Genomic DNA, 144,179 nt, shown 5'->3' with positions numbered 1-144,179 from the left:
TATGTGTTATGGTAAATTTGACCACACATTTTAAAGACTTGAGGACCTTTATTTTGTAGAGAAGCATATGTTGCACAAAGGTTGCGAACGCTATTGTATTGTTGTAGCTTCTTATACATTTTTTATAATGATTACTAATTGCAGTTTGACCACAAACTATTTCCTTTAATTCTACCGGGGGTAATGGATATTCAGTTAACAAAACTTTGCCTTTATGACAACATGTACTAAACTTTTTATCCTCTGGCATTTCTGAAAGAAAATGCTTAGCTGGACAAAATTAACAAATAACATCCAAATTACTATATTATTTGCTAACTTCAAACATTTTAAATTAATATTATTATTGGCTTCTAATTTTCTTTTTCTACAATTTTCTCGATATTCTTTACATTTTTCAATATTTTGTAATTTTATTTCTTCATTCTTAATTTTTTTTTCATTTTTCGATATCTTTTACATTTCTCCTTATTTTTTAATTGAATTTTTTAAATAACTTTTTCCTATATAAACATTTTAATTGATTTTTGTCAGAATATAATTGCTGGCATTATTTTTCACAAAAAATGAAAATTTTTAATTTTTTAAAACTAATAGTATAAGTTCTGTTAATCAAGATGAAGAAGCTAAATATTTTCATTAAATGAACCACTTTATTAATGTGTTGAAATCATGGAATTGTGTTATAAATTGTTATTTAAATAATCAGGAAGATTAAAAAAAATTTAATTTAATATAACCGTGGAATATTTCATCCATATCACTGGAATATTCCCTCAATATTGCTTGGATATATATTTTTTTTTTGGTTTTCTTAGAAAATCATTGGAATATTCCACGGTGATATTCAAGGGATGTTGAGGGGATACACCGTGCTGCTTGGGTTCCTTTATTATATAATATTAAAAAATGGAAATGGAAAATGAAAAAATGTTAATAATTTCATGCATGACTGTAATTATGGCGTCGCAAATGACTTTGACACAAATAAGACTTCTTATGATTTAAGAATTTAATTATTATTTAACAATAATAATTTAAAATTTGATATATGTTTATTTTTTTCGATATAATGAATCAATAAATCTTGTTTTTTGAATTGATGTTTCATGTTTATATTCATTACATTGTATTATAATTTTTCATTAACAGCAACACCATAAAATTTTTTTAAAAATATTTATAAAATTTGAATTTTAAATTATAAATTCTTGACAATTTTTCTAAAAGACAAAGAATAAAGCATCTCATGTCACTCCCAATTTTACACAAATGCACTCAATCAATGCACACTTCCGAAGATATAACCCTTTTAGATTTTTAAATCATTGATTACGGAGATAGCTAAAACGATTTAACATGCGTTTTGGCTTTGATAAATACGAAGATCAGTTCGATTATATATTTAATAAAATAATCAATTAATAGTACTAATTAATTATATTGAATTAAAAACATATTTTTAGATTTACAAATTTGAATACTATATAATATTAAAAAGTAGGGTATTCGTTAGGAAAAGTGGTAAGGCCCTTACCAGTTTTCCTTACATAGCATTTAGTAGCAATTGAAAAAAAGAGAAACAATTTACAATTAATATTGTAGAATAAAATCAGAATTTAAGTCAACAGACATATAAAATTTGTTTTATTACATTAAATTAAATTTTTTTTAAAAAGTAATTTGAAAATTAAAAAAATTGAATTATTATAATTTATAATGAAATAATAATTTAAAACAAAAAATAAATATACATATGAATAAACTACAATACGTAAAGAAAAAAAAGTAAAACTTCAACCGAGCGAGCGTTAGCGAGCGAGGAATATATCGCTAGTTTAATATTATATTTCAAATTTTTTTTTAAATTTCGTATACTTTTTCGAAAAGTACGTGAAAAATGCATTAAAATTCATTATAGATAAATTTAAATCCATTAACTTTTGTCATAGTTATACGGATTTGAAAATGACAATCTTACCCTTTTAACGTCAAAACGTCATCCCCCTCTACTTTCTACAAATATTTTTTTAATGAGTTTATATTTTAGGGATTTATTACTATCATATAGGACAACAATTTACCAAAGTATGAAACCAATCTCAGAACATTGACTTTTTGGGCTGGGGCGATTGAAAAAGAATCTTTCATATTTATGAGCAATTCCACGTGAGATTGAGGGGTTTATCCTCCGATTCCTTCTATACTACGTTTTTGGGTAGAGGTTATAGGTCTCATTGAGTAAAAAAATTTTTGAAAAAAAATATTTATTATTATTCGAGATATTTTTATTAAAAAATTAGTGCAACTTTTTATCAATTATTCATAATTTTTTCACTTTTAGTCCTAGCAAAAAGTTTCTTATACGTTTTTTGCTCAGAAAATATTAAAGTTTAAGAAAAAAAATTAATTTTAAAAAATTAAATTTGTTTTTAATTTTTAAACGTGTTTTCAGGCTCCATTTAAGCTGAAAAAATTCATGAACATTCCTTAATATGAGCCAAAGACATGTGCCAAATTTGGCGAATACCCTATTTTTTGTTTTTGATATAATAATTAATTAATTAATTAATAAAAATTAATAAAAAATGAAATATTTTACGAACAAATAAAATTAGAATACAGTCAACCATCCCAGTAAACCCTGTCAGCGCGGAAAGGGGCAATGTTTTTTCAAGAACTGGGATTCCCCCACTTTCGACTCTCTGGTATGTACATATTACACAGGCACTACTGAGATCAAAGTATATAAAATTCGAGAGACAATAGTAGTGAGAACAAGCTCGCTCGACAAACTGGGGAAGCGGCTTTACTGAGAGAGGGTTTACTGGGATGGTTGACTGTAATTTTAAAAACGCCATTTTAATGCTTATCAAAATCCGCATCCAACGAGCCCTTTGTGAACTACTTCGGATGAACGGATTTTAAAATAATAATTAATAATAATTATTATGTAAATAATTAATAACATTTGAAAGAGTGACGATAAACAGTTAATTTTTTTTTTGTTATGAAGATCATCTAATTCTGTGTCAAGAAAAGAATATTAAGTATTATTAAGAATCAAAAATTAATTCTAAAATGTTCTTTAGAGAAAAACCGAAAAATACCTTGCCGAGATGGTAGGAAACCTACGGTCTTATTTGACACAGAATTAGATGATCTTCAAAACAAAAAAAATTAACTGTTTATCGTCACTCTTTTAAATGTTATTAATTATTTAAATAATTATTATTATTAATTATTAATTTAAAATCCGTTCATCCGAAATAGTTCATATAGGACTCGGATGCGGATTTTGATAAGCATTAAAATGGCGTTTTTAAATTTATTCTAATTTTATTTGTTCGTAAAATATTTAATTTTCTTTAATTTTTATTAATTAATTAATTAAAATCTCGAAAACAAAAAATAGGGTATTCGCCAAATTTGGCACATGTCTTTGGCTCATATTAAGGAATGTGCATGAATTTTTTTAGCTAAAAAGGTGCCCAATAACAAGTTTAAAAATTAAAAACAAATTTAATTTTTTAAATAAATAAATTTAAAAAATTTAGATTTTTTAAATGAATTTTTTTTCTTAAACTTTCATATTTTCTGAGCAAAAAACGAATAAGAAACTTTTTGCTAGGACTAAAAGTGAAAACGTTATGCATAATTGAAAAAAAGTTGCACTAATTTTTTAATGCAAATATCTCAAAAAATAATAAATGTTTTTTTCAAAATTTTTTTTACTCAATGAGACCCATAACCTCTCCCCAAAAATGTAGTATAGAAGGAATTGGAGGATAGACTCCTCAATCTCACGTGGAATTGCTCATATATATGATCAATTCCATGTGCACAAGGCACTGGGAATTGAAGCAAATCTTTACTGACGACAAGTATGAAGTTGCAGAGTCCACGACTAACTGATTTCCACTTTTAATACAAAAAACATTCCATCACAAAACATTATAGGATTTGCAAGTAACGGTTGCAACGTTATGATGGGATGCAGTAATTTAATTTCAACAAGAATGCAGTCGCTATGTCCTGGCATAAGAATACTTAAGTGCATTTGTCATTCTCTCCACTTATATGTTATTTTAGTGCATGCAAAGTACAACCTCGCATTTGTGAAGATTTTTGCCGGCTGATTTTTAATTACTTTGGCTGTAGCAGTAAACGTCAAGCCCAACTCAGGCATTTCCAAGCTTTTTTTGATTTAGATATCACCAAAATGCTGCATCTAAGTCAAACACGTTGGTTATCGTTGAGCGCAGTGGTGAAACGAATTATACAACATTAGGTACCTTTGAAATTGTACTTTGCTGATCAAGCGCTGAACATGAGACTTTAAACTGCGGAAATGAATTATAACAGTTTGTGTAATTTTTTTGTTAAAGCCTACTAATACTTCATAAAGTGGGCACTACCAAAGATTTCAAGATTGAATGAGTATTTTCAATTCGAAAAAACTGTGTTGACTGTTGTGCATGAGAGAATGGTGACAGCGTATGCAGAATTTCTTGTTACATGTATGGTTTGCAACTACATTTTGAGTACTTCACTTGATCGAATTCGTCCAGATCATGATTCGAAATACATAGAGATTCAAAATGTTTATTTTGGCATTGATGTAATGTCTCAGCTCTCTAAACGAGAATGTCAAGAGAAACCAGCTTTAATCTACTATTTTTGAAATAGATGTCGACTTTTTCTTGTCACGTTTTGTAAGGATCTCAAAGAGAAGTGTATATAATTTTATTAATTGTAAACTGTACTGCAAAAATATTGTCTCTAATTTGATAATTGTAGATATGACTTCAGCGATCTTGTTCTATTTTAGATGCATCTATTGAGCCTTAAAGTTGCTCTTTCCCACAGAGAGAGAGAACAGACTCCTCGTATTTTCACTTTGGCGTTTCTTCTGCCACGGTGTATTGATAAAAATAAATTATACGATGCTGACGAGGAGTGGAGACGATTGACACCAGAAGCCGAGAGTTTACTGCAGGAAATCTGCAAGACAACTGAACCAGACGTATTTTGTCACAAGGTAATATTTTCTTAAAACTCATATTTAACTTTTATATTGTATTATCTGACTTAGATTAAAAATAGAGTGAAATTATGTTTTACATTTATAAAAAAGCAGTTTCAAACTCTCTTTACTCAACTCGAAAATCTGAAATACTTCTAAGATTCGAAAAAACGCCACTTTCTAATATACGAGAAAAAATTCTTTTTTTATTAGAAATTGTATTGCAAAAAGAAAATTAAAAATCCATGGTGTCTCTTTTTGAGAAAAATCAATATTTTTTTTTAATTTTGACTTTTTGGGCATTTCCACTAAAAATATATTATTTTTTATTGCATATATAAAAAATTTGAAAAATTTTTAACAAATTTCATATGGCACATTTTTTTCCATCTTTTCGTTTTAATGAAGAAAAACGCGTTTGAAATGTACCTTCTTCATGTAAACTTTAATTTTTAAAAATTCATAACTCCCGTAACTTTCATCAAATCAAAAAAGGAATAAAACGCATTCTCTTATTTTTCATAAAGATTCCGAAAAAAATGTTCCAGGCAAAAAAAAATTTTGAATAAAAATTTTTCGTAGAATTCCCCATATAGATGATATAATTATGCCATTTTCATCTGAAATGAAGATATCAACAATTAATGATTTAAATAAACTTTTGAAAACTATTGATAAATTAAAATTATAGGACTCTATACAATATTAACTTATTACAATTATGTAATTGCAGTTTAATTGTAATCAAAAAATTGATAATCAATATATTTCAATATATAATATATCAATTGTAATCAATATATTTTTTGATTAAATAAATCAAGTGCAAAAGTTATAATGTTTATTATTTATCCTTCTTTTATTTTAAAAGTTTCAATATTTTAAAAATTTAATGTTTATTTTTTTCCAGTTTTTTTCTCTTTGCAGACGGTTCTGTCCTAACATCCTCAGCAGTAATTTTAGATAGTTTCCTTTTGTCTTTTGTTTTTTAACGCCGATTATTATTTTTATTACACTGTTTGGAAATAAAAAACATTCGTGTCGTGAGATAAAATGTCAGTTGCCTAAAATATTTTTCTCAGCTAACAAATGGTATATATACTTCTTCTAACAGGTTTACAATTTTAAAGAGTATATTAGCTTCAACGTTTCCATCTTGAACAATTTTCATCACAGAGTGCTCTAGGCAATCAATTAAACCACAAAGTTGAATTGAAGGATGCTGTAGAAAACCTCTCGAGCGAATATCGATAAGTTTATGCCTTTCTGGAATAATATCATCTTCTGATAATATTAAAGCAGACTTACACTCACTGCAAATAAAGGATTTTTTATTTTCAATAAATTTGGCTGTTTGATGCTTATCGAGCCACATATTCGGCTATATAAGCATTTTGCATATTTAGATGCCTTAGATTCAACATAATTGTTCTCTGCAAAGAAAGCTGTAGCTTCCAACAAAGCATCAGATTTGCAACCAGCATCCAGAATGGTATCCACTTGAGATTCCCACTGCTCTTTTCTAACTTCTGCATCTTGAATATCTTTGATTTTTAACAATAAGTCAAGGATTTCGTGGCTATTGATGCTAGATCCTTTGGGCGGCTGAACTAACGAGTATGTTGAAATTAATTTATACATCTGTATAAATAACTGTGAATCCGGATGGTCATTGGAACCACAGGCCTCTCGCATCATGCCGAAAAATCTCTGAAACGTTAATAATATTTAGGACAAATAATTATAATAAAAAATTATAGAAATATAATTATTATATGTAATAATAGTATTATATTATAATATATATTATTATATATTTATATAATATAATATAAATTATAAATTATAAAATGCATCAGTGAATATACAGTAATTTTAAAACTTATATAAATTTGCATACCTCTAAAGCATCTTGATTTAAACGAGATGGCATTAAATAAGAAAATCCACATTCACGAGTAAGATACTCGCAAATTCCTAAAGTCGCTTTCAGCAACACACTCAGACCCACGAAGGAATTTTCACAAATAGAATCATAATTCTCTTTTCTTGAATTACGTTGCCATTCTTTCAAATATTTTAGAAAATTTTGAACACTCTGTTAAAAGTGTAAATTTATTACAATTTTTGTACAGGAAAGTAAACATTAAAATAATAAATAAATTTTACCTCATAAGAATCATTTCCAGGAGACATTGAATTGACAGATGTTCTGCAATTCATTGCAGTGATTAATTCTTTCCACCTTTTACAAAATTTTTATCGCTGGTTCACAATTTTCTAATTCTGGATGTCTGTTTCTAAAGATTTCGAAAACATCAGCTACACTAAAAAACTAAATTACAAAATTATAATTAGTAAATTTCCTTCGTCAACATAAAATTTACTTTAATATTAAAGCCTTCAGGATCTTCAGGATATTTTCTTCTAAAATGGAATACCAAAATTTCATTGCAATTACTCCATCGGGTGTCTAAAAAGTTTAAAAAAATTTTAGAGTGAAATAAATCATCCTTAAAATTAAAATTCTATAATTGAAATTGATACAATCGCTTTACTCAAATTCCTTCTTTTAGACCATGATTTAAAAAAAAATTTCTTATACATTTGATAAGATGTTGAAAATCAGAGATGTACCAAAGCCTGCGATTTGGATTACAGATATGTTGCACACTGATATTTTCTTCTGAAATTCAAAATTTATTGTTTCTACATGTTTCGGTTCCAAGATGCGCCATCTGTTGAAACCGCATCTACCAAAAGTCCAACTTCTCTTCATCAGAGGATTTAATTGTTCCTTTTTGTTGCGATAATCTCACTTATTTCAATTTATATATCTTAAAAACTTAAAATAATTTAATTTGTAAAATTTTTTCGAGAATGCAAAATTCTATTATTTGTTAAAATTTTTAAAATTCTGTACAATAATAGTATATATTGCTTAACATGGGGAAGACAGACCCATTTACGGAGAGGGCGAATGTTTTTAGCACGAGTCGAGCACTGAGATGAACGAAGCCGTAGCGCAAGCGCCGAAGGCGCGAGGTTGAAGGCTGAGTGATTCGCAGTGCTCGTCAAGTTGATACAAGGTGTAGTTTTAACGTTTATTTTTTTACTTTAACTCCCGAGAGTCATCATTTGTTTTTTCGGGTGTTCAACCTAATAAAAGAATAAATAGATTTTTTTTCGATTCAATATATAAATAATTAAGTTTACGGGTATATTATATTATACTCTTTACTCTACTTGAGCTATAATTAAGTCCAAATTAGATAACTTGTAACAGAGCATAGTACACGTCATCACCCTACGTTTGGTTCTCATCTGACATGGCTGATCTGACCTGTCAAGTTACATCAGCCAACCAAGGTCCGCATCCCGTCAACTCTACCGCTCGACTGACACTCGCTCACGCCGTCTCCACTGCGCCGCGTGGGCGGGGCCCTGAGAGAGACGCGCCACAACCTGATTGGGGGGCGCTCTCGCAACTCCCCCACCGCCAGTCCCAAGACACTGCGTGGGGGAGTTCGACTTGCGTCGGTCTGGCAACGGTGCATAAATACCACGTTCTGACTGGTCTCGGCCTCACTCTTCCCCTGTCTACTGAGGGAAACACCACGTTCATCCTGCTGCTTACAACCACGCCACTGTTCGGGATCAATTCGAGTTCATCCAGGGATTCAACGCCAACCAAACGTAGTCGGTGACGTGGACGAGCCTCCATAGGGCCTTTCTATTGCCCAGAAACCAGGAGAACCTGTCAACTCGTCCTTCCAGGACACGTTTATCTAATCCGCCCTTCTCAGGACGACAAAAGGAATTTAGTTCAAAAACATAAAAATAGACGGAACATTCAGTCCTTTTCAGGACTAATTTTCGACTGTAGAATAATTTGTTCTCAGAAATAAACTATCTTTTACTTCGACGAAAGGCTTTTCTCTAGGGGGAAGAACCAGAACCTTTGTCAGGTTCGGTCCTAACACCGGGGGGAAAAACTCGAGGCTTCGTTGCGTGAACCCTGCACGGGTTCCGCTCGATTTCCTCGGACCTGCTGTTCCGTCACGGAAGTATCTCTCTGGTCGCTACATGTCCACATCGACCATTGACGGCAAGCATCGCCGCCCTGGACGGGCTAACCGTCAACGAGCCCAGCGACGTCGAGCCCGGGAAGACGACAACTTACCGGCCACGCAGGTCCCGCCAACTGGACACCACGCTCCCCTACCCTTCGGCACAGTATCTCCGAGACGCCTGATCCCCGTACATCGAAGGATCCGAGCCAAATTTGGTGCCGCCCGGCGCACTCTCTTCACGGTAGTCGCTGCTCAGGACCGAGCGACAGTCTTGACTCTGGACCCCGCGCTTGTAATAGTCAGAGCGAATCCGATAACCGATGACTCTAACGTCACCACACGGAAACCAATTCGTGAGCTGAAAATTCATCACGTCCAGCCCGCCGTCTTGCAACATCAATCCTGGATTCAGAGCTGTAGGGAATTGGTGACTAAAGCTCTGAAGGCCAGCGCCAATTCTCTCTCGATCCCTAGCAAAGATCATTGCCCTAATATCCATTTTTATGCTTGCGTGTGACGAACGCAACGGAAGGTGGATCGAGTAGTCTGAAGTTGCGTTTTTCATACTCTGGCTTCCACCGCTTAATTCACTTTTCAAACCCGGCCCTTTTCAGGGCCACCAAAATCTTTTAATGTTGAAACTACTTCGCACTTTTTCTGCCCTGCTTTCCAGTATTTTGTGTTTCCCAAAATTCCGGTCCCACAAACCGGTTTACCCTGCTGTCCCAGTTATGATCCAAAACATGAACACAAATGACATTATAAGTAGAGAAACTTCTGTTTTTTCAACACCCGTGACTATCATATCGAGCGAGGATATGCATCGTTTCGTCATTCGACCCTCTCGGGGCCAATGAATAAAACGTCGAGAAACTCATTCGACAGTCCCTATTTCTACTCCTTGAACCTATCGTCTCTTATTTATTCTTAATCGGTATCAAAGTGCTAAAAATTCAGTCCTCTCCGTAAATCGGTCCTTCCCCATGTCATGCAACATATTTTTTATCACGAATGCACGATTTCGACAGTTTTGTGCCCCGTCCAGTGAGTTTAAACTTCAGGTTTTTGAGTCGGTGCTCAAAAAGTGTTTCATGTGTATGACGTCACGTTTTTACTCCCTAGAGTGTAAATTTTTAATTTAAACGCACCCGCGCACGCCTCTCGAAAAGCTGGAGTTTAAGCTCGCTCGGTGGGGCGTAAAACTGACTAAATCGTGCATGTGTGATAAAATTTTTTTTTTAATATAAATGATTTGTTTATAATTTATGCCTAACTCTATTACTATGTAATTATATTATAGGAATTTTTATAGGATCCCATATAAATTTGTATAGGAAAATGAAACAGGTTTTAATGCAGGAAATTACATATGAGTTATCATATGTTAATTCCCCATATCAATATACTATGTCAATTCCTTATAAACTTCCTATGATATTTCCTGTATAAAAAATACAAAAATTTATAATAATAACTTTAATTAAAATATTCTTATGTCAAATCCCGTATTGTATCCTAGGTGAAATTTTATTTTGCTTATTTAGATAAAAATTTTTTTGGAAAAATCCCAGGTCGAATCTCATGAAAACAATTCATCTGAAAAGAAAAAAATTTGTAATTTGCAATACACCTTCTGAGTTAGAGTCTCAGCTTTTATAGTATTCAGGACTAATCTCAACAGTGAGAGACAAAATATTATCACCATCTGGCGGCGTAAGTGTAGAACTATAATGATCTACTTCTATATTGAAATTACTTATATAATTTCCTATATATTTGTAGAAAATTATGTAAGAAATTATATGGGTAATTTCAATATAGATGTAGATCATTATAGTTCCACACTTACGCCACCAGGTGGAAATAATATTTTGTCTCCCACAGTTGATATCAGTCCTGAATACTATAAAAGCTAAGACTCTAAATCAGAAGGTGTATTGCAAATGACAAATTTTTTTCTTTTCAGATGAATTGCAGTAATATTATTTGATTTTCAATTAAATAATTTTTAATTTTTGAAAACTGCCGTCTGCATAAAGTATTCAACTAAAAATTCCCATATGAATTTTCCCAAAACTTATACACGTGTTTTCATATGAGATTCGACCTGGGATTTTTCAAAAAAAAATTTTATCTAAATAAGCGAAATAAGATTTCACCTAAGATACAATATGGGATTTGATTTGACATAAGAATATTTTAATAATTAAGGTTATTATTATGAATTTTTGTCTTTTTATACGAATTTATATCGGATCCTATAAAAATTCCTATAAAATTCAAAGATTTTATATAGTTTTTTTCTGGGAAATTTAAGCGGATCCTATTTAGGATCCTATACGAGGTTTTTTAATAGAGAAATCTACATAGTATACTAGTATATTTTTGATTCTATAAAAAACTAAAAACGCTACCTTCTTCCTGATAAAAAACGAAAAAATTAACATTTCATAATGTTATTTTGCGTCAAACATTTAATATATTTGCTACAAAACAGTTTTGGGGTTGTTTTTTACCCCATTTGTACTTCTGCCTATGAGCGAGCTATGTTGTAGACAGTCTAGGGTTAAATATAAATAAAGATTTGGAGTGTTTGTTGCAATTCTTGTAACTTTATATATATATGACAGATTCTTTTTCAATCGCCCCAGCCCAAAAAGTCAATGTTCTGGGATTGGCTTCATACTTTGGTAAATTGTTGTCCTATATGATAGTAATAAATCCCTAAAATATAAACTCATTAAAAAAATATTTGTAGAAAGTAGAGGGGGTTGAAGTTTTGACGTTAAGGGTATCATTGTCATTTTCAAATGTGTATAACTATGACAAAAGTTAATTGATTTTAATTTATCTATAAAGACTTTTAATGCATTTTTCACGTACTTTTCAAAAATGTATACGAAATTAAAAAAAAAATTTTGACCCCTTTTTTCAAAATCAAACCTTATTTTTCCATTTTCACCCCTTCGGGAATTTTTTGTTTAATTTCATTGGAATGCTGAGGTTTTTTTCCATGAGCTACGTAAATAAAAAAGTGGGATATCAATAATTTTGTGAAAAACATAATATTAAAGTAGGCGGTGCTACAAATTTTGGCCTAAATTTTGAGGTATGTTTGTTTCTTGGTCGTTTCCCGACAAAATAACTTAACCTTTAAATTTAGTTCAATTTCGGCGGAAAATCCACCTCCCCTTCAACGTAAGGAAGGAGGGGGGGCTTGCGACTATATTCACAGTCTTGAAACGAATATAGCCTCAAAATTTAGGTCACTTTTGGCGGAAAATACGGAAAGAGGGGAGGAGGGAGGACTTTCGGCCCTATTCAGTTTTGAAACGAACATAACCTCAAAATTAATGTCATTTTTGGCGGAGAGGGAGGAAGTGCGGCTATATTTAGAGGCTTGAAACGAACATAACTTCAAAATTTAGGTGATTTTTGGTGGGAAATACGGAGGTTTTTGGGGTCGCTGATTGCGAATTTAAAGTCAGTTTTTCAAAATTCAAAATGTCGGATTCAATATGGCGGATAGGAAAATTAAAAATCAATACAATTTACAAATATCAGATTGGTAAACAGTGACCCTGAAAACCCCTGACTAACGAGTTTCAAGCATAACCGTCAAATTTAAAAAAATATATCCGCCATATTGGTTCCGCCATTTTGAATTTTGAAAAAGTATCATCAGATTTGTAATCAGCGACTCCAAAAACCCCCGAGTAATGATTTTTAAGCACTACCGAAGGATTTTTTTAAATTCTTTTGCCATGATTGGATCGGTCATTTTGAATTTTGATAAACGAAAACCGGATTTGTAAATATTAAATATATATTATTAGCTTCATTTTCCTCCCCTAGTGTCCGTAGGACCTTGTTGTTGGTGGGGAGGCGTACGAATTTATTTGAGCACCTTCTCCGGACCCCATTCTTTTCCTCGCTATTCTGCGGGGGCCTGCTCTCGTGAGGGAGGGACCGTCCGGAAGTTAGGGGAAATTGAATGGTGAGGATGCGACTCTTGACGGGCAGAAATGATCACCACCAGAAGTGGAGGATTTAGGTGCTCGGGTAGATTCAACCGAGAAAAGGCCCCTCCATTTTCTTGAGGGGCGAGGAATCTGGAGTAAGAAGGCGCGAGTCTTCTAGCCCCCCAATCCAAGATATTTTCGCCATGTCGATGGATGAATGGTACCAGTGTTACCAAATTCATCTCGCTCTTGCGGAGGGTTGGCGCGAGCGTGGGTTGGCTTTCAGTCTCGCACATGTTTAGCACTCGTAAAGTTCGGGTGGCGACGGTGCCGGGCTGGGTCGATCTGTAGTCGCTCTGGCGTTCTGCGGGGTCTTGCTGAAGGTATCGCAAACGGAGACTGAAAGACACCAGACGAAATCTCAGTAGTATTTAATCTTATCCTTGCATAAGGAGATCTGTGAGGATGGACCTTCTGTTCCCCTGTACTCGTGGGATCTATATGAATACTACAGACAATGACAATATAAGTGTTTCGCCCGAGAATACCGAACACTCTTCAGAGAATCAGGTGTCAGGGACGGAGATTTTGCGCAGGAAGAAAGGGCACCCTTAACGGTACATTTAACCTCGTCAATTTCGCCTCACAACGAAATGGAACCTGAAAGGGAACCATTAAGTTCTCAGGCTCTGACGCAGAGCAGTTAAGGACCGTCCCATGCTTCCACTGTTCCTGTGGTTGAAGACCTAATGGCGAGAATATCCGTTAAAGGTAAAAAGCTCAGTGGCAGCGCACAAAGAAGGCTGAAAAGGCTTAGGGAGCAGAACCGGCAAGGGTCTCAACCTGCTTCATCCTCGACTTCTATGCCTGATAAAAGCAAAGCCGGATCTGTCGGTCAGGACACGAAAAAGCGTCCGCGCCAACAAGACTCAGACGCTTCTCCACAACAGGAGAAGAGAAGGAGGCAGGGACCCTTGGTAGGAACCGCCTCTTTCTCGTAAGTGGCAAGATCGTCTCTTTCGGGAGCGATTATTGCGGAGGGGTACCCGGAGGTTGGGCTGACTCTTGATCAGCTAGGTCTATTTAGGGTATCCATCTTTAATGAAATCACGCGGTCCACGGCTGAGACTGCACCTCGTTTTGGTGAAGTTCGCCTCGTAGAAGGGGCGATATTAATCAAGTACCTGGACTCTGACTCTAGGGAGTGGTTAGATGCCTACGTACCGGAAATCAGTCAGCCAATAGAGGGTGTGTCACTTAAAGTGACAGATCCTTCCAACCTCATTAAGAGGGTCAGGGCGACAGCTTGGGTACCAGGTCGAAAAGAGGACCAGGCTGCAGTCCTGACTAACCTCAGGAGACAGAATCCTGGGCTGGATACAACTAATTGGAGGTTGTATCCGGGTGGCGAGAAAACAGACTCAGGCGTAGTCTCTACGGCTGCAGGCTGGATTCTCGCGGTGGGTGTGCCAGAGACTCAGCTGAGTGTGCTCCAGTCTCTTCACTACAAACTGTGTCTCGGTCTTGGGCAGATCACTCTTAGGGTGAGTAAGCACAGAACGGACACGGTGAGTGGTGGACAAGGCACGAGTAGGAAAGCAACGGAGGTTTCCGAGGGTCAGTCCTAAACTTGACGGGCCACGGAATCCAATGTTCGCAGATTAACTTGCATCACTGTAAAAGCGCAACGGCAATTCTAGCCAAGAGCTTGACAGCGATGCATACAGCTATTGCCTTTATTCAAGAACCTTGGGTTTACAAGGGTAAGATTAAAGGTTTGAGTAACTGTGGGGAGGCAGTGAGTTCACCACAGGAATTGGCACCCAGGGAGTGTATCGCCTATAAGGGAGTAAATGCGTTTCCTCTTTTAGAGTTAACTAGTCGAGATCTGACAGTTATAAAAGTCATGTATAGAGATAAAAATGGAAGTAACAAAGAGGTGATTGTTGCCTTTGGTTACTTTCCGGGATCATAAAATGAACCTTCACCACCGGAAGAGGTGTTAAGACTGGTGGAGTACTGTCATCAGGAGGGACTTTTTCTGATTCTGGGTTGTGATGCCAACGCACACCATGTTATTTGGGGAAGTACAGACATCAATGATAGGGGTGTGAAACTTCTAGACTTTCTAGTTGATTCAGACCTAGATTTCCTTAATCAGGGAAACAGCAAAAAAAAATTTTCTGCAGGATTCAATAACACTGGAACTCCCGAAGGTGAGTTCTTTGAAGGTGAGAACGCGACGGGGGGTTAAGTGGATAGGCGGGACGGACAGCAGCACTCTTAAAACAGGAGCGTTCGATTTTAGTGTTCCATAAGCCCCCGTAGTCGCAATTTAATAACTAAATGAAGAATGTTACAATCAAAATTTTTGAGTATGTACTCATTATAATTGAAAATAAATATTAATTATAATCAGAACACAAAATTTATCAATTTTTGTGTACATAAGTACCACAAATTCCAATGACACATTATATTCCTCTATACTATACTACGTACGGCCCTGAGTGTTTACAATATTTGACCGCCAAACGGCTTGAAGGTTGAATTCTGAAGGTGAGAACCAAGTCTTTTCCATTCTTACCTTCGGGAGTTCCAGTGTATTTCCGCTTTTGAGAGAAACTGTAACCCAAAAAGACTTGAAACTAGCGGGAAAACTACTTGGTGGAATGCTGAGTTGGAAAGTCTTAGAGGTAAGGTGAAAAAGTTGCTGCATAGAGCAAAGGAGAGTAGGAATTAACAGGCATGGGCTTTGTACCATAACGCTCGTAATTCCTATAAGAAAGGGATAGACAAGGCTAGAGCATCCGGCTGGAGGAGCTTTTGCGAAGGTATTGAGATGATACCAGAAGCATCTAGACTTCATAAAATTCTAGCCAGAGATGCCACAGCTAAGCTATCTTCAATTAAGCTACCTAACGGACGATTCGCCCGTGACAGAGCTGAGTACCTGAAGCATCTTGTAGGAATTAATTTCCCAGACTTCAGAGAATCAGAGCAGAGCAATGGGGATCGGAATCCACGTAAATCTCGTCCTGGACGAGAACACTGGAAGCTTGCATCCGACATTGTGACTCTGGAAAAGATTGATTGGGCTTTAGGCCGGTTTAAGCCATTTAAGGCACCAGGGGGAGACGGCATATATCCGGTTCTCTTACAAAAAGGACTGTGGTATGTTCGTTTACCTTTGGTTAAAATCATGAGAGCAAGTATAGCTCTAGGTTACACTCCTGAGGCATGGAAAATGACCAGAGTAGTGTTTATTCCGAAGGCTGGGCGTTCTGGTTATACAGCAGCCAAAGACTTCAGGTTGATCAGTTTAACCTCCTTTATCCTTAAGGCGTTGGAAAAACTGATAGATACTACTGATTCTACTGATAGATACTACTGATTCTACTGATAGAATAACTGATGGAAGTACCATTACATCCGGGACAGCACGCGTATAGAGCAGGCTGTTCTGTAGAAACAGCCCTTTATTCAGTGATTAGCAGAATTGAGGAAGAGTTAGACTCCGGGGGTTATGCGGTGGGCACTTTTCTAGATATAGAGGGTGCTTTCCCTAACACTTGTAGTCAAGCAATATGCAATGCGGCTAAAAGATGTGGCATACCAGATCCACTGATTAGGTGGATTAAAGGTATGCTCCATAATAGAGCCCTGGAAGCAGAGTATGGAGAGGCCAAAATAAATGGCCTAATTTCCTACGGTTGCCCACAAGGCGGAGTTTTATCTCCTCTATTGTGGAGCTTGGTGGCAGACAAGTTACTAGTAGAACTCAACGGTCAAGGATTTTATACGCAAAGCTATGCGGATGATTACCTGATAATTGTAAGAGGTCTCTCGTTGGATACACTCTTGGAATTGACAGAGAGGGCATTAGGCATCGTCAAGAGATGGTGTGAACGAACTGGCCTCTCTGTTAATCCAGAAAAGACGGATATGGTTATCTTTACTAGGAAATACAAGATTCCTATTGTGAGAAAACCTGTATTTTATGGAAAAGACGTGTCTTTTTCCGATTTGGTTAAATATCTAGGAGTGGTTCTGGATAAGAAGCTGATCTGGAGAAAGCACTTAAGTATCAATATAGTAGGTTTTGCACTACTTTTTGGGTTTGCAGAAGAGCTATTGGATCAGCTTGTGGTCTAAAACCGGATATGGTTCAGTGGCTCTATTGTATGATCCTGTTGCCAAGGTTTCTGCATGCATCAGTTGTTTGGTGGATTAGAAGCCAGTTGAAAACGGTGAAATTGAAACTTGGACAACTGCAAGCAATGGTGTTTAGAGGGGTTACTGGAGGTATGAGAACCATGCCATCTTCTGCGTTAGGTTTCTTTTTGGCGGAGAAACCCCTACACATTTTAACGGTTAACAAGGCTGCTCTCACAATGATCAGACTTCAAGCACAGGGGAAATGGAAAGCTAGGGAAAAACATACAAAATTCCCGGCCTCTATACTAAATATCCCAGAAATCAATATGGGACAGGATAGAATGGTCAAAAGAGTGAAATTCAAACCTCGCTTTAAGACCATTATTCCTTCGAGAAAAGATTGGGAAAAGGGCTGTCCACTTGGATGTGAACTTTGGTTTACGGATGGATCCAAGATGGAAAGAGGCACTGATTTGGGTGTATACTGTAAGTCTAATGCAACTAAAGTGACATTATCTTTAGGCCATTACACCACGGTTTGGCAGGCAGAAGTCTGTGCTGTAATGACTTGCGCAATGATTTGCCTTGAAAAAGGAAAGTCTAGTAAGAGAATTAATATCTGTGTCGATAGTCAGGCGGCTTTAAACGCCTTGAGAAATCCGACTATAGAGTCAAAACTAGTTTTGGAATGTCGGAAGGTATTGGACGAGATAGGTTTGAAAAATAAGCTCTCATTAATCTGGGTACCAGGACACTCGGGAATCAGAGGAAATGAAGAAGCAGATACCTTAGCCCGTAGAGGGTCTGAGATGACTATGATAGGCCCGGAGCCGGCGGTAGTCATTATGCCAAGTGCGGTGAAAGGGGCCATTGAAAGATGGTCTAGAAGATGTCACGAGAGAGTGGGCGGAGACTACTGTAGGTAGACAGGCCAAGGCTCTGTTGGGATTAAAACTCAACAGGGGCTTTGCCGAGTCTCTTCTAAAACTCAACAAGATCAGAGTTAGAGCAGTGGTCAGGCTACTCACGGGACATGGCCTCCTGAACTACCATCAGCACAAAATAGGTAGAAACGTTTCACCTAGATGCAGATTGTGTGACGCGGAAGAGGAATCTTCTACTCATATATTATGTCACTGTCCAGCTTACGCTGCAATGAGACATCAATGCTGGGACCATGCCTTGTAAACCCAGATAGGATTTGCGACCTCTCGGTAGAAGAGTTACTGGACTTTTGAAATAAGACAGGACTCTAAAGAGGGAGACTAGGTTCAAGCTTACCGGGATTAAGTGCAATGGATCTTGCGACTTAAGTACCAACACTCGTACTAGGGGACTTCGGTATAAGCTTATTTTAGATTAGATTAGATAAGCTTCATTTTCTTTAGATTCCTTAAAGCCTTAGTGCAGCGTAGATTATGGCAACCCTGCTCACAGTGACATGACGCAGTGGTTTGCGCGCGTCACAATAAAAAATTCGTTTAATACACTTCTAGTGGAAAATACAAATTTTTTCTTTTTGGAACTTAAAGAGGAGACTGCCATGTACACTTCATTTAAGTTTCATCACAATCAGAGGGATAGAACACATAAATAATGTAAATTGTTTATAAAATTGTTATTAAAAATATCGAATTTTTAAGTTTACAATTGTGCAATTATGTTGGTTGAAAAGAGGAAAATTTTTATATAATCAGTATAAGTTTCATTAATTTATTGCAAACAGTTGTTGAGTTATTAATTTTTCTTTAAAATGTTGTTAAATTTTTTTTATGCAAAAAAAACTAACAAAAATTTAAAATTTCAAAAAACGGTTAAAAGTGTTTTTTTGTTTTATTATAAACTACAGATTTTCATAAAAGTTTTAACATTTTAGAAAATCAATGAAAATTTGTTGCCACGGTTGTCCTCGAGTATATACCCAGATAACAAACGTGTCTGGAACGTTACAGGCACAACGAGCGGCAAACCGTGTCCCTGCTGTAAAGCCGGTTCTCAAATGGGCACGTTTGTAAGCGAACGTGAACGTGTACGTGCTGACGTCACAATGTTGTGCAAGTGGGTAACGTCAGCACGGTACGTACACGTTCACGTACAAACGTGTCCATTGTAGAACCGACTTAACGCACCTTTTGTGCCACCTACTTTTTGACAAGACCGACTGTGCCAGCATCGTGCTCGCAATATTCCTAACATATTATCCGGATCTTTTGTCCAGGATATATCTGCCAATAGGCTTGTTTAAATTTCTGTTTTTGAATCTTCATTATAAATAAGAGAAAATAACAATATTTATTAAAAAATAATTCACAAATTTTTAAAAATGTAGAATACTTTTTAAAATACCTAAAAAATCATGAATAAAAAATTTAAAAAGTAAAGTAAATTATTAAAAAGATGAGAAAAATATAAGCCAACAAATTTTTAATAAATTAAGCAGTTTAATAAGTATAAAAATCCTAGTAACTTAAGTTTTGTAAAACACACTATAGAAATGTTAAGAAAAGAAAATTCTTAAAATATCAGAAAGTTATGGAGATTATTCATAAAATGAAGAAGTTTAAAAAATGTAAGAACAAAGCTTTAAAGAACGAAAAAAGCTTAAAATATTTAAAAATGCCCAAAACAAAAACTAAACAGCTTTAAATTTTAAAAAAAATTATGAAATGTTAAAAATTGTATAAAATAAAATGTTGTAAGAAAATAGAAAATTTATAAACGAATATAAAAAGAATCTGAAAATTAAAAAAAATTGAAATGATTTACAGAAATATTTTTAAAAAATTAAAGAAAATGTTATAACAGAACGAAAAACTATTGAAATATAGGAACGATTGGGAAATTTGTAAAAATACAGGAAAAAATGCAAAAAAAAACTGACTAGAATCTATTAAAAAAGAATAATATAAGGAAAAAGTTATTCAGTTTAGAGAAGGGACAACATTTCTAAGAAATGAAAAAATTATGAAAAACTATAAAATTTATTAAATGAGCAAAGAATGATAAAAAATTATAAAGGAACTTAACAACAAAATGAGAAAATAACGTAAAAACACACACTGCACATGATATTTTCTAAATATTTCTGAAATATTTCATTGAAATTTTGAAATATTCCAATGTAAAGTCCTTGAAATATTGATGAAATTAGGGAAATGTCCGCCTATAAGTAATATTGCCGTGTAATTTTGCTTAAATATTTCATTAAAATATTATAGAAAAATTCCAACTTAAATGATGCTAAGGATCCTAAGGTGTTGAACATGTTAGAAAATAACGATTGATTTCATATTTTAAAAAAGTTTCTAACTTTCTTTGAAATATTTTCTGAATATTGCAGAGTCTTCATTTGTAATATTGCAGGAGTCTTAATGTGTAATATTTCAGCAAAATTTCACGGCAATATTTCTTATAGGCGGACATTTTCCTGCTTTCATCAACATTTCATGAACCTTGCATTGAAATATTTCAAATCTTTCAATTAAATATTCATGAAATGTTTATGAAATATAATGTGATGTGTGGGAAAAAAAGAAAATCCTTAAAAAAATTAAACGATTAACAGAAAAGTTTTTTAAAAATTGTACTAAATATTAAACAAATAAAAATTCATGAAACGAATTGAATTAATTGAATAATAAATTGAAAATTGGATGGAATAAATTTTAAAAAAACTATGAAAACTTTTAATAAAGCTAATAAGTTTGACTTCGAAATATTTATTTTGTCTTACTTTAACAAAAAAATAAATTAATGAATTAATAAAATAAAGATAGATTTAATTATTAATGTTACATTGAGAATTTATATCGATGGCTCCTAAATGAAAACACGTTATTCGCGAGAGCAAACAAAAAACACCCTTATTTACGAAAAAAAATAGAAAACTCATCTGAAAATTTTGTAACCTAATTTTCTTAACTTTTGCTATGTTTTTATTTTAAGCCAATATCAAATGTCTAAATAAAGTAATTTAAGGATACAACGTTAGTTTGACACAATATAAACGTTTAAATTAATTTAAATTTTAATGTATCATTCATACTTTAAAAATAACCATTAATTAAAATTGTAACATAGCCTTCAAACAACTGTCATTTTGAATAAGATGTTTTCTATTTGTTTTTCTTAATAAAGTATTTTCTATCTGCACTCGCGAAAAATGTTATTTCATTTAGGGGCCATCGATATAATTTACAAGAATAATTTTAGAATTTCTTTTGTAACTTGTTTGCTACTTAAGTTTGATGAATTCGTAAATATAATTAATTATTAGTGAAAAATTTATTATTTTAATGAATATAATATATATTGCATTTAACAATCATGCGATTATACGAATATTCTTAATAACACAAAAAATAATCATATAATATCTTGAAAATTATTACAATCTATATAATAATATTCAAAATGTTTGATCTATTTATAATAAAAATAATAATTAATTCTAAAAAAAATATTTGAATAAATGAAATTTTGAAAAACAATAATTTTAAATAAAAGTATTTTATAGTTCATTTTTAGGACAGAATTCTTGTAAATAAAAGCAAGTGCGTTGATAGATCAGTTGGTTAGGCATTTGGTTTAGTTTGCGTTAGGTCGCGGTTTCGATTCCCCTTGGGTGCGTGAGATAATTTAACTTTAAGATAAGTATTGTAAATAATCATACTGAATTAAATATATGCATTTTCGTGATTAAATTCCGAAAACAGCTCATTTTTTACTAATGAAATATTTTTGAACACTATTTTTTTAGCTATTTAATCAATGAGATGGTTGATTATCTGATAAAAAAAAGTTACCAGAGCACATTTTAATGGATCGGACAGCGGGCGGGCGATATCGCCAGCAATGACGCGTACATTGCGCTGCTTATGTGCCGGCACGTTGGTCCGATCAATCGGACTGAGGTCCGGCACACGGCCTGCTATTATGCAGGCATTTTGTTATCTGGGTATATATATAGAAAGAAGGGGGGGGGTGACAAACAGTGGGACAGTTTAAACATTCATTATTTACAAAGAAAATTGAAAAAAACTGTTTTTGACGTACCAGAGTAAATTTTTTCTTGAAATACAATGCTGATTTTTATATAGATAGGACAGTTTTAAAAAAAAGTGTAATTGTTACTTCGTTTACTTATGTTTTTAAGTATCATATCCAATAATTTAAAATATTTTAAAATTTAAAAAACAATTTTTATTTAAATAATTTTTTGCGATTGCTTAATTTAAACAGTGAGACATTCAACACTGGGACAGGCAAAAATTTAAGTTTATGAAACGTGGATTTTGGCAACACTGATTATAAGTTGTGTCAGCTATATGCATGCGCATTAATTCTTACACGTATGATCAGCAGCACTGTAAACGTTAAAAAAAATAATAGCAATTTTTTATATGAAACTTGACATCGTATTATAAAAATGTAAAATATTATTAAATTATAAGTGTTTTGCAACATTTGTTAACGTTATTTAATGCAAAAAATATATATTTACAAAGTATGAAGCAGAATATTATTATTGAAATAATTATTCGGTTCTTAATAATAGGTGTCCCACTGTTAAACACAAACCTTCAAAAAAAGAAAAATGTATCAAGTTTCTAAAACTTCAAATTTTTTATTTAATCACAATATAATCTTAATAGAATGTGTGCATTGTGTAGAAAAGAGTTCAAACTTTATAGTAATACCAAAAAGTGTTCAAAAATATATAAAATTGGCATATTAATATGTCTTTGAAAAAAAGTGTCCCACTGTTTGTCACTCTCCCCTATATATATATATATATATATATATATATATGTTTTTGTTTCCTTTTAGTTGTAAATGTACATTTTTAGTTTTTCTTTTCTAATAAGAAGATCAATAGAATTATAGTTATAGGAAGTGTAAAATTTTCCATTTTAAATATTCTTCCAAATATTTATTCTTAGAAAGTCGAATAAACTATGTTTAAAAGACTAATAATACATGTCTGTCAAAAAGCAAAACATACAATCGAGAGTGCAAGGAAGGGGTTTAAAAAAGTTGTCCCGTCATCATTCGACGGTCCTTCATCTTTCAGCAGTTTTATCGAAGGTATCAAAATTTGATTACCTACAGCGTCAAAGTCGAAGGATCCGATGACCTGTCTCCCTGACAATCATCGCGTTTCGTATCTTATCGAAATTGACAATCAATTCTCAATCTGATCAGAATTTCGTACATAGTTATACCATAAGAGAAGAAAGTTGATTCAAAATTATATTTCACAGGTATATTCTAGGGGAGTTTAGTCATGAGTGCACCACGTTTTATTTTTCGTGTCTAACTTTTTTTGAGGTAATAATTAGCAAACTTTGATACGCCGCTGAATAGGTAACACCGTCCGACACGATATTTGACCCATAAAAAAATTCAACATTTTCGGAAACTAGGACCCAAAAAAATACCCGTGTCTGGCCGTTTTGCTAGATCCAGTCGTTTGTGGTTTTTAGGGGCGAAAACAACCCCTAAATGAAAAGTGACAAGATATCTTTTAAAAATTATTAATATTTTATAAAACTTGGTATCTGGGGGTTTTCGGAGTCGCTGATTATTAATCTGTTGACAGATTTTCAAAATTCAAAATGGCGGATATAAAATAAAAAATTAATAACTTCTTTAAATTTTCACCGCCATATTGGATCCGACATTTTGAATTTTGAAAATCTGACATCAGATTAATACTAATACTAATTTTAAAAGAGTGTTAAGTTGTAGTTTATGAGCGTTTGCGGATATAGATTTTTAACATCAATAACTTTGTTATATTTTATAATAAAAGATTCAATAATAGATCAATTGATTCGTTTTTAAATATTCTTCAAGTTGTACATAATAATTTTAAAGTTACATAAAGATTTTTTAATAAATAATGCAAAAAAGCAGGTTTTTCAAAATTTTCAATTTCAAAATGTCAATAACTTTGGATAGAATAACAATAGAATGTTCGATAATAGCTCAAAAGATGCGTCTTAAAAAACTCCACAAAATTAAAGAAAAATATTCCGAAGTGTCGTAACATTCTTTTAAAGTTATAGGCATAAGACGATTTTTCAAAAATTTTAAATGCAAAAAAAATAATAGTTAATCTTTATTAATATGGCTCAAAGTATTCTCATTATTTGTCCATCAGTGAGGCCTACAATTTAAAAAAAAATGTATCCCTTTAGCTTTTATAGTATTAGAGATACAGCGGAAACTCTCTATAACAAAACTCTTTATAAAATAAAATTCTATATGACGTAGATATCTGAAGTGAGATTACGAATAGCAACAGCGCTACGAAGATTTCACTATGTAGCAATTTGAAGTTATATTCACTTAAAAAAATTTTTTAGTTACTGGGTGACTCAAAAAAAATGTATCAGTCTCAGAGATTTAGGTTAGCACAATTGTTTCGCTGGTAAAATTCAAAGATAGAAATTATATTATGAGTACTTTTTGAAGCGGAAATTATGAAGTTAAAGATTATGGATTCAAGTTAAATTTACTCGAATAATTAAAATTTTTAATTAAATAATTTTTAGGGTTTCGTGGCCCTGGGCCAAAAGTCTTATAGTTTCGCTTTGGCGTTCGTCCGTCCGTCCATCCGTCGTATACTCATACACTGAGAGAACAAAGTAGTTGAGGCAACTAATAAAATGGTTACCAATACCATTTTGATTAGTAAACTATACTGCTGCTAATTTGATAGTCAAGGATACCTTTTATATTAGTAAAAAGTTGAATAGTTGCCGTTGCCTTTTTATTAGTAAGGGGAACTTACTTTAGTTACTACCAACAAATAATAAATATTGTAACAGATAACATTTATTTAGTTAACCGTACTAATAAAATATAGGTAATTCAATATAAATAAAATACAACCGCAATTATTTATTTAATATTATTCACATACAAAAAATATGTTTATTATAAGGTTGCTATAACTTTTTTTCTTTACTAAGTAAGATATAAATCTTATATTAAACATATTTTTTGTATCTTGCGAATAATAATAAATAAATTTTATAGGTTAGATTTATTGGTTAAATTGTCACTTATATTCAAAACATAATCTTCAAACCCCCCTGAGATTAATAACTCCCGCAAATCCACGCACTTTTTTAACACTCAATAAAAAAATTTATATAGAAATAATATAATTATAAAAAATATATAAAAACATAAATACAAATGACCACGTTTTCTCACGATATTGCTTCACAAAATTGAGCGTGCTTCACAGTGTTCCCAACCGAATTGTTAACAATTGCCAACCGCGTTTACTAAAAAAATTGTAAACCCAACTACTCTGTTAGTTCAACTTTTGCATTATTTGTGGTAACTGGAACTATTTTTGTAGGAGTGATTATTATTTCCTGTTTACCAATTCTAAATAGTTGCACTTGACATCAAAAATATTAAAATTCACTAAAAACATGATTGAATTTTACTAACTATATAGGCAGGAGAATAAATACCTCCTTTACTAATAAAAAAGTAGTAACCATTCCCATAGCAACCATTACCATAGCAACCGTTTTCATTACAACTGTTACCATGGCAACAATTTCCATAGCAACCATTACCATAGCAACCGCTTCCTTAGCAATCATAGCAATTCACAAATAGTGTAATTATAAATTATTAGTTATTTACAAATAACTTTTGTTTAAAAAGCCAGGAGACCCTAGATGTAGGCGCTTTGCGCCTGCTTCTTTTCTTGATTTTTGTAAATTATTTTATATTTGAAAGTAACAGTTATCAAACATGAAGTGAGAGAATTATTTCCACTTTCATGTCGTATTGGGTTGGGATAAAATCATTTAAGAAATTGACATGAATTCTATGTCAAAGGTCTTATCTAGTGGGGTTATGCTTACATTCTCTTTGGAATTACGATCTTGCAGTTTAAGTTTTGAAGAAACTGTTAACGCTATTTTATTTTGGACATCATTTAGAACAAATTTCACTAAAAATATAAATATAAAAATAAATTTATATAAAATATAAATATTCCACTGCTGCGGTCGAAAAACATAAAGAAACATCAAAAAATTGAGTTCGAAAAATTTCGGTATTACAATGATATCCTCCACGTAGATAAGCAATATTTTATGAGAAAGCAATAATAAAACAAAATCATTTATTACCCCAGTAAAAAAAAAGAACTGAAGCTGAATTCGGTTTGGCGAAAAAACCGAATTGGAACGTTACGGTGAATTATTTTTTTCTAACTGGTGAATTCTTTTCTCTTGAACATTTGAATTGACGTTTGTTTATTCGAGTTTGCATTATAAATGAATAGAATAAATGTTTAGAAGTCTAAAAAGCCGATTTGGAATAAGAAATATATAATTTTTTAAAAAGAAATAAAAGCGAAGTGTGACAGATTCACCGACAATTTTATCATGTGAATAGTGTTCATATGATAAATTTACCGTATGAATACTACTCACATGGTAAAATTGTCGGTAAATCTGTCACATTTGACTTTTATTTCTTTTTAAAAAATTATATATTTCTTATTACAAATCGGCCTTTTTAGACTTCGAAACATTTATTCTATTAATTTATAATGTAAACTCGAATAAACAAACGTCAATTCAAATGTTCAAAAATAAAGAATTCATGGTAAGAAAAAAGTAATTCATCGTAACATTCCAATTCGGTTTTTTCACCAAACCGAATTCAGCTTAAGTTACCACCAATTCTTTTCGCTAAGTCCCAATTCTTTTTTTTACTAGGACTATAACTTGTAAGCGGTTTCTTAAATTTTGTCAAACATAAATTCTTATCATCATCATTACACATAATTTTCAATGCGTGCTGGTAACGCTTCATCCCTGTATCTCGCATTTGTTTCTCAATACCAGAACAGAATTTCAATTTTATATACAGAACATTTCTCTCGTTCTTGCACGTAGACCTCCGACAATATAGTATACGGTACCACGAGAAGGAGATGTGTACAAACGTTATTTTTTCTCTCGGCGACAGGGTTGGATGCGTTTTATAAGACCCAATCCTGATCCAGAGGATGGTTTATGCTTCGACCTCGAGTGGACGGACAACCTCGGCATTGCTGCGACGCATAGCAATGCATGTTCTTTACACCGGGAAAGGATTTAACTTGTGACAAAAGAGATGAGGGCATAAAAAGTAAAGAGTGAAAAGAGGAAAAAGAGGTATATAAAATGATACCGAGTTAGAATAGTGGTGTGATACGAACGAGTGAGCTTGGCTGTCCGAAATATTTATCTCTGGACTCTTGAGTTAGGGCCCTAGACGGGCCCTTCAAGATTAGCATATCAAGTTGAATGACTACATGCGAAGACAAGCAGTCTGACTCATTCGTTTTGAGATCCTGTCGTGCGTTGACCCATTTGTCTTAATGGGCCCTCCAGGCGAGATTTGGCTTGTCATTTTCATTCACAATCGAATCCATCGATTCTCAGAGCGATTGATGTATTTTGGACCCATTCTTGATGTTTGAGAAACAGGAATTGTCGTGCTAGGTATTCTTGTTTATGGTTTCGGTCTTCGTTAAAATATTCTCCGACTTATTTTGAACACAATCTCGATATGCAACCTGGACATTGTTACAAATGTTATACAAAAGAAATCTTACATATAGCCAAATAGTACAACATGTTGCCACAATATTGCATTAATATTACATGACAATATTACACGGCAATATTGAGTTAATATTGCTCTGCAATTTGAGTAAAAACTAGGTGTTCATTTCATGACCTTTTAGCTTCCTCATCATGATACACTCATACATATTCAAGATTAAAAGAAGGATTACAACTAAAATAGCGATCAATTTTATAATTATTGGTAAAATGTAAACTTTATATACGGCTCACTTCATTTAAATTGTCATATTCAGCTTCCAGAAAAGTTGAGTTGGAAAATTTTGATTTTAAGGTTGAAACTAATTTTTTTATACAGTTTAACATGTTAAATTAAAAAAATAAATAGTGGTCACAAAATTAAAGTCATATATTTCTTATGGCAGACGGTTTTTTTGGCAGAAATCGTCATATCTTATAAAAAAAATTTTCTGTCAATTTTTGATAAAATAATAATACTAAATATAATTCGATTTGACTGGTGATAAATATACTGAAGTTTTTGGGGTCGCTGAATCTGAAATTAAAGTCAGATTTAAAATATTCAAAATGGCCGATCCAAAATAGCAACCATGAAAATTTAGAAGTTGATTCGATTCGCTTGAAACTCGTTACTTAGGGGCTTTTTGGGTTACTAATTACAAATATGACGTCAGATTTTCAAAATTTAAAATGGTGGATCCAATATGGCGACCCAATATGGCGGATAATTTTAAGACTGATGCGATTCGGTCGAAATTTGTTTCTCGGGGGTTTTCGGGGTCGCTGAATTCGAATTTGATGACAGATGAACCCAAAAATCTTAAATACGATGAAATCATATTTTTTTGAAAGCTCTGTTTGGAACCTTATTAGGCCTATAAGTGATTTTTAACTGGACTGCGAAGGGGTTAAAAATTATATAGGCAAAATGCAAAATTTATGTCCTTATACATTATGAATATAAAACAAATAAACATCTATTCATTTCGCCGAAGGAATTAAAATAAAAAATTTTTGAGGGTGGGTTATAACTCCATTTTATGGAAAAAATTAGGGAAGAGGGTTGCGTGTACGGGTCATGTAGTACACGAATTATGCTATAATCTAAAAACTTTTTTGAAGTTTTTACCACGTCAGGTTAATGAGAAAAATCATATTAAACACCCATAACAACATGTTTCTTGGGGGTTTTTACCCCCACTTTTTTCAAAATCCTGACATGCTAGGCAATTTTAAGATCCGGGATCGTGTTCAGCACCCAAAAATACATTAGAAACCATTCTGATATCAAGATAAAAGAAAAAAGTTTTATTTTGTAGGCCTCTGTGATTTATTACGTTTACTGAAGCCATATATACAAATTTGCATTACACTTATGACCATTACACTGTTGACATTTTGCTCGTTTTTCGTTTATAAAATGAAAACGGTTATACTTATATCGACGGGGTTGGTCTCATTCGAAAGAGAATCCAAAAATACATTAAATTCCATACCGATATAAAATTCAAAATATTTTCTAACCATTTTCAAGGCGTTACACTGTTGACAGAAATTCAATTACGAAAGTGTTTCGGCTTTTTCTGCCACCATGACAAACGAGCAGATTTATACTTATATCGTTTTCGTTTTTTTCACACACTTCGTTGTTGTGTTCTGCTGCTTATGCGATGGTAAAGAAATTTTTTTGCTCATAAGGTAATTTAAATAGCAGGTAAAAGTTGAAAATTCTGCCGGCAAAACGTAAAAATACAAAAGTGAGGGAGACGTCATTTTCATTTTCTGTAAATTGTATAAAATAAAGTTTAATTACCAACACTTGATTTTCCTTAAATATAGAACTAATACTTCACGAAACATTTTTTTAATCTGGTTTAAACACTATATTTTCGACATTTCATTCATTTGAACATTGAAAATGTCTCCGGGGACGCATTACACTTATGACATTTGCCTGCTTTTTGTTCTACCAATATTATGAAAATCACTTTCATGTCCTTGTAAGTAGAAAATTTATTGAAAATCATTGCTTTTTACTATATAAACAAATTAATTTCAACTAAGGTTATATCAAATAATTTTTTTTGGCAAGGGACACGAATATGACAATTTAAATGAAATGAGCCATACATCAATCGATTCGTTTTCATGCCAGGAATACAATTTTGACAAGAATTAATTAAAATTTCTATATATAGGAAAAAGTAATTTCAAAAAATGCAAAAAACAATTTTTTCCAAAAATTCAAAAAATTATTTAATCTATAGATTTCAGTAAAATATAAACTTTATATAGGTTAATCGATTCGTTTTAATGCAAGAAATAAGTTTCTTTTACCAAACAAAATTAAATTTACACAGAAAAAAATATTTTGAAAAAAAAATTTTTCAAATTTTGAAAAAATTTAAAAAAAAGAAATGTTGTGAATATATTTGTAAATCCTTGTTTCAGTTGTGAGGTATTAATTATTATACAATAAGCATACAAAATTTCAATCCGTTAAAACGTTTGTGAGATAATTTGTGCACAATATTTTGTGACATACACACACTCATACACACACATACATCTGGACATTTGCTCAGAACTTCATTTATATTAGTTCTAGATAAAAATAAATCTATATAACACAATTTTAAAACATCGAAAATCGTCACGATTGCAAAGCTTCCTCATGAGGAAGCAATAACTATGTTTCATCTAAAACATTTACATTAAATACATGTGACCCTTAAATTACTTGTTTGCACATGTACATATTCACTGCAGATTTTCTTGCAAAATACTCGATGGATTGAGCTAAAATTTATTTACCTCTAATGTGCAGAAATTTTAATATTTTGTCAAAAAATGTATCCTTTAAAAAATTCCATATTTGACAAAATATTGAGGGTAAATTAAAAGTATATTAATAGATTATACCAATCCCTGGCGGAATGGATGACCGCGGATCGGACGCCGTTGCGTCCAATTCGCGTCTCATCGCGGACGCTCTTTTTTTTGTTATTTTTAACCTTTAAATAATGAAAAAAGGGTAAAAAAATTATTAGAAACTTTAGAAAAAGTATTAAAGAATCGAATAATACCATATTTATGCATGATTAATGGAAAATAAGTTAAAAATTAATACTTAAAAAAAAGGTAAATATGTGAAAGTTTATCATGGAATTTGTGTGCAATTTAACTAAATGTGTTGTTTACAGGAAATAATATTAAAAAAGAACATTAAAAAAGTAAATTTCTACAAATTAGAATTATTATTTTTGACAGAAATTAATTAAAATAAAAGTAATAAAAATAAATGTTCCAACAATAAGAATTTACCGACAACAAGGCGTAAGTTCATGTGGTGAAATGCTTGATGGCAGCACATAAACTAATCAAATCTTTTTAAATGGAACATGTAGAAAGAGAATCTCAAAACTTATAATCGAATGCAAAACTCGTTTGTCACATTTCACTAAAAATTCATCACGCTTAGGTTATAGAGGGCTCTGATGTCAAATTTAATAATAATAATTTTTAAAAATTAATAATAATAACCAATAAATTATTTTTTTAGATTTATCTCAAATTTAAGAATCGGGGATTTTAGAGGGCACTAATATCGAAGTTAATAATAATAATAATTTTGAAAAATTCAAAATGTCTAAAAATTGTTTATTTAAATTTCTTTATAATTCACCACTCGGCGATTATAGATGGCGCTGATGTCAAATTTAATAATAAAATTTGATTAAAATTAAAAATGGTGGGAGAAAGAAAGTATTTTAAAATTATTCTAAAAACCATCTAATATTTTTCAAAAATTCGAGATAGCTACCCTTAAATTGTTTGTTTAATTTCTTTAAAATTTACCGCTCAGGGGTTTTAAAGAGCATTGCTGTCGAATTTAATAATAGTAATAATTTTCGGAAATTCAAAATGGTATCTAAGAAAAAAATTGTAGCTTATGTTTGTGATTTTTAAAGTAAAAATACACAAAGGGAATCAACTGTCAATATAAATTATTGGTGTTTAAATCTTCATAACATTGAAAATATTTAATTAAAACTGATTTCACTTTACATAATAAAAAATAAACTTTTAATTAAGATAACATTACGACAAACATAACCTTAAAATGATTTGCATCTTAGGTTTTAAAAAAAACTGAAAAAACATTTTTTGCTGCCATTTTGCACTTTTTAAATTATGAAACTCTACCTCAGCGCTTTCTATATCACTAAACGACTACATTTAGAAAAATCTATTTTTTGATCGCTATTTTGAATTTTTGAAAATTATAAAATTCTACCTCAGCGCCCTCTATAAACCTTAAAATAATTATTTTTAGAATAATCTGAAAAACTTTCTTTTTACACTATATTTAATTTTAAACAAATTTTATTATTAAATTTGACATCAGAGCCATCTATAATCGCCGAGTGGTGAATTATAAAGAAATTTAAATAAACAATTTTTAGACATTTTGAATTTTTCAAAATTATTATTATTATTAACTTCGATATTAGTGCCCTCTAAAATCCCCGATTCTTAAATTTGAGATAAATCTAAAAAAATAATTTATTGGTTATTATTATTAATTTTTAAAAATTATTATTATTAAATTTGATATCAGAGCCCTCTATAACCTAAGCGTGATGAATTTTTAGTGAAATGTGACAAACGAGTTTTGCATTCGATTATAAGTTTTGAGATTCTCTTTCTACATGTTCCATTTAAAAAGATTTGATTAGTTTATGTGCTGCCGTCAAGCATTTCACCACATGAACTTACGCCTAGTTGTCGGTAAATTCTTATTGTTGGAACATTTATTTTTATTATTTTTATTTTAATTAATTTCTGTCAAAAATAGTAATTCTAATTTGTAGAAATTTACTTTTTTAATGTTCTTTTTTAATATTATTTCCTGTAAACAACACATTTAGTTAAATTGCACACAAATTTCATGATAAACTTTCACATATTTACCTTTTTTGTAAGTATTAATTTTTAACTTATTTTCCATTAATCATGCATAAATATGGTATTATTCGATTCTTTAATACTTTTTTTAAAGTTTCTAATAATTTTTTACCCATTTTTCATTATTTAAAGGTTAAAAATAACAAACATACAAAAGCGTCCGCGATCAGACGCGAATTGGACGCAACGGCGTCCGATCCGCGTTCAACTATTCCGCCAGGGAATATTTCACTGACTTCAGATAACTTGATTTTACTCAATGAAACAGCAAATATATTTTATTAACTGTTGGTGTAGTAGATATTACTGATTTTTAGTAAAATTTTACTGACAATCAGTGAAATACATTATAATTGTCATTAAAAAACTTCACTGCTTTTTTCAGGGTTTCTTGGCCCAGGGCCGAAAGCCTTATAGTTTCGCTTTGGCAACCATTTCCATAGCAACCATTACCATAGCAACCATTTCCATAGCAACCATTACCATAGCAACCATTACCATAGCAACCATTACCATAGCAACCGTTTCCATAGCAACCATTACCATGGCAACCGTTTCCATAGCAATTATAGCCATTTACGAATAATGTAATTATAAAAATTATTTATTATATACAAATAACTTTTGATCTGAGTTTTTTAATCTATACTTTTTCTTCCGCTTCTTCTACTTTACTTCCAAGTTGAATGTCTTAAATAGAGCACAAGAATGGCCCATAAAAATCATTTTAAAGAATTTTATTAGATATCATTATTTTTGTGCAACACTTTACATTACTTAATATGTCTATAAAGTAGAATCAAAACATTACTTTGCAGCACATGTGCAGCAAAGTACTAAGAAGAATGCTTAATAGTATACACGCTTGTTTCATCTAGCGTTAGCAGACTAAAAGGTTTTAGAACTTTAAATTTTACTCGCTATTGACAGTTGAATTTGTGTACAAAATTAATTATACATATAGACATTATTACATAATCGACCATCTGATCAAACTTCATAAAGTCCGTCATGTTTCAAACTTCATTTTGAATTTTTTAAACTTCATTTTAAATTAATAATCAAAGACCCTCAAAAGCTCGAATATGGTGAATCAAAATAATTTAACTAAATAAGGAATAGTAAAATATATATATATATATATATATATATATATATATAATTGTTTTTTATAAATGTTATTTTCTTTAATGTTTATTACAATATTTAAGACTAATGCAACCTTTTATTACGTGCAATACTATTTCAGTTATTAAATTAAATTCTATATTTTTTCAAAAAAAGATTTTTATAAAACATATTACAATTAAATTGTAATATAACTTTAGTTTTTAAGAAAAATTATTAATTTGTATAGATAAATAAAGCACTGCGGAAGGTCCACATTAGGACAGAAACGTTTGCTATAATTTAGCATTAATTATTTAGATCATAAAGCCCATTCGACAAAACAATATTATTTCTTCTCTAAGGATCAATATAAACTATGAATTCTAATTTATATATAATTTATATATATGTATATATATATATTATTAATCCTAATATATAAAAATTACCTAAACCCTAAAAAGAGTTAGATGTAGGAATAAAAATAAAACATTCCAAAACAAACTGAATTCATGAAACATTTCACGGAACATCAAAGAATTAAAGTAATTTTCTGTTTCCAGAAAAGGGAAAAGATGATGTCTTCTTTTGAAAATGTCAACGTGTTAGTAACATATATCTGAGTCATGCCTGTTTTTAGAGATTCTTGTGGTAATTCATGTGGACGATCTGCGGATTTTCAGAACGCGAAAACAGACTATACAGAACAATGCTGCATGTTAGATGGAGAGCGTTAAGTGTGCACCACGTGTGCATATACACTTGAAATGCAAGGAGTCACGCATGTTCTTATCGTTGCGTTCACATCCGCGATGAGGCGAAGAAACGGATAGAGAGAAAGCAGCCAACAGAAGAAAAAATTAAATGTTCCCAGGATGCCAGTCGACTTTTTCAACCAGCATTCACCACGTAGTAACGCGGAAGAGATTTTGTTTCCAGTTACAAGAGGCATATCAGCAACTACCTTCTCATAATACATTCTTTACATTTTCGCCGAAGACTTTATGTCCACGCAACGCCCTCAAGATCAAGTTCTCTTTACTTTTCTGCCATCGCCCAATGGCTCTCGTTCATAAATTGCATTCGATATTTGCTATAGTTTATGATGATCAATATTTTTAAAAAATTTACAAAATACCCAAAAAAGTTTTACAATCCTAAATCCAAGCGAGTTTTTAATGAGATTTAATTTCAGTAAAATTGGTAATAAATAAATAAATTGATCCGTCTGGAGGGTCTCTCACATCGTCAGTAAACAGCTAATTAAATAATCCTTTGGGACATCCTTGCGATGCGGACGGGAACAGGTCGATACATCTCATTGTAACAGAATAAACAGGAGTTGGGACAAGAAGGACAACACGGGATAAGTAAAGGATAAAGCGCCGAAAGTCGAGAAATGAGAAAGAAAAGCAAGAAGGAGCGTGAGAGTGATACTTTTTAGGAAAAAGAGGAGAGAGTGTGTAAGGACGATGGTGCGGAACCAAGGAAGATTTGAGTGGGCCCTCGGCCCACCGGCCGCTGGAATCCGAGATCGCGTCTGATCGCAATTAAGGCCCTGCAAGGGCCTTTGGCTGTGAATATTTTATTCCTCCTTCCTGCCTCTGATGCAAAAGTACCATTGCTCCCAAAGCAGTGTTACCACGCACACCAAAAGCTGCACTCTCGCTCTATATCTTTCGTACCCTGCTCTTGACAACCCCCTTGTGACCACAATTTGAAACGAGGCGAATTTGAATACAGGGCCTTATTTTCCCCACCCTTCGTTTTTTGGTAATTTTTTTCTTTTCTTTTAATTTGTTTTGCCATTCGCTTGTTTTTTTGTGTATTTCGTTTATTTTTTTTTGTCTTTAACCTTTTTATCTTACGTTATTCTTTCTCTCTTCTTTGCTCTCATTCGATTTGTCTGTTTTTTCTCAACTTTTTCTTCATTTGCTATGCTCCGTTTCTTTCGCAGGTCGAGAAACAATGGGACATCGATGGACCACACGGAATGCGAGCAAATGGTCGAACAACCGCAGGACATGCGTTCCGGCGCAAGCCTCCCTCTACTGCCTTGAAGTCGTATTCACCGCACTTTAGTCTCGATCCCACCATTTATCGACGTGGGTTCTTGGACCCCTTGAATTATTCTCGACCCTTATTATCTACGAGGGCCACCCTTCGCGCATACCAAGTGCGTTAAGGGATCAATCAATTCTATATCAACTGATTTGATCAAATGGAAATGTATTTTGAGTCCTTAGTAAACTATCATCTCTTTGATAAATAAGGAATTATCAAACGAAATAAGAAAGGATAAGTCAAACCAGAAAAAGAAGAATTTAGTGTCTGTCAGATTGATATTGATCGATAGAACATACTTAGAAGGAGAGAGAGGGAGAGAGAGGGGAGAGAGAGAGAGAGAGAGAGAGAGAGAGAGAGAGAGAGAGAGAGAGCGCGCGAGCGCGAGGGGGGTAGTGTTTAGAAGTATACGAGGCACAGAAATTGCATATCATGCCGCCTGTGTCGTTTCACTCATGACACTGAAGATGGAATTGCGCAAAAGTATCCTTTAACGTTAGCGGCATTAAAGATCAGAGAACTTCTCCGTTTCTTTGCGGACTGAGGTACAGTCGGAAAGATTGCTTTTAAAAGAAGAACGTATAAGTTACCAAGCGTCGGAACAACGATCGTTGTGCACCAGTAACAGTGGTTATCGATGGAATGTAGCAATCAGAGCAATCAATCGATGTTGGTAGCGATGGCGGATGCTGTGCTCACCCACTAGAACACCCCTACCGGCTACTGACTTCTTCGAGCAAAAGATACGCCATCTTCTCTCTCCGGGGTCTTTCGTCTCCCGTCGAACAGCCTGAGCTCGACTTTGATCTGATATCACCAACTGCCTCCATTTACTATCACTCTCCACTCTCTGAAGACTCCTTCTAAGTTATTCCGGGGTCAATTCAGTACGAAGACTCCAACAGATCATCTAAACAGTTCAAGAAACCATCTTGAATCCTTCTGACCGATGACCCGTGAACGACTCAGTCAATACACTTTACGTATTTTATGAATTAATAAAAAGTTACATAGAAATATGTTTTAAAAAAATAAAGTCCAAAAAGTCAGATTTTTTATTTCATTGTCGACAAGTATAGTAATTAATAACACAATTTTGGCAAATTGTTTCTCATATGAGAATGTACTTTTGTACAATTCGTTTGGTCTAAAATTATCTAGTTTATTAAAATAATATAAAATACTGATTTAATCTATATAGAATATTCCATACATTAATACTTTAAATTTTGACCAACTTTTTGTCATACTTGAAACTTTACGCAAACAATAGTTTTCTATATGTAAGCACAATTTTAATAAAGTAAAGTTTCTAGAAAAAGAAGTTTTGAAAAAGATTTATAATCTTCATGGTGGGCAAATGATGTTTCGGAAGGTACGCAAAAATATTTGAGAAAAGAGAAAGAAAAGAAAGAGAAAAAATTTATCAATCTTTTACACGCAAATAAGAAGAAAAAAGAATGTTTTACGAGACGTGGGAAAATGATTGAGAAACTAAACTCTTTTTTCTTCTTGACACAAGTTTTTTTCTCTTTTTCAATTCTTCGATTGATTTTTATAAACACAAGATGGTTCTTAAAATAAATTTTCGAACATTAATTCTGTTTTTTCTCTTTATAACTTATTTTCTATATGTATAACAAAAAAATAAACTTTCATTTTTGCTTGTTTTTAACATAAAAAAAGTCTTTAGATGGCATTAAAAAATATCGAATCTTTACAATTTTTCAATAATTGGAGCCAACCAATTACTTTGAAGTAATTTCACTCACGACTTGTTTAATGCTAATAAATATACATCTTTTTTTTACGGGGAACGAACAAACTTGGCGATTCGCTGAAGGTTCATTAATTCGAAATACACGCGTCGTGCAAAACGATCGAAAGGTGGAATGCGTTTGACCACAAAAAGAACTAAGCTCAAGGGGAGATTCGTTATCAATCGAGAAGTCGGTAATTCGGTAGTTGGCTGTCGAGAAGGGTGGGACATTGCGGGAGCGTCTCGACGCCGGAGAAAGGGAATCTTTTGTGAAATCGATACCAAGAAGATTGTATCTCCCGAATCCAACACGTGTAACGTACTACTGCGTTGGGAGGAAATCAAATTTATTTTGCTGTTATTTTTACCAGTGACCAACTTCTAATCGATGCTAGATTACTGATCAACAGTTATCCATAATAAAAAAAGTTTATAAAATTAAATATCTTTCAAGTGTGAGTTACATTTGCACTGAATCCTAAGGTTCTGTAAACTAAAGGAACTTAGTTGTTATATAAAAACAATAGACGCGTATAAAAATATCAGTATTTTATGTCAAATAGTGTAAACAATAAAGGGAGGAACAATTTATTTATTGAAATTTTTAGAAAATTGTTTTTCCATATTTGACTCCACGGTTGAAGGGAACTTAGCTTAAACAAATTTTAGGCTATGTTTAGTGATCAATATCAATTTGTAAAAAATATTCCCAGATAGCACGTAAGCTTACAGCAATCTTGCGGAAAGCTTGCCGCGCAGTATTGCCAACCTTGCATGGCAAACTTGCCGCAAGCTTTAAATGTCCCACCAGACCCAAGCTTGCATGGTAAGCTTACCGAAAGATTGCAGTGTAAGGTTACTGCAAGATTGCACAGTAAGATTATTGCAAGATTGCATAATAAGATTATCGCAAGATTGGTTAATAAGCTTGCATGGTAAGTTTGTAGCAAGGTTGGTGCAAGGTTATTACAGATAATGTGATTGTAGTATCATGACGGGAAAATTAAAGACAGATTCTGTTATATATTGATTAAAAGTTTTTCGACTTAATTAATCGAATTACTATTATTGACCAAAGTCAGAAAACATCTATTCAATTATAAATAAATGATTTCATTTTTTTACATTTTGTACTCTCTATTACACCGTCCGACAAAATTCAACTTTTTTTTTGACCCACAAAAAAATCCAACATTTTTGGAAACTAGGTACAAAATAAAATTACTCGTATCTGGCTGTTTTGCTATATCAAGTCGTTTGTGGTTTTTAGGGGTGAAAACAACTCTTAAATGAAAAGTGACAATATATCTTTTAAAAATTATTAATTTTTTATAAAATTTGGCATTTGGAGGTTTTTGGGGTCGCTGATGTTGAATCTGATATTAAATTTTCAAAATTCAAAATGGCAGATATAGAATAAAAAATTAATAACTTTTTAAAAATTTGATCGCCATATTGGATCCGATATTTTAAGTTTTGAAAATCTGACAGCAGATTAATAATCAGCGACCCCGAAAACTCCCAGATATCAAGTTTTATAAAATATTAATAAGTTTTAAAAGATATCTTGTCACTTTTCATTTAGGGGTTGTTTTCACCCCTAAAAACCACAAACTACTTGATCTAGCAAAAATATTCCGAAAATATTGGATTTTTTTGTGGGTCAAAAATCGTGTCGGACGGTGTTATAAGAAATTACAGTTTTCCTAACTAAAGTGACATATTACGAAAAAATGAAAAGTCAGATATTACTACATATTTTTATAATTAAAGTTCAATAACTAATCGTTCTAAAAAACTGATCAATGAGCCTCAAAATTAATTGTTTTGTAAGAAACACGGTTTTTATCAATCAGAAATTACTATTTAGGTCTTAAATGAGACCTTAAATTGTTCTTTTAATTAACTATGCAGGGAGGGTTCTTCCTTAATTTCCACCTGTTTTTTAAACAGCTATATGCACAAAAATATGCACAAAAATGTCTCGTTCTCAAATTTCTTTAACCTGACCCTCAGTCAACTTTCTTGTATCATATTTTCCTCACAATCGTATAAAAATAAAACTACTCATAACTCAGAGATGTTTTTCAATATTAGTTAAAGCATGCAAGTGTTATACAAAATTAATTTTCGAGACACGCCTGGGTGTTTACGTAATATCTTGATGCTACGGAGATTTGATTCTTGACATGAATATATGTTACTAAGGGGAGACAAGCGTGTCGTCAGCAACTTTTTCTTCAACTGACCTGAGTGGATGCGATATGAACAACGTTAGCAACAGTAGCTAAAGTAGCACATATAGTTTCTAACCAACAAATTCCGTGTTGTCCCTGACACAAACAACACGGATGGATCACCCTTACACTTCATCTTTATCAGATCATTATTTGACAAATTATTTTTTTTATAACGTCCCATATTCAATTACATTTATAGATTTCACCTGAAGCACAACTAAAGTTATCAAGAATTGATTAATAGTACTGTTATATTTATGTAATATTACGTCCTTCTTGGGACAATTGATAATAAGAAACTGTAGTGATAAAGCATGAGTAAAAATAGGTAAAAATATACTTTGTATTACAACGCGTGAACGACTTGGGTTAGACATTGATTTGACAACAATCCTACCCAAGGATGGTGCGAAAAAACTAACGACACGTGTGCGAGCATGCATTATGCATACATACGTAGTACAGTACAATTATGCATTGTTCTTCCAGAGGCCCCATCCGAAGCACCTTCCGAGGTTAAGTCTTTTCATACGATCTACTCTAACGAATGGGAATTGGTTGCTGTCAGAAGTCGAAAAGGAAATTATTTCATAAGTAAAAAATAAATAAGTAACACGAATAATAAAGTTTAATACTAAATGCACATCTATACTATATACACATTATTCTTAATTTTTCATTTTATATCTTGAAAACTCCATTCCAAGAAAATCACAGCGTTATAGAGCATTTGTTACAAGATAGTTATAGATTACAAGGGGAACCCCAGTTGTTAATTTAAAAAAGGATATTTTTAAATTGATAAAGAAAACACTTGAAGCTTATTGTAAAATCATGATATTCATTTTGAAGAACATATGTTTAGTCCGATTGAGGGCATTGAAAGTAATATTAGAAATAAGGCAGAATTCTGCGGTTGTTTTACAATTCTGAAATTCCGTTGGATAGTAAGATTTTGCTTGTATGTACTAGACCTTTATCCATCGCCCTACTTAAAATATGGACATTACCAAATTTTTTAATGAATAATAAATCAATTATTTAGATTAAATAATTTTTTCTCTGCTATTGTTGGATGAGGAAAGCAACTTTTTAAATTGTTCATTTTTCTTGATTCACCTACTTTTTTCAAAAATTTTTGTTTTATGGAAGCTCCCCACACAGCACATTATATTTCCTAAACATTTCATGAATATTTCATTGAAAGATTTGAAATATTTCAATGCAAGGTTCATTAAATATTTATGAAAACATGAAAATTTCCGCCTATAAGAAATATTGCCGTACAATTTTGCTGAAATATTACACTTTAAGACTCCTGCAATATTACACATGAAGACTCTGCAATATTCAGGAAACATTTCAAAGAAAGTTAGAAACTTTTTTAAAATATGATATCAATCGTTATTTTCTAACATGTTCAACACCTTCGTATCCTAGAAAATTAAAAACTACTGCGCAGCTGTACAGGCCATAGAAACTGAGATCGACCAGTGCGCATCATTTCAGAAATATTTAGGAAATATCATGTGCTGTGTGGGTCGTGATGCTCTTTTTCAACAAAAATATAATTAAATAAAGCTTGATCTTCTTGTTCGTTTCGGCTTTGGTTCTGTTCATCTTCTGAAATTTGACTTTATTCATATTCTGAAATTTCACTTTGTATATTTTTTAATTAGATTTCCTCGTGTATAACTTTGCATCAAGGCTTTTACGCATTCTATCCCCTACTTCTAACAAAATGAAATTTTATATGATATTTAACTATACTAATATTATATTATGAATAGAATATGAATAGTATTTATTTAGAGTAATAAACAATATTTATTTTAACTATTATAAAAAATATTTAATTTCCTTAAAAAAATGAAAATAATAATATGCCTATTTTAGATTAAACATATATTTGAACTTGTTAAACGTTATAAGTAATCCATATGAAATAGATTTCCTTATTTTATGTATATTGTACTTTTGTTATGTCACTGTCCATAAAGCTTTTAGCGTGTATGGCTCATTTCATTTAAATTGTCATATTCCTATCCCTTGCCAAAAAAAAAAAAAATTATTTGATATAACCTTAATTGAAATTAATTTTTTTATATGGTAAAATGCAATATTTTTTAATAATTGTTCAACCTACAAGGACATAACCCTATTGAAAATCCCCAAATGGGATCCTATATATGATTCCATACAGGTTCCTTTATAAAAACCGATATGAAATCCTAGGTCGACATAGGAATCCACACATAGAATTCCATGTAAAATCATATATGAAATTCGGACACGATTTGGTGTATTATTTCATGTAGGAATTTATGATGTTGTTTCTACATTGAAATCTATGTGAATTCCTACATTATTTCCTATAATTTTTCTGGCATATTATTTTTGTCAATTTCCTTCATAATCAACTCACATCAAATCTTATAAAAAATATCATATAAAATTCTAAAGATTTCCTTATATGAAATCTTACATACAAGTTTTAATATAGGAAACCATATGGGATTTCATGTGCATTCTTACATATGATTTCACATGGATTTGAACATAGGAAATCACATGGGATTTCATGTTGGCTGCTTTATGCAGAAGGCAGTTAACAAAAATTAAAAATTACTTAATTAAAAATTAAATAATATTATTGCAAATTATCTGAAAAGAAAAAAATTTGTGCTTTGCAATACACCTTCTGAGTTAAAGGCTGAATCCATCTCAGATCAGGCAAGCCGACTAGCTTGAAATCATGGATTTATCTGCCGATGAAATATGTTATTCTGTACAGAAAATAAAGAAACACGTATTTTTTTATTTTCCATGAAAATTATTTTCAACGAAGTTATTCACTTTTGAACTTTGAACGGTAAAACTCGAAAAGTACAGTGAAAAAAAATTGTTTTACTCGTAACTTTTTTTCTAATTAGTGTAATCAATTTTTCTTTCTTGGATCTTTTTAATGGTATTTGTCTCTTCAAAATCCCATTTAAAATTTGTAAAAATCTTTAAAATTAACGAAATGGCGAATGATTTTCTGAAAATAAATAAGGTTAATTTTCTCAAAAACCCCACTTTTTTTTTCTTTCAAATTTTTACCATAAATTCTTACAAATACGAGGAACAATTCCTAAGAGTTTCAAGCATGCTAAACCATTCTGTCATTCAGGGGAATTTTTTTTCGAAATTTTATTTTCTTCGAATTTTGAGATAATTGGTGCGGACTTTCAAGAACAAAACAATGTTGTGAAGCTCACTGAAGTAAGTCCTTTTATAACCAATAATAACTGTTGGATTAAATCTCAATAAATAAATAAATAAATAATGTTTGCATACATAATCACTGTAAAATAACTTGTGTTGAAGGTTCTATAAATCAAAAATGTGAAATTTAGTATTTTAAATTTCTTTAGAACCAAATTAAATATATTGTTAAGTTTGAAAAGAAAAATGTTTTTATAAATATTGTAATTCTTGCAGAAGTGCTTATTTTATCAAAGTTTTATTTAAATTCAAATTATCTTTGAAAATTTTTTTGCAAGTTACTTTAACTTTTCAATTTTTCCAATTGAACATATATTTAGAAATTAGTATTTATGGATTTATTATTTGTCTAAATTCTATAATTTAAAATTGAAGACAGTTAATATTATGTAAAGTAATTGCGTTCACTTAAGACAATAATAATTGTTGGTTATAAAAGGACTTACTTTAGTGAGCTTCACAACATTGTTTTGTTCTTGAAAGTCCGCACCAATTATCTCAAAATTCGAAGAAAATAAAATTTCGAAAAAAAATTCCCCTGAATGACAGAATGGTTTAGCATGCTTGAAACTCCTAGGAATTGTTCCTCGTATTTGTAAGAATTTATGGTAAAAATTTGAAAGAAAAAAAAAGTGGGGTTTTTGAGAAAATTAACCTTATTTATTTTCAGAAAATCATTCGCCATTTCGTTAATTTTAAAGATTTTTACAAATTTTAAATGGGATTTTGAAGAGACAAATACCATTAAAAAGATCCAAGAAAGAAAAATTGATTACACTAATTAGAAAAAAAGTTACGAGTAAAACAATTTTTTTTCACTGTACTTTTCGAGTTTTACCGTTCAAAGTTCAAAAGTGAATAACTTCGTTGAAAATAATTTTCATGGAAAATAAAAAAATACGTGTTTCTTTATTTTCTGTACAGAATAACATATTTCATCGGCAGATAAATCCATGATTTCAAGCTAGTCGGCTTGCCTGATCTGAGATGGATTCAGCCTTTATATGATATTTTTTATAAGATTTGATGTGAGTTGATTATGAAGGAAATTGACAAAAATAATATGCCAGAAAAATTATAGGAAATAATGTAGGAATTCACATAGATTTCAATGTAGAAACAACATCATAAATTCCTACATGAAATAATACACCAAATCGTGTCCGAATTTCATATATGATTTTACATGGAATTCTATGTGTGGATTCCTATGTCGACCTAGGATTTCATAACGGCTTTTATAAAGGAACCTATATGGAATTATATATAGGATTCCATGTGAGGATTTTCAATAGGGAAAAGTGATTTTCATAATATTGGCAGAACAAAAAGCAGGCAAAATGTCATAAGTGTAATGCGTCCCCGGAGACATTTTCAATGTTCAAATGAATAGAAAGTCGAAACTTTAGTAAGATTAAAAAAATGTTTCGTGAAGGATTAGTTCTATATTTACAGAAAATCAAATGTTGGTATTTAAACTTTATTTTATACAACTTCCAGAAAATAAAAATGACGTCCCAGCAAACACTGTTACAGGTCAGTTATAGAACTGTTACAAATTTTTTGAGAATATGTTCTGTAACTGGTTATGAACCTGTGAGTCACTGGTTACGCAAAATGTCGTACTCAGCGGATATGTAAGATTCTGTAACAGATCTAGAATATGGTTACAAATCTATTTGTAACAGTACTAGAACTGTTTTGTAACAACTATAAAATGGTACATAACTATTATCTCACGATTATAACCTAAAAATACATGCAAAATATTTTTATTCTTAATAAAAATATTAAAACTTGATGTAATAGAAAAAGGAAACTCTAAAATAAACATAGTTAGAACAATGTCAAATTTCAACTGTTCTATAGCAATATCGCTCCACAGGCTAATACGCTAACCATTACGCTACAAGGGAATACAAATACAAAATTGATTTGATAACTTGCGACTGAGGAGGATTTAAAAACTGTATTGCTTATATAAAAAAAACAATAAGACTATGTGATATATAAAAATTTTAGAGTTTTTTAAATTTAACTACATACTTAAGTAAAATGAACTATTTATTTATTAATTCCATAGAAAATAGTTAAGGTACTTATGAACACTTAAAAATTCTTAATCTCAGGTACAAATATATTCCAGAACTGAACTTCATCAAAATTTTAGAACAGTTACATATCATTGTTCCGATATAGTTCTAGATATGCGAAGGAACATTAGTTATAAAAAATTTGTGGCTGTAGTGTTATAGAAATGTTATGTAACACTGTTGCAGAATTGTTCCCATTTTTAGGTACAAATGTCATCCAGAACTAATCTGTAACAAAATTTTAGAACAGCTACATAACATTTTTCAGACACAGTTCTAGAACTACGTTGGAACGTCAGTTACAGATCATTTGTGATGATTGTGTAACAGAAATGTTACATTAAATTGTTACAGAACTGTGAAGTTAGCATAATATAGAATAAATCGGTAACTCCCTAGTAACAATGTTCTAGAATTCTGTTACAATGAGGTTATATAACAGATTCATAACCAGCTTGTAACAAGTGTTCTATATAAAACTGTGTCTTCACTGTTATTTAACATTTATAGAACGTGTTTGCTGGGGTGTCCCTCCCTTTGGTTTTTTTAGTTTTGTCGTCGACTTATAGAGTAGAGTGGGGCATGATGATAAGTTTGACATTTGGAAGTTTGTAGCTTGATTCTTCAGCTTGATCTTTGCTTTTTGGAAAAAGTGTCAAAATTGCGATTTTCAAAAAGTGTTGGACGATGTATTGAGTTTATGTTTTTCAGTAATAAAACTAAAAACATCCATAAAATGTTTAGTTTATTTATTGAAAAAGCTTAAATTATTAATAATTAGATTATATAAATAGTTACACTTAAAATTAAATAAAAATGAAGCTTATTTTATTTTTCTCGCGTGAACAGCGAGATAATAAATTTGATAGAAAATTAGCAAATTATCATAGAACTTTGGAAAAATATTCTTGACATGTTATACTATCCAATGAAAAAAGAAAAGTAATCGGTTTTATTTCTTTTGTTTGACTCATGTAATAGAGTTCAAAAAAATAACACCATCAACGCAAAATCTCCCAGGATAATCTATCTATAATTTCTCTTTATCTCTTATTCTTTTTTTTTCTTTATATTATAAATCAAAGAAAAAAAAATTAATGAAAATGTTAAAAAATATTTAAAATACTTAAGTAATAGAAAAACCTAAGTAATATAGAAGTAGTAGCCATCAATTTTTTATAAATAAGTATTTGTTATTCAACATTATTTTGTTTTAATTCAAGAACATTAGCCCTTTAACGTCCAAATGTGTTACTTTTCGACTTGTATTTCAACCTCGTACAATTAGCAGAAAAAAGTTAAACAAATATCAAATAAACAATTGCCAAGTATTTTTCGTGTTGCCCTTGCGAATGACGTTGTCAAAATTTTCAAGAAATGATGTTTAACACTTGTTTTTCTCAAAAACACATAAAAAAGCAAGTTTGTGGCGTGTGATATGTTTTTATTGCAATTCTCTATTGTACAAGGTTTCTATAATATCGTCTAAGGTATGAAAAACGGGTATTAAATCACTTTATTATTTCACTCACATTAATATTTCACAAATCTCATTTAACATAAAATCGTTTCACATGAAAATCATTTATCATAAAATTCGCATTATCTATCCTCTTCTTACACACAGAAGCTTGTGAGAGATAAACTAAAGAAACAAAAAAAAATGATACAAATACAAAGCAGAATTTCAAATATAAAAAATAAAAAACAATTTTAAAAAGTATGACTCTTTCAGTATTGTTTAAATCGTTCTTCATCTTTTAAAATATTTACATTTATTTTGAAATAAATAAAATTTGTGTGCTTCAAATTAGAAATAAGACAAACAGGTACATGCTTTCAAGTACGTTTATAAAAGAATTAAGGCGAAGAGGGGAGGAGGTGCCTCTGTAACAAGGAACCCCCTGTGGCCGAACTAATTTTGCCCGATGACTCGCGAGCCATATCACTGCAGGGGTCTGAAACAATGTGTAGGAAACAGGCACTCGACTCATCGATATTGTTTTCAGTCCTGGACTTTTTTTGTTGAATCATTCTCAAGGGCCATACTGTGAGATCATATGTAATGTCATGCAACCAGTGATGTACAATATAAACGATCTACGAAATCGATTCCTTGATCCAATTAAAAAATAAAATTTATTTTGAGTACTTATATAAGTCAATTAGTATTTATTAATTTCTGACTCCAGATAATTTTTTTTCTTCCTACCTTAGTCGAAAGTACGTACATCCCACATTGATATTGTAGCAGAAAGTCTAAGATTTGTGCTCTGGTGGATAAAAAATATACACGGAGAGAAGTATTTAAAAGATTTCATCAGCAAATATTTTTATTTATAATAAATTTTTAATGAAGTAAGTAATCCGTTATATTTATATATTACAAGTCAACCTATTCCCTATTATATATGAAGCTCTCTAATATTGGAAAATCCTGTACATAGCGATGAATAAAATAAGTATAATTTTTGAACCCTTATATTAGATCCGTCATTATGAATTTCAAAAACTGACTTAAGATTCGTAATCAGCGATCCCAATTAAATAATCCCCGAATAACCATAGTTTCGAGTGAATTCTAACAATTTTTACAAATCCGTCTGCCACATTGGATCCGCCATTTTAAATATTTAAAAACTGACTTAAGATTTGTAATCAACAACCCCAAAATTTCGAGTAACCAGATTCAAATAAATCCAAGAAATTTTTACAAATTCGCCTACAGAAACGAAATGCGTTTGAAAAAGGAATGAGGTATTTTTGTAACTTTTAAGAATATTTGTAACTTTCTTATTTAAATTTAATTTAGAATAATATTTTGTAATATTTTTAATAAATATTGCAAAGAAAATGAATTACTATTGTAATTAAATTTTTTTAAATATAATCATTTCAAAAAGAATTGCTAATTGTTTCCAAATGGATTTTACTTCTTTTTAGTCCGTACTCGGAAGCTAAAGAAGATTTTGACGATAAGGGTGGATTCTCGTGTTTGCCCCATCAGCATTCCATAAATCTAACAATTTGTCCAGTCCGTCCGCAGCGTTTTGATCTCGGCCGATTTAAATCTTCGTTTTCGCAGGCCTCCCGAAAGACCTTCGCTTTTTGCATATCATTATGCCGGATACGGATGTCGATATCGCATCGCAGCACGTGCTAAGACTTAACGCGGATTTGGCCGGAGATCGAAATCGATTCTGAACAATCTCGATAAAGGCAAATACCAAAATCATGTTTTCTCTCTCAACTGAAAAAAATTTTGACCATGTCCCTAAAAATGCATAATACAATAGTGGCAACTTTAAATACTTTCTAAAAAGGTTTTCAGTTATTGTAGAATCGACGTAATCGGAAATTTTATAAACAAAACAGAGGCGATTTTAGACAAAATGATACCTAAGTGAATTTTAACAATTATTATTATATTAATATTTTAAAGTTTTATTTTACATAATATTCTTTTCTTTCTGTAAATTACTCTCTTTCATTCTCACTTTCATTCTCACTTTCACTTTCATTTTAACATTAATTTTCACATTTATTTTCCCTTTAATTTTCATTACAAAAATATTAAATATTTACGTTGCTTTTGTTACATTTTTTCATTTCCTGTCATTATCTATATTTACACAGGTTTACAAATTAAAAATTTTTTATTGCCTATCGCACGAAACCTTTATTTTGATTAGTAGTTGTTTTTTCAGTAAGAAAAGCATACTTTGGATTTTTTCCTTCGTGCAATTTTGCTGAATCTAAAAAAACACATTTTCGGAGTGTGACGTCACTTAAATTCACCTTTAGGAAAGTCAACTAGTCCAAATATAATAAATAATATACCGTTGATTAGGTTATTAAATTACTTTTTAAAAAATCAATTTCTTTGATAAAATTTTAATATTTTTGATTATTATGTGACAACGGTCCACAAATGTAAGTGATAATTTTAAGAACTGTCGGCTCCGTTGATTCTGTTACATTTTTTAACTTCCTGTCATTATATACATATATTTACACAGATTTACGAATTAAAAACTTTTTTTTGTCAATTGAACAAAACATTTATTTTGATTAGAAAGTGTTTTTTGAGTAAGAAAAACATACTTTGGATTTTTTTCATTCGTGCTCCATCTTTTGTATTAAAAAATCCATTTCTTTGATAAAAATTTAAATATTTTTGATTATCATGTGACAACGGTCCACAAATTTATTCTACTTTGTAAAAAATGTTTTATGCAATAAACCAATACCAATTTCGCAATTATAGAAATCAAAAACAAAAAACGTTTTCCGTGAGATTTGCCTCAAAAATGCAATCTCTAATTTAGGGTTTTTGAAGTGGCTGATTATGCATCCGGGTGTCTGAAAGTTTTTGAAAGTTAAAAATGGCAAATCCAATATGTCGAACAAAATTTAATAAAAAAAATTTACCTTAGATTTATAAAATTTTGTCAGTCATCATTTTTGTTAATTTATCTCAGATTTATAAAATGTTGTCCGTCATATTGGATTCGCCATTTTATAAATGAATCTTGTTTAATTTTCAAAAAAATAAGAAAAGCCATATCGAGGTAATGAAACTCTGCTAGCTGGCACAATTTTCCCATTACCCCAGGTGCGAGTTGGCGGTCGGCCCACCTTGGGCAGCCAGAGGACGGGACAACTAGCGAATTGATAACGTCAACCGACCTATGGTCGACTCAGTTGGCCCAACTATGGCTGCCAAAGGTTGGCCGACCTTGGCATTAAAATTTTTGCCGACCAATAAAAAATAAAATATAAAAATTTGTTATATGAATAACATATATTAGTAATTATTCTAAATTCATCATACAATTATTTTAAGTATTTAAACACTAAACGCAATCTTATACATACGTACATTTTAAAAATATTTATCGCTCGCAAGGATCGAACCCGCAACCTAACGCACTGAAATCTAAAACCCTATCCATTACCCTACGCTTACATGAGAGTCTAAAGAAAAATTATTCTCATAAGTTGCATCTTCAAATAAATTTAGCCGACCGTCGGTCCGACTTGAGCCGACCATTAAGAAGTGGGTTTCTTAATATTATGGCTGCCACAGTTTTATTAATCACCATTTTGTTTAAAGTATATCCCAACTGTGATTGCTAAATCACAAGTCATGTCAACCGACGATCCCATAGTCGGCCCAACTATGGCAGCCAAGGTTGGCCCAACTGTGGCTGCCCAAGTCATGCCGACCATTATCCCTCATAGTTGGCCCAACTATGGCAGCCAAAGTTGGCCTGACTATGGGGGACTATGCCGACTGTATTTTTATAAATTTTAAATAAGTATTAAAATTTTAATTATCATAAATTAATATAATAATAATTAATATTATAGTATTAACAAAATAATTCTTAAAAAAAATTATCTATTTCAAATTATTTAATAAATATTCTATTTTATAATAAAATAATAATGAACAATTTATTTCATATCGAATCACTTTGGAGTTGGAAAAAAATTATTATAAAAATAAAACTTATTTAGATAAGAAAATTAGTCAATTTGAAATAAATTTTGCGTTTAAATTATCATGTATTTATATTTTAATTATTTAAACGACCATTATATCACACAGTCGGCCCAACTGTGGCTGCCGTCCGTCGTCTTCAACGGTTGGCCCAACTGTGGCTGCCGACCGTCGTCTCCAACGGTTGGCCCAACTATGGCTGGCAAGGTCATGCCGACCATAGTTCCCCATAGTCGACCCAACTGTGGGTGCCCTAGTCATGCCGGCCATTGTTCTCCATAGTCGGCCCAACTAGGGCGGCCAAGGTTGGTCCAATTGTGGCTGCTGACCGTCGTTGCAGATGGTCGGCCCAACTGTGGCTGCCCAAATCAACTATGGGAACCATGGTTGGCCCAACTAGGGCTCCCGACTTTAGCAGCCATAGTCAGGCCACCTTTGGGTGACAATATTTACCATGGTCGGCCAAACTAGGGCGGCTGACTCTCGTGCAGCCCTAGTTGGGCCGACCATGAGCCAACCAACCATCTCTGGCGGCCGACCGAAATTCGCACCTGGAACCCCAAAGAATTTTCACAGGCCACAATTTGAAAAAAAGAAGAATAACATAAACAAATTTAATTATTACCTCTATTTTTATTCGTGTATCTAAGTCTACACATATTTATCTCTAATAAAATCACAAACATCATTAAATAATAAATTTTTAACTATTTACTTTGATCTCTGAAAATATTTTCCATTTAAGAATAAAAACTCGAAAACTTAATTTTTCCTTATAGTTTCTACAAATCTGTCAGAAATGTGACCGTATGTCTTCGTATGACATACAGGAAGATTGTTCAAGTTTTCCGAGTTATTTCCACGAAATTCAAAGTCTCTGTGTACTTGAAATTTAAAAGAGCTCCCATTACCCACGCGCTCCCATTATCCCACCTTCCCCTACAATCTTTTGTATATGTATAACTTTTGTATATCTTTTGTATATATCCGTCATGAAGTTTCATATGAAAATAATAATAATAATATTGAAATAATAATAGTATTAAAACAATAGTATAATTATTTAATAAATCAGGCGCATTTATGTAATCCCCGTGCTCTCTAAATTTGAATTAGCTAAAATCCGCTGATTGGCAGCGAATAGTCGCTGATTGAAAAAGCTATAAGTATGCAGCTGCGAATCAGCGACTAACAACTATTTCAATCAGCGGAATACTCCATTTTAAAAATAAATTTATCTCCCGATGAAAATTACCGACGTTCGCCGATTCGTGTTTCGCTATTTTATTAGCCTTATCCGCTGATTTGCAGTGAAAACTTTATTCACTGACTCAAACAGTGAAATTTTAGCTAATTTAAATTTAGAGAGTAGAGGTCAATAACAGTGAAGGGGTTAATAAAAAATAAATCATCAAGTTTATGACATCTCAATGGGTCCATCTATTTCTTCTTTATTTGCGGACATTGTAATGGATAATTTGGAAATTAATTGTCAAGATGTACTAGATACTTTATATATACTAATCGATTCATCTTGACGTAAGGAATAACATTTTATTATATATCACCTTAAATTTTGCTAATAAAAATTTTTTTAAATTAAAAAACAAATTTTTGAAAAAAGAACGACAAAATTTTTTTGTGGTTTTTTTTAAAATCCTTGTGTTCATTTTGACATATTAATGTGATAAATAAGTCTACCAAATTTTACCCAAATCCATTAATACTTATTAAAGTTCAAGTGTTCACAAAAAATGGATCCACACATACATACATCTAGACAATTGATATCCTGATCAATTGTCATATAACATATTTCTATATAAAGGAAAATTTATTTCGACTATTTTTAAAAATTTTGTAAATGAAAAAACTACAAAGCTGCCTCTTCGAGGAAGCAAAAGAGTGAAATATTTGCACTCTATTTAAGTATTGTTGCAAAAAATTTTTTGAAATAAGATTCAAATTTCCGTCATCATATGAGAATTTTTTATTTGCAAAATTGTAAAATACATATATTTACTTCGGGAACAATGTAATTGAAAAACAATGTTCGTAACACAGAATCGAACGGTCCTGTTAGTACAGGACCTTTAGACCTCGCACGAAAGACCTAAGTCACAAGCCGCGAGACATAATTTACGCGCGGACATCGTAAGAGCGATAAACCTTAGCCACCTTCGCCTTCGTGATTTCGTATGCAATCCGCAGGCACCCCTCAAAACATGCCGACTATGTCTAATAAAATATTAACAAAATCCAAGAAAAAATTTCAACAAAAGAAATAAATATTTCTTTTTTATCATAGTTAATTCAAAAAAAATAAATTCAAATAAAGTTTGTTAACAGTTATTTTAATGAAAAATGGTAAATTAAAAAATATAATAATTAAATTACTTTCAGGATGTAACGAATATAATGTATTATAAAAATTACCACATAAGTATCTATTAAAGTGTTATTAATAATTAATCATTATTTAAAATATCTATATTATCATAATAAGGTGAAAAATTAATTGACAACCTAGAATCATGTATAGCAATGGAGACAAAAATTTTTTTTCAAGTATATTCTGAATTCAAGAGAGGGACTGGGATTTTTTTGTGTATTACCTTGGGTCTGATAAATATGTAAATAGTGTGCAACGGTGAATATGTTTCATTGGGCCCGGCTGCCGGTGGCACCTAACTTATGGTCGTCCGAGACGAGAGCGGCTTTAGTATCGTTGTTCATGTTGGTATTCCACGCGGTGGAACTATCGTCGGCAGGTAGCTTAACGTGGTGACCATAATTCTAGTCCGAAATTTATTATTATCATTTCGAAAAAGGTCCGAAAATAAAAATTAACTCGAGAAATCCCTCTAAACATAAGAAAAATTTCATTTATATAACGTAAAGATGTTCTGTAAAAAAAGACTCTGTGCTTCAGAATAATAATTATAGTTGATAAAAGTTAAAAAAACACATTAAAAAATATTTGTTTCTTGCATATAATATAGTGATTAAATTTCAAAAAAATTATTATTTTTGATTACTATCAACTCATCATTTATTCCTTGAGATATATACTTTAGAAATCATAAAAAGGTGCTCATTCCATATTTTCCATGGGCCTCGAGACCAAATTTTAATTCTCTTTGATGCTCTTTTAATTCTCTATTAATTCTCTGTTACTTAACTTGATTCTTATTTGCTTCACTTGATCCTCTTTTGGTTCTCTGTTTAATTCTCTACATTCAATCTCATTTAAAATAATTCTATACTTGCAATTTATTTGTACGTTTCGTTAATATTAATAAGCAGAAAATCATAAAGAACCAAAAAGGGAATTAAAAAGATTTTCTTTTTGATTCTTCTAAGGTGCAAAAATCAAATCTTTGACGCGAGGCGTCATTTTGTTTAAAGCAGATTCAGTTCGATTATGTAATTTTCAGTATTTCACATTCCGAATTCCATTTTCACTTTTTGCATTTTACTTTTCACATTCCACATTTCATATTCCACTTTTCATATTCCACTTTTCATATTACGAATTTCACTTTTAACTTTCCGCTATTCTACTTTTCACATTCCGTATTCCACTTTTCACATTCAAGGTTTCGAATTTTATATTCCTTTGAAAAGTGGAAAGCGGAATTTAGAATGTGAAAAATGAAATGCAGAATTCGGAATGTGAAAAGTGAAATTGAGTATTAGTTACATAATCGACTCCCATCTTTCCACTGTTCAGTGGATATTGAGCAAACAATTTTTATAATTATTTCATTAAAACAAACTACTATAACATACTTAACCTAAATTAATAAATTTTTATTTCAACATAATATTAAAAAATTGTATTAAAATTAATTTTTGTTCAATTTGTTTATTTAATTTAGTCAATACAAGAACAACTGAAGAATATGGGAACCAACCTATTGTTCTTTCTATCAACGAAGATCGTTCACACTTCACTCAATTTTGACTCAAGTTTATATTGTATGCATCGGTGACTCCTTTAAAAGTGTTGAAAGGAATAAAGTCCTTTTGAAACATTCTCGAATTTTATTTTAATGTTGTCAAAATGTAGGTACTTAATACTACTCCACATGTGCTAAAATGTAATACAATTATTGGGAGTTAAATATTTGTAAAAAAATTTCGAAACATAAAAAATATTTATCAATTTTGATGCAGGAATTTAAAAATATATCAAAAATCGTTTATCGAAAGCTATAAAAATTCAAGACATTGCAAGTCAACGACGAGCGAGGGAATATGGAGGATTTACGTCCAATCGTTCATGTTTGGAAGAGTCAGCTCGTATTTATGCTGCGGGTTTCGCAGGCGAAGGGATCGACAATAGTTTAGCAGGCGAAAGAACAATTCCACGCTGATTCCAATAAAAGGTCTTCGACAGGGAATGTGACAAAAATGAATTGTTATATTGTTTTAACAAATGAAGAGGCTGTCTCATTTTTTCTCTTTGTTTTTCTTTTGCTACAACCATCACCAACAGAGGAATTTAATGTCGGTTTTTTTCTTTTAAACTTCTGAATTATAAAATAGAATTTAATTCTTCTAATACGAATTAAAAAATAAAATTTTTATCGTTTCTCAGGGAATAATTAGTGAGTTAATCATATTTTTGAATAGAGATAAATTTTAGGATTTATATTAATATTATATACATATATAATATATATAATATATATATTTAGGCAAAATAATCGGAGTAAGATTGTTACGTAGTTTTTTAAAAATAGATTTATAATCTCAACCCTCTAATGGTTGCCACCATCATTTTCAAGAGATTAACATAGATATTTGTATAAAATCTGCCAAATCTGTAAGGATATATAAATTTAGACAAACTAATTAAATTAAATAAATCTATTTGACAAAAAATTTAACAGAACATAATATAATTATAGCATGTTCTCTGTAGAATTGTTACATTAAATATAATTGTTGATTGTTAAGGAACAGCCTTCCAACACCATACTCTTAAATAATTAAAAACAATTTTTAGTTTTAGTATTTTTAAGAAGAAATAGAAATATATTACTGTAGGTAATGAAATTGATCATAATACTGAATAGATTGTATGTCTCGTTTATTAAATAGACTATAAAATTGATATGTAGCAATTTTGTAATTAATGATTAACAAAAATAGAAGTAAAAGATCAAAACTATCATGTAATTAAAGTATACGAATTTTGATGCATTTAAATACATTTTATAGAAATTCTATTAATTTAATTTTATTAGTTTCAATACTTTTAAGGAAACCTTAATAAAATATTTTATTTATGTTTTGTATATCAGTTTCGAAATTTTTTCAATTTTTGTTTCTTGCTACATATTTTATATCCGTTCCTCAATTGTAATTATGTTTACATTGGAGAAACTCTTAGATATTTAAAAAGAAAATGTATGAACATGCTAGATCGACAAGATTAGAAATTGACACAGAAGATACAGCTTTATCTTTGCAAGCAAAAAATTTCAAACATAAATTTGATTTCAATATAGTATCTAAGAACATTAGATTCCGAACAAAATGATTATAAAAGATACTGGATAAAAAATATTAATATAGTAAAAACACAAAAATTCTTAAAAAAAAAATTTGAAACATAAATAAATTTATTAAGATTTCCCTCAAAGTACACAGAAAAATCCTAGAGATAACCGGAAACTAGGATATCCATGGGATGTCTCAGGGATATCCATAGATATTCTGAGGATATCATAGAGATATCCAAATTTTTGGATATGGATAGGATGTCCATAAAATATTCTGAAATGTCTGTTGCTGTTAAGGCCAATCATATATATTTTGCAAACTTGATATAAAAATAACTGTATACTAAATTTTGACGCGTCTTGAAATTTAGCGATTGCGGCAACAGCCCTGCACTAGAGTTTTTCCTAGAGAACAATAAAAACGCATTTATAGAATTATCTATAAAAATATAATAAAATACATACGATTAAATTGAAAGAATTTTAAATTAAGTTACATCAACAGAATGTTTTATATTCTAACGAATACCTGGTTCATATTACATTTATTAATATGTAAGACAACAAATTATTTTAAAAATAAAAATTTTTCTAGCAGCATTACCAATTCTTCACGTGTATAAGATGAAAATCTCGTAATAAAAAAAATTTTGCCTGGAATATCGTTCACTGAATTGCGATAATTTATAATTGAAATCATCTGGTTCCAGGTATATGCTACGAATGCATTTTTTTTCTCATCTCGATCCCTTTTTCTTCTTGGATTTTTTTTCGTGGCGCGAAGCACGTGTTTTGCCAGTTCCTATTGTTTCCTATATGATAAATGTGCTTGAAGCTGCGCCGCTCACGAGCCGGGTGTTTCGTATTTTCGAAAGGTCCGCAAAGGGCCTGCATTCCCCTTTCTTCTTTACCTCCCACCATCTTTTTACTTTTACGTGGTCTTTCTGTTATACCACTTTCTTCATCGTTTATTCCTTCGTTCTTACTTATTGTACTCTTTTATCATTATTTACCATTATTTATTTTTATGTACTCTTTTCTTATTCGATACACGAACTTTAACTACTGCAGAGAATCATGTGCAGTTGAAAAAGTGATGAAAGACATCCACATGTAAAAATATTTTAAACATTGCAGGTATAGTTAAAAAAAACTGCATTGTAGATAAAATTCCATATGAATAATTTTTAAAATATTATTCTTGAATCTTAATAAACAATTGCATAAAAATAATTTTAATTTTAGAGAAATTCCTGAATTTTTAATAACTTATAATTTTTTTAATGTTGAAAAAATCTAATACTTTAATTATGTCGAATGTTTCGATAGAGAACATTTCTTTTAAGTTGAAGAAGTCTATTTTTATAAAATGTTGATTATTTAATCAATAAAATTTTTTTGTTCTATTAGTCGAAGATATTTAAAAAATACTGTGTGAAATATTAAAGTTCTTTAAAAAATTACTGAAATACTTAAATTTAATTAAAAATAAACTTATTAATTTTTACTTGTCAAACATTAATTTCACAAATTGTTTCACCTGTTGAGATAGTTTTTACTTGGCGTAACTTTTTGCATCAAAGATATTTTTAATGAAAAAAGTCACTTAGGTATTCAAGTAAGAGTTAAAGGAGACACCGTATTTTATGAAAATGATTCATGTAACGAACTGCTTAAATGAAGATTTTATGTGATATGAATGCTTTAGAATAAAAAGGTGACATAAAAATAAATACAGACTTGACCAAAATATAATGATCTCAACGCAGAAACACAATATTTCTTATCTGATCAAAATCTCCACTTAAATTCCACTAAAGACAGTCACTAAAATCAATTTTCGATCCCCTGCTGACTAAAGATTGAATAAATTTCAACCTAACTCACACAATCAAATGATTTCCCACGTTTCAGAAGCTTCCACCTGCCAAAGTAAATGAGACTGACGCTTCTTTAGCTTTGACTTAATTTGAATCACGGACTATATCCCACATGTAAGACCCGCTACAAAACCTGAAATAAAATGCTTGGGAAAAGTAATCGTTTCTTACTAACAAACAAAAAAGGGACTTCAACGCCTAGGGTCCTAAAGGTTCAAAGTAAAGCATCAGCTTCTTTGTAAATCCGATTGCTTTTGCACAGCGAAGAACGTGCAGTTATGGCAACAGGAGGTCCGTAAATAGTCGCCACATATAAGCATAAACATATAAACACTCAGATATAAGAGTTGGTAGCTTCTGAAATCCGTGGCTGATCCAGAACCGATAGTGTTGGGCTGCACAGCAGGCAGTCTCTGCTACCAAAGCACCCAACAATCTATGGTCGTGACAAGAAACCTCGCAACATATTATAACCGATAACCACTTTAAGTAGCTAATTTTCAAAACCAAATCGATATTCCATCTGTTTCGATCTAGATGGTACGATGAAAATTGACAAAATGAAGATAAAAAATCTGCGGCTGAAGTCAATTTTGTTTTTACTTTGCGTTCACCTGTTTTTTATCACGATATACGGACAAACTATATTATTTCAATAAGAGATTACAGGAGAAGCAATCGAAAGGTAGATTAAAACAAAAATGAGAGATTGAATCAAGGTGAATCCCAGGTGAAACGATTCTACGGAAATCACTCCACGGAAATTCCATACGGAATTCCGCAAAATTTTGAAAGTATTCCTTTCATAATTTTGCGAATTTTTTTGGAAGAATTCCATACAGAATTGCACAAAATTTTCAATAAAATTCCACAACTTTATTGTTTGCTGATTTTTATGTGATTTTAAAATAACTGCTGCTACTATAACGAAAACTAGTCGACGATGATGTTCCTGGTGGATATAATATAGAATTTGTGATAGATTAATTAATATCTAGTCGAACTTATTTGAGAGGTCAATAAAACGTTTTCCAAAAGAAATTTACTATTTTTCAGTCAACTATCTAACGGTAATTGAATTTCTCGACTAATTTTTTTCAGTGTATCCACCAGCAGTTATTTTAAAATTACAAAAAAATCAGTAAAAAATACACTCAATAAAAAAAAACTAGTAGATTTGACTACTTTTTAACTACCCTGCATAGTTCAATAGGTCCTTAACTGAATTTAAAAAGTTGTATGGACTATTAAAAAGTAGTTAAAAGAACTAAGAATTTAGTTGGGTCAAGGAGACTTTGTAATTGTTCTAATTTTTGAAGTTGATTTAACTACTTTTGTTAAATACAATTAACTACTAATTCTTAACTCCATAAAAAATAGTTAAATTACACGCACATAGTTAAAATAACCAAAAAAGTAGTTACTTTTACTACTTTCAAGTCAGTTAACTAAAGGTAGTTGAGGATTTCGGCTAAATTTTTTTTAGTGTACAGTTGTGAAATTCTAAAACAAAAATTTTGTGCAATTCCGACAAAAATTTTGTGCAATTCTGTATAGAGATTATGTGTGTAATTCTTATAAAAAATTCGCAAAATTACAAAAGAACTTCTTTCAAAAATTTTGCGGAAATTTTTGCGGAATTCCGTATATAATTTTTACGGAATTCCGTGTGGAATTTCCGTGGTGTAGTTTCCGTAGAATCGTTTCACCTGGGATATAAAGAAGCACATTAAGTAATACACTATTACGAGAATTCAGTGTTCCCTAATATTATCGAAGTATAATTAAAAACCGCTGCCAAGTGGTACTTCCCTTTCTTGTAGGGTAAGTCCGGGGGAGTTGGCCATGCGGGAGAGATGGCCAATTCAAATATTTTATAGAATTTGCTGCTAGGTATCGCTTATTAAAGATTAGTTCGCTTTATTTTGTGGCAAAACACAATTAAAAGAAAAAACTTAACGAAAAATATTGAAAAAGTATGCAAAAATCTGATTTGTTATTTTGACCAGTTCGGAAAAAAAGTGATGAGTTTACGTTTCTCACTTGTGTTATGTTATTTTATAGAATAATTTTGAATTTTATGTTTTTTTGTAAAGTACATGACCCAAGCTTTGTCATAACTTTATATTTATTCAAAAATTTTATTTACTTATTTATATTTTAGTTGTGTCAATTTGTCTCCTGACATTAGGAGAGATGGCCATACTGTTTAAGATATTGGCACCCTTGAGATTCGTGTGTTCGCTAAAAAAACATTAATTCTGTGGCAAATGACATTTTATATGACATATATTACAAGACACTCCAACAAAGATTTTCAAATTTAAATATGATCAAATAAAATAATCACTATTGTGTAATTAAATCTTAAAAACGTTTATAAACAATCATAACACAGGTCTACAAAATAACACTTTTTTATATATATAGCGGAATGGTTTCCAATGTATTTTTGTGTGCTGAACCCGATTCCGGGTTCCAAAATTGCGTATCACATCAGGATTATGAATAAAGTGGAGGTAAAGTCTCCAAAAACAGTGTTCTGAGGGTTTTCATTATTTTTTTATTCCTTAACCAGACGTGCTAGACACTTCTATATATGCTTAAATTAAAGCTTATATTGTACACTTTAAGACTCATTTACGCAGGATTAAAAAAATTTGAAATTTTGAAAAAATAGGGGTAAATACCCCAAAAATCTTTTTAGGTGATTTGAACCTAATTTTTATTTAAAATTAAAAATTTTTTTTTCCTTGCGCATATGAGTCTTAAAGTGTAAGATATAAGATTTAATTTAAGCCTATATAGAAGTCTCTATCACGTCAGGTTAAGGAGAAAAAAATACTGAAAACCCTCAAAAACACGTGTTTTGGAGACTTTACCCCCACTTTACTCAAAATCCTGACGTGATACGCAATTTTGTAACCCGGGATCGTGTCAAGGACACAAAAATAAATTGGAAACCACTCTGATATCTCAAAAAAATACCTTGTAGACTTGTTGTGTTAGTGAGACAGACAAACAGAGAGCTCTTATCGAAGACTGGATTCAGTGCAATGATTGTCACCTTTGGCTTCATGAAAATTGCACTGAATTTAATGATAAATATTCGAAATGTGGTCAGAAGAAGCAAAAGAAGACATTAATCACTTTAAATTAAGAATTCTGATCGATAAAGCGAAAAGCCAAAGAATGATTTTAAAGTATTGTCCATCTCCCCCGTACATTCCGGGAGAGATGGCCAAACGCGTTTTTTTAAAAAATATTAATTTTAAGATTGTTTACATTTGAAAAATTTATCATTTCTATTATTATTTGTAAGTTAAATGTTCAATGTATAATTAGCAATGAAAGTTAATACATAAATCACTTTCTTCTTATTTTTACATGCCTTTGAAAAAACTATAACCGCAACTCCCCCGGACTTACCCTATTCATTTGATGAATATATTGCTTCCTCATAGAGATACACTGTTAAAAATATCCATGGGGAATTTAATATACTTGTATATGAAGTAATTTGCATATACCGTATATTAAATTTAATATACCACAATGTTGTGATATTAATACACAGGTATATTAATATCAATATATTTGTGTATATTAAATTTAATTTACTGCGGTATATTAATATTAATATACCGGTATATTAAATTTAAAACATCAAAATCTCCTGCTAAAATGATTATAAAAAAAATAATTTAAACAATTAATAAAAATAAACATTAATTATAACTAATACTATCATTTATAATTTTATCTACTTGTATCTTTTACGTTCGAATCTCAGAATTAAATTAAAATTTGAACCCTACGGGGATTGAACCCAGGCGCACCTACCTAATCTAAGACCTAACGCTAACGCTTTAACTACCGCGACTAAATAACCGAATTAGAAGTTAATATTCGCACTGTCCATATAAACTGTAACTGCTGAAGACATAAGATTGTGTAAAATATTTAAACATTTCGATTTAGTTATTATACAAAATTAAAGATATATTTAATACAAAAATTTATTACTTATTTAAAATACAATTAGTGTCTCTAATTATTAATATTTTTTCTACTTCACCTAGATAGTTGCAATTTTTATTAATTTAAAATTTTCTAATCCTATTTAAAGTATTTAAAGTAATAAGATATAGACAGTATTGTCGTAATTTAAATTTCTTTTTACAATTTACCTAAAATCATCCAATTCTTCCATAATTTTACATTATACAGTAATAAGAATGTTCTAAAAAAAAGAAATGTTTGAAATAAATTTTTGATAAATATTTAAAGAAATTATTGTTGCTGAATATTAACTTTTTGCATAATGCAACTAGACAAAGATGATTTGTAACTTTTATCACAAATGCTGTTTATTCACCTCTTATTTTTTGTTTCGTCTGAAAAATGTTTACACTTTTCTTATCAACAACTTGAAAGAGAAATATTTTTATACAAACAAATGTATTATTTTTTCTTTGAAAAAGTACTAATTTTTTTATTTATGGATGGTAATTGTTGTGAAATTCAACTAAATAAATATTTAAAATGAAAATGAACGAAATTTAGTGGAAAGTCATTTGAATCTATACCATTATTAACCTTAAAACTACAGGGGAAAAAATTGTGTAAGTATATTTAATAGAAGCGAATTTAAAAAATTTTTTAAGTAAACTTTTAGAGTTGTACACTGAAAACAATTTATTTGATTCAAACAACCTGCCACTTGACTATTATGTCAAATAAATATTTAATTAAAATAAGTAATATTGTAGTAATTATTAAATTAATTAAAAATAATATAATTGCATTACTAAAAAAAATACAAATTAATATTTATTTGATAAAAGCTAATCAAATAGTCGATTAATCACTGAAAAAACCTAGTTTCAAATTGAGTATGAATAAAATTCCATATTTAATTTGATAATTATCCCAGTTTCATTTTTGCTGCGAATCAAATTGAGTATGGAATTTATACTTAATTTGAAACCAGGTTTTTTCTGTGATATTTAATGATATCAAATATTTTAATCAAATAAATTTTTGATTCAATGCAAAACGTAAAAGTTGAAAATAAATCATTAAAATAACTACTCTTTTAAACATATAAGACACGTACAAATTTAGGATAAATAAAGCATTAATACACTAATGTATTAATATTACTATATATAGATGTACATTACATTAACTTAGAGTACATGTATTTTAAAGTTAATATACCGTGGTATATTAAAAGTATATTAAATTTACAAACATCAGGATTAAGACACCAATATATTAATATTACCACAAAAAGGGATCTTAATATAATTCAAAGTACAGTTTCTTAAATTTAATATATATTGGTATATTAAAAATGTTGTAAATTTACGAACATTTTTAACAGTGTAGGTCACATTATTTTTTTTCAATTACAAAAATTTTATATCATATTTTACTGTTAAGATCAACTTGTTCCAACCAATTAACCCAAGTTTAAACTTTCAATTAAAAATTTATAATTATTAATGTTTGAAGCTAATTTATTCTTTTGTATCGGATTAGTTGTATCAAAAAACTTGCAAAGTTACTAAGAATATGTCAAACTAATATATTAAAATATGAACCTGTACATTTCAGGAGAGATAGCCAATTGAATTTTTTTAAGAAACATTCATTTTCAAATTGTTATCATTACAATTTTATAAATAATTTTTTGTTTTTTCAAAGTATAATGTTCACTTTTTAATTATCAATAAAAATTAATACATAAATTGCTTCCGAGACTGCTTCCGTTTTATTCTTACCGACATTTAAAAAAAGTATGGCCATCTATCCCGGTTTTACCCTATATACTATCAAAGTGATTTTAATAGGGTTCCTAACGACTTTGGAACCCTATAAATTAAAGAAAGTAGTAGGGGTTGAAATTTTGACATACTAAGTAGCACTGTTATTTTCAGATCCATATATAGTTTTGATAAAATTTTATGAATTTTAATTTGTAAATAAAGCCTTTTGAAGGATTTTTCAAGTAGTTCTCAATGTCAGAAATTTTTTTTTCAAAATTAACCCTGAAAAATCTATTTAAAATACATATTTATAAATTAAATATTAACCTCTACTACTTACTATAATTTTTTTTTAAATGTACAAATATTTGTCAGATTTGTTATTTCTTTTATTAGAACAATAATTTACCAAAGTATTCAGTCAATCAAATAAATTTAGTGTAACATTTTTCTTAGAAAATGTCTCATATAATGATGTAACTCATGTTATCTGGATACGTTGCAATTTGATGCTATTAGTCACTACATAAATTATATTATACCTCATATATTACAAGTAAATTATTATAATAAAAATTCCTTAAAAAACTAAAAAATAAATAGTAATATTTTCTATAAATGACTTTGTTATTTAAAGATGATTCAAGCGAATCCGTTTAATTTTTAAAAGCCCTTCTATCACTTGTATTTAAAAGACTGATGAGGTTAGTGAACCGAACGTCCGTAGGTTATTCTGAAAAAAAGTTTTGCACTGAGAGAGCAACAGTCCTGTTTTATCGAGTTGCTGAACATAGGAAAGTAGAAACTGTTAAGTTTCTTGAATTAAAATAATTTACAGAATTAATTTTCCTCTTCGTTAGTTGCAGGAGAACTGGGTTAAATAAGTGGAAGGCAAGGACTCTTGCAAGTTGAATAATTAGACCACCAAGTTGTTGGGTACGATTATGGGTCCGGGTCTCCTAAAGCATTTCAAGTGATTGGCACGACTCGCGTCTCGAGGTAGCAGAGGCTGAAAATCATTGGTTGGGTAATAGGATCCGGTGGTCTCATCGACGTTAGACACAATAAATCTAAAAAGGAATTAATTGCCGTTTGGTCCTGTCCACTTCGGGTCCCATCCTCATCCTCTTTTATGCCGATGCCATCATGGCCACGTTACCAACCTAACATTCTGTCCCTCTTTCTAACATTCTTTTCACTCTTTCTTTTTCCTCATCCTCTCTGTCTAACTAGTTGACATCCTACAAATAAAATCAGCTCCAGGAATGCCCGCGACGACACGGGGCCTGTGGAACCTCTTCTCGGGTCCAATGTTGGTGACGAGGGATGTGAAGAAGGAGAAGAAGAAGAAGAATACAAAAAAGAGAAGAAGAGCCAGAAGTGTGTGAGAGCTGCAAGAAGAGAAGGATGTAATATATAGTAGCCTTAAGACAACGGTTAGGTACCTGAGAAAAGGGAACCCACCTACCTACCTGATGTATGTAACCTACGTCTGCACCTTCTTCTGCTTCTTCCTTACTGCACCTACGTAACTGGGACCAGATGCCCAAACTCATAGTGAGATCCTCCCATGCAACACACCTGGGATCAGAATGCGAAACGAATTATTTAATTGTCGCTTCGTGCTATATTTGTCTTTAGGATAGGGTATGTCTCTTTTTCATTTTTCTCTTATTCTCTTTTGTTCTATTACATTTTTTACGTACTTAGGTATTATAATTTTCTAAATTTCTTGACAACCTGTAATATTCAACATAGTTATTTTTTCAACAGTAGAACGTTACTAATGTAAAATTCGATTAATTTGAATCATTTACTACAAATAAATTTATAAAAATTAAAGAATCAGTCAAAAATTTAAGCAACTAATAAATTTTCTCACGGGAAATCCGACAATCAATACTGTAGATGTAAAAATCAGGTTGTCGAACCGTGTGGTCCACGCTGAGATTGTTCAGTCCAGGACTTAGAAGCTAAAGAAGATCGGTTGCAATGGAGTGACAGTTGCGGAATGTTTGCTGCTATCGTCTTCTCTGCCTTGGTTGCGGTGCGGAATAAAGTAGAAACGTGACTGGCGCGTGAGCAATTTACGTGGTTCCTTGCAATTTACGTCAAATGGCGTTGGGAATCGCGCGGGATTCCCGCATACCATATGAGCTCCATTTGTGTGTATGTGTGTGTAATATATACACAATGGCTGTGTAGAGTATTACAGAATACATTTTATACACACTTGCTGCATCCAATATTGGGTGTAGGTACCTACTATATCTGTCTTTATGTAATGATTCGGGTAGATCCGAACCTTGATATCACGTATCTCGTATTGCGGGACATTTCCTTTCCTCCGTTTAGGGAGAAGAAGAGATAAGTGGATGTTTGGAGAACATAAATTTAGAATAATTAGTACCACTCTGAATTTTCTCGAGAATAAATTCTCTTTGACAATGAAAAGCTGTGAAAGAACTGAGCAATCTTTTTTTTATTTTAGAAGATTGCTAAATAATTGACAAAGGTAAACAATTAATAGCAAAGAGAATATTTGTTCTCTTTCAAAACGGATTAGAGCCTCTCGAAAAAAGAATAATTGGGTCTTATCAATTGATGTATCGACTAAAAAAAATGGATGAATACACCGTCCATTTTTATTATTGATGTCCCCACCAAATAATTTTTTTGTGCTTAATTAATATAATATTTAAATAATATATTAATTGTACATTACAGAAAAGTAGGGATCACAAAAAATGATAGATTCTTGATTGTAAAAACAAACCTGAGGAGTAGCAACCTACACGCGAATCATCATAGAAGTCTAAAGAGGACCAATACTTAAATCACTCTGGTCACTCAGCCTCGCGGCTCAGATTGATGTAAAGCCATGTTTTACATTCAATTCAATTGGGCAAAAAACTGCTATCTGTTGAGGAACACTCTACCTCTTTCCGTCCATGTGATCCTTTCTCTTTTTTTCTCTTAGGCGTAGAGGCATTGTGCTGCCGTTAAAAGTTTCCTTTAGCTAAACGTGTCCTCGTCTCCAATCACTTTCGAACGTGTCCGAAGAAAAGCAGCTTGTTAGAAGTGCCCTTCGCAACTGACACAAGCGACTCATTATTTAACTATATTTTATTTCAATGAAAGCGAGTGTGCAGTGGTAGTCCATGGGAAAATCAAACTCGAATTATTCTCAAGTTAACGAAATCACCATCAATTTGAAATAATGGGAAACATTAAGGGTGTGTGGTCGGTAATGGATTGATATTGATCGACTGGCAAGCTGACACTACTTAACTAGTTACTATTTTCGCGAAAATTAACTTCTGATGAGAGATAATTCTTATTTAACTTCATATGCATACTCTTTAAAATAGAAACAGATTTAAATCTAATTTTTGTATTTATTTACAAATTTTTCATAAAATTAAAGAACCAAATGTAAGATCCAATCATAATTTTCAAATCCAAATAAAATGAAATTCAACTCCCATAAAACAAATTCAATTTTTCCAAAAAGAGTTAAAATTTAAGTCAATGTTGGAGAAATTTAAAAAATCTTAATAAAAAAATTAAAATAATTATTAGAATAATTTTGGAATAGGTTAAACATCTGAAGAGGTAGAACAAATTGCTCTATCTCCGAAACTATTTTTTTAAATGTAATTTTAGTTTTCTGTTCATGTATTTATTAGTGAAATATAAAGTTTGCTGTTGTCAATATTTGTAGACACAAAAGCTTAAAAAATGTTAAATCTTTTGCCCAGACTAACACTATAAAAGAAAAAATTTGTTTGGCGATGTTGAAAAAGCGTCTTAATAAAACTGTCAGCTCCTGTTAATTGGTGGCCGAAAGGTATTACGGTTGAGAGAGGTATGAACTGAACTCTTTAACTTATCTTCCGTGCTCATTAAACATATAAGTACTTCTAGGTTGCGTTTTATGCAAACTGTCAGGAACGTACGGCACGCATGTTTTGCAACAGCAATCAATCTTGGTGACTCGAGTCTCGTAAATAAAATGCTTTTCGTTGTTAAGTATAAGTGCATAGCTATATAGTATGTGAATAAGGCGAAAGTAAACCAAATCGGCGTTTACAGTATATCTTTTGCTACCCATAGATGGAAGTGGGCCGCGTGGAACGTCTCTCTGAACAATATTGAGTAGACGATCAATAAACAGGAGCGACCCGATGCAAAACCAACATTGAATTCCGCAGCAGGTTCAGTGCAGAACAAAAAAGTTGTTACAGAAGAAAAATTTAATTTGTCGACACAATAAATATTCCTTTTAATGTAACAAAACTAATTTTTAAAAAAGATTTACATTTTTCTTTCCCCTTTTTCATATGGGTTCTTTTATTTTTGCTTCAAATTAATCCTTACCAGTTTAAATTGTAAAAATACTCTACATTAGCATATATTTCAAATTTTTCCTATTTGGGGGCGTTAAGTAGGACTTGAGAATTTTATTAAAAATTAAAATTATTAACTTCCACCTTTTTTCAATATGCTATAAAGAACAATATTAAACCTCTCTCCTTCTGCAGTTTTTGATAAAACTTGACAATAATAGAAGTACTCATTCATAGGGCTAATGTATGTTTGCAAACTTTTTTTCAGTTGGATCGCTTCAGGAATTTCGCCCCATAAATAAAACCTCGATGAGGAAGTAAAGTGTTTGTGAAATGAAGACAAAAATTAATACTTTAACTTGGCAGCGGTTTTATTTATTTGCGGCCCTTCGGCATAAATTCTTTAAGAGGAATAATTATTAGACATACTTGAAATACCTGTTTATATTTTAAGCAATGCTTCGGTGAAATAATGTGTTTCAGTGACAAACAGCAGATTACTAGACAAATTCTTAGTGTTCTTTTCATTAAATATTGCGTTCTTAAAAACATTTTAAAAAATGTCAATTATTGAAAAAATAATTATTAGAAAATTAAAATAGGAATCGTCATCAAAGGCGTCAATCTGTCTCCTGGAGTGGTCAATAGGATTACCAATCGGACCGCCAATCGGAATGAATAGCTCGTGGCCAGCGAATTTTAAGCGAACGTGAGGGAATAAAACAGGAAAGACACTAATTAGTGATTCCAAGAACCAAGAACACGAACGGTACCACAATCGTCTCGTTCCTCTCAACCCACCTTCTCTGGTTTTGATGGTGTTGGTCTAAGACCCTCAATCAGGAATAGCGATAGGAGAGGGTACATAAAATAAAGATAGAAAGGATTTCCAAACAGGCTCAGAAAAGGAAACCGTTCCAAACATCCAACCTACATACTTCGAGTGTCGACCCTAACCTCGGAATTCATTACCCCTGACCTCTAGGCCTTCTTTCTGATCTTCTCAGTCCTTTCTTATCAAGATAACATGTTCAGAGCAGCTTCTGTTACCTTACCACAAAATACATTTAAATACCGGTAACTCAAAAAATAGTATTACGAATGTCAATTGTAACATTACTTTCTAATACATAAAAAGTATTTGTATACATATCAGAAAAAAATGATGAGTTGGTATTGACAATATTGACGTTGATTGGTGTGTTGTATTATCAAAAGTGAACGAATGTTCAACAATAGAAAAAGTGGAGGAAGTTATCAGGTGAATATTGTTGACAGAGGTCGATTAAAATTCCATTTTCTGTCAATCAACGCAATCAATCTCTTGTATGTACAATAATGTACATCGTGGACCACAGGCAAACGACACGTTTCGCTTCAGAGTCCTCCCCGTTTATAGAAGCAAATGTTTAAAAGACAGAAGCCTGTGAGAAGAGGAATCATATAGGAAGAGAAACAATCAATTCTCCCGGAATCATACCTACGATGCCTGAAGTGTTTCCAGTTGATAAAAATTAATTACTGAAAATGTTTCGATGGACTCATCAATTTCAGTTCAGGTTGATCATATACACATTTCACATAAATTGTTATCTCTGAGAAAAAATTGATTTCAATTCTAAACTGGCTAAACAAAATGTTTACAAGGATTACCAGTCTCTTATGAAAAATAATTACTGGCATAATTATTGGAATAACTACTGGATTAAATACTGGAATCTCCAATAATTTTTTTGCGAAATTTATTTTTTTAGCATAATAAAATTTTCATTTAAATTTCAATAAAATCGTAGTTTTGTTTTTAATATATTCTTATGCATTTAATTTAGAACAAAAAAACTAATGATGTATGTATGGCGATAAAATTACTGGAGTTTCCAGTAATCAATTCATAAGTTATTCCAGTATACTGTAAAAAAAGAAGTTAAATTTTAACTCACCAGGGGATGCTATAAAAGTCCTACCCTTTTGGAGTTGAAGCTAAGGGAGTTAATCCTTTACGAGTTAATTTTATTCCTGGAGAGTTAGTTTTAACTAACTAAATCATATTAACTCCCTTTTTGAGTTGATTTTTAACCCGAAAAATTTACATATTCTATAATATTACAGTAATATTACCATGAGGAGGAGATTTTAATATTACTGGAATATTACGTGCTAATTGGGTAGTAACAATATATTATATAACACAGTGCCTTTTTATATAAACATTCATGCAATACTTTTAACAACTGAAATAAATAAAATATATATAGGGCCATATATGTCCTTTGAAGACGAGGTTTAAAATTGTCCTGGTGACTAATTATTTAATACTTTTGTTAATTTTCGGGAGGAAAATGTTGTTTTTAATTGTCAAACCTTTTAAAAAACGATGTTTATAGTCATTATGCATAATAATTCCGCCTAAGTAGTAATGATATGATGTTGGTTTTTCAAAATTTTATATTGCGGATCCAATAGTCAAAAAATTTTTTAATTGATCTGATTTGCTTGAAACTCATTACTTGAAGGTTTTTGAGATTAATAATTACAAATTTATTTATTATAAATACTCTAAGTTGGTAACGATCATTTTAAAGTTTCATTAAGATTTTCAAATAAATAATTCAACAAAGTCAAATTTTTCAATTTAAAAATTTTAATAACTCTGGATAAAATAACAGTAAGATATTCGCTAATAGATCAAAAAATACGCCTTGAGAAACTCAACAAAACTAAAGATAAATATCTATAGGTATAAATAAATTATTTTTAAGGTATTTGTCAAAAAAAATTTTTCAAATTTTTAAAAGTGCTATAACTTTGAATAAAAGAACAGTAGAAATCTGAGCTTTTGAGCCAATAGCTCAAATGATGCGTCTTAAAAAAGTCTTCAAAATTAAAGAAAAATATTCGTATTTGTCATAACATTTTTTTAAAGTTATGGACAAAAAACGATTTTTTTAATTAAATGAAAAAAATAATTGTTAATCTTTATTAACTAATTAACGTTTTTTAAAAATGTTATTTCGGATCTCTGAGGTTGAAAAACATAAAGATACATAAAAAAATCGTTTTCGAAAAATTTCAGTATTACAATGCTTCTTCATGAGGAAGCAATATGTATAAACATAGTTGTAATTATATTTTATTTTGTACCTGAGACATATTTTTATTCCTTAGAGATTAATATTTAGAAAAATATTTCAGAAATTAGGAACTATTATTATTGAAATGTGAATCTAACTAGTGTAGAGGGTTTCAGTTAAGTGAAAATATTTGATATCGACTAGAAACAGAATCGAGATGTTTGACGAGTTTTGAGATTCGGAATCCCCGGATGTTCTCATGGCCGTTCCAACGAGCATGTACCATTGCAGAATTTAATTATCGCAGCCTTGACCGATGAAGTTATTTTTTAATCGTGAGAACGAGACCGAGAGACGATTTTATTTCGTTGTCAGATGCAGGTAAAGGCGAAGGTAGACTAGATGGTCCACCGCTAGTCCTCGTCCCCGGAGGGGAAAGCACGAGTCATATATTAGAGAACTGTTGGGGACACCTAACAAGCTGCCAGGACACGTTTCCTGGAATCAGCAGCGTTGCTCGCTGCAACCCCCATCCAACCCCGCTGCAGAACTGACTTGCCATATAACCAATAATTCTTCACTTGTTTTATGTCCGGACGCAAATAATCACCAGTGATCGCGATTTTTGTTCCTCGACTGACAATTTAGGATTTATTTTTCTTTAAAACGAAATACTTCTGGAAAGACATTCATTTTGAGTTGTTTTTTTGGGGGTATTTTTAAAAATCCTCTCGTCATTTTTGAGAGATTAATGTTATTAATTAATTATTGATATTTTGTAAAACTTGGTATCTAGGGGTTTTCAACGTGGCTGATTATTAATCTGATGTCAGATTTTCAAAATTCAAAATGGCGGATCCAATATGGCGGTAAAAATTTAAAAAGTTATTAATTTTGCTTCCTCGTGGAGGAAGCACGTAAAAGTGAGTAAAATTTGGTAGGCTTATTTATCACATTAATATATCAAAATTGTTCGAAGGAAAATTTTAAATAGTAAAATTTAAGGTAATATATAATATAATCGTCTTCTTTACGTCAAGACGAATCGATTAGTATATATAAAGTATAGATTTGATTGATTTTAGCTAAAAAATGTTGTGTTTATTAAAATTCAAGTTTATATATGAAATAATTTTATTCTCTGCATTAAAACGAATCGATTGGTATAGGATATAAAGTACAGATTTAAATTAAATTTTAAGAATTAATAAAAATTGAAAAATCAATATTTCAAATTTTAGCTAAAAAATTTTGTGTTTTTTTTAAATTCAAGTTAATACATAAAATAATTCAATTCTTTGCATTGAAACGAATCGATTCGTATATATAAAGTATATATGTTACACCCAAAATGAATTACAATTTTCTTAATTTTTCAAAAAATTTAATGAATTTAAATCAGTTTTTAACTCGAAATGTTTTAAATCAATTAATTAAATTAGAGAAATTCATATCTTCCTCCACGAGGAAGCAAATTTTTTGCTTCACACAATGAGAAAGCAAAATGTTTATGAAATAAACATAAAGAACCCTCTCGGACCCCCTCCTTGTTTTATTTTATATCCGCCATTTTGAATTTTGAAAATTTGTCATCCGATCCGTCATCAGCGACTCCAAAAACTCCTAAATACCAAGTTTTATAAAAAATTAATAACTTTTTAAAATTTGATCGCTATATTGGATGCGCCCTTTTGAATTTTGATAATCTGACCTCAGACTATTAATCAGCGACCCCGAAAACCCCCAGATAACAAGTTTTATAAAATATTAATAATTTTTAAAAGATATCTTGTCACTTTTCATTTAGGGGTTGTTTTTACCCCTAAGAACCCCAAATAACTTGATCTAGCAAAACGATCAAAGACGGGTATTTTTTTTTGGTCCTAGTTTCCGAAAATGTAGGATTTTTTTGTGGGTCAAAAATTGTGTCGGACGGTGTTAAGCAAAATAATTTCTTTCATGTAAATACAAGTTTAAATCAATTTACATTGTAAAAATGCATATAATTTGACATTTAGAGTACTTAACCTAAATGTCACATATAAGTATTAAAATTCTTGTATTTAGAATGTTTTTTGAAAAATTTCCCCCTTATAAAACATTATTTGGACATAAACAACACATTAGTTAAAGAATTACACACTGTTGTTTCAATTTCAACACAGAAAAAAACTGAACTCAGAATGAGTCGTGTAGGCGGCTTATTTTGATGTGCAACAAAAATGAACCAAGTTGGTGGCGCCACTGTCTATGTCGTTTGGCATTGGCTCATTTTGTTTTGCAACAAAAATGAGACTAAGTTTTTTCTGTGAAATAAATTTTCAATATCAAGGAAATTATGACCGTTTGATAAAATAAGCATCTACAGCCACCATGTTGGCACATTAAATTTAATATACATATGTATCTTACCCGGCTGAAAAAACTTGTACAAGAAAATGTACAAGTTCTTGTACATGTTCAAGTAATGTTCTTGAACAAGTTCAGCATCCGGAATTGAGACATGTTCTTGTACCAGAACTTGTACAAGATCTTGGATAAGAAAATATACTTATACAAGAAAATGTACATGTTCTTGTACATATTTATTGTGCAGGTTTCATGTACAAGTACTTTTACATGAACACGTTTATGTTCTTGTACAAGAACATTTGTTTAAAAATGTTTTTGAAAAAAATTTGAAATTTTAATAAGTTATAATTATTAAGAATCTTCACTTATACATGCTAAAAATTATTGCGCAGCTGTAAAGGCTTAAAAAAACTACTGCGCAGCCTTTAAAGTTTTTAATTTTTAATTTAAATGACATAAGTGAACATGTACAAGAACATGTTCCACATCTGGTACAAGAAAATGTATATGAAACCTGCACAAAAAATATGTACAAGAATATGTACATTTTCTTGTCCAGGATCTTGTACAAGTTCTGGTACAAGAACATGTCTCAATTCTGGATGCTGAACTTGTTCAAGAACATTACTCGCACATGTACAAGAAAATGTACAAGTTCATTAATGAACATGTACAAGAACTTGTACATTTTCTTGTACAAGTTTTTTCAGCCGGGTAGATTTCAATACCTGTAGTGCATATTCGCTTCATACGAATGTATATTAAATCTAATACAGATTTTTCTAACAGTGTAGGTCTAAAATCGTTCCGAACGGTGTAATGAACAGACTTATGAAATTCTTAATTGAATAATCAAGAATTAAAATTATATTGAATAACTCCAGGTCAAGCGTGTCAACAAATTTTCATTGATTTTCTAAAATGTTAAAACTTTTATGATAATCTGTAGTTTATAATATAACAAAAAAACACTTTTAACCCTTTTTTGAAATTTAAAATTTTTGTTAGCCTTTTTTTCATAAACAAAATTTAACAACATTTTAAAGAAAAATTAATAACTCAACGACCGTTTGCAATAAATTTATGAAAGTTATACTGATTATATAAATAATTATCCTTTTTTCAATGAATATAATTGTAAAATTGTAAACCTAAACATTCGATATTTTTAATAATAATTTTATAAAAAATTTACATTATTTATGTGTTATACCTCTCTGATTGTGATGAAACTTAAATGAAGTGTACATGGCTGTGTCCTCTTTAAGTTCCAAAAAGAAAAAATTTGTATTTTCCTCTAGAAGTATATTAAACGAATTTTTTATTGTGACGCGCGCCAACCGTTGGGCCATGTCACTGTGAGCAGGGTTTTCACAACCTACGCTGCACTTACGCTTTAAGGAATCCGATCCAATATGGCAAAAGAATTTAAAAAAATCCTTTAGTATTGCTTAAAAATCATTACTCAGGGGTTTTTGGAGTCGCTGATTACAAATCTGATGATACTTTTTCAATATTCAAAATAGCCCCAAGTAACGATTTTCAAGCAAATATATTTAATTTTTAAAAGTTTGTCCGCCATATTGGATCTACCATTTTTAATTTTGAAAAACTGTCTTTAAATTCGCAACTACAGATTTTCATAAAAGTTTTAACATTTTAGAAAATCAATGAAAATTTGTTGACACGCTTGACCTGGAGTTACTCCCAAGCAAATACAGTACATCTTTAATTTGGGTGATCCACTTCAGGAATTTTTACTCAGTTCTGACTTTTTTTTATTTATTTTTTTTTTTTTTTTGAAAGTTAAAAATGTGTATTTTCACCACAAAAAATATTAAGATGACAACTAGGCCATAAACGAGGACCGCGAAATATGCGTCAGTTTGAGAAAGGAAGAATCTTAGTTCCTTCAGAGGATCGAAGAGAAGGTCGTCAAGATGGTGAAATCTTGCGACATCCAGAAGACCGTTAATCGAACGATTAAGGATGGATTAAAGGTTCTTCAGGACCTTATAAATTTGGCGAAGCAGGAGCATGCAGAAGCTGATAAAGGGGATGTTAAATTGAACTCCGCTTTAGGCTATGCAGCATTCTTCAAGAGAGAGCGTATACATGAGAAACGTCTTTGACGCGCGGTCATGGAGGCGCGAAAGAAGAAACGAAGTACCGGCAGTCCGGAAGAGACAAAAGCCAAAGTAAAAAAGAAAAAAAGAGGAAGCATATCCATTGAGGAAGGATGTCAAGGTGACGGAGGCTCCGAAGCCGAAGCAGTCCAACAAGACGAAGGATTCGAGAGGATCAACAGTGGTAGTCTGAGTCGCTTTAGGAAAGACGTATGCTGGTCTGTTGGAAAAGCTCCGCAAGGAAGTTAATTCTGACATCAGCCACACGAGAGTCTTGGGGGCAAGGCCCACTAAAAAGGGAGACCTCTTGATCAGGGTCGGAGGTGACTCGGACAAGGAAGTTTTTACCGCCGGGGTGATCAAGGCTGTTGGCAGCATGGGCAAGGTGCAGATGGTGGATCGGAGATCCGCGAAATGGATATCCTTACCCATGAAGCAGAAGTCTAGAAAGCGCTGAAACGAGAAATTGAAAAGCCAGGAAGCAGGAAGGTGACGGTTTTAGGACCCAACAAACGAGGGATGAAGCTCGCAGTTGTTATCACCGACTAAGAAGAGGCTGCCAGACTGGAAGAATTGGGGTGCATAAAGATTGGCTTTTTGTGCTGCCAAATAAGAGTCATGGTCGTCCGGTGTCACCGATGCCTGGGTTACGGCCATCTAGCAAGAAGCTGCAAAGAAGCAGACCGATCGGCTGCATGCTTTAAGTGCTAGGAAGCCGATCATAAGTTTGCAGATTGCATGAGCAGCCCCAGTTGTTTCTTGTGCAAAGCAAAGTCTGGCGACAAGCTTCCTCTCAATCACGTCGCTGGAAGTGGATCATGCAGAGTCTTTAGGTCAGCCCACGAGGAAGACTCTCGCAAAAACCAAAGCCAATTAGGCCAGTAAGATCGGCAACGGTCGCGATAGGGAGATCCCAGGGACTTTCACCTACGAAGTTTAAAGCTTGACGGCAGTTCCGTAGTGTGAGGATTAGTGCAGCCAAACGGTGTGGTTTTTAGTGGGTCGACTAGAACAAGAACGGTCATTCCCACATGACCTCGGAGCACCGGTCTCCAGGTATCTGCCTTGGATACCAAGGGTTATGCATATTTTCCACTTTCCTCGTAAAAAAAGAAAAAACACTTTTCTTCTTCGAAACATTCCATAATTATAATGTATGAACATTATACAAACCATTTCTAATTTTTATTTATAATTAAATACAAAGATTATTATAAGATAACTACAGAAAGTCTTTACTATTCTGTTTTATCAATTCTATTTATTTTATTTCCTTTTAGGAAATAGTGCTGAATGCCTAATCAGTTCAGCGATTATTTCAGGAAAAATGTTGAAAGTCTAAACTGTTCATCCCTTTCTTTCCTTTTCTTGCCGAATGCCCAAACAGTTCAGACAAATATAAGAACCCACCACCAAATTTATGAACTATTAACAAATTGACTATAAACTCTACATAATAAATCATTATAAAACAAATTTAACATAAAAAATTAGTTTAAAAATTTTTTTTTACAACCTCCACCCCAGTACAAGGATTGATATCCTTGTACTTCTGATGCTTTTACAAGCCGAATCAATTTGTTTACAGCTCGAACAAATGACCCCTTTACAGTTTTCACTGTGACTATACGGATTCGTCCATCTGATCAAGGATGTTCTTATTCAATGATACCTTTCGGCCACAAGTTTCGTGGTTCTTGAGTATTTGATATTAAAATAACATCAGCTTTTTAAAATGAATTACTCTCTTTAGTCCATTTTTGGCTTGGCAGTAAGGTTGGCAGATATTCCTTCAACCACCTCTTCCAGAAGGAGTCCGCGAGACTTTGAGCCTTTCCCTATTGAGATCTATTACCTTCAGCCAACAGGTCAAATCTTTTACCTAATGTGTTACTAGAGGAACTTCCTATGATGAAATGGTTAGGTGTTAATGCTTCTTGATCATTTGGATCAAGGCAAATATGAGTAAGAGGTCTAGAATTAACACATTGTCTATTTCAGCATAATATAGTGAAACAAAGTTGGCATCTTTGTCCTATGTACGTTCGGATATTCGTTTAGTAGTTTCCTCAAAAATGTTTTTTGTCCTTGTTTCTTCGCTATTTACTCTTTTTTTATTGACAATTCCTAATAACTCTATTATTCCTAATAACCCGCTATTATCAGATTGAATCATTCCTTCTGTATTCTTTACCTTTATCACTGCAAGACAAAATTTGAATTTTTAAAAATTTGTTTTTTAAATAAATTAATTTTTTTTTAATTTTTAAAAAAATTAATTACTTTTGAATAGTGCTTGTGCATGGTAATGGCAAAACTTAATTGTCCCGTAAAAGACGATAAACTGCGGGAGAATGCATATGAAACAGCAGGCAAAGCAAAACCCAGTCTTCAGAATATCTTCGACGTTTATTATTTTGGCATTTTGATGCATTTAATATTTCAAAAATTACTGTTAGTTCATTTTTAGGTATTTTCAAATTCGACATTTTATCATGAAGATTGGTAGCATCAAAAGAAGTCATTTTTTCCCGAATTTTACCCAGCTGAACTTTATAATGTCGATATTAACGTTCGAAACGACATTTCTGCTGATTCATGTTTTTTATTCTTCGTTTTAATTATTCGAGTTTAATTTCTTTAGCGGACTTATTTTTAGATAAACACGTTAATATTCTCCTCTTTACTGGAGACCTAGAGTTTTGTTTGTCAAAACCTTTCTACCATTTAGGCAAATTTCACAACGAAGATATCTTCCAGTTTGTTTGAGACTTTGGAAGAATAACTGAACATTTTCCATGTCGCAAGCGACCTTCAGAATCTTGAAGTGCAAAAGAACTTTCAAACTTGTTTTTTGAAGTAGAAGAAGCACATCCAATGCAAAGTTTAAACTCGTTCAGACGTTTTACAAGATCTTTAATTTCTTCTGTGGAAGATACATATTTATTTTCAAAGTCGTTTGATTTTAAATCCAAATTTATATCCATTACTTTGATCTCCACACGTAAAACTTGATAAACAATAACTTGTTTTGAAGAAACACACATTAGTTTATTTTCTATACTACGGGTTGTTACTTTCGATCATTCAATTGCCGTAAAATCACCTTTATTTGATTGCCGACAATTCCATGAAATTGGAATAAGCAAACTGTTTTTATTCTCAAAAATGAAATTAAATAACGCTTGACGGTCATCTTCATTTTAGCTTTGTGTATCTTCTAGCATTTGTTTTTGTTCATCTTCTGAAATTTGTATTTGTATAATATCCGATCCGCAGTAGCAGTTTCGGTTTCAACAACACAGGGCACACAAAACCAATCGGGTTAAACACTATGAAAAGCGGATAAAATAACTCGCTTTGTTATTTTTACAGGCAACACTTAAGCCTGCAAGGAAAATCTCTTATCACGTCAGGATTTTTAGACAAGTGAGAGTAAAAGTCCTAAAAATCTCGTTTTTAGCAGTTTTTAAAAATTTCTAACGGGTAAATCCGACGTGCTAGAAACTTGTCATAGGAGTCAAATTAAAGCTGCACCCTGAACTTTATGATGATATAGCGATATTGATAACAACAAAATAAATTAGCTTTCAAAAATGGTTTTTGAAGTTCTCGAGTATAAAAATTGACTCACAACTGTCCGTAAATACAACTATTTTAAAAAATACTTGGATTCGCTTGGAATATCTCACTCGGTGGATTTCGGGGTCGAGGATATGATGTCAAATTTTCAAAATGGTGGAAGATTTTTTTAAAAATCGATTCAATCCGGCATATTGGATCCACCATTTTGAATTTTGAAGATATGACATCATATCAGTAATCCGCGACACAGAAAACCATCGCATGACAAATTACAAGCGAATCCAAGTATTTTTTTAAAAAAATAGTTGTATTTACGAACAATTGGGAGTCAATTTTAATGCTTGAAAACTTGAAAACCATATTTGACAGCTAATTTATTTTGTTGTTGTCAATATCGCTATATCGTCGTAAAGTAAAGGGTTCAAGCTTTAATTTAACTCTGTTGAAGATAGTTTGAAAACTCGAAATCTTTTTTATTGTATATACAGCCCTATCGTTGTAAAACTGTGACTCACTCGAGTCCATATTGCTGACAAATGTTAGAGAAAGTTTTAGGGTAAATTGCAAAAGGTACGTCATCAGGTAAGAAGGGCTGTACATTAACGCAGGTCAAGATTGAACCGTCAGTCTGTGTTCGGCACCGTTTAAGTAAACTCCTGTTTACACACTTGTAACTAAATCTTTAAGTGTTTTGAAATAAATTTTGCTCCTACATTTTACACTTCCGTTTCAATTTTATTTATTAAACCTCAACAGGTTATGGGCCCAGAGCTAAAAACAGTGAAGTGTCGTGTAGTGTGTAACTGAGTGCAAGTGTAAGATAAAAGTATTTGTCATTGTAAAATAAAAAGGCGAAAATGGATTTCGCGAATGTGAAAATTGAAAATTTGCGTGACAAAGATAATTGGCACATATGGAGTTTTATAATACGGACATTGCTAGAAGATAATGATGATGTTTTAGCAGTGTGTGAAGGAAAATTAACTAAGCCGGCAGAGGACTCAGAAAATTACGAGACCAAGTTAAAAAGGTTCACCAATGCTGACAAAACAACTAGAAGGATAATTGTTCATTCCTTGGAAAGAAGACCAATGGAGTTGATTGTAAGCTGTACTACTGCAAGAGATATGTGGATGAAATTAAATTCAGTATACGATATGAAATCGGAAGAAAATCTATCTGCAGTGCAAAAACAGTTTTATGATTTTAAGTGGACAGAAAGTGAAAGTGTTGACTATAACATTTCGAAACTGGAAGTGTTATCAAGCAAGATGAAAAGTCTTGGAAGTGAACTTTCGGAGGGTATGTTTATGAATCGGATTTTATCTTTGTTGCCTCAAAAGTTTAATCACTTTCATAGTGCGTGGGACTCAGTTGAAGATAGTAAAAGAACTGTGGACAATTTAACAACACGTTTAATGTCGGAAGAAATGAGGTTCGCGGGTCAAGAAGTTTCGTATGAGAAATCAACGGCTTTGGTTGCTGATAAAAATAAACCAAAGACTTTTTATCCGAGACAAAACAATACTAATTTAGAAAATAAAAAACAAGGTTCAACATGTTTCAATTGTGGAAAACCTGGTCATGTGAAGAAAGAATGCTTCAGATGCTACATTTGTAAGAAGGGAGGTCACAAAAGTGACAAATGCTATCGAAGGAAGGAGGGTTATAATGGAAACCGGCCGACGTCAAATCAAGAGGACGATTCTTCAAAGAGAGGAACAGGATTAATTGCAAGCCAAGCAATGACTAAAGGTGGCGTTTGGATAATTGATTCTGGTGCATCGGATCACATGTCGAAAAGGCGAGATTGGTTCTCAACGTTCGAAGAATTTGCAGAACCCCTGAAAATTGCAGTAGGTGATGGAAAAACAATTACAGCTTGTGGTAGAGGTAATATAAACATTATAACGTATGCAAATGATAAAGAAATGTCAACGATAATGCATGATGTGCTATTTGTACCGGGAATTGTCTATAATTTATTTTCTGTAACATGCGCAGGAAAAAGGGGGGTAGATTGTTTGATTACTAATAATGGAACACAGTGTATATTAAAAAGAGAAAACGAAATTGTTGCAACAGGATCTGAATTCGGGAATTTATTAAAGTTAAATATAAATGTTGTAATTTCCAAATCTTGCAATTTGAGTGAACAAATAAAATCAAATGAAACTTGTTCTTTACAGCTGTGGCATGAACGACTCTGTCACCAAAATGTTCGTCATGTTCGTTGTTATTTAAACAATTCGAAAATTAAATTTTCCGATGACAATAATTTCTTTTGTGAAGGATGTGCTTATGGTAAGCAACATCGATTAACGTTTCATAAACGGGTTGAGCGCGCAACAAAACCCCGTGAAATCATTTTCACGGATGTTTGTGGTCCAATGGAAATCGAATCGATCGGTAAGAAAATGTATTTTGTAATTTTCAAAGATGATTTTTCAAGTTATCGGGAAATTTATTTTATTCGACATAAATCTGAAGTAATTGAAAAGTTAAAATTGTTTTGTCAGAAAGTAGAAAATCAGTTTAATGAAAGTATTAAAGAAATTCACAGTGATGGTGGCAGAGAATATATTAACAAATCGGTAGAATCGTTTCTGCATGAAAAAGGAATTAAACACACTGTGAATGTCCCGTACACGCCTGAACAAAATGGAATCGCGGAACGCGAAAATCGAATTATCCTTGAAGCCGCGAGATCTATGGTTCACTCAAATGCAAATTTGCCGTTGTTTTTATGGGCAGAGTCAATGAATACTGCAGTTCATGTAATTAATCGAACAGGTCCGAGTAAGTGTGAAAATAAAACTCCGTACGAATTATGGTATAACAAAGAACCAAATGTAGACAAGTTGAAAGTTTTTGAAACTGAATGTTTTGTGCATGTACCGGAAGAAAAACGAAAGAAATTAGATAAAAAGTCGGTAAAAGGTTTTGTAGTTGGTTATCATGAAAATTGCAAAGGATATCGCGTCTATGTTCCAAGCATGCGAGATGTAATTTTGAGTCGCGATATTTTGTTTAAACCAGAAAAATTATCTGCAGAAATGATTGATTTAACTAGACTTGAAATTAAAAACAAAAAAGAAAGTGAAAATGTTTCTGAAAAAGATAATTTCGACTCATTAACGAATGATGCAAATGAGATAATAAATAATTTTCAAGTTCCTTTGCAATCTTCATCTGATAACAATCAAGAAAATAGGCAATTACGCGATAGAAGACAGATTAAGCGAACCGAATTTTATGGCTGTCCCGTTACTTTCTTAACTCAACAATTGCCTTCTAATTATAATGAAGCGATAATGTCAGATGAAAAAGAAAATTGGCAAACTGCGATGCAAAGCGAGATGAATTCTTTGTATGAAAATGAAACTTGGATTTTAGTTGAAAAACCGGAAAATAAAAAAGTAATTAATTGTAGATGGGTTTTTACTAAAAAGCTTAGTTCAGACAGTTCGGAGATATTTAAAGCGCGTGTCGTTATTAAAGGGTACTCACAAAAGGAAGGAATTGATTATAAAGAAACCTTCAGCCCAGTAGTACGATTTGACACAGTTAGATTTTTGTTAAGTGTTGCTGCTAACGAAAATTTAGTCCTTGGCCAGTTTGACGTAAAAACAGCTTTTCTGTACGGAAATCTTAAGGAAGAAATTTACATGAAACAACCAGAGGGCTTTGATGACGGTACCTCTCGCGTTTGTAAGTTATTAAAAAGTTTGTACGGTTTAAAACAGGCTCCGAGGTGCTGGACTGAACATTTTACTAATTTCCTTGAGAATTTAGGTTTTGTAAGAAGTAATGCGGATTCATGCTTTTATATTTATGTGAAAGATGGTCAACAAATTTTGTTAACAATTTATGTGGATGACGGTTTGATTGCTGCTTCAAATGAATCGTTAATTAACAAATTGTTTAAAAATTTGAGTGAGCAATTTACAATTACATCTACGAAAAATGTAAAACACTTTCTTGGTATGGAAATTTCAAGATTACAAGATGGATCGATTTTTGTAAATCAAAGTAGTTATACTGAGAAGATTTTGAGAAAATTCAAAATGATTGACGCAAACAATGTTTCAACTCCGATTGATTGTAATAATAATAATGTAACTGAAGAGATTGATTGCAATGAACCATTTCGGGAAGCGGTAGGAAATTTAATGTTCCTACAAATTGTCACTCGTCCCGATATAAGTTTTTCTGTTAATGTTGTATCGCGAGAACTAGAAAATCCAAAACAATCTCATTGGCAGACTGTTAAAAGAATTTTTCGATATTTAAAAGGAACGATTGATGTAGGTCTTTTGTACAGTAAAAATGATAATTTTGAAGTGTACAGTGATGCTGACTTTGCGGGAGATTTGAAAACACGAAAATCTACGTCCGGCGTTGTAAGTATGTTTGCGAATGCCGCGATTACTTGGCAAAGTAAGAAACAGCAGTGTGTAGCTTTGTCAACGACCGAAGCAGAGTATGTGAGTGCTGCTTTAGCAACGAAAGAAATTATTTGGTTGAAAAAGTTATTTGATGAATGTTCGATTGTCATCCCGAAATACACTTTGTTTGTTGACAATATGAGCGCAATAAAACTTGTCAAAAATCCCGAGTTTCACCAACGCAGTAAACACATAGATGTGAAATACCATTTTATACGCGATTCTTTTCAGAAAGGTGAAATAGATGTACAATTTGTAAAGAGCGAAGATCAAATTGCCGATATTTTTACGAAAGCGTTGCCTAAGCCGAGGTTTGTGTATTTAAGAGAACATTTAGGCTTAAGAAGTAAAAGCGATCTTATTGACTATATTGTAAAATCCTCGTAGGATTATCGAGTTTTAGGGAGAGTGTTGAAGATAGTTTGAAAACTCGAAATCTTTTTTATTGTATATACAGCCCTATCGTTGTAAAACTGTGACTCACTCGAGTCCATATTGCTGACAAATGTTAGAGAAAGTTTTAGGGTAAATTGCAAAAGGTACGTCATCAGGTAAGAAGGGCTGTACATTAACGCAGGTCAAGATTGAACCGTCAGTCTGTGTTCGGCACCGTTTAAGTAAACTGCTGTTTACACACTTGTAACTAAATCTTTAAGTGTTTTGAAATAAATTTTGCTCCTACATTTTACACTTCCGTTTCAATTTTATTTATTAAACCTCAACAAACTCCTATGACATGTCTCTAGCACGTCAGATTAACCCAGTAGAACTTTTCAAAAACTGCCAAAAACGCGATTTTAGTGACTTTTGCTCCTACTTTTCTTAAAATCCTGACGTGATGAGAGGGTTTCATTGCTAGATTTTCATTCTGCGCACCAAAAACTACGGGAAATGAATTACCAACCTTCGACAACGGAAATTTTGTTTTTTTTGTAGACTTGTGTAATCCTTCGCCAAACAATCCAGGCGCCAACCTCAATATATCCTATGACACCATAGGAAACGCAGACCGAAACGCCGCCGATGCCTAATTTATCGGTGTAGGTCTACTAATAGTTATAAAAGTATCCTGTAGGATGTATCTCGTGTAAAAAAGGAGTTTACACACAATTAATTGCAACGCCAAAATTTATTAAGTACTTTACAGTATTGCGGCTCTCGATGAATGCTGTTCATCTGGATCCTTTTTTAAACGAAAATGGTATATTATGCATTGGAGGTCATTTGAAACATGCTAAAATTTCATTTAGTGCAGGACATCCCAAAATATTACCGAAATGAAATTTTTTTGACAGATCTTATTATTAGAAAATGTCATTTTTCACATCATCATAGTGGCGTTTCATCCAAATTATATGCAATGCAAAAAAAATATTGACCTATGGATGGCCAAAACTGAATAAGAAAAATTATTCTCAGATGTGTTATTTGTTTTCGCCTAAAACCAAAATTTGCTGTCTATGAAATGGAAAACTCACCAAGTGCACGTGTAAATAAAACACGACCCTTTAATTGTGTAGGCATTGACTATTGTGGTCTCTCTTATATAGGCACTTTCATACAGGTTAAGAAACGCTATTTTTATTTAACCCCTTTGTTGTCAGAACAAATTCGACAAAAGGTGCCCAAAATTTACAAAAAAAATTTTTTTTATGAAAATTGGTATCCAGGGGTTTTTGGGGTCTCTGATTACAAATTCGATGTTTTAATCTAATCTAAAATAAGATTATACCGAAGTCCGATAGAACGAGTGTTGATACTTAAGTCGCAAGACCCATTGCACCTAACCCAGGCAAGCATCACATAATCTGCTCGTAGGTGAGACATTTCTACCTATTTTGTGCTAATGATAGTTTAGGAGGCCATGTCCTGTGTGTAGCCTGATCACTGCTCTGACTCTGATTTTGTCGAGTTTAAGAAGGGACTCGGCAAAGCCCCTGTTAAGTTTTAATCCCAACAGAACCTTGGCCTGTCTACCTACAGTAGTCTCCGCCCACTCTATCTCATGACATCCCCCAGAGCATCTTTCAATTGCCCCTTTCACCGCGCCTGGCATGTTGCCTACCGTCGGTTACGGGCCTACCATAGTCATCATTTCAAACATAGCTCGTCTAATACCTTCCTGCATTCCCAAACTAGTTTGGACTCTATAGTCGGATTACTAAAGGCGTTTAAAGAAGCCTGACTATCGACACAGATATTAATTCTCTTGCCAGATTTTCATTTTTCAAGTCAAATCATTGCGCAAGTCATTACAGCGCAGACCTCTGCCTGCCAGACCGTAATGTAATTACATAAAGATAATGTCACTTTAGTGCTATTAAACTTACAGTATACACCCGAACCTGTGCCTCTTTCCATCTTGGATCAATCCATATACCATACTTCACCTCCAAGTGGACAGCCCTTTTCCTAATCTTGTCTCAAAGACTTAAATCGAGGTTTGAATTTCACTCAGGAAGTCATCCGTATAGCTAATAACTCATCTGCAATTAAGCTCCACAATAGAGGAGATAAAACCCCGCCTTGTGGACAACCATAGGAAACTAGGCCATTTATTTTGGCCTCTCCAAATTACTTCTATGGCTCTATTGTAGAGCATACCTTTAATCCATCTAGTCAATGGATCTGGTATGCCTCATCTTCTAGCCGCATTGCATATTGCTTGACTACAGGTGTAAGGGAAAGCACCCTCTATATATCAAGAAAAGTTCCTACCGCATAACCCCCTAAGTCTAACTCTTCCTCTATTCTGCTAATCGCTGAATGAGCCCTTCATACAGAACAGCCTGCTCAATACGCATGCTGTCCTGAATATAGGGGTTGATTTATCAGACATTCCTGTCTGATAAAAGTATCGATTAGTTTCTCCAACGTCTGAAGGATGAAGGAGGTTATACTGATCGGTCTGAAGTCTTTGGCTGCTGTATAACCAGCACGCCCATTCTTTGGAATAAACACTACCCTAGTCATTTTCCATGCCTCAGGAGTGTAGCCTACAGCTATACTTGCTCTCATGATTTTAACCAAGGGTAAACGAACATACCGCTGTCCTTTTTGTAAGAGAACCAGGTATATGCCATCTTCCCCTGGTGCCTCAAATGGGTTAAACAAGCCTAAAGCCCAATCAATCTTTTCCAGAGTCACAATGTCGGATGCTAGTTTCCAGTGTTCTCGTCTAGGACGAGATTTACGTGGATTCCGATCCCCATTGCTCTGCTCTGATTCTCTGAAGACTGGGAAATTAATTCTAACAAGATGCCCCAGACACTCGGCTCTGTCACGGTCGAAATTTCCGTTAGGTAGCTTAATTCAAGATAGCTTAGCTGTAGCATCTCTAGCTAGAATTTTATGAAGTCTAGATGCTTCTGGTATCTTCTCAATACCTTCGCAAAAATTCCTCGAGCCGGATGCTCGAGCCTTGTCTATCTCTTTTTTATAGGAATTACGAGCGTTATGGTACAATACCCATGCCTGTTGATTCCTATTTTTCTTTGCTTTATAAAGCAACTTTCTCACATCAGCCCTAAGACTCTCCAACTCAGCATTCCACCAGGTACTTTTCCTGCTAGTTTCAAATCTTTTTGGGTTACAGTTTCTCTCAAAAGCGGAAATAATTGAATCCTGCAGAAAATTTGCTCCAAGTTCCAACTACTCTTCTGTACCATAACTAGTAGAAAAGCATTCCATGGAGTCCCTAAGGTCTTCAAAATATGAAGCCCAATTGGTACTTCTAGGATTACGACCCCACTTATATTCACGAACAGCTGACTCTATTCTTAATGTTATAAGTCTGTGGTCTGAAAGTGAGTCTTCATTCGACACTCTCCAATCCTGCACTTTCTCCTACATTGACCTCGAACAGATAGTAATATCCAAAACCTCTCTCCTGCTTTTAGTAACAAAGGTACCTTATAGGCGCTTTTACAGTGATGCAAGTTAATCTGCGAACATTGAATTCTGTGGCCCGTCAAATTTAGAGCTGACCCGCGGAATCCTCCGTCGCTTCCCAACTCGTGCCTTGTCCACCACTCTCCGGGTCCGTTCTGTGCTTACTCACTCGAAGAGTGATCTGCCCAAGACCGAGAAACAGTTTGTAGTAGATAGACTCGAGCACACCTACTGCGAAAGTCCAGCCTGCAGCGGCAGAAACAACGCCTGAGTCTGTTTTCTCCAATTTTGGATCCAATATGGCGGACTTTTTTTTCAAAAATTGCTCAAATTTGCTTGAAAGTCTACACGGAGGTTTTCGGGGTCACTGATTATGAATTCGACTTTGGTTTTTCAAAATTCCAATGTCAGGTACAGTATGGCAAACGTTTTGTCAAAAAATCAATGTTTTTTCCTTAAAAGTGCGTTTTCTTGTGGTTTCTTGGAATCGATGATTCGTAATCGCCGACCCAAAAACCCATAAGTATTAATTTTTAAACAAACCCATGCAATTTTTAAAAATATTCTTCGCTATATTAGAACCGCCATTTTTAATATTGAAAAACTAACATTGGATTCGTAATCAGCGACCCCAAAAACCCTTAAATACTAATTATTAAGCAAATCTGAACGATTATTAAAAATAGTCTGCCACATTGGATTCGCTATTTTGAATTTTGGAAAACTAACATCAGATTCGTAATCAACGACCCCAAAAACCCCCGAGTGCCAATTTTTAAGCAAATTCAAGTAATTTTTGAAAAGATGGGAACAACTGTGTTGTTACCCATAAGCGTAGCTTTGAAGCCACTAGTCGTTTCGTCCCGGTCCCCACTACTGGACTCATCAGTAAGGCTGCGTAGTGGGAAACCTGCCTTATACGACCGTGGGGAAGTGATAGTTGGATCGTGTATATATGCTACACGCCAAGCAACATCTACACTTGTGAGAGAGCACATGGGTATTGACCAATGGCAGAGACATCCATTGGCCAACCCCCACAAAAATTTTGCCCGCTATATTGGTTCCGCCATATTGTATTTTGAAAAAGTAACATTGGATACGTAAACAGCGATCCCAATAGCCCTCGAATGAAAAGTTTAAAGCAAATCCTTACCGTAATCAGCGACCTCGGAAACCCCCGAGTAACAAGTTTCAATCAAATTCAATGAATTTTTAAAAAATAATCCGACATATTGGATCCGCCATTTTTAATTTTGAAAAACTGACTTCTGATTCGTAATCAGCGACCTCGGAAACCCCCGAGTAACAAGTTTCAATCAAATTCAATGAATTTTTAAAAAATAATCCGACATATTGGATCCGCCATTTTTAATTTTGAAAAACTGACTTCAGATTCGTAATCAGCGACCTCGAAAACATTAAAATATGTAGTGACCTAAAATTTTTGCATAATTTTCTAAAAGAAATTAATAAATATATTTACTTATTTCTGAAGTTAGCCGCTTCCACTTGACATAGTAAGGACGCCATTTTGAATTTTCAATTCTGCCACTTTGCAATTGAAAGTGGATGAGTTTACTATTTTTTTCATGTATTACATGTTTATTTTTATTGCATAGAATTTTGGACATAGCTTTGGGCCGGTTGACGTGAAACGTACCATATATTTAAATATAGGATTCACTAACCCAAACTACTTCATATAGAGCTCGTTGGATGCGAAATTACGTCAGCTTTCACTTGGTACCTTCAGCATTGCAATAACTTTATTTATATGTGAAATATTTCATTTTTTATTAACATTAATTAATTAATATCTCGAAAATAACAAAAAAGGACATCTCAATTTTTTTCGGGATGAAAATACACATTTTTAGCTTTCAAAAAAATGTTTGATTTTCGAAAAAAGGTCAAAATTTGAATTTTTTTAAAAATTTTTTTACCCTTTAAAAGAGCAGGAAAAAACCCTTCGAAAACATACTGGACAAATTTCTCTTCTTCCTTCTGTTTAAAAGTTTCAAGTCTTCAAAAATTCACTGTTTATATTTTTCAAAAAAATTCTACTCCCTTCCTCGCAAACAGTTTTTGAAAAAACCTAACAATACTTCGTGGTTAAAGTACTTACCCTTAGGGATAAACTATGTGCAAGTTACAGCCCTATCCGATCATCTTTTTTTCATTTAGAACGCTACAGGAATTTTAAAATGTTTGCTCGCAATAATTAAAGCAAGTCCATTTACATTATTTGTTTCAATTATACTAAATGAAAAAAAAGTTGATCTTAAATAATTATTAAATTAATGATAGTTTAAAAATAAACTAATTATTTGTGTTTGTTCCAATAAAAATAAACTTTTATTACATTATTACAATGATAAAGTAATGTATATAATATTTTGATATGTCTTTTATTTATCAGAACCATAATATTGATACGGCGACAGAATTAGGTCAATTTTGAAAATGATAAAAAAATGGCCAAATTAATAAGTAGTCAAAATTTCGTAAACTAAAAAAATGGTCAAAATGTGTGAAATGAATTAACGTTTTAAAAAAATTTTTGGAATAAACATGGTTTTTTTGCCCCACTGGTCATATTATCACATTGGGATCACCAATATGGATAATTGTTAAAATGTAAATTCAATAAATAATGAAAGTTTCTCACAGAAGATATTCACACAAATAATTAGTCTTCATAAATTCAGTATTTCAAATATTTAAAACTTTAGTATTTTTATTTTTACTTTAAACTAAAGCTCTTACCGATGCCTACAAGTGTTGTTGTTTCTACTAGAGTAACTATTGTCATTAAGTTTGTTTGGCAGCACGAAAACTTAATAATTTTATATCGTCTCCCACTTATCGCACGAGTGAGAAATCGCTACTCTTTATCTCTTTCTAAAAGAGAGAACGCATTGGACTTCCCACATGAAAAGGACTAAGGGTGCCATCTAACAATAGAATGGTCAACTTGCATAAAATATACATTATATCCTCTGAAGCTATTCAATTTTATTTACCAAGTATTTACCATGGGAACTTGTAATATTAGCACAAGTTGCTCAAGAGGAGGTAAAAATAAATTTATATATGGGCGATTCCAAGTGAGATTTACCTATGACCTTTTAAATTCGTCTAAATATATTTTTTTCTTACAAATATGTAAAGCAAAAAATTTGCTTCCTCTGTGTCGATTTTGTAATTTGATTTGACGTCAAAATCAAATTCATTTTAACGTCAATGTCAAATTTAATTTAACAAATTCATTGTTTTATTTATCTTAGACGTTAAATTAAAATTTAATTTTTTATTTCAATTTAACGTCGCATTCAAATTTATTTTTTGATAGCAGTTTGACGTATTGCAATCAAAAAATAAATTTAACTTAGACGTCAAAGTCAAATTAAATTACATAATCGACTCCCTCGTGGAGGAAGCAACGGATTTCTCCAATTCAATTGATTGATTTAAAACATTTCGAGTTGAAAACAGTTTTAAATTAAATAACTTTTTTGAAAAATTATCAACTAAGAAAATTTTAATTAATCTTGGGTGTATCCTATATACTTTATATATATACGAATCGATTCGTTATGCAAGAAATACAATTATTTTTATTTATTTATTTTATTTATTTGAAATTAAGTTCCTAGGGCTAAAAGCCCTTTAAGAAACAGTACATAATGGTGCAATCAATAATAATACAATCGTATAAATGAAACATAAAAACTTAATAATAACGTTATGAAATCTAAAATAACAATAAAAACTAAAGAAGGTAATGGTAGTAAGATCTAAATGAACAAAATTAAAGTGTGTTTATACAAGGATCAATCAAAAATAGAATAAACATTGTGTTTCGATAAAAATTGAAATAGAAAATCAAGAAAAACAAGAATTGTGATATATTTACCAATAAGTAATTTCCAAAAATCCTTTATTCTTTTCAAATAAAAAGTTAAAAAAAATTTTTTTTTAAATAAACTGGGTAGGAGAATCTCTAATATCGCTTGGAAGTTTGTTCCACAACCTAGCACTTCTAACAATAAAGGATTTTTGCATTTTAGAGGTTCGATGGAAAGGAATTGTCAAAATATCCTTTCTTTCACGAAGTCTAGTACAATTTATCTGGAAATTTTTAAAGTTAAAAAAGTCATAAAGATACAATGGAGCTTTAGGGAACGTTCACAAATTACGTAACGTTTTTTGGACACTTTTTTGACCCCCCCCCCCCTCCCCACGTAACGGCACATAACATTTTCTTATACCCCCCCCCTTTGCAGTACTGTTACGTAACATTTTCTTAGTTTGCTAAAAAGCATAGAAAATATGTTTATTAAACTTTGTAATGAATTTAAAAAGGAAGGTATTAATAAAAAAGAGTTTAAAAATACAGAATATTTAATATTTTGAAAAATATTCAAAGACGATATAACTTAAATACATATAAATAAAGTTAAACTCTACAATGACATTTAATTTTTAAACTAAATTGCACTTTAATTTTATAAATTAAATTTATATCACGAATAACATATATTTTCATATATAGGACGTTTAACGAATGTAAATTTAAATTCTATTAGCTCTTAACGCATACATATATCAGTCTGGATTTTGGTTTGAGTTTTCTTATTATTGTTGGTCTGACCATGGACTAGACAACTATACCTTAATGTCGCTGATTAAGTCTGCACCAAGTAAGGGGTCTACTACATCAGTAGTAGTCTCTTCTATATCGATACAATTAACATCTTCTTCTGGAATCCACTCAACATAATTGATTTGGTTGGTCAACAATGCAGAGAATCTCTTCTTTACGGCGACGAATAATTCATTTTACATTACATTTCAATTTTACTCTAGAACCATAAACTGATTGTGAATGTTTATTCACAGCGCTTATTGTTGCAAAATATGCTCCACATTCCTGGCAAACTCTTCTATCTAAATCTGAGGACACCGATGGACAATATAAGTCATAAGGAATTTCCTTTTGTTTAATTGTATATTTAATTGGAGTTTTTTTAAAAGTTAACCGAGTAAAAAGGTTTGCAAATTTAGTATTTTTACTTTCTGAAGGTGGAGGAATAACAAGACCTTCGTGCGTCTGTACTACAGGATATGGTGGAGGAATAAATCCATCTATTAAAAAATCTCGAATATTGCTTCGGATTTTTCCACAGCACATTTGTTTCTCGCATTTGCAAATCTGCAAAAAATATTGAGATTCACGTACATGATTTTAATACCAAACAGGATCAACAGCCACAGGTTCAGACAATATTTCGGTGTTATCCTTGTATTCCGCAAAAACTTCATAATCATCGATGACCATTTCTGGCTTTATTTTACCATCGTATATTTTTAGGATCGATTTAAATAAATCTAACTCAACCAATTTGTCAAAATCACGAGAGTGCGTAGCAGCTGTATTAGAAGAGTGTTTACCACTTCTTATTGTTATGTACGTAGGATCTGAATATCCGACAGCTTCCGGAGAACCAGAACCATGAGGTTCAATAGAAGCATCAGCATAGACAGATGGTGTTAATTTATGTTTAGCTGCTATCACCCAATCGTGATCAGGCAACTGAACTCTGTACTCGATATGCATTAAGACAGAGGTTTGTTTATTAGCAGCTGGAAGACCTAAGGGAACTTTTGCCTTATCGTCTTGAGAAATCCATCCCACTTGTTCTGGACCTAATATAGACGCAAGTTCCTCTAGGCTTAGAATTGAAGATTTAGCAAACTCACCATCACGATGTTTTTTATGCATATCAGTTCGTGCTCTGCATAACCTTACTGGGACGGTCTCGACGTGTCTCTTTCCCGAATTCGATCTTTGATTTTTAGGTAGCAAACGATAGTACGTGGAAGTTCGACTCAAATTAAAACCTAATTTCAATAAATGTTCATGAAGATCATCAAGTGTGCGACAGCAACTTATTATTTCAGTACGACGTTTCGAATCTGCTCCACTGCAATGAATAGCAATATCTATAATTGTTTTATGCAAATCTAATTGAGATTTCTCAATTCGCGATCTGCCAGGTTCTTTACGAAGTTTTAAAATATTTGAAACTTCGGGAATTTCAGCAGCAGCAAGTAATTTTGTTTTTAGTAAGGGTCGATATTTTTTTTTGTCGAAGCGCATTATTTTTTTTTCTTTGAGATTTTTTTCTTCTTTCTTAATATTTTTCCGCAATCCATTTATCTCTTTTTGAATTCCTGGATCTGCTAATCCCGAATCTCGTGCTAACTCTTTTGCATGAAGTTGATGATTAAGAACTTTTAATTTATCCTCAGTTAGGGCTTGAGCTGGAGTTTCATATACACGTGACAAAACTGTAACATCAACAGAACAACTTTCGGAACTCGATTTGTGATTTGAGTCAACCAGTAATTCCTCATTTGATGCACATTTTTCAGAAAAAGACATTTGCTGAATATTTTCAAATGTTCTTTCTAATTCTAGTGAATTTTCAGAAAGAGATTCAATTGTTGGTTCTTTATTTTGAGAGTCCTTCTTAACTGGTGTCTTCTGATGATTGTTAAGTGAATTCTAAAAACGTAAAAATATTAATTCTACAAAGTAATTAATTTTTAAAATATTATTTGTGTTAGTGCGAACCGTAATTATATATGTCTATATAAATTAATACTTATTATTAACCGGATACTTATTTATCAATGTAAAAGAAAAAATAATTTCAAATGTACGTAACAGGTACAGTGAACGACACAACTTGTCAAACCATTTAAATTGACTTATAATTACAACGTATTTGTTATAGACCTCTTAAAATTAATTAAGTATATTTTAAATTCACTTTCCATAAAATTGTAATTAATGTATGTTACATATGTTTCAATATTAATTTGAAAATGTTTTGTCAGTAGAAAGTGGTTAGTATATAAAATTTAAATTATTTCTTAAGAAAGTAAATTAATGTTAAGAACATTAATTGTGTCAGTTACTAAATAGTGTATATTATTAAATTTATATTTAATAATTTACATTAACATCTTTTTTTGTATAGTTGTTATTGTATTTAATATCAGGTGTTTAATGTTATGATGTTGGTTACTGTACACTTTATGCTACTTTTTTGCTCATATAACTAAAATTGATTAAATTATTTAAAAAAAACACCATAGCATATGCTTTACTAGAATTGAGTGCAAGTAAATTTTCTTTGCTCCACTGAATAACATGATTAATATCTATTTGAACATTTTTATTGATCAGGATCTCATATAACATGTTTCTATATAGAGGAAAATTTGTTTTCACTATTTTTAAAAATTTTATAAACTAAAGGACTACAAAGCTGTTCCTTGGAGTTTTTCAAAGTCGCTGATTACGAATATGTTTTTGACCTTCTATCAAATTTTAATGTTCGCAAATAACATTATCGAAACACAAGTTAAATTAATACAATATTCATTAAAATACATGATCCGTCATTTTGAATTATTAAAAATTGGGGTTCATATTGGTAATCAACAACCCCAAAAACCCCGAGTAACAAGTTTCCGGCAAATTAAATCAATTTTTAAAAAAGTTGTCTGTCATATTGAATCAGCCGTTTTGAATTTTTGTAAACTGGCCTTAATTTCGTAATCAGTAACTCCAAAAACCTCCGAGTAACAAGTTTCAAGCAAATTGAACAGATTTTTAGAAAAGTCGTCTGCCATTTTGAATTTTGAAAAACTGACTTTAAATTCGTAACAGTAACTTCAAACCATTACACTTCCACAAAAAAAATTCATGTTCTGAGCTTTTGACAAGACCCTGACTACTTTATGTTTTCGAAGTCGCTAAAACCAAATCTCAAGCCCGTTTAACCCTATCGCGTCAGTATTTTGAAATAACCTCAAAAACACGAAAATTTGATACCAAATTTTTTATAAATCAAGAAAAATTTGTATCTCTTAATCTTACCATGACTACTTTATGTTTTTGGGGTCACTGAATTGGAATTTGAAGTCTACTTAACCCCATCGCGTCAGGGTTTTGAAATAACTTCAAAAATCCTTTAAATTTTAATTCTTTGAGTTTATGTCCAAACCCTGGCGTGATGGGGTTAGATAGACTTCAAATTCGCATTTAGTGACCTCAAAAACATAAAGTTGTCATGGTAAATTTTAGAGATATAAATTTTTCTTTATTTCAAAAATTTAGTTTTTTAATATAAATAATTAATAAAAATCAATTAACAACTCTGTATATTTATATTAACTCGAAATTTTATTTTGCGCTTACCCATAGTTATGACTGATATTGTCATGTGTATTCTCATATCACAGTGCAACAGCATTTTTATTCCTGAGACCGCATACGGTGATTCTTATAGCTTGTAACTTGTTACTCAGTGGTTTTCGAGGTCGCTGATTACGAATTCGAGGTCCGTTTTTGAAAATTCAAAATGTGATACATGTCACTGATTGGGGTAACGAGAATTCATGAAGAATGCAAAACACTTTGCTATATCTTCATGAATTTCTTGTTCTTAGCCGAGTCATTGGTAACGCGTTTTCTATACTTTTTCCAAATATCGGCGCGCCCCTTTTTCACTCCACGCTTTCCACTCTTTTTCCCACTCGCTCTCTCCACTTTCGCCTTACGGCCCATCTCTATTCATCCTTGCACCTCCCACTCTCAACGCGACAGGCCCTTTGCTTTCCTCGCGCCACTTCTTTTAACCTTCTGTTCGCCGGATACTTTTCCGATCCGAATTTTCAATTATTTATTTAAATAAAAGGTTATGTTCGAAGTTAGATGTAGTTTTTACACCTTGTAGATCATTTATAGCATAATTTATTATAAATAATTATTGTATCATAATAAATTATTATTAACTAAATATTAATTATAATTGTTATTACAATAATTATAATTTGTTAATTGTTAATGGTAGATATTATTGTTATAGTGATTTATAATTTATAATGTTATATATATATATATATATATATATGTGTGTGTGTTAATACGGATAATATTATATTGTTAACTTATAGTAAATATGTAATATGTTACACATACATATCTGTATTTGTAACATATTATATTAATAAACTATATTTTAATATAAATATATTATTATCATATATCACACTTATTAAGTAAGATTAATTATTAATTAGATATATTAATTAGGTTAATTAGGAATGGTTAAGCAGGGATGTGAGAGAATCTTGAAGATAGAGCAAGTCTCGCGAAAAGACGCGCGACTTGACCCTTGGCTCAAGCGAAACGCGTGAACCGTACGCGCATTCGGATTGCGTCGAGAGTAAGAAACGCGATCGCTGATTTTGCCCTCTCTCTAAAATTCTCCCACTTTGCCGTTTTTGGAAAAGTCGCGGATGATAAAAGTCGATGCGCTGGACCAAAACGTGAGTTCTCCTTAGAGCTCACTTGGGGTTGGCTTTCCTCCCCTGCCTAGCCTGACCTACCGCTAACACTACTCAATACTTAGAAAAATTCTGAGTTGTTGGACTTAGAAAAATTTCGAGTCATCAAACTTAGAAATTTTTCCGAATCTCCGACTTAGAATATTTCTTCGATATTGATACTTAGAAATTTTCGCCCTTGTGGGACTTAAACTTTTTCGACACATAGTAATGTTGAAATAAACGATCACTTATACATTGACTCGTTTCAATCAACGCTACCCCCCCCCCCGACTCTAACGTTTTACACTTTCAGGCACTCTCTAACGCAAACACTCTACGTATCGAGTTGGTTTCCTCTCGATACTAGAGCCTTTCTAAACTCATTGTTGAGCTGGCTTTCCTCTCAACAATCCATTACCGAGCTGATTTTCCTCTCGGAACACTACGCATACACAATGTCGAATTGGTTTTCCTCTCACACATCACAACTATATCGAGTTGGTTTTCCTCTCAATAGTAGTATATTGTGCAACATAGAACCGAGCTGGTTTTCCTCTCGGATACATTACACACCTACATTACCGAGTTGGTTTTCCTCTCGGCTACACTACAGATACACATAATCGAGTTGGTTTCCTCTCGATATTAGAGTACAAACTACTTTCTCTTTTTTTTTAAATTAAACAATCAAACAATCGCTCTTCTCTTTCTTTTTACCCAACTTTAATCAATTTAAAGTTACTTTGCCACTATTTCGCTGTATCTTTGAAAAACTCCCCATTGGTTATGAAGCGAAATAGATTTGGCTGTTGCCCAGTTACTCCCTCTACAGTGACCGGTGTCAATATTGGTGCCCAACGTGGGGCCACGACTTTCTTTCGGGTCTGAACGGACGTTCGGACGGACCTCCCATCAATGAGATGTCTCACAATCTTTGCTGAGCTAACCTAACCCATGTCTCAAATAGTTTACAAATTGATGTAGACTATCTTTCAGGTTTATTCCTTTCTCTTAAGGGGGGGACAGTCGTCTTTTGACTGTCCCCATTAACCCCACTCTTTTCAAAAATACACTTCCGGGAGTGTTCACTAAAACCCGGTGGCGCTCAACATTTTTCCCTTTTGTCTACACTTTTTCCATAAAAAGCTTCTTTTTTAGTCAGGAAAAGCTTTTGCCCCTTTCTCTTCAAAGAAGCTTCTTCTGCACTCGGAAAAGTTTTTTTTTCTTCTCTCAACTACGAGCTTTCCTTTAATCAGAAAAGCTTTGTCTTCAATCTCTTTTCGCCCAAAGCTTTTTTATTAAAGAGCTTGCGCTTCTATTTTAACCAATAAGCTTCTTCTCAAGTCAAAAAAGTTTTTCTCTCTATCTAAATCACGAGCTTTCCTCCAATAAGGAAATCCGTGCCTTCTATCTCAATAACGAGCTTTTCTCCAGTCAGAAAGGTTTCTGCCTCTATTTCTCTAAACCAAAAGTTTCTCTATTAAATAGCTTTTGATTTTCTCTCCATGAAAAGCTTTTTCTTCAGTCAGAAAAGTTTTTCTTCTATCTCAACCACGAGCTTTTCTCCAATTAGAAAAGCTTTGTCTACTATCACAATAATAAGCTTTTCTCATGTTAGAAAAGTTTCTGCCGCTATCTCTCTCAACCAAAAGCTTCTTCATTACAGAGCTTTTGATTCTATCTCCATAAAAGCTTTTCTTCAGTCAGAAAAGTTATTTTTCTTCTGTCTCAATCACGAGCTTTTCTCCAATTAGAAAAGCATTGTCCACTATCACAATCATAAGCTTTTCTCATGTTAGAAAAGTTTCTGCCACTATATCTCTCAAACAAATCTCTTTTGCTTTTATCTCCACTAAAAAGCCTTTTCTACAGTCGAAAAAACTTTTTCCTCCTATCTCAACCCAGAGCTTTTCTCCAGTCAGAAAATCTACTTTCTTCTATGTCTACATTAAGAAATGTAGATCTCTTTACCATGCGTCGAGGAGCCCTAGCACTCAAACCTCACCTCTTCACACTCTCTTCTCTCCATACCTCAACTCAAGTTCTATACCTAAGCAGGCGTGAGTAATACAACTTCTGGAAACTCTATCTCATGCGTCTGTGATTGAAAATTTTGGCTACCCTGACCAATCATCCTCAAAGGTACTTTTTATCAACAACTCCGGCAAAGGGGGGATATCGCCTACACGGCTCATGGCCAAGCGAAACTGTTCTGTTCGGAACTTCTCCTTGCACGCCAGCTTGACGTAGCTATCTCTACCTTTCCGTTGGGCCAAGCATGGTCCAAACTTCAAAGGTCACAATGAGCTGAACAAATTCGATGACCTACTCACCTGCGACGATTGGACATCAGGAACCGGATAGGTCAATGCCAGATAGTTACCAACAATTGAGACTTCTGCTTACTATATCTTCTTTTCTTCAATGTCAAACAGTGTTGCCACGAACATTCTTAGTCTTATTTCCTGAATAAGAAACGGATGCAGAAGACTTCATCAGTAACATTCAGAACACGTACCATTCTAACTACAGATCGATCCCATTTCTATTATCTACCAGCGAGTCACGAACCTTTGATAAGGTTTCGTCGACGGCCAAATTACCGCCATTACGTTGTTAATCCTGCTAGAGTAATTTCTAAGAGAGTCCATCAAAATTGAGGGGGATGACAGATGACCCGGACGGGTTATCTTATCATGAGGCTGAACAAGCCTAAGCCGTCAATCCTCACAATTTTCAAGCGCCTCTACTCCTAGTTCTCAGCCTTAGACTGCGGGTCGACCCTCTCCCCCTGTCTAAACCGGGCCAACTCCTGCCCCTGCCAGCGCAGCTGCCCATCTCACAATACTAGGATAGAGCAGCTTTTGGTCCCTCGGACGAGGCGACTATTGCAACACATGCAGCTGAACAAGCTCGTTGCACATCTCTAAACAAATTCCATTACCCACCATCATGGAAAAGGCCGAACAACGCTCTCTTGAGGGGGATGACTACAGCGATACCTGGGGCTGAAAAAAGCTCAGCTATCAAGCAGCCAACCACTCAACATCCATTCAGCAGATGCAGAAAAAGATCAACCACTCCGAAAAATTTTGTACTCATCAAAATCATGTCTAAAAAAAAATTCTGTTACATCGACATCACTCGAACTTCGAACAACCTTTAGTAAATTTTAGTAACCAATCGTGACCAATGCCTTCATAAGGGGGGGATTGATACATGTCACTGATGGGGGTAACGAGAATTCATGAAGAATGCAAAACACTTTGCTATATCTTCATGAATTTCTTGTCCTTAGCCGAGTCATTGGTAACGCGTTTTCTATACTTTTTCCAAATATCGGCGCGCCCCTTTTTTACTCCACGCTTTCCACTCTTTTTCCCATTCGCTCTCTCCACTTTCGCCTTACGGGCCATCTCTATTCATCCTTGCACCTCCCACTCTCAACGCGACAGGCCCTTTGCTTTCCACGCGCCACTTCTTTCAACCTTCTGTTCGCCGAATACTTTTCCGATCCGAATTTTCAATTATTTATTTAAATAAAAGGTTATGTTCGAAGTTAGATGTGGTTTTTACATCTTGTAGATCAGTTATAGCATAATTTATTATAAATAATTATTGTATCATAATAAATTATTATTAACTAATTATTAATTATAACTGTTATTACAATAATTATAATTTGTTAATTGTTAATGGTAGATATTATTGTTATAGTGATTTATAATTTATAATGTTATATATATATATATGTGTGTGTGTGTGTGTTAATACGGATAATATTATATTGTTAATTAATAGTAAATATGTAATATGTTACACATACATGTCTGTATTTGTAACATAATATATTAATAAACTATATTTTAATATAAATATATTATTATCATATATCACTGTTACGTCACGGCTATATTGCCGTGCAATATTTAAAATTAATATGTTCAAGTTTTTGAGCACGCTGTATTTAATTTAAAACTTTATTATGTCGATTGGATGCAGAGAGATTAAAATTAAATCAACTTCAAATATATTCACGTGAATATATTTATTATTGTTTCTTTCATAGAATACGCGGTTGTTGGCTATGAAATCATCGCGCACGTTAGCCTAAGACATGACGATTCCGTGATCTGAGCAATTCAGATATTTCGGAAAATTTGAATATTTATTTATTTTTTTTATAATGAGTTGTAAGATTAAACTTTATAAATTGTTTTATCCTCTTTCGTTTTATTGTTATTATTGATTGTTACGTTTTTTTTTTTTTTTTTGCTTTTAGTAGTTTCAAATTTTTTTTTTTTTTTTTTTTTTTTGAGAATAAAAATCTTTAAATTTATTGTTAGTAATTGAATGAAAAAATTTATTTCCACCTCCCTCTTAAGGGTTAAGTACTAAGATAACTTAACACTTAAGAGTGGTATATGGTGGCTAGTCATTTACAAAATTATTTGGTCCATTGAAAATGCCAAGGATTCCTGTGAACAGACTTGGGATCGGTTAGTAAATTCTAATGGTCAGACTCATGCGAAGAGTCGTGATAGAAATGTTTTATTTTGTCGATGTGTTTCAATAACCGTTTTCCAGAGTTAGGATCTTTTAGCACTACGTTATTTTGATTATGAACTTCGACAACGTCGAGTGGTCCATCGTAATATCTCTCAAATTTATGATTTCTTGGTTACCTTAAGAAGAGAACTTTATCTCCAGGGGTAAATGTTTTTTCGTTTAATCTCCTGTCATAATAGTGTTTCGAACGAATTTTCGCGTTGTCAAGATTAGTGGCTGCAATAGCGGGAATTTCATCGAGTCGTACGACCAAATTACTTAAATATGTTCCATAAGTTTCGATGACTTCCGCGGAAGGAAAGGACGATGGCAACCGAGCTTCCTTACCAAAAACGAGATGAAAAGGAGAAAATTTTGTACTTTCGTGAACCGTGGTGTTATATGAAAGCATCGCATAAGGCAAATATGTGTCCCATTCATCTCGATCATTTAAGTAATGTTTTAAATAATCAGATAAAACCTGGTGGCTTCGTTCGAGACTACCATTCGTTTGTGGGTGATAACAAGATGTCGTTAATTGATTTATTTTAAAGATTTTTGCGAGTTTGCCGATTATTCTGTTAATGAAACTTGTTCCGCGATCGGATAGAATAGCTCTCGGGCAACCAAATACCGCAATGAATTCTCGAGCGAAAGCATCGGCTATCGTAGTGGCTCGAATGTCTGGCACGGCGACTGCTAAACAATATTTCGTTAAATTACACTGCATTGTCAGGATATGTTTGTTTCCATTAATCGTGGTGGGGAGTGGACCTACGGTGTCTAGGCACACTTTATCAAAAGCGTCAGCTGGCGTGTCCGTGAGAACCATAGGCTGTTTTGTTTTTATTCTCACTAGTTTGTTGAACTGACAACTTTTACAAGATCTCAGAGTATCTTGGATTTCCCTAACCATATCCGACCAGTAGAAACGCTCGCGAATTCGACGATAGGTTTTCCGGAGACCCTTGTGACCCCCTGCCACGCTGGCATGGAATTCCTGAATGATTTCCTTTCGTTTCTCCGGAGAAGAAGTTTCAATTTTTCCAAGACAAAGTGTAACATTGCACTCACTTTCAGAAAACACTCTGCGGATTATGTTGCGCAGGGCATGCTCAGGAAGTTTGTCAAAATTGTTATCTTTGTTTGGAATTCTTACTGAGTTTGTATTTGATTGAATCATTGCGTTTTTGAGACCAAGCATCGAAATATAAATATCATCTTCTGTTAGCTGATCAAAAAATTTGTCTTTACAAACCAAACTAAAGATTTTTATCTTTCCATATAGAGAAACAATCACTGATCCTCTTTGGGTTTTTTGTTCGCGTAAACTGATTTTATTGACATAACCTAAATCGCATAAGAGATGTCCAATCGATTTTGACAAATCGCAATCGGATGCAATAAAGTGAGCATAATTATCACGGGCCATTAATAAAATCATTTATTATAGAGATTTTATTTGTAATTTCAGAGATCAAATTTCGTGGGTCACGCGCCTGTGTTATCGGTTCGGGTGGGATCGTTTCGTATAATCCTATTATCGATGGTTGTTTTTATTTGCTCGAAGTAAGTAGTGTCAGAGAACCTTGTTCGTCATCCTTCTCTTCTGTCGAATCCTGATTCGAAATTATGGTAGAAGAGGGTTGAGAAGGGGTTTCTGCACTCTCAACGGTTTCGATAACCGTAGGAACATCAGTATTCGAAATTGCGGTTCCTTTTGAATTTTGTGGAACTAGACTTTGCTCTTCTAAAGCGTCTGAGTATTCGGACTCAGAGTCTGAAGGGTTTCGTTCCGGATAGAGAAATACAGGCGGCGGTATTTCCGATGATTTTTTATCGTTTTCGCAAATAGTTATTTCGGAACTATTTTCCTGATTGTCATCACTGATAATCGCTTCAGTGTTTTCTTTTAATTTTGAAGATTCAACTTCTTTATTCGTTTGATAGTGATCTTCTGTTATCGAACGAGGATCATTTTCGACAATCATTTCAGTCGAAGGAGTGGGGGAATTACTTTCTCGGAAAATATTTTCAATTTGAAGAGGTTGATTCAAATAATAGCGCGGAGGATCATATTCTTCGTCGTTTTCGTAACGAGATGTTGATTTTCGTGTGTTTTTAATTTCTCGAGAATTTGTTTCGAGATCAATCTCGGATTCGGTAGTAGCACATGATTTATAAACAATTTCATACTCATAGTCTCTCAATTTTAATCGCCAGCGCATCAAACGCGAAGATGGATCTTTTACAGAATGAAGCCATTTTAACGCTTGATGGTCTGTGATCACAATGAAATTTTTCCCGTACAAGTAGTGTTTAAAATATCGCGCATATTCAACAACTGCAAGACATTCTCTTTCGGTCGTTGAATAGTTTCGCTCAGCTTTAGTAAGCAATCTTGAGGCATACGCAATCGGTAGATCTTCACCAACTTTACCCTGACTCAGAACTGCCCCGATAGCATAATCAGATGCATCCGTAGTCAAAATAAAGGGTTTATCGAAATCAGGATATTGCAAAATGGGTGCACGAGTGAGACAATCTTTCATATCGTCGAAACTTGTTTGTTGTTCTTCATCCCATGAAAATTTACGACTCTGTTTTAGCAAATCTGACAATGGTTTTGTCCTTCTCGCGAATTCTGCGATAAATTTTCTATAATACCCAACCAATCCGAGGAATTCTCTTATATTCTTCGGAGTTTTTGGGATCGGAAAATTCTGTACCGCTTCTACTTTTGCGGGATCAGGACTCACGCCATTCTCAGAGATAATGTGTCCGAGGTACTTGATTTTTGTCGACAGAAACGCACATTTATCAGGTTGTAATCGAAGTCCCGCGGCAGTTAAACGAGTGAAGAGGCGTCTTACACGACCAATATGTTCTTGAATACTTGGTGCAAAGATGACGATATCATCAAGATAAACGAACAATTCGGTATTTTGTAACCCCGTTAAAACGCGGTCCATAAGCCTTTGAAAACTAGCGGGAGAGCCCTTGAGACCCATTGGCATTCTAAGAAATTCATAATGGCCATTATCGGTGGAAAAGGCTGTCTTTGGTCCGTCAGCTGGATTAATTGGAATTTGATAAAATCCGCTGGCGAGATCGAAAACAGAAAAATATTTTGCTTTCCCAAGGCCATCGAGAATTTCTGTGATGTTCGGCAAGGGATAGGCATCTCCTAGAGTTTTCTCGTTCAATGCCCTAAAATCGATTACCATTCGCCAGCTTTCTTTGGAACGATCTAAAGAGGCGAATTATAAGGTGATGAAGATTTCTTTATCACGTTTAAATCGAGAAGTTTCTGAATTTGCTTTCTAACTTCCTCCTTGTGCACGGGAGGAAAACGATATTGTTTTGTGTTTAAAGGAACGTCGTCAATGGTGGGGATAACATGCTGTTCTAAAGTTGTACCAGGCAGTTCGTCACCTAGGAGAAGAAATAAATATGGGAATTCTTTAATCAATGCTATCACGCTTTTACGCTCTTCACGAGGAAGATTTTTAAGGCCCACGAGCTCGCAAATTTGACGCACGCGTTCTCTTTTTGATATTCTCTGCTTTGGTCGTTCTTTCAATAATTTATCCAATTCTTCTTCAGAATCAGGTCCCCGATTCATCACTATAAATTTCATAAGGAATGATGGATTGTGGGGCGATTTTAATATCAACGTCTTTGTAACCTACGTTAACTGCCATTACGTAACAAGAGACAGCTGCTGGACCGATAAAAATACCTTCACCGGCATCAATTTTTTCCAGATATCACTCCTTAATATCGTTGTTTATTATTCTTATCGGGATAACTTGTCTCGTACGCGCGTTTATACGGAAGACGGGAAGTTCAAAGTTTACATCATTATTATTAGATTCTGAAAACGAAAGTGGATTAACAAAAGGGATCGGAGATATCGGCCTGCTCTTTATTATGACGGCTTTGTGAAAATATGATACACTAGCTTCTTCTTTATAGAAATAATCTCCACCTAGAATTCCGTTATCAGGGACTCTTAAATCAGGTGGCATTACGTAAAATTTTATTGGTGTGTTAAAGACATGTAAAATAATCGATTTATAGGAAGAAATTGTACCCTCAGTAATCCCAGTTACTGTAATTGAGTCTCCACTATCAACGAGGTTTTCTGGTAATAAACAACTCCTTTTAATAAGGCTAACCGCGCATCCTGTGTCTACGAGAAAAGTGCCTTTGCCTTCCTTTAATTCCCTAATTTCAACTTCGATAACTGGGCAACGGGAATAACAGTTTTGGCACCTGACTGAAAGGCTGTTGTCACTATTTTGGCATGATTGACAGGGGCGCTCGTCAACGGTCTTGGCTGACGAGCGCGATGGGAGTTTAAAGGTGCTTGTTCTTTATTTTGAAAAGACTGCCGCGATGAAACGGGTGATGGGGAATTTTTCCGCGGTGAGAGCAAAGGTGATTGCGCTCGTTTCGGATTAGCAGGGTTCCTACAACGCCAAGTTTCATGACCAATTTCGTTACAAAAAGCACAAAATGGAGGATGATTGTTACTAGATTTTTGTTGTTGGTCATTCCACGTAACATTTCTAGATTGAAAATTTCGCGGATCTTGAGATTTTGAAGCTGGATGTAACAGGTGATCTCTTTCTACAACATGTGCGGCCTGTTCAATATGACGACTTTCGTCATAACACGGATTATGGGTACGAGGTGATAAGGATCTTTTGTACGATTCGTAATGGTTTGAATTGTGATATTTATTGTACGAATCGGGATAATATCAAGGAGATCGAGGACGTTGCAGTGGTTCATAATCACGTCTTGTATATGGAGATAGAGATCGGTGATGATCACGGTAAATTTCTGTTCTCGGGGGTAAATCGCGTCGAGAATATCGTACAGCAGTTTCACGAGTATGAGAGCGATGCCGAGCGCGACGCTCTTCCTCACCCGCCAGATCAATCGCATCTTCGAGTGAGGTTGGTTTTCTCGCGGAAACGCGTACTTCTAGTTCGAAAGGCAATCCGTCAATAAAACATCCTATCGGATCAATTGCATTTAACAGGGTATCGGTATTACCTTCTTGTTTCGTGCCAGAAAGAGAAGCTTTTGCTCCACGCACTAAATTTTGTACACGTGTCCCGTATTGTCCCACGGATTCGTCGGGTAGCATTGCGATTCTTGACAATTCCTGGTGATATGATTTAAAACCTCGCCCGTTGGAAAAACGCTTTTTCAAGTGTTTAGTGAGCGATTTAATATCGTCAAAAGTACAACCGTCAATGGCCTCCTTCGCGTGTCCTCTTAACTTTGCGATAACGCCACGAAGAAATAATTTTTTATCACATTCGGGTAATAGAAAACTTTCATCATTTTCTACATCCAAAATAAATGATCTGAAGGATGGCTTAATGCCATCGAATTCAGAAACACAAGCAAGGGCATTGTGTAAATAATGGAACAGTGTTGTTGAGTCCGGATGACTCATTTTAAGAATTTATTTATTTATTTAATTTTTTCACGAAATTTTGTAATATTTGGTTAACCTCTCTCTTAGGATTAACACAGGTATTGTTAAATCGCGAAAAAGAAAGATATTCACTCACGGTTATGATTTTCAGCGGAAAACAATTACGGAAACACAATGACAGATATATAAATACATTAAAATATCGTTAGAATATACACTGAGAAATCATTATTTTTAGTTCAAATACAAAAATAATTTTAATTGATCTAAAGTTAATATCAATTTATGAGCTTAATTGAAATATGCTTTATTTCTAATCAAATAAATAGCTTTCTCAATGTAAATCTACACAGATGAGATATAGAAAATAAAGACAAGGAGTAATAAATTGGAGAAAAGAAAAGATCAAGAAGAAAGAAACAATTTCTCTGATAAAATTTAGAAATATATAGCGTTAAGAATCAGTCACAATAAATCAATAACACGGATATATATATAAATATATATATATATATCTACCTATATTACAAAAAGATATCGCCGCCAACGCCGCCGCCGTTCCAAGACTCTGAATATAGCCGCAAGTCAAGAGAAGGGGGGGACTTGCGGCTATATTCAGAGTCTTGAAAGATCTTAACATTTAAATTTAGATTGAGGGAGGGGAGTGGGGGATGGGGCGCGAAGCCGCTGCCGCCGCTGTTCCACGACTCTGCATATAGCCGCAAGTCAAGAGAAGGGGGGTAGAAGAAAAGCGAGGGGGATTTAGGCTATATTCAGAGTCTTGAAACGATCTTAACCTTTAAATTTGGGGTGGGGGAGGGGAAAATAAGGGGGACGGGGGTTGGCGCGCGAAGCGCGCAGGGGGCATAGCCCCCTAGTATATATATATTTAATTATTTATTGGTTTTCCAATATTGTAATTATTTAAACAGATAGAATTTGAAGCAAGATTAATGTAATAAAAAGAAAATTTTACTGTACTGTAATAAGAAGAAAATTTCTTCTTATTTCTGAGAAGTTGTAAAAGATTAAGATAGAACAAGTATTTAAGCGTATCCCACCACTGTCACTAAATTTTTATGTTACGTCACGGCTATATTGCCGTGCAATATTTAATATTAATTAGAAAAGAAGTTTAATTTCGATCGCCGAGCGGTAAGCGATCGAAAGTTGTGGGACTTGCTAGATCTAAAGAACTGAAGCTCACCTTGTTCTATCCTGAAAATTTAAAGATGAAAAGGAAAATAAATAAGGAAGAATCAATTTCAAATTACTTACTATGGTTTTAATAAAAGATGTGATGTTAGTTCTTTCGGATTGGTGTACAAATATTCACTAAATTATTATTTATCTTTAAAATTCGAACTGATACTTATTTCCTACAATTTCTGCAATTTTGTTATTTACTTTATATAGAAAACATTAATAAGATAGTTAAGAATTATAATTATTAAAAGAATTATTAATAGAAATATTAAGAGAATTATTAACCCTGAAGAATTTAATCGAATTATTTAACCGGAAAGTTTTCGGTATTAATTATACGGGTTATTTCAGAACGCGTTTTCAGCCTGTTTTATTTTGGACTGCGTATTGAAAAAGTTTCGTAACCGAAGTATCGCGGTAATTTTAAGATTCGGCTTAACTTTTCTAAGGTTAATTAGAGACTAACTAAAAAATGATCAGAAGAATCCTCTTTGCCTCTTGCATTTTTCCCACTTTTTGGTAATTTTGGAGAGGAAAGTTAGAAGAATTTTGGGGGAAAATGGGGAGGTACTTGGGCCCAGCCCTTTTTCTAAGAGAATTAGAAAAATTCACATACTTTTGAGTCTTACTGTCCCTGCCAAGGGTCGGTCCCAAAGAACCCGACCAAAGTGTCTTTACGATTTCCGATGTTTCGGAATATTGAATATGGAACAATAAGTCCAATAAAAGTAATCTGGCGTTCACAACTTAAAACCCATTTACTGTTTTATAATGTTATTTTAGTTCGTTTACAGACACATGGCGATAAGTAAGATTTCCTTACAGATGCCTCTTTTTATAATTTTATACGTGGCCAGGGATTGCTTTTAAAATTTTAAGGATGAAAAGGAACTTAATCTGTATATATATTTTGTAAGGATTGTAAATTATATCAAAAAATGGGGAAAACCCAACCAAGCAAGAAGATTTTCTATCTATAAATTAATAAATGAATATTAAGAAAAATAAAATAATAATATTTAATACTTATAACTAGACAGTTAATAATTACGTGGTTAAATTCAAACAAGGTTAATTTTTAGATAAAAATAAAGGTAACAAGTAATTAAATTCCTACAATGCAAACATACACATTTACACACATTCAACACAATTCCATATATACATTAATAGGTTAGTATTAAGATAGATCTTTCTGCATTCATCGAATGAAAATAAAAGAGAAAAATGTGAGCTCGAAACATCTCGGGACGTCACATCACACTTATTAGGTAAGTTTAATTATTAATTAGATATATTAATTAGGTTAATTAGGAATGGTTAAGCAGGGATGTGAGAGAATCTTGAAGATAGAGCAAGTCTCGCGAAAAGACGCGCGACTTGACCCTTGGCTCAAGCGAAGCGCGTGAACCGTACGCGCATTCGGATTGCGTCGAGAGTAAGAAACGCGATCGCTGATTTTGCCCTCTCTCTAAAATTCTCCCACTTTGCCGTTTTTGGAAAAGTCGCGGATGATAAAAGTCGATGCGCTGGACCAAAACGTGAGTTCTCCTTAGAGCTCACTTGGGGTTGGCTTTCCTCCCCTGCCTAGCCTGACCTACCGCTAACACTACTCAATACTTAGAAACATTCTGAGTTGTTGGACTTAGAAAAATTTCGAGTCATCAAACTTAGAAATTTTTCCGAATCTCCGACTTAGAATATTTCTTCGATATTGATACTTAGAAATTTTCGCCCTTGTGGGACTTAAACTTTTTCGACACATTGTAATGTTGAAATAAGCGATCACTTTTACATTGACTCGTTTCAATCAACGCTACCCCCCCCCCCCCGACTCTAACGTTTTACACTTTCAGGCACTCTCTAACGCAAACACTCTACGTATCGAGTTGGTTTCCTCTCGATACTAGAGCCTTTCTAACTTCATTGTTGAGCTGGCTTTCCTCTCAACAATCCATTACCGAGCTGGTTTTCCTCACAGAACACTACGCATACACGCTGTCGAGTTGGTTTTCCTCTCACACATCACTACTATATCGAGTTGGTTTACTTCTCAATAGTAGTATATTGTGCGACTTAGTACCGAGCTGGTTTTCCTCTCGGATACATTACACACCTACATTACCGAGTTGGTTTACTTCTCAATAGTAGTATATTGTGCGACTTAGTACCGAGCTGGTTTTCCTCTCGGATACATTACACACCTACATTACCGAGTTGGTTTTCTTCTCAATAGTAGTATATAGTGCAACATAGTACCGAGCTGGTTTTCCTCTCGGATACATTACACACACATGGTATCCAGTTTGGTTTCCTCTCGATACTAGAGCCTTTCTAACTTCATTGTTGAGCTGGCTTTCCTCTCAACAATCCATTACCGAGCTGGTTTTCCTCTCGGAACACTACGCATACACTGTGTCGAGTTGGTTTTCCTCTCACACATCACTACTATATCGAGTTGGTTTTCCTCTCAATAGTAGTATATTGTGCAACATAGTACCGAGCTGGTTTTCCTCTCGGATACATTACACACACATGGTATCGAGTTGGTTTCCTCTCGATACCTAGCTACACATACTATACTGAGCTGGTTTCCTCTCAATATCAGTATATTACATATAATACCGAGCTGGTTTTCCTCTCGGAACACTACACCTACACAGTGTCGAGTTGGTTTTCCTCTCACACATCACTACTATATCGAGTTGGTTTCCTTCTCAATAGTAGTATATTGTGCGACATAGTACCAAGCTGGTTTTCCTCTCGGATACATTACACACCTACATTACCGAGTTGGTTTTCCTCTCGGCTACACTACAGATACACATAATCGAGTTGGTTTCCTCTCGATATTAGAGTACAAACTACTTTCTCTTTTTTTTAAATTAAACAATCAAACAATCGCTCTTCTCTTTCTTTTTACCCAACTTTAATCAATTTAAAGTTACTTTGCCACTATTTCGCTGTATCTTTGAAAAACTCCCCATTGGTTATGAAGCAAAATAGATTTGGCTGTTGCCCAGTTACTCCCTCTACAGTGACCGGTGTCAAATGGCGGATCTAATATGGCGGACGACTTTTTCTAAACTCGATCGAAATGGCCTGTAACTTGTTACTCGGTGGTTTTCGGGGTCGCTGATTACGAATTCGGGATCCGTCTTTGAAAATTTAAAATGGCGGATCTAATATGGCGGACGACTTTTTTTTAAACTCGATCGAAATGTCCTGTAACTTGTTTTTCGGTGGTTTTTGGGGTCGCTGATTACGAATTCGAGGTGACTCGTGAAGCTCTGGTTTTTTTTCTGTCTCTCTTTAACAGTCCGGACTTTCTGCTTTGCCTGCCCCGACATTTTGCCTGCTCACTAATTTTTGCGAAAATTTGATTTATTTGTTTTCATTCCTAGTGTAAATTTCAAGTATTCACGAACACATAAAAGCACTGTTAAAACTAACACAAGATATTTTGAGGTTACCTGTCTAAAAATGAAGATTGTAGTCCGTTTTTTTAGGGGAATGCATAAAACTTTAAGATTATATATCAAAAAGCAAAGATTACTTCGCAGTTTCATTGTATATTTTCAAAACTTTATGTTAATATGGTTATAAGAATAATAATAATCAAGTCCCATTTGAGAGTCAACTCATGGCATGAGTTCTCGTCTGCTAGGTATAAATTTCAATTTTTTACCGACCGAGCTATTTGCAGAAGAATCTTTTGCTCTTGGTACAACAGATGGCGTGCGGGTACAAATGTTTGACTTTCTGCTGCGACATCGAAGTAAAAGGAACGTACTTTCGACTGAATTTTAAAGAAAATATTGTAAAGGCTTTTTGTAATTTAGTTAACAATTTGTCCATGGCTTTATAATTAAATGTTATTATAAGTGCAGTATTTACAAAAGTGTTCAGTCATGCCTCGCAAATGCGTAAATAATCCTGATATATTTTGTTACATATGTGGACAATTAGTTACAAGAAGACGTAGAAAACCCATAACAGTGCTAGTGAAAACTTATTGTGAGTCATATTTTAAAATTCAGATGAAGAATCTGAATAAATTGTGGGTTCCTCGTAGTGCTTGTAGTACTTGTCTTTCATCATTAATCGCTTGGGGAAAAGGAAAACTGTCATCGATGCCATTTGGTCTTTCAATGATATGGAGTGAACAAAAAGATCACATAAAGGATTACTACTTTTGTTTGTGCAAAATAAACGGATTCAATTTCTGAACAAGACATTTGATACACTATCCTAATTTGTCGTCTGCAAAGTTCCTAATTCCACATAGTATGGACGTACTAATTCCTACTAGTCCATCTTTATGTTCACCACACATCGAATCAGAAGAAGTGAAAGAATCTCAGGAATTTGTGGATGATTTGGAGAGTGAAGTGCAAAATGACCCCGATTTTGTTGAATCCTCAGTATCTGACCCACACCTTGTGAATGCTAGTGAATTAAATGATCTTGCAAAAGATATGGAAATATCACAAAGGCAATCGGAAATTTTGGCTTCTCGACTAAAACAGTGGAATTTATTAGAAGAAACAGTGAATGTGTCATGTTTTAGAAATCGCAATCGAAATTTGCAACATTTTTTTGAAGAAAAAGATGGGTTGACATTTTGCGCGGATGCTAAGGGTTTGATTGAGGAATTAGGAGAAAAATAAGACGCATCAGAATGGCGTTTGATCATTGATGCTTCAAAGTCCAGTCTAAAAAGCGGTTCTTTTACACTATGGTGACAGAAAAAATCATTACATTAAGAAAGAATGGCCTTTGCGACAGAAGTATGTACCTGGTCAGAAAAACATTTCTTATGAACCACTTGTCGAACCTGAGAATGTATTGATACCGGGACTTCATATTAAGCTAAGTTTGATGACAAATTGGGTTAAAGGGTTAAAGACAGATGGACCAGCATTTGCATATCTCAAATCAAAATTTCCTGGATTAAGTGAAGCAAAAATAAAAGGGGGTGTGTTTGTTGGACCACAGATCCGTAAACTTATGGTAGACTCGGAATTCGATAACACCTTGAATGAAACAGAGAAATCAGCCTGGAATTCATTTAAAAAAGTTTGTTTGAAATTTCTTGGTAACAATAAATCCGACGATTATGAAGCCATTGTGGATGATTTACTGAAATGCTACAAGAAAATGAATTGTAATATGTCTTTAAAAATTCATTTCCTTCATTCCCATCTTGATTTCTTCCCTGCGAACATGGGTGATGTAAGTGATGAGCAGGGAGAAAGGTTTCACCAAGAAATATTATCGATGGAAAAACGATTTGCTGGAAAAATTGAAAAAATATGCTTGCAGAATACTGCTGGACACTCACAAGGGAAACTAATGATGATGAATACAAACGAAAAAGACGACAAAATACTTTCTCTTTGGTAAGTATATATATTTGATTCGGAAAAATTGATAGATTCTTCCTAAGTATTAATATATTACTTAAGATTATTTATTTCATTAACCTGTATATTCTTTAATTTAATTTTGCGATTTCAGTAAATAATTGGAATTGAAATTCCAAAACGAGAGTCTATATTCAGTCAGTTCAAGATATCGACTACGGGTATGCATTTAGAGCTAGAACGCGAAAAGTATTCCCAGATAATTTATCACCAAAGATTTATTTTACAATTTCTTCAAAAATTCAAGATTTGCTAATTAAAATACAATACTTCCCAATCTTATAATAAGTAATAATAAAATTTATTTAAGCAAAACAATGGACAAAATCCATTATATATATATATATATATATATATATATATATATATATATATATATATATATATATATATATATATATAAAATTATTTGTTAACTTACGTTGTTTCTAATAAAGAAATTCTATTATGTATTGTAACTAACATTCTATATATGTAACAAACTCTAACTCCAAAAACTCCTCAATAATCACTTACAGGCCATTTGGATCGAGTTTTGAAGAAGTCCTCTTTCAAATGAGGATAACTCATCCAAAAAAAGATATTTTTTAAAGATTAAAATTGGGAAATGTTAAGGAAGATATCAGCTTTCATATGCATATCATGAAAACCTCAGAAAAAATTTTGGTATCATAATAAAAAATCAAAAAGTACTCTAAAAACGGCATTTTTTCAATTTTCAAGATCAAATTTCACGAAAACCTTCCCACATAGCACTGAAAGTTTCGTAAACATTTATTAAAGCTTTAACTGCAATGTTCGGAATGTTTAATTGCAAACTTGAGTAAAGGTTGCATAAATATTAAAATGTCCGCCATGAATAAATGTTTACCAGGTAAGTTCAGTAAACATTTAAATTAAATATTCGTTAAATGTTTATCAGGAAAGCTGAGTAAACATTTAAATTAAATATTCCTTAAATGTTCATCAGGAAAGTTGAATAAACATTGAAATTAAATGTTCGTTAAATGTTTAGAAGGGGTGCGTTTACGTAACTCTAACCCTCATTCTCACTCTCACTCAAAAATTTTTCTCTCTCACTCTCACCCTCATTCTCACTCACACTCACACTCAAAATTTTTTCTCTCTCAATCTCACCCTCACTCTCACTCAAAAATTTTTCTCTCATTCTCACTCTCACCCTCACTCAATATTTTTTCTCTTTTACTCTCACTCAAAAATTTTTCTCTCTCACTCTCACTCAAAAATTTTTTACTCTCACTCTGACTCAGAAATTTTTCTCTCTCAATTTCACACTCACTTAAAAATTTTTCTCTCACACTCTCACTATCACTCAAAAATTTTTCTTTCTCACTCTCCCTCAAAAATTTTTCTCCCTCAATCTCACCCTCAATCTCACTCAAAAAATTTTCTCTCTCACTCTCACCCTCATTCTCACTCTCCCTCAAAAATTTTTCTCTCTCAGTCTCACCCTAACTCTCACTCAAAAATTTTTCTCTCATTCTCACTCTCACACTCACTCAATATTTTTTCTCTCTCTCTCTCTCACTCAAAAATTTTTCTCTCTCACTCTCACCTTCACTCTCACTCAAAAATTTTTAACTCTCAATCTTACTCTCATTCTCGCTCAAAAATTTTTCACTATCATTCTTACTCTCATTCAAAAATTCTTCACTATCATTCTCACTCTTACTCAAAAATTTTTCTCTTTTATTCTCACTCATAAATTTTTCACTATCATTCTCACTCTCATTCAAAAATTTTTCTCTCGCACTCACTCTCACTCAAAAATTTTTTACTATCATTCTCTTTCGCTCAAAATTTTTTTTCTCACACTCTCACTCTCACTCAAAAATTTTTCACTCTAACTTTCACATTCACTCAATAAATTTTCTCTCTCACTTTCACGTTCTTTAAAAAAAATTTCACTCTCACTGTCACTCAAAAAATTTTTACTTTCACTTTAAAAGATTTTAACTCTTACCCTTACTTTTACACAAAAAATTTTCACTCACATTCTCACTTTGACTCAATAAATTTTCACTCTTCCTGTCACTCATTTTCACTCAAAATATTTTCAATTTTTCTTTCACATTCTCTTTTACTAAAAAATTTTATATTTCACTCTCACTGAAAAAATTTCTATCTCATTTTCTCTTGCTCTTACAGTTATACTTGCACTGCCAGTAACATGATTTTAAACACTTTTACTTTCACTTCCCCTTACACCTATTTTATATTCCCTCAAATCCTTCTTTATTTTAATTGTCAATTACACTATCAGTTTCATTATCAATAAATTGTTTAGTGCACTACACTTCTCACTTTTACTGTAATACTTAATTCCCTGGCGGAATGGATGACCGCGGATCGGACGCCGTTGCGTCCAATTCGCGTCTGATCGCGGACGCTCTTTTTTTGTTATTTTTAACCTTTAAATAATGAAAAAAGGGTAAAAAAATTATTAGAAACTTTAGAAAAAGTATTAAAGAATCGAATAATACCATATTTATGCATGATTAATGGAAAATAAGTTAAAAATTAATACTTAAAAAAAAGGTAAATATGTGAAAGTTTATCATGGAATTTGTGTGCAATTTAACTAAATGTGTTGTTTACAGGAAATAATATTAAAAAAGAACATTAAAAAAGTAAATTTCTACAAATTAGAATTATTATTTTTGACAGAAATTAATTAAAATAAAAGTAATAAAAATAAATGTTCCAACAATAAGAATTTACCGACAACAAGGCGTAAGTTCATGTGGTGAAATGCTTGATGGCAGCACATAAACTAATCAAATCTTTTTAAATGGAACATGTAAAAAGAGAATCTCAAAACTTATAATCGAATCCAAAACTCGTTTGTCACATTTCACTAAAAATTCATCACGCTTAGGTTATAGAGGGCTCTGATGTCAAATTTAATAATAATAATTTTTAAAAATTAATAATAATAACCAATAAATTATTTTTTTAGATTTATCTCAAATTTAAGAATCGGGGATTTTAGAGGGCACTAATATCGAAGTTAATAATAATAATAATTTTGAAAAATTCAAAATGTCTAAAAATTGTTTATTTAAATTTCTTTATAATTCACCACTCGGCGATTATAGATGGCGCTGATGTCAAATTTAATAATAAAATTTGATTAAAATTAAAAATGGTGGGAGAAAGAAAGTATTTTAAAATTATTCTAAAAACCATCTAATATTTTTCAAAAATTCGAGATAGCTACCCTTAAATTGTTTGTTTAATTTCTTTAAAATTTACCGCTCAGGGGTTTTAAAGAGCATTGCTGTCGAATTTAATAATAGTAATAATTTTCGGAAATTCAAAATGGTATCTAAGAAAAAAATTGTAGCTTATGTTTGTGATTTTTAAAGTAAAAATACACAAAGGGAATCAACTGTCAATATAAATTATTGGTGTTTAAATCTTCATAACATTGAAAATATTCAATTAAAACTGATTTCACTTTACATAATAAAAAATAAACTTTTAATTAAGATAAAATTACGACAAACATAACCTTAAAATGATTTGCATCTTAGGTTTTAAAAAAAACTGAAAAACATTTTTTGCCGCCATTTTGCACTTTTTAAATTATGAAACTCTACCTCAGCGCTTTCTATATCACTAAACGACTACATTTAGAAAAATCTATTTTTTGATCGCTATTTTGAATTTTTGAAAATTATAAAATTCTACCTCAGCGCCCTCTATAAACCTTAAAATAATTATTTTTAGAATAATCTGAAAAACTTTCTTTTTGACACTATATTTAATTTTAAACAAATTTTATTATTAAATTTGACATCAGAGCCATCTATAATCGCCGAGTGGTGAATTTTAAAGAAATTTAAATAAACAATTTTTAGACATTTTGAATTTTTCAAAATTATTATTATTATTAACTTCGATATTAGTGCCCTCTAAAATCCCCGATTCTTAAATTTGAGATAAATCTAAAAAAATAATTTATTGGTTATTATTATTAATTTTTAAAAATTATTATTATTAAATTTGATATCAGAGCCCTCTATAACCTAAGCGTGATGAATTTTTAGTGAAATGTGACAAACGAGTTTTGCATTCGATTATAAATTTTGAGATTCTCTTTCTACATGTTCCATTTAAAAAGATTTGATTAGTTTATGTGCTGCCGTCAAGCATTTCACCACATGAACTTACGCCTTGTTGTCGGTAAATTCTTATTTTTGGAACATTTATTTTTATTATTTTTATTTTAATTAATTTCTGTCAAAAATAGTAATTCTAATTTGTAGAAATTTACTTTTTTAATGTTCTTTTTTAATATTAGTTCCTCTAAACAACACATTTAGTTAAATTGCACACAAATTTCATGATAAACTTTCACATATTTACCTTTTTTATAAGTATTAATTTTTAACTTATTTTCCATTAATCATGCATAAATATGGTATTATTCGATTCTTTAATACTTTTTTTAAAGTTTCTAATAATTTTTTACCCATTTTTCACTATTTAAAGGTTAAAAATAACAAACATACAAAAGCGTCCGCGATCAGACGCGAATTGGACGCAACGGCGTCCGATCCGCGTTCAACCATTCCGCCAGGGTAATATTTCACATTTTATCGTTATGTTCAATGTCAGTGACATTTACATAATTTTTTTTTAAACTTTCACTAGTACACCACTAACACTAAATATTAAGGATTCATTTCTACTTTTGCTATCAATTGTACTAACCTAAACTGTATTTTTTATTGTTAATAAGATTCCTCTCTAAAAAAAGACAGTTGGAGAATTTCTCGAAGGAACTCGAAACCTCGAAAATTTGAAACAGGAATACAATTAATCACGAATTAACTATTTGAGTCACGTTTTACAAAATACGAAATGATACTAATAAATTATTAATAATTGCGAAAATCTTTATTAAGTTATTTTTTTATGTATAAAGTTAAAAATGATTAATTAAATTATAAAATACATATACGGCATATAATACGCATCATGAGACAAACATAACCTACTTAGTTGAAGCCACGTGATCGGCCATAATGAAAATAGTGCGCGCATATTTAAATATAATTTGCGCTTTCGGTGAAACCACGGATCCCGATCTGGATAACTAAGTGGTGCTCATTCAGTTTATATTAAATATGATTTTTAAAGTTTCTATAGACTGTTGCAAGAATTGTAATAATACATCGAATATATAACAAAAAAGTGCTGCTAAGTTGTACTGTTGAATAAATTTGGAGTGAGTAACTCTTTGTGTTCATTATGAACACATTGCTTCCTCCTAGACATTACGTAATTTCTATTTTCACTTTTTTCAGAATATTTAATTTGGAATAAGGCAATAAATTCTGAATTTTATATCTTATCGAATTTTCAAATATATAATTAATCGATGCACTTTTAAATCCTCTACAAGCCAGTAATAATAACTTAGAAGTTATATGAAGATTTTTCAATAAAAGAGTCAAAAAAGTCATGTTTTTTCAAATATCTTATTTTTGAAACATCAATAACTTTGTTATATTTTATGGAAAGAAGTTCAAAAATAGGTCGAATTTCATTATTTGTCCGCCAATGAGATCTCCAATTTAAAAAAAATTTATCCCGATAGCTCTTAAGGCGCTCTCACACTTTTTTGGCTGCCTGCAGGTTACCATGGCAACGCATGAGAGTGAGTGCGACAGAAAATTTAAAAATTTGAATATTCAAATTTTCTGTCTCACTCACACTCGTGCGTTGCCATGGTAACCTGCAGGCAGGCAGGCAGCCAAAAAAGGTGTGAGTGCGCCATTAAGGGCTTTGAGATATTTATGAAAATGTAATGTCAACTCACACACGCGCGCGCGGACGTTTTCTAAAAACATCATTTTTGAACTCCTGGTGTCAAATTGTATCGAAATATGTGAAAAATATTATCCTCTACGGAGGAAGCAAAATATCGAAAAAATAAATAAATAAATTAGTTCAATTGTTCAAACACTAAATATTCAATGCTTTGAGGGGTTGCTGATTATGATTATGAAGTTAAAATCAAAAAATTCAAAATGTCGGATCCAATATGACCAACGATTATTTTTAAATTCATGGAATTCACTTGAAACTTTTAACTCGGGGGTTTTTGGGGTCGCTGATTATTACGAATCCAAAGTTAGTTTTTTAATATTCAATATAGTGGATCCAATATGGCGGACAATTTTTTAAAACTCATGGAATTCACTCTTAACTTTTTACTTGGTAATTTTTAGGGTCGCTGATTACAAAACCAAAATCAGTTTTTCTGAATACACGGAAAAACTTTGTGAATCATTTTTTGTTAAACTCGCTACTAAATTTTAATAAACTTGTGACTAAATTTAGAAAAATGTGAAAACTTAATTAATACAAGTGTTTTTAATAAAAGATGATACACAAAGTCTTTCCGTGTATAAAATATTGGACCTAACATGGTTACCAAAATTATTAAAAATTTACCAGGCTCTCTTGAAAGTTGTGACTCAGGGGTTTTTCGGGGACTCTGATTATGAATTGTAACTGAAGTTTAAAAATTCAAAATATCGGGTCTAAGAAGACGCAAAAAAAATTTTAAAATTAATAGATTTTTATTAATCTTTTCATCTCGTTGTTTTTGTGTGGCCGATTACGAAACTGACATCAAATTTGTAATCAGTAACCTCAAAAATACCCGAGTCATAAGTGTCAATCAAATCTGTTAAATTGTTATAAAATTGGTTTGCATAATTTTAGAACCCGCCATTTGAAATTCTTAAATTCATTTTCGTAATCAGCGACTCCATAAATCTCAAAGTAAAAAGTTTCGTGATAAATCTGACAATTTTTAATTTTTGCATAAGCTATATTAGACCTGCCATTTTGTGTTTCGAAAAACCGTCCTCGAATTTGTGATCAGCAACCCCAAAAACCCACGAGTAATAAATTTTAAGCGAATTATGTAAGAGGGAATAATAATAATAATAATAATTTTTGAGTAAAAGTGAAAGTTGTAGTGAAAAATTTTTGAATGAGTGAGAGTGAGGGTGAGAGTGAGAGAGAAAAATATTTGAGTGAGAGTAAAAGTGAGATTGAAAAATTTGAGTGAGAGTGAGAAAGAAAAATTTTTGATTGAGAGTGAGAGCGAGAGTGAGAGTGAGAGAGAAAAATTTTTGAGTGAGAGTGAGGGTGAGAGTTACGTGAACGCACCCCAGGTAAGTTGACTAAATAATTAAATTAAACATTCGTTTAAGTTTTATGGCAAAAGTGGACTGAAAATTTAATTTAAATATTCAGGCAATTTTTGCGACGAACATTTCCTGAAAATTTAAATTACATTTTCAGAAAATAAAAATAAATAATATTTAAGAAGTATTATTAATAATAATAATAATAATAATAAGAAGAATAGATCATTATTATTATTGTTGTATTAATTTATATTAATAGTTATTAATTATTATTATTATTAATTATTAGTTATTAATTATCGGAGGACAATAAAAAAAATTTTTTTTTTTTGGGAATAAAAATAAAATAAATAAGTTTCAACATCGTTGCTCTGCTTTGATGCTTTGTTTCACATTGAATCAAGTATTGCATGCTTGATAAACAACAATTTTTGAAAACAAATTGGGGTGTGCTGGGGATTGAACCTACGTTCGCCGCACGCTAGCTAAAGACCCTAACCACTACACTACAGATATCTGGCTGAAAAAAAAATCTTCCACACACTCTACAACTTAGTGATAGACAAGTGATCCTACTTATCGACTCAAAAGGGCGGGCTAATTTAAAAAGGTTTTCACGGAGATATTTCAATATTCCAAATATTTACATTGTAGATGAATATAAAATTTGAAAGTGTATCGAAATAATACTGTAAAATATTTTTATAAAGGTCACATGAATGAACGTAGGTTCAATCCCCAGCACACCCCAATTTGTTTTCAAAAATTGTTGTTTATCAAGCATGCAATACTTGATTCAATGTGAAACAAAGCATCAAAGCAGAGCAACGATGTTGAAACTTATTTATTTTATTTTTATTCCCAAAAAAAAAAATTTTTTTTATTGTCCTCCGATAATTAATAACTAATAATTAATAATAATAATAATTAATAACTATTAATATAAATTAATACAACAATAATAATAATGATCTATTATTATTATTATTATTATTATTAATACTTCTTAAATATCATTTATTTTTATTTTCTGAAAATGTAATTTAAATTTTCAGGAAATGTTCGTCGCAAAAATTGCCTGAATATTTAAGTTAAATTTTCAGTCCACTTTTGCTATAAAACTTAAACGAATGTTTAATTTAATTATTTAGTCAACTTACCTGCTAAACATTTAACGAACATTTAATTTCAATGTTTATTCAAGTTTCGAACTAAACATTTAACGAACATTTAATTTCAATGTTTATTTAACTTTTCTGATGAACATTTAAGGAATATTTAATTTAAATGTTTACTCAGCTGTCCTGATAAACATTTAACGAATATTTAATTTAAATGTTTACTCAACTTTCCCGATAAACATTTATTCATGGCGGACATTTTAATACTTATGCAACCTTTACTTAAGTTTGCAATTAAACATTGCGAACATTGCAGTTAAAGCTTTAATAAATGTTTACGAAACTTTCAGTGCTGTGTGGGTAGGGTGATGGAGCAATTCTAATTACGGATTCGTGTTCAGCGTCGAAAAACCTATGCGGTCTCAGAAATAAAAAAAAATGAAAATCTGTTGCACAGTGTATTTAAACAACTTTGAAACAATTTTCATTTCTGGCAACTGGCATACAGATATTTAAAGACACTAAAAACCAAAAAATGAAGTTGCCAGAAATGCACCTTATCAGTGCAATTTTATCAATTTTCTTGCGACTTTATCGACTTCTGGCAAGGTCAAATTGCTGACTTAGACTTCTGGCAATAATTTTACGTAATTTCTACTATTAATATCTACTACCGCATACCAAGTTTCAGACTTGCACCTCATCATTTTTTTTCATCAAAAAATTTGCATCTTTTACCTCCCACCCCCACTTCCAGTGACCAAAGCGCCTTCTGGCGGCAAGGTTATGTGTTATCTATAAAAAAGGAAGGCTTTTATACAAAAACTTTTCTTGCACCTTATCGTTGCCAATTTTCGTATCCAGCTCTCCGTCTATTGGCGATTCAAACAGCTACACTAGCGCCACAGTTGAACTAATTTAGGCGTGACTCGCTCTGTAGCACTCCATGTGTTTTAAATTATTTTTTTTTATTTAACGCTTAAAAATAATTTTACAAACGCAATAAAAATATCAGAATAATTAAATAATTTGAAATAAACAGTCAAAACAGAGACTGCTTTAGAGCGAGTCACGCCTAAATTAGTTCAACTGTGGCGCTAGTGTAGCTGTTTGAATCGCCAATAATGCACGAGCGTAAAAATAAGAAACGAATCAATCCTTTGAAGAAGGATTCAGTACTGTAATAACAAATTTAATAGAGAATTAACCTAATCATAACTTAGTTAATGAAAATAAGGTCAGTTAATACTGATTAATGTCGAATAGTGCTAATAGTGTTGGACGCAGTCGTACGCTATCAAACGTGGTCGAAGATGGTCGAACGACTCCATGTCACCGCAATCGTCGTTCTGAATTGTTTAATTTTTGATACATAAATATAAAGTTTAAGTAATGTTTATCGAAAATATAACTTCATGTCAACAATATTATGTTACTGGCGTAAATAATAACCTAAAAATTTGCGTAATCTATGAAATGCGTAATTAACTGTTGTTTTAATTTATTAATTGCTATAATTCAATTTAAATTTATTTACTAAACTAATATATATTAAGAATATTTTTATTTACTTAGCAGACATGAAAGTTTTTAAACTATCTGAGTTGCAAATGTGACTCAATGCAAAGAATCATTTTAAGGTTACGTTTGTGTCAGTATTGATTTTGTTTGATTTTTTCCCTATTGTGTAAAATTAGTTAAATTATATTCTAATAAATATTTTTATTTAATGCAGACTTATCAAAAGAAGAACTTTTTTTAAAGTAGGCCTTGAAAGTTCCAAAATAATAATTATTACGTTCTAAAATTTTTATTTCTTTTTTTAGTTTAATTATTGATATGCTACAGTTGTGAATTTAAAGATTAAGTTAACATACCTGACATTTCGTCTGCCTTTAACAATGGAAACTGTACTTCCGATGAATTGCTTAAAGAAAAATTTCGCTCACACTTTTGGAAAAAAATACAAAATACTTTGAGATGATCTGTACCACGGTATGTTCAGAACATTAAGAGATATAACAATTTGGATAATCCTCTGTCATTCCGTGGAATTAATGATAAAGTTATTGTCGAAATTAAAAAATTTGCTAGAACGACCATGCTAACCTTGATTAAAGATAAAGAAAATGATTTCAAAGAATATTACGGTATATTCTATAAAAGCCAGAAAATTTCGAGTTTGTGATTGGTGATAAAGTACTTTTATTACGATTAGATCAATTTGTTAATTCTAAACCATTAGAATATTGAGGAGAGAACCAAGAAGAAAAATTTGGTAATACAATGCGCACAGATCATTCCAATAATGAAATTTTAAATAAAGGAGAAATAAGCATAATTAAAATAGACACAGAAGTTGAGAAGAAAAAATTACAGCGAATAATTTAAAGTAATTTTCATAAATGTGATGTATGTGATTCAATTTGTCAATTGTTTGACGAAAATGTGATGATCAACTTATCTACCACGAAAGATGATAAAACAAATTGTGTAATTTACGAGGCAAGTGTTATGTGTCCTACTTGTTCAATCGAAGTGAAGTTTAAGAAGATGGTTGAAAAAACAAATATCAAAAAACGATGGATAATTTCTAACTTAATTCGCCATATAAAAAAGCATTCTGAGACTACAAATGATCACCAACAGAATAGCGAGCAGAATGATCAGTTTCCACAGTTCTCAACCAATACAGGAACCTCGCTAGGAAACAGAATATCAAGTTACATTTCTGAAGATAATTTTTATAATCGCGATTCAGTGGGACAAGAAAATTTTGGGACAACCAATCATCATTCGAATAATTATTATTCAAATAATCCGACAACCATAATGGGACACTCATTAACTGTGCTTTCTTCATTAGGAAACGTTCCGAGGGAATAGCTAGTCGAGGTTGTCTCCGGATTAACTACCTTGACAATTCTAACAATGTCCGTCAAAAATGTATTGAAAATGAAGCAATTATTACTATTGCAAGTATTAACGCTCATGATAATGATTTAATTGTAGAAAAAAAATTATCTTTTTTAGAAATGGTCATCCAATGTGCTACAGCAAAGTTAGAAACAAAAAGGAATGGATTCAGGTTTTAAAAATCATTAAAACTGTTTTCAACCTACCTTTTTATCATAGGTGGGCGTATTTTGTATGAAACTCTGGCGGCGAATTTACCTCTTCCTTCACTTCGTATCATCAATAGAACAATTAACTCTTATTTTGTTTCTCTAATAGAAGGAACATGTCGAGCAATAGAATTAAAGACTTTCTTGGACTCAAGAATCTTACTGCCTTTCGTTTGGTTAAGTGAAGATGCAACACACATTACAGGACGCGTGCAGTACGATCCACAAACAAATCAACTGGTTGGATTTGTCTTGCCATTCAATATCCATGGTATGCCGATAACATTTTTTTAATGCTACTTCTGTTAAAGCAATTGAAAATCATTTTAACAGCAATTCAACAGGTTCTTCATTATATACAATTAAGGCTCAACCATTGCAACGGGACGCTCCTTGCTTCTGTCTTTGCTTATTTGGTACAGATAATAAATTTAAAAGTGAAGACGTCGTAAATCGTTGGAATTATATGATAAAAAAACTTCAAGAACTTGGAATAACTGTGGTGGAAATATCTTCAGATGGAGATTCAAGATTGATAAACGCTATGAGGATTAAAACAACATTAGGCATAAAAACGCCTACCTTCGAAGCAGTCTCCGATAATTTAAAAATTTCAGAATTTCACGCAAATAAGCTACTAAATTTTATATGCAAGCAAGATACAGTTCACATTGGCGGCAAATTAAAATCCAGGTTGTTAAAACCTTTAATTATATTGCCGTTGGGAAATTTTATGATTTCATCTGGACATCCGGCGAAGCCTGCAAAGGCTTATCATCTGGGTTTCCAAAGACAAACATTTTACGAACTAAAAAATTAAAATATTTATCAATGTATTTGTCACCACAGAAGAAAATCAAGTATTTTAGCAAAAATTAATCAAAATTTTTTTTTTAATTTATTTTTGAATGAAGCTGCACAAGACGAAATGTTTATAATTTATCGAAAAATTGTTTTAAAAAATAATTTTTGACAAATACACCAAGTATTGTTTTAAATTGAAATATTTATTCATTGCTGAAATTCTTTTAAAATTTCAGTCAATATTGAATTTTTTTTAAATAATTGAATATTGGAAGATCTACAATAATTTTATGTTAGATTAGGTTAAGTCAATAAGACACAAAATATCTGATAGTTTAAACGTTTATTAAAGGAGTTCTCTGTACAACGTCTAGAGATAGAATGAATAGCGCGTCGCAACAGTCGCGCATGTAAAAGAGAAAAGCAGGGCCGTAACCAGAGAAATCTAATAGGAGTATTTAAGTGCAACGTATTCGGCATGACATGTCGACAAGGCAACGTAAGATTTCTTATGTGTTCTCCAAGAGATTGTGTCACCATACAATTTAATCAAGAAACCACAGGTTGTTAAGGAATTTTTACAATACCCAAAACTCGCATCCGAAAATGCTCGAATTCCCTCTGTCTCGCTTGAAAATTTTAGACTGATTGATTTTGTTCCTTTCAAGTACCTAAAAACTCTTTTCACCATTTTCCAATCTTCTTCTGTAGGGTTTACTTGATGTCTGCTTAAAACATTTACTGCATATGAAATATCTAGTCTGGTTGAACCAGCCAAATATAGCGGACTTCCCACAGCTTCCCTGAAAGGAAATTTTTCCTTTGTTTCAGTTGCCTTCAAGATCTCGTCGTTGTATTAGCAATTTGACATACCTCGCAATCTCTAATTGCTTCATCAAACTTAGCTCAGTTTAGTTCAATATTGTCCCGAAATTTTTTCTGTAAGGCTTTTAAATATTCTAATGAAGCATGGCCAAAACGAACATGCCACAATAAGGCTTTGTTATTTTTAACAAACTTTTAATTAAAAACCAAATTCGAAGATTCTTCTTCACTCAGTTCTATTATGGGTAGTTCATTAACATTATGAAACTCTCCATCCCAAATAGTGAAATCAAAATTTGATTGTTCATAAGGAACGTTTTTTGTTTTTATTTTCTCATCCGAAATAGATACGTTTTCACAGTTCTCATCTTCATGTTTCATATTTTCGAAATTTTCTTTTACGATCTCATCTATTACCATCTTTTCTAAGTCTACTACTTGTGTACTCGATTCTTTTCTAATACTTTCTCTAAGTAATTTCTCATTAGTTGCAACGCTTCTTGTATTATATCTTTTAAATTCCAAAGTGTCCTTGGCCAAGTTCGCAAAACATTTTTTATTATAAATTTTAAACTTTTTCTCGTCATCAAACGTGCTTTTGTTCACTTCTAATTCAATGATCCAAAATGGTCTTTTATATACTCCTGATAAAAACGTTTCATGAGAAGTGGGATCAAAAATATCAATTTTCTCATTGTCTAAGTAAACACTAAGACCCATTTCTACAAATTTTCTCAGAGACAGCAAATTTTCTTTCAATGTTTTCGCAAATATTACCCTGTCAAATTCTAATATCTTCTCATCTTTTAATTTGATTTCGACAGTGCCAACTCCCTCCGTTTTCAAGTCGGCTAACCTGTCTTTGTTCGCACATTTAATTACACCTAAATTTGACTCATCTAAATTTTTAAATATTATTTTCGAATGCGTTAAATGCTCAGTCGCACCTGAGTCTGCTAAAAATTCAATCAAAATATCATCACCATTTCAGTTATAAATAGATTCATTATTTGCATATATAAAATTACAATCAACCTTCATTGAACATTCATTTGAATTATATACACATTCTAATAACTCACATTTCTGATTCTTTTTCTCAAATCGTTTTTCCTCGTTTTTTTTGATTGGCTGCTTTGTTGTTATATTTATTTTCAACACTTCTATTTCGATTAGATACTCCTCTGTAATTACCTCTTGCCCTACCTCTAACACTATAACTACCTCGTCCTCTTTTCGGAGCATTGTCATATTAGAAATTTGACTTTCTTTTGTTTCTTCGTCTTACATTGTTAAAGGGTCTTGTATTAAAATCAACATTAGACTTACTAAATTTGGAGTTACCCTTGTTGGAACCACGTCCTGATGAAGTGCTAGTTGAGGTGTAAGGGCAATCTGCTGCTATGTGGTTTCCAAATGTGTTACAATTATAACACAGGTAACCCTTCCCTTTATTTGGACACTGTGCGCCGATATGTCCTAACGAATGACATTCGTAGCATCGAATTTTTTCATTTTTCGCTAATAGTGCAGCTTTCACGTCTTTTAACTCGCCATTTGGCTGCTTTTTATTGGCCTTATCCTGTAAAACAATTAACTTTAGCTCGTCGTAACTAATGCTTTTACCTTTGGTGTTTTTTGAAACAAAAAAATGGTTTGAATAGTTGGAACTGAAATCATAACTGCGTTGTAGAACGCATCTCTTTTCTCGTCATCTGATAGATGTGTTACACCTGGAGAGTTCTCATAGTTTCGTATAGTATCTTCAAACTTCTCACAGAATTCACCTGCAGTTGACTTGCCAATAATATACTGCATGCTGTGTATCTGTTTGCGTACTGTATGTGAATTTACATTCACTTCGCACCTCTTAATTTCTTTTAATTTTTTCAATATTTCTGCAGGGTCCTTCAAATGCATTACCTTTGAGTGATAATTCTGATCAATATGGTTGATCAGAATATCACGAACTTTGAATATTTGTTCCTGCAAAATCTCCTTATTTGTAACAATATTATCAATGTTGTCGTCAACATCATGCAGCAGACCACAAGCTCTCAACTCTGATGAGAAATAATCATAAAAGTGTTCGTACTTTAAATTAGCTGTTAATTTGTAATCCCTCTTAAAACTATTTCCCTTATTAACTATTTCAAGTTTTAATGTTTCATTTAAATTGTTAATTTTTTTACTTTGATTTTCATTATTATTTATATTTGTTTTGTTTTGATCAGATTGATTAAATTGTTCCTGAAAAACTTTTATTACTTTATTTCTGAAACTTGAGCTCTCCCCCGGTGCAATCACTTCTTCAGCAACTTCATTAGAGTTACTTACGTTTCTTATTTTTGTTCTTTCGTACTCATCTTTATCTAATTATCTCATCTTATTTTGCATTGATTTGTACATTGCAGACAAGGATTTAGTAGTTTCGTTACTCATGATAACTTGACTGCTATACTCATCTTTAATTACAGTAAACAGTTCCTGTATTTTGCATTGACACTCTCTGAATTTTTTTCCTTCTTTGGCTTCTAATCTCACAACTTGAGGAATGCTTTTAATGACATTGCTAGTTGATTCACAAAAATCTTTCATTGTTCTGATAAGTTCGCTCATCTTATTTTCCTGATGTTAAAAGCGTCTCTGGACTGAAATGTCACATTTTCTAAAATTCTCAATTTTTTCATTGTTAGTTCTTAAAATATTATTATTTTTTTTAAATAATTTAGGATCATATTGAATAGGAATATTTTCAATTATTTTAGGTTTACCTGAACTCATTTTATTACTTAATTCTTTTAACACATCTTCTTTTGATAAAATTTTCTCATCTTCATCGCATCTTTCTTTCATAACCTCATCTCCTTTAGTCCCATTTTTATCTGCGTCACTCATCTCGTAATCATCGACTATCTCATCTGATTTCTCATTTGTCTCTTCTTCAACTTCACCCGAGTGAAACTCTTCATTCTCGTCCGTAACCAGAGAAATCTAATAGGAGTATGGAAGTGTACGCTTCTATCCAACATTATAAGATTCGTAAAAATAATTAAATTTCAGGTGATTTGAAATTAAAAATTTTGAAAATATTTTAATGAATGAAAAACTTTATATAAATGTAACGGGTTTAACATCCGTTCCTAGCACTAAATAAGTTTGTAAAGATAATTAATTGAAAAATTTGAAAACAATTAATATTTTTAAAGAATTTGATTACAACAAAATAAACAAAATTTATACTGAAAAATGTTTTCTTAAATTTTTTTTGAAAAAAAAGTTTAAAAAAAAGTTTAGAATATCTAAAAATTTTGTTCTAAAAAAATTAAAAACTGAAATTATTTTAAAATGTAAGAAATAGAATTTTTTCATAATTATACTTATTTTTATATGTACACTGAGAGAAGAAAAGCACGGAATCTGAAATGGAGAGGGAATATTGAGGGAATATTCCTCGGTGACATTCATAGAATATTCCAGTGACATTAAGGGGATATTCAGGTGATATTGTGGAAATATTCCAGTGATATTGAGGGAATATTCCACGGTTACATTGAATTTTTTTTAAAATGTGTTTTTAATCTTCCTGCTTATTCAAATAACAATTTATAACATATTTCTATTATTTCAACACTTAAAAAAAATTCAATATAACCGTGGAATATTCCCTTAATATATATATTGCATAAACTTTATTATAACCTATTCAATTAGGAACAATTATTATTTATAATAATATATTTCCTACAGATCAGAAGTGGGATACTTCTCGCGTGACGATACTGCGAGTGGTTTCTGATAGAGTTTAACAAATCATTTTTTTTAACTGTTCTTGATTTAGGTGAAATATCAGAATCGTTATTATTTGAAACAGTAAAAAAAAAGTCTAGTGACAAACATTCAAGGAGACATCGGTCTAAAGACCGTGACTGTAAAGATTCATCTTCACGGCGATCTAAGGCAAAAGACGATAGAAGACAAAAATCAAGTAGTTCCAAGAAGCGAAAATATCGCAGAAGTCATTCATCAGAATCTCGAGAGGACCGTGCTGCACGCCATGAGACAATGAATAGAAGTCGATCATGGAGTAGAAGTCGATCAAGGAGCAGGTCAGCGAACAAGAGAATCACTAATTCACAAAAGGGTGAGTTCGATTTTGCAAAACTAACTGAACTGCTTACGGCAATTGTTAAATCAGGCAGTAGTAAAACGAATAAATATTTAAATGACAAATTATTACCGGATTTTTATCCTGAGAAAAAAGATTTGTCAGCTGCGAAATGGTTAGATAAAATAAACGTGTTCGCGTTGATGTATGATTGGGATGACTCTCATAAGATATACTTAGCTTCTGTAAAATTAAAAGGAATTGCAAAAAGTTGGTACGATGGTCTTAAAATCGCACCAGTCAATTGGGAATCTTTTACGGTGACTATTTTCAAGCAATTTTCAGGGGATGAAAATTTTTAGAAGCTTTTTGAATTTGCAGGTCAATATAAAAGTACACCGGGTCAGTCTTACTTATCATATTGTTTTGAAAAAATTAAAAGAATTAATCGCTTAAATTTAGATATTCTAGAACAAAAAGTTGTTGAATTTGTCATTTACGAAATTCATGACGAGCAAATTCGAACAAGTTTAAAGACTGCAGAAAAAAAACAATAGCCGAGTTAAGTCAATGTTTGGGCTCTTTGACAGTTGAGGAGATTAAAGAAACAAAGAAACACAAAGAAGGGTTAGATAATAAACGTTTTGTAAAACACGATAAATATAAAAAGCCATTTAAATCCTATGGTCCGGATGAATCTTATAATTGCGGAGAAAAAGGACATAGGAAAAATCGTTGTCCTCAGTTAAAACATAATGAAACAAATAAAGTAGAAAGTAGTAAGCATAAAGATACGAAACCAGAATCTGTTAAATCTTCCTTTGACAAACCCTCTAAGGATAAAACAAAATGCAATTATTGCGGTACAGGATGTCATTTAGAAAAAGAATGCTACAAAAAAAGAAATAAAGAAAAAAGAGAGGGTACAGCATGACTAGAGTCCAACGGGGGGTCTGTTCAAGTGGAGGCATCGACTCCCGAGGTATTAGAAGTTGTGTCGAGTAAAGTAAACAAGCCATTAAAAACATGTGTTTTAGATTCGAAAGAAAGAATATGTACAGTAGATTTGGAAAGTGATTGTTCAATAATTCGGGAAAGTATAGCTCGAGAACTGAACCTGAAGCTTAAAAAACAATTCATACTCTTACAGGATTTAATCATGCACTTGTCACTCCAATTGCAAAATCGAAAATTAAAATTAGCATTGACGAAATTCCTTTTAAAATAAATGTATTCATTGTTCAGGATAATCAACTCGCTAAATAAAGAAATTTTAATTGGTAGAAATGTTTTGCTTAAGTCGGAAACGAAAGCAATATCGAATTGTACTGGCGTAACGTTTACTTTAGACGACTCAAATAAAATGAGTAATACATTAGATGTAGAGATGGTCGATGTGGAGCGTGTAAAGCCCATACAAGAAGCAGATATTAAATGCGAAAATCTCGATTTAGAAACTAAAGAACAATTAATATCTTTGTTAAATAAATATCGTAAAACTGTGTCATTTAATATTAAAGAACTAGGAAAAACTAGTGCTACAGAAATGAAAATCGAATTAATGTCTGATACGCCAGTTCTTCATGCTCCTTATCGATTGTCTCTCTCCGACCGAAAAATAGTCAAAGAAATACTTGAAGAATTAGAGGAGCATAACATCATTCGTTAGAGTAATGCACCATACGCGAGTCCTATAATACTTCTTAAAAAGAAAAACGGGGAATGGCGAGTAGGGATAGATTACAGAGCACTTAATAAAATAACTAAACGCATTCAATATCCATTGCCACTAATTGATGATCATATAGATCAGCTAAAAAGAAGAAGCTTTCAATAAATTGAAGGATATTCTTTGCACTCAACCTCTGCTCCAATATCCAGATTTTACGAAAGATTTTATTGTAACAACAGACGCCTCTCAATACGGTATTGGTGGCGTTCTGAGTCAAAATTTCGATGGAAAAATTCTGCCCGTTGCGTACACATCCAGAATCCTTATAAATGCGGAAATAAATTATTCTACGATCGAAAAAGAACTTCTCGGAATTTTATTTTCAGTAGAATCTTTTAGGCCGTATTTATTTGGAAGAAGTTTTAAAATTCAAAGCGATCATCAACCCTTGATATGGCTTCACAACATGAAAAATCCCAATTCAAGATTACTCCGATGGCGACATCGTTTGAGTGAATACGATCACGGTATCGAGTATATTAAAGGTACAAAAAACACTGGAGCAGATGCATTGTCCCGTAATCCATGTGACATTACTGATGAAATACTGTACGGTCTACAAAAGGACATTACTTTTAATGACGAAGTTGATCCAATGGAAATTGATCCTACTCCACAGCATAAGGTGAACGATACACCTATGCATTCCACCCTTACAATTGACGAAATTGAAAGTAATGCTCGATTAGAGGCAGTATTTCTCAACATTCATTGGCCGGACAATGCAGATGACCAAAAATATTTTGGTAAAAATAAACCAAAATTTTTGCAAAATGACGATTTTGCAAATTGGAAATCTTGTGAGAATCTTGAGGCCACTGAAACTATTATTTATATTAGCAATATCGATAAGAAAAATTTATCTGATTCCGATGGAGTCATTGACCTTGAGGATCACAAAGTGAACTGCAGTCACGAGATTAAAATCAATCATCTTGATTCCGATAAGGTCATTGATTTCGAGGATCAAAGTGTGGACTGCAGCCATGAATGGACGATTCGAAATAGTTCGTTGGTCCATGAGAATAACGAGATTCTCAAATCCGATTGCGGAGAATCGGATATTAAAGGTGGTGGGAATCTCACAAGTACTGTACAAAATTGTATTGAAATTGATCAAATTAATAAAAAAATTTTAGACAGTGATCTTGATTTAGATTTCAACTTTGAGCGATGCGAGACCTGCTATCCATTACAAGACAAATCAAATTCTCATTCTTCCCAAAATAACAATTTTTCTTGTATTAAAATTTCCAAAGAAAATTTGTACATGCGCGATGATAATCTAGCAATTTTCATTCCTGCGGACAGAAAATTAACGACAGAAACAAACAGACAGTTAATTGATAACAATAGAATGGTAATTGATGACTTACTAAAAGCTGACGAAAACTTGATGGAAGTTGGTAACGCAATCGCATTCAAACATGAAAATTCCTTTATTTTCAATTTAGTTGTGAAGCCAACATTCGATTCCAAAATTGAATTTTCAGATATATCCTCATCTCTTCTAGGATTGAAATTCAGTATGGATGAATTGAAAATAAATTCAGTCAGCATTTCTCGTGTTGGTAACGGATTGAATCGTGTATCATGGCCTACTGTGGAATCTGAAATAAAAAGGATTTTTGGCAATGATAATTATTCAATCACAATCTGCTACGCTGAGGTAGAGATACCACACGAAAATGACATACCCGGTATTATTAGCGAATATCATTCTTCTACTTCAGGTGGCCACAAAGGCGCAATAAAAACCTTGGAAAGAATAAAAGAAAATTTTTATTGGCCCAATATGCGAAATTCTATCCGAGATTTCGTTAGAAATTGTGAAGCTTGTAAATTAAACAAGCTTGTCCGAGTAAAAACCCGACAACCTATGTCCATTACAGATACTCCATCCGAAGCATTCGAGAAAATTGAAATGGACATCGTTGGTCCGTTACCTGAAACAGAAAAGGGTAATAAATATATCCTGACGATCCAGGATAATTTGACCAAATATTCTCTGGCTATTCCTCTGCGAAGAATAGATTCCGTTTCAATTGCGAATGCTTTGGCCGAAAATTTCATCGCAAAGCACGGATGTCCCAAAAGTATGCACACAGACCAAGGACGAGATTTCACGAGCAAATTAATGAGTAATCTTTGTAAAATTCTCAAGATTAAAAAACTCTGCTCAACAGCGTTCCATCCACAGTCCTTGGGTTCCTTAGAGCGCAGTCATCATGTATTAATCTAATATCTAAAAAATTATTGTGATAAAGATAACTGGGACAGATGGGTACCTTACGCGATTTTCTCGTACAATACATCCAGACATGAAGGCACTGGATACACCCCTCATGAACTCATTTTTGGTAAAAGTGCTCGACTTCCTTCTGAATTTGCAAAAAGGAATTTGCCCATGACGTTCGATTTGTTTCTGAAAACATTATCAGAAAAAATTATCGAAACACAAAAAACAGCAAAAGACAAACTTCATGCAGCGAAAGAAAAGGCGAAACATTATTATGATCTAAAATTAAATTCACAAAGTTTTGAATTAGACGATCTCGTTTATTTGCAGAAAAACGACAGGAAAACAAAATTGGACCCAGAGTATTCAGACCCATATAAAATTATAAAAATTTTAGATGATAATAATGTTGAGCTTCAAATAAGTCAAAATAAAACGAAAATTGTTCACACTAACCTTCTTCGACCACAAGCTTTAAAAATTTTCTAATTAATAAGTTTGAAAGTAAATAAAAATTTTACCAGTGAAAAAAAAAAAAAAAAAACAGAAAATTTTTGTTTCACGTCACAGCTACATTTAATTATGCTGGCTGCTCCTTTTCATTGGGGGATGAGTGATTCATGAGCAACTTTATTTTTGCTCAAAATACTATTATTCCACCACATAAAACACAATTTTCGTTATTATTTAACAATTTCTTAACACTGCTGATAGTCGACAAAGTTTTCACGACACATAACCTAAATTCGATGTCCCTTTAAACTTACGTACAGTACACATGTTCATTCACCTGAACTCACTTGTTCAGCTGTCGTCTGCTATTGCAACATTAAGCACCTTTTACAGGTTGCGCAATAACGTTCGCTTGTGAACTTGTCCAAGTGACCGCGCATAGTTCGATTGTAATTTCATTTTAAAAATTAAAGTAAATAAAATGTAAATCATGTAAATATTAAACTTACAATCCATAATTAATACTTTAATTTTAAATTAATTTTCTAACAAAAAATTTTCATTAAGGGGAAAGGTGTTACGATCGACTATATTCTCGATCGGGTTTTAGAACGATATATCGAATCAGATATCGACGATGTATCGGACAAATAAATTTAAATAATTTAATGTTTAAAATTACTTAATATTAAACGAAATAAAATCTTTTCTAAAAAATGTTCTCACGATTGACTTTCTGAAATATAACACTTCAGAAAATCAGAAAAATACCATGACTAATTCTGTCACGGTTTAATTTGGTCCCACATCTCAAATTCACTTTCTAAAGTAAACAACTTTCAAGATATCCACAAAATAAAACAAGTAAATAATGTTAAAGAAATTCATTCTCGAATTTCCCTCTTAAAATCTTAAACCCTTAAAAGCCATAAAAATCTATCGAGATTTTATGATCCTTCTCTCCGCGGGACACTACACATGTGTTGACCAGACGTGGAATCTCGAGTCGCAAAATCGAGAAAGTCACGTTCTGGTATAACAAAGAAATCTTCCTTAACGGAGACGGCTTTGTATTATTTTATAATTATTTATATAAATTCCATATCAGAATATCATCTTCTCTATAGCATCTATATTATATCAACATTGTACGAACGGGTGTTTCATAAATTATAATTCGCATTAAATATATTTTGTAATTAATCATAATATTTTATTATTAATTAATTAATAATAAAATAGCTTATAAATTTATATAGCAAAATAATAATAATATTTTAATTATTATTAATTGGATTAAATACGAATTTATACGTAAATATCAATTGTAGTGTGATAACGTATGTCAGATATGTGAATGTTCATGTTTATATGATAACGCATATAAACATGATATCTATAAGTATATCTAGAATTAAAAAGTGCATAGTGCAGTGCGGCTGAATGCATCGCCTCGTAGATGCATCGAACTATAGTTGCGACATGCGCAAAGGACACTTACTAGATCTTAGAGCTGAGTCGGACTTCACAGCGAAGATCTCCGTTCTAGTATAGTCAGTCTTAAGATATTTGTACTCCTGGTTGGATCTATGCTCTTGGATCCAATCCTCTGTATATTGAACTTATCAAATAAATACCAAGGGTTTTATTCTAACTTGCGAACGATAAATAATTAATTATCCTTTTAATTATTAATTTGTCGTTCTCAATTAGAGGATTTTTCCCTCCGTTAAACGGAATTTAATATTCTTATTATTTCAAATTCCCGCTTTCTTTTTGAAGAATTCAACTAAGGTTGAATCCGAGAATTACTTAGACAAGTAGCGCTTGCGCGAATTAAATATTGGCTTGGCACGTAACATATGATAACATATTAGAAACAGAAGTACACACAGATGCAAGCGCAGTCGGTGTAGGTGCTATGTTAATTCAGAAAACGCGTTGTAGCTTACTACAGTAAAAAAACAACACCAGAAGAACAATAATACCATTCCTACGATTTGGAATCTTTGGCAGTATTTTTAGCCTTGAAACACTTTCGTATCTATTTAATTGGCATTAAATTCACCATAGTCACAGATTGCATCGCGATAAGAGCCACAGCAAATAAAAAAGATATTCACCTTCGAGAAAATAAATTTATTTCCTTAAATTACGTTACAAAACCAAATTTTATTTAGTATAATCATATTTCCCGTACCCTCTAAGTGAAAATTGTAGTTGACGCGAATTTTTATTTAAATTTATATTTTTTTACCAAAAAATTAGTGTAAATCGCAATGAATTTGAAGAAAAATTGAAAGTGTTTAACAGTGGTCAAAAAAGTAATCGAAACGCTTGGAATAAAAAACGTTTATTGGAAGTGACACAAGTACTTTTAGAATCCGAAGAAGTAAACAACGAAAAGCAGTTCATTTTATCACTGTTCGAAAATTTATGAAATTGTTAAACTTGGTGGTGAAAATCATATAATTTTAAAACGCAAACAAGAAAAAGATCCATTAATTTATGTCATTGCGATCGAGGATTATTACGACAAATTACTGGAGAGCCAACCATGTTCAAATAAATAATTAAAATTTAATTTAACTTAACCAATAAATAATAATTAACATTTAAAAATGTTTCTTTCAGTAAACCCGAAAAAATTTTTCTCCGTATTCTATATAAACTATAATATATAATTCAATTTCTATGTGTGTTAACCATTTTCTTCTATTTGCCGACACAGCTTTTGGCAAATAGCTAAATGACTAGTCACTTAGCTAAATGTCAAATCTATTCAGGCAAATAGACGAATTTAATCATTTTCCAAGTCCATTCGTCTAACTTGTGCGATTTAGCTAAACGCCTAGGCTTCTAGCTAAATGGCGAATTCTTCTAATTGCCTACGACATATATATGAACAAATTAAATATGACAACCTTTGAGTTGTTAATACATAACCTCAAAAAAATAAAAATAAATAAATGGATACGTAAAAAAATACATATAAACAGAAATTAAATAAATAATTAGGTACATATAAAAATAAATATGGCTCAAAATTTCTGAAGTGGGCCACTAATTTTTCGATGGCGAGATTTTTATAAGTCATATCAATAATTTTATAGTATTTTCGTATCAAAATAAGATCCTAAAGTTATATTGCAAAATTTTAATTTTTTTAAGAGTTATTGTTTAAACAATTTTTAAGCAGCCAATTAGTAAAAAAAGCTTTTCTACGGTTCCATTTGATGGATTTTGCTGAAATTTGGTGTGAGTAATGTACAATAACCATGCTTTCAAATAAAAAAAATTTGTTTCATTTTGTTCATAATTTGTTGAAAATAGCAACAATTATTATAAACAAATGAAAATTTATTAACCTTCTGCGCCTAATTTCGTATTTTTTCTTGTCAATTATGATTCCCTATTTTATCACGAGTATTTTAAAAAAAAAGTCAGTATATTGCATTAGGTCAAAAGTTATTAATATATTTGTGATCGCGGTCCGAGAACTAAGTGGAACGCCGCGCCGGACGAATACGCTGAAACACGTTAGAACACGAGCGCGCTCTTGGACCTTGCTGTTCTTTTGAGTGCATGTGTACAATTTAATTTTTAAATTCATATTTATTTGTAATTTCCCTTACTATTAAAAAATTATATCTGCATAATATTTAATAATTTTTCTATTTGTACAGAATATTTTGTATACGTAAGTATTTTAAATGCCTATTCGTTCATGAGTATTTTAAAGTTTATTGTTTATGAAAATTATAACCTTATATCACAAATATTTTTCACACTCTGCTTCTATTTCTCATGAAAAATAAAAATGCCGTCACCAAATGTATGCTGCAACCCCTTGTTAAAGAAAAATCATAGACGTGTGATGAAAAACCTTAATTTAGTGACTGAAAAATTTGATAAAAAATTTACTAATCTTGTCGGGAAGTATATTTGCACGTCATGTAACTTTATTAATAATAATAACAATAATTCTTATTAATTATTATAATACGATAATAACAATAATTATTATTAATTATTATTATTATTATTAAATTTATATGACGGCAAATATACTTCCCGACAAGATTAGTAAATTTTTTATCAAATTTTTCAGTCACTAAATTAAGGTTTTAAATTTGTATTATTATTATTAATTATTATTATTATTATTAATAACGAACGAATAGGCATTTAAAATACTTACGTATACAAAATATTCTGTACAAATAGAAAAATTATTAAATATTATGCAGATATAATTTTTTAATAGTAAGGGAAATTACAAATAAATATGAATTTAAAAATTAAATTATACACATGCACTCAAAAGAACAGCAAGGTCCAAGAGCGCGCTCGTGTTCTAACGTGTTTCAACGTATTCGTCCGGCGCGGCGTTCCATTTAGTTCTCGGACCGCGATCACAAATATATTAATAACTTTTGACCTAATGCAATATACTGACTTTTATTTAAAATACTCGTGATAAAATAGGGAATCATAATTGACAAGAAAAAATACGAAATTAGGTGCAGAAGGTTAATAAATTTTCATTTGTTTATAATAATTGTTGCTATTTTCAACAAATTATGAACAAAATGAAACAAATTTTTTTTATTTGAAAGCATGGTTATTGTACATTACTCATACCAAATTTCAGCAAAATCCATCAAATGGAACCGTAGAAAAGCTTTTTTTACTAATTGGCTGCTTAAAAATTGTTTAAACAATAACTCTTAAAAAAATTAAAATTTTGCAATATAACTTTAGGATCTTATTTTGATACGAAAATACTATAAAATTATTGATATGACTTATAAAAATCTCGCCATCGAAAAATTAGTGGCCCACTTCAGAAATTTTGAGCCATATAAGAAAAAATTCTATTTCTTACATTTTAAAATAATTTCAATGTTTAATTTTTTTTTTAGAACAAAATTTTTAGTTTTTCTAAACTTCAGATGTCCAGCAGCTTTTCAAAAAAATTTAGAAAAAAAAAATTTTGTATAAATTTTGTTCGAAGTTCGCCTAAACTCCTTCCAACAACAAAAAACCATAATTTTTCAATTAAATATTTTCAAAAATTGTAATTCAATATTCGATTATTTAAATAAATTCAATATTGACTGAAATTAAAAAAAAATTCAGTAATTCAATTTAAAACAATACTTGATGTATCTGTCAAAAATTATTTTTTAAACATTTTTTCGATAAATTATAAACGAGAAACATTTCGTCTTGTGCAGCTTCATTCAAAGATAAATTAAAACATAACTTTTAATTAATTTTTGATAAAATATATGATTTTATTCTGCGGTGACAAATACATTGATAAATATTTTAATTTTTTAGTTCGGAAAATAATCTATGAAATAATGATATATTTCTAGACTGTTTAATTAGTTGCATTTTTTAAAATTTTCAAAAACTCCCAAGCAATAGTGCATGGAATACAATCTATAGAACACGATTGAAAACGATTGGATATAATAAGAAAGTCAATCGTTTTCAGTTGTAAGAATACGATTAAGAAACACGATTGAAGACAATAGAAATTTCTTTCCTATTATTTTCAATCGTTTTCAATCAATTTTTTCTAGAAGGGAGATTATGTCATGACGAACAGGGACATTTTGCACTTGAAAGAACTCTAGAAAAAATACAAGAACATTATTGGTTTAAAAGTATGAGAAAATTTGTTTCAAAATACGTAAAATATTGCCTTAATTGTTTATATTATAAAAATCCTTCTGGACGAAAACCCGGATTATTACATCCAATCGAAAAGATATTTATCCCTTTTCATACAATTCACCTTGATCATGTTAGACCATTCATTCGCAGTGACAAAAACAATACTGAAATTCTTACAATTGTAGATGCTTTTACTAAATTTTGTAATTTGGAGCCTGTTGGAAATAACGAATGAATCGTACAGTTCTTGAATCACATGCAGCTATCTGTGGCAGTTAAGACGAGAAATCATAGGACAAGTACATAAAGAAAGTACAGAGTGCGATCAATTATTCCACATATAGAACAACTCGGAGATCACCAACTGAATTATTAATGGGGTACAAACCACGCAGCATGGCCAATGCGAAATTAATTGCCAGTATCCAAGAAAAAGTAGATCAAATTGATTTACAAAAAATGAGAGCTGATGCAATGGCGTCTACAGAAAGCGAACAGTTGGAACAGAAAAAAAGATTTGACTCTCGGAGATTCAAACCACCAAAATATGAAGTCGGAGATGTTGTCATGGTGAAGGCGAATCCTGTCGCTACTGGGAAAAGCAAGAAGTTGGCAACTAAGGGCCTTTCAAAGTTACTGCAGTCCTGCCAAACGACAGGTATGAAGTGCATGATCTTCGAGACCTGAAAAAATCACCCAATCATCGCAGTGTTGTGGCGCTAGACAGCTTACGTAGGTGGATAACCTTTGATGCCACTCAGTAAGAGGGTGAGTGAAAAATAAACAAATAACTTGTATATTTGCCAAGTTTAACACTTTTAGGTAAAGAAATGGTCAACCTTTTACCGGAAAGAGTGTTAGGCGGAGACAGGGACCAAGATAGTTGAATGTAGTTCAACTAGGGTCATGTCAGGTATTTCTAGGAATGACAAGTGGTCAAACCCAACTTTTGTTTGTTTTTTTAGAGATATAAGTAATATGTTCATGTAATCAAAAATCAAAAATGACTGTACAAAAAAATTAGAGATTAGGACTTAAAAACTTACGTAATTATAGAGAAATTAACATTTACAATGTGATAAAATAAAGAAAGACTGAATTTTAGGTATAGGTAATGTTATTAATATATTTCAGATAATATTGTACTAAAAATTAATGTACGACTTCATTAAAAACTTAATTGCGCTTAATTGGTTGAGTAGAAACAATATATTTTAGAAAATGTATTAATTTCCTGTATTGTTTGTACTTAAAATTATACCTATTTAATTGTATAAATTTACATTACAATACAGTATTTATTTTAAATTATTAAGTAAATATACTAAATATAATTAATTATATAGTTAAAAATTTATATATAGTTATGAAATTTATAATTTATATTTTTAAATAACAATAATAATTTCTAAAATTCAGATACGAAAAAGTTACGAAATTAACGTCAAATAGTGCGCGAATGATTAAAATCAAAGCATCACAATAGATTCAGTGTAACGAGCAAATAGTGTAAATAGTGTGAAATAATGAAAATACTGTATTCTAATGCTCATGTAGATAAAAATGTACTGAAATAGTGTAGTATATGCGCAAAACGTTACTTTAACGTGGAAATCAGCTGCAATCGCTAGGAATCAGATGAAATCAAGTCCCAGTAAAAAAGGATTTTTTGAGATAGCTGTTCGGACAATTGAGCAAGCCGTTTGCTCAATTGTCTAAAATGCATTCGGACAATTGGAGTGTTCGTTCAATTGTCCAATGCATTATGTCCAATCATCCGCAATATTTCTCGTGTATAAAAAGCTGCTAAAATAATATGAAAAACTATTGAAACATTGAAAAAACGGTAGAAAATGCATAATTCTTTATATATACAGAAAAAGAAAGTATAAAAATACCTCGATCGAGAAAAAGGAAAGAATTATCCGAAAAATCACTTTTTAACTGACAGTATACTGCTGTACTTGACATTTTATGGGTAAAGAAGAAAAGATTATGATAATGAGTGACACTTCATTATAGACTTTCAATATTTGTCGAATAGTAAAATATAATGATATTTCTATTCATTCTTAAATTATATATATATATTTTTTTTATTTCTAACAATTTTTAAAATTTTATCTATTTGATGTATAATTATAATACATAGGTATTATAATACATAATATAAATAATATTAATATAATATTATTAATTAATAATAATATATAATTATACTTATGTACTAAATAATTTCAAATAATTAAATTAATTTTAAATAATTAAACTAATTTTTAATTTAATTAATTTAATTAAAATTTAAATAAAAATATTTAAATTAGTACTAAAAAAATATAAACATATAATAAAAACATAACAATAAATGAAATATAAAGGGAAGAAAATTTTTAATTCAATTAATTCAATAATTATACCTTTTTTAAAAAATTATAAAGAAATCTACTATTATATTTTACCATTCGACAAATATTGAGAGTCGATAATGAAGTGTCACTCATTATCATAATCGTCTCTTTTATACCCATAAAATGTCAAGTACTGTCAGTTAAAAAGTGATTTTTCGGAAAACTCTTTCCTTTTCCTCGATCGAGGTATTTTTATACTTTCTTTTTCTGTATATATCAAGAATTATGCATTTTCTACCGTTTTTTCAATGTTTCAATAGTTTTTCATATTATATATTATATATTAATAAAGGCCTTTTGTTTTCCAGAGTTTTATTAATCGTTAATTCAAGCATTTTTATTTTGGGTTTTATAATGCCCTATGATTATGTAAGTAAAGAAATACAATTTTTTAATTTATAATATCAATAAGTAAAAATAACTTTTTTTTTTGAATCTGCATTTCATGATGATTCCACAGAATTATAATTTGATATAAAAAACTTAATTTCGATAAATATAGCATAGATCTAACATGAAGAAATTTTTATAAATTTATTGCGATTTGTTTAAGACGTCCCAGATAACAATCGTGCGAGG

The 144,179-nt window shown here is 32.0% G+C and overlaps 2 protein-coding genes across 6 annotated transcripts; one reads left to right on the top strand and one right to left on the bottom strand.

Moving 5' to 3' along the window:
• Positions 1–17,224: 17,224 nt before the first annotated feature.
• Positions 17,225–19,332, top strand: LOC127288668 (uncharacterized). Its single transcript, XM_051316274.1, has 2 exons — positions 17,225–18,137; positions 19,172–19,332. Exons 1-2 carry the CDS (start codon positions 17,225–17,227, stop codon positions 19,330–19,332), a joined length of 1,074 nt encoding a protein of 357 aa, XP_051172231.1.
• A 43,774-nt stretch (positions 19,333–63,106) lies between these two features.
• On the bottom strand, positions 63,107–135,793 carry LOC127288626 (uncharacterized). 5 transcript variants are annotated; one of them, XR_007844067.1, is made up of 6 exons: positions 135,508–135,793; positions 135,101–135,237; positions 134,510–134,758; positions 134,189–134,422; positions 65,495–65,611; positions 63,107–65,421 (listed from the first exon to the last, which is right to left on the bottom strand). XR_007844067.1 is itself a non-coding variant. In XM_051316204.1 (3 exons), exons 2-3 carry the CDS (start codon positions 134,231–134,233, stop codon positions 93,104–93,106), a joined length of 1,368 nt encoding a protein of 455 aa, XP_051172161.1. In that variant the 5' UTR covers positions 134,234–134,422; positions 134,510–134,653; the 3' UTR covers positions 92,333–93,103. The 5 variants fall into 5 exon arrangements, 1 of the variants encoding a protein (XP_051172161.1); XR_007844065.1 differs by having other exon boundaries at positions 65,503–65,611; XR_007844066.1 differs by lacking the exons at positions 63,107–65,421; positions 65,495–65,611; positions 134,510–134,758; positions 135,101–135,237; positions 135,508–135,793 and adding exons at positions 126,481–128,554; positions 129,310–129,623; positions 129,747–129,993 and having other exon boundaries at positions 134,189–134,280.
• Positions 135,794–144,179: the final 8,386 nt, after the last annotated feature.

The sequence above is a fragment of the Leptopilina boulardi genome, unplaced genomic scaffold (genome assembly GCF_019393585.1).
Source record: "Leptopilina boulardi isolate dan_hultmark-lab unplaced genomic scaffold, ZJU_Lbou_2.1 LbouV2_392, whole genome shotgun sequence".
NCBI classification, from domain to species: Eukaryota; Metazoa; Arthropoda; class Insecta; order Hymenoptera; family Figitidae; genus Leptopilina; species Leptopilina boulardi.
This window is presented reverse-complemented; position numbering and strand designations above follow the sequence as displayed.

Coding starts and splice junctions, on each gene's coding strand:
- LOC127288668 (XM_051316274.1), top strand. CDS start 17,225: ATGGTTCAGTGGCTCTATTGTATGATCCTGTTGCCAAGGTTTCTGCAT. Junction 18,138..19,171: donor GAGAGTGGGCGGAGACTACT/GTAGGTAGACAG, acceptor GGAACGTTACAG/GCACAACGAGCGGCAAACCG.
- LOC127288626 (XM_051316204.1), bottom strand. CDS start 134,233: ATGCGATTGCGTTACCAACTTCCATCAAGTTTTCGTCAGCTTTTA. Junction 94,427..134,188: donor CAAGTTTTCGTCAGCTTTTA/GTAAGTCATCAA, acceptor TTACGTTTTTAG/AATTCACTTAACAATCATCA.